This window comes from Anomalospiza imberbis, chromosome 6 (assembly GCF_031753505.1).
Source record: "Anomalospiza imberbis isolate Cuckoo-Finch-1a 21T00152 chromosome 6, ASM3175350v1, whole genome shotgun sequence".
Classification (NCBI taxonomy): domain Eukaryota; kingdom Metazoa; phylum Chordata; class Aves; order Passeriformes; family Viduidae; genus Anomalospiza; species Anomalospiza imberbis.
In genome coordinates this window covers 48,412,536-48,531,963 of record NC_089686.1, presented here as the reverse complement: position 1 = coordinate 48,531,963, position 119,428 = coordinate 48,412,536, and the positions used below count along the sequence as shown (strand labels likewise).

The following is a 119,428-nucleotide window of genomic DNA, read 5'->3' as shown; positions in this document are numbered from 1 at the left end:
TAAGCCTCAGATAACAGCATTTAAAAGCCAGGAGGAAGGGTTCAAGTGGGCTCTGCATGCTGGAGTTTCTGGAGAGCTGGGTAAGCCCCTCTCTAGGACTGCCTCCTAAAGATGTGCAAAGAGCTAAGAGTAACCTAAGAGTCAGGCTATAACTGGCAGCCAAAACCCACAGGCAAGTGCCACCTGAATTTAGGTAAAATATTCTTGTGTGTTACCTGCCTCATTTTGGCTACCAAAAGTGCACTTTACAAAGAAAAAAATCGTTGTACAGTGTGGTATTAAATTATTTAAACCTAAACTGAGAAAGCACTTTTGGAAAGTAAAGTAACAAAGCTTCCTGTTTTCTATAGAAATCCATATATATGAAACAACCTCTTCTGCCTTGCAGATCTCCAACTTCAGTGAGCAGACGCAGAGGCTTCCCTTGCGCCTCCTTACAGTTTCAGCTGCTGCTGAAGGTCGTGAATTGAGCCTGCACTGCTTTGCAGGTTCTCTTGCACCAGTGGGTCTTCCTCCAGTCTGACCATTTCAATCACTCCACTGGTTCCAAGAATACATGGGAGACTTAAGAATACTTCACTGTTTATATTGCAACACCCCTGAAACAACACACAAAGAACACCGTCACACACACAGTTACTTATTTCTGCTGCAACTACACAAAAGCATACAACTACACAAAATGACTTGATTACTTTAACTAAGCAAGGACATTCCAATATATGGCATGTTTGGATAGGTCAACTTCCATTTATTTTAGATACTGTGCAGTGGATTACTGTATAGAAACTGTAAAATATTACTGTGCAGATAAAAATTTGTGAAACATGCCACAATTGGGGAATTTTTCCAAGATAGGTAGATAGCTCTCTATAATGCAGACAAAGTTTATACCACTAAACACCATTTCATGGGTAGAACGAACAGGGACACTTCACTGTACAGTATCATTAGTTCTTTTAGGACTCAACAGAATAAATTAAATAATGCAACCTAAGAACAATTCTCAGAAAATGGAAAATTTCTCAGATATTGATCCCATACAGATTCTGCAAAAGAATTTATCAAACTTACATCCCTATAATTCAAGTTTACACATTAGACTGTGTTTATTTTTGTAATCTGGGAAATTTTACATTCTGTAGATACTTTCAGAGACTTGTGACTCCTCTGTATCTATATTTAGTTCAGGAATGATTAAACACTTCACTTGAAACATAATGATTTAAATAGGTATGTGCTTATAATCAAAAAAGCAGCCAGCTCAACTTCCCTGCACAGGAACATGCAAATTGTCCTTCTGAAGGCTCTGAATTGAAGTGACAATTAAATGTTTCTCCATGGGTTTTTTCATCACATGGAATGACCTAATGCTTTAGTGAAGCCTCTTAGGAGAAACTTCAAACAAAATTCAATCTTCAATTTTAAGTTAAGTATTGCTTCATCATCTTCTCCTCTTAAGGAAAGTACTAAGGAGTAAAAAACCAGCTGTTTCAAACTTAATCAAATAAAATACTGTCAGAAAATGCATTTAATACATTAAAAGATACAAAATTCTTTCGGCCCGTAAAAAAAAAAAAAAATCTACATTTAATACTGAGCACTCTGGAACTATGGAACTACAACTCACATTTCATTCGCCAAGTCCAGCTATTCCAGGGGTGCTGGGCAGCAACCTTAAATGTACTTTTTCTCTGGAATTGTATTTTAGGAGAATAATCCACTTTTAATAATGGTTTCAGGTTAAAACAGTAAGTGGTTTTTGCTCATTTTTGGACTAGAATTGAGAGCTGTTATTGGAAGAAAGTAATTGTAGTAGAAAGTAGTAATCTCAGAACACTGAGATGTCTGTGCTGCTAAAATTAATGGTCATGTCTGGTATAGATAATATAATTACAGTGCCAACCAAGAGGTATTAATAACACATTTACCTTTGCCAGAGTGGATACAGAATGAACCTTTCTTTTATCTTTCAGAATGCTGTCAGCCAAATCAGCAACTGAGAGCCCAACAGACCAAGATCTCTGACCTTTTCCCTTTAGGACTTCCATAGCTCTGCACATAAACCAGGAAAAGGAAAAAAATATGATGTTAAGATTGTAATTTTTTTTTAATGTAAAACCCAAAATACATGTTTAAGTGTACCAGGTAAAGTGTACTATAAAAACATGATTCTATGTTTTGTAAAACAATGGAATATAGAATTGCTGAAAATAATTTCTTTACAATATTTTTTCTTTACACTCATAACAATTCTCTTTTCTGTCAAGAGGTGTAACTGATAATTAAATCAATTAAATTCATCCAAACTGGTGCTTGACTTTGAAGCAAATGCTTCCAACACAAGCTCTGAGGAAAATGGGCCAGAAGGCTTGTCTAGTATTTGTTTTCAATACACAATCAAACAGCTCTGATATTCTGCTGTATATTGTGGTGTCTCCTTACATCACCACAGGCATAATGGTAGTAAGAATTTCAGAAGAACAGGGGCCATATACACATCCATAAAAGTGAATGACAACTTGACCTACAATTTCCTATAAACTCAATGTATGACCATTGTGGAGCAAGCTTCCCCCACTTCATAAAGAGCTGAAGAACATGTAAACACCAAGTGCCTGAACATGAAGGAAAAAAGAAAGGTTATAATGGTGCTACCTGTTAGCCACCTTTTCCCTTGAGTTACGAGCAGCCATTGCTTCTGTTTGATTTGCAGCTACATTACAGCTGGTCCATGATGGTACTAAATAGAAACAAGCAAAAAAACCAAAAAGCATTTGAGGCTGTGGTTTGTTTGGTTTTTTTCTTCCTGTGACAAATGGCAAATACTTTTGCTACTACTTCAGGTCTACAGATTTGGTACCCCACAACTGCATTACTTAAAGCCATTATTATGAGAATTTACCACTCTTCTTATTACTCTTCTCATTATCTTCATTACTTTTCTCAATTATTCTTTCATTATTCAGTTACTTAGGCACTGCCAGGACATTACATGCTCATGCTCATAAAAAAAGCATCACTTTTACCTTTGTCTTCCCCTTGTTCACCAATAACCCAGGCATCTTTTGCCAGCACCTCTGCTTTCAAAAGGTTGGTCATAATGTACCGAAATCTCTCTGAATCGAGGTTGGCACCAACTCCAATTACTCTGCTTTTGGGAAATGAGCTCAGCTTCCACGACACAAATGTCATTACTTCAACTAAATGTCAAAGAAAAAACATGTCGTCAATGAAGGACCACTCAAAATTCAACTCAACTGCAACTTTTGAATCATTATTACAAAAAACTCTGGACTTCTTTACTTTAGAAAAGGCATAAGCATGAAAGAACATATTGGTAGTTTATTGCAACCTAAAACACAAAGTCGGGTGGGGAAGAAGTGAAAAAATAAGAACAATAATGGTAAGAGAGTAGGAAGAGCTGTCTTTGATGCATTACAGTGTAGAGGCTCACACTTCTTTGCCTTTCCTAAGTAGTGATTTTGCTTTGTCTTAGTTCACAGTACCACTGACCTGGAAATTTAAACCTTCCACCAAAATCTAGCTACAATATTTACTATTAATGCTATACTTGGTATCTGAGTAGCCTGTAAGTGTGATGATACGGCACATAACCCACATGGATCTATCCTTCCTGCAAGGAGAAATGTGCACATAAAACTCACAACTGACAAGACAACAGCCAATGGATGCTAATGATGTATACAGAGTCAGGCTGAAACTATGCACAGAAACACAGAGAAATACATACCTGTTACACAAAACAAAGTACACTATTTTCTTTTATCTTGGTAACAGTAAAGAAAAAACCCTCAAAGACAGTGTGCTGCTCAAAGCTGAAAAGGAAAACATTTTTCAGAGCAGCAAGAATTTTTGACTAACGAGGTGTATTCAGCAATAACATGTTTTTAGAACAGGCCAGAGAAAAAGCCAGGTAAGGGACAGAACCTTATGCAAAGTACCAGCATACCTGGATGAGAAGCAACAAGGAGAACAGCATTCTGACTGTAGTGGGATACTGCTGGAATAATTCCTCTGAACAAATCCACATTGCTTTGTATAACATCGAGGTAAGTCTGAGCATTACCCAGAGAATTAACTGTAAGCACCACAACTTTGGAATCAGCTGAAGCAGAAAAATCTGAAAATATAAAGAAAATAAATTTTGAAATTTAGTCATTCCACTGAGTTTTGGATGCAAAACCAGGAGCTTTTCTAAAGGCTGAAGTACAGCATCCAGCTTAATTAGGCATTCTTTACCTCTTGTCCCCCTCATATCCCCCAGTGTGGAATTCAGGGCACTCCCACAACTCCTATAAAACACAGCTCTCCCACAGAACTACTTTCCTGTTTTATAGGTGTCAAACACAAAAGGTAGACTACAATTTGTCCAAGGTTACAGAGCAGAGACCAGAAAACATCTGGACACCTTTGACAGATAAACTTTTCCAAGTTTTCTTGGCAAGAAAGAAAAAAGAAATCCATGAAAAGGCTCCTTAACTTTTATTCCAACTGTTAAAGAAGGGGAAAGACTTTTACTCCTTTATCTGAGGCTTCTATAATTTTTGATCTTATACCTTAATCAAGGGCATGTAGAGAACTGTGAAAAGCACTCCAAATGTCTATTTATTAACTCAAATAAAAGACAAATTGTATTTACCAGCCCAAAGAAACACAAAGCCACACTTGCTGCAGGAATTTATAATCAAAGCTGCCTTGAGCAGGTATCTCTGAATATCTGAGTGCCACACAGGTGATCAGCCTGGACACAGAAATAAGGTGATTTGTCTGTTGCACCACTTTTGGAACCAGCTGAAGCCAAAGCAGGGGGTCTAATGCACTGACAAATTAAAAGCATACTAAGCAGGATATAATTAATATCAGCTTGCCCCAAACCTAGATATAAACATCCTAAAATAACAGGTGACAGTATACAAGCATTTTGTAGCATAATAACACTACCAAGCTTCTTATACCACAGCTAAATGCAAACATACAACAGGCAACCACAGAGGCACAAACAGATTTGTGGTACAGCTGCACAACCTGGGCTCAGGAAAAAAGGTGTGCTAGCAGTAAAACCTGCAAGTTAAGATCAAAGAATGTACAGCAGGCAATGCCAGGTGCAGAATAAGCCACAAAGATACCTGGTGGAACCAGAACAAGTCCCTGCCCCCAAAATAAGACAAATTAAAAGAGAAGCACAAGAAAATCCCTCATTTCATCTTGCAAAGGGTGCAAGGAACATGGAAACATGACACACAGGCAAGGAAGAATGTTACTCAATTCAGTTCCAGTTTTCTCTGTGGAAAAACTTCTCAGCTGCATGGTCTCAACCTCTGCAACCATCAAAGGCTGTAACTTATCACTAATTACAGAGACATGGCATTGACTCTGTTGATTTGTATGCTCACAGCTGACTGAGGATAAGGATATTATGAACTCATTGTTTGAGTATGCAGTGATAGAGATCAAGGACTCTCTATTGGCCATGTGCATGTTTAATGAACATCAAGCTAGAAAAGCAGCACTTTGGAATGCACCTTTATTTGTCAGCCTTTTGAACACTGCTTTCACAATCTTCACTAATTCCTATGCAAATATTTTTTCCCCTTCCCTCTCTCTCTCTGCCCATGACACAAGAGCTCTAGCTTGACTTCTCTGTATTTCTGCATGAATCCAATTTCAGCATTAGCTTCTTACCTGCAAGTACAGATTTGTGAAAAAGGACAGCCTATGTGCCACTGTATCTCCCCAGGTGTCCTGCTCTTGTTAAAATGAGCACAAGAACACACGGTACAGCACCCACTCCTGCTCCAGAAACAACAGCTCATACCTTTGCTGATCTCCACATTTGGCACAGCAAAAATCTCCAAATCCATGGTCCCTCCTTTTGCTGCACCTTCAGAAAGATCCAAAAGAACCACCTTGTCTGCAACATCCTGTATGAATAAAAATAGTACAGATCAGAATACGATAAACCAAAACAAAACTTGTTTGTGTGGGAGTGAGGAATAAAAACCAAAATTCCTCCCGTTTCATTGTTTGCTGTACTGTGTACAAATCAAACAAAATTACCAATCAAAATTACAGTCAAATCACAAGGAAAAGGACTTAGTTTTGTGAGTTTTTTGCTTGTTTTGTAATGTGTTTTTTCCAGTCAGACTCCCTAAACTATCTCTGGGAAGTCAAAAATTACTGTTACTGTTGCTAAAAAAATACTGTTACTGTTGTATCTAATATACAGATGTGATGAAAAACAGCCCATCTACAGATTATCCTTTTCCAGGGAACTAGAAGATCCCAGTTGTAAGAGGCTACTACTGAGACAAGAATCCTTTAGGGATTTTCAAAGTAAGTGAATTCAATACTCAACCCTTTGAATTAAAAAAGCTGACTGAGAAACCAGGGCTGAAATCTAACACCTCTGTGTCTCCCTAAGTTAACTGAAGAGACAAATGACCTATGCAGTGACAATCATTAAAACTGATGAGGTATACCTTAGTGTCAGATATTAAGAACTAGAATGGAATCCCCTCTCTTAATCAGGTCTCTTGTTATTTTTAATAATTATGTACCTTTGCTGCAACTGCTAGTACACATGCAATGCCAAGATCTCCAGCTCCAACAACAGTAATTTTGTTAAAACATCCTTCATTTCTACCTCCAGTTTTACTCCTTGATTTCATATCAGTGTCTCCTGCAATTAAAAGAAAACCACAAACTTGGGTGTTGGTCCACACTGTATCAATATAAGTATTGCTGCTTCATAAAGGATCATGGTTGTGCCAGAGTTAAATCAAATTACATGGACTTTTTCAAAACAGTAGTCAAGACTGACCACAGAAAATCCACCACAACTTGCAAGTTGTAAAACAAATATTCCTCTCTCGACAGGAATGTTTTTTTCACTAAGTAGAAATACACAAGCATGGCAATAGCAAGAAGCTAAACACTAATACAACAAAAACAGCACTCCCTTTGCTGCTGTTACAGGTGTGCATACAGACCATAGCCAGAAAATGTGTAAAATATAAACCATGTAGGTTTCTTTGTGGCATCAAGTAATGACAATAAGTGAATATATTTTGTAAGACCATTAGAAAAAAGTCCATGAAAACATCCCCACCTTCAGTAATCTTTGCAATATAGGAGAGAAGTTCTGATTGCCTGGCTGCATCAGAAGATGACAGTGAGTATAACGGGAGCTCTTCTTCAAACTTTGCAATCATTTCCTTGATCAATCCAATGAGAGTTGATTTTGGCTGAAATACAGCAGACAAACAGAAGAAAAACACCTGAACAGCTATTTCATATAGGTAACAGGTATCAGCTGTGAACTGCCAGAGCCAAACAAAATTTAATCAAATTATAAATACTGACACTCTTAACAGTTACACAAACACCCAAGGGAGAGAAAAGCATCACTTCAAGAAGATACTTTCCAAACAGGAGTGTGAATTAAAAGGAATTTAACAAAAGGAGTTCTAAAATTGAAATTACCAGTGCTAGTAGTTTTTGAAGGAGGGATTTTTCGTGGATATAAATATATGGAAGCCTTTGATATAGCCACAACCAGTATTATAAAAGGGACAAATCCTAGCTAAAGAGTAGTTCAGTCTTCTTAGATGAGCTCAGCTGTCCAGAGCTCTGGCATTTCAGTCCTCCTCCAGGCAAAACACACTCTGAAGTCAGTAGAAGTTCCCTTAGGAATTTCTGTATCAATAATGTCAAATACAGCTCATTCATTTCAAAAAGCTGGCATTCATTAATTCATTTTTACTGGCCTGGCAGTCATACTTAAGTGAGTAATTTAATACAGTGCATAAAATAATTTATCAACAGCAATGACTTCTGAATCTCTGTGCTGTTTCAGAGTTGTGCCAAAAGAGACATACCCAAAAGGCAGAAACGTCCACTGAACTTTCCTGAGGTGTACTCAACTGGGATAGCAACAAAGTATCACGAGGCTTACATTGCTTTGTAAAGAATCAGCCCCTTTTTTTCATTAGAATTACTTCCAAGTGCCTTTACAAGCCTCAGACTGCCTGAAAGCTCCACATCATACCCTGCAGTATTCCCAAGTGCTTCCCTCCCCTGTCAGCCACCCCACCTCTTACATGGCTCCAGTTCTGCAGGTAGGGCAAATAAATCCTGCCCCGTGCATCCACGTGCTTCCCCACTGCAATGCCCATGTTTGCAGTCGGCTTCAGGAAGCAAATGGGGGGAGCAAAGGGATAAGAATCCAGGATCCAGAGATGAATAGGTATGTTATAGGAATTACCTGTTAAAATAAAAGCCATTAGTAACTTCTGCACTGAGAAGAGGCACTAAAGACCAGCTGTGGGTGATGTGATTCACACATCGTAATAACAAAGGAAAAAAGGCTGACAGAGCACTTCCAGATTCACACTGGAAAATATTTCTACTACTTAGGCTAATTAGTAAAACCAGAACAACTTGATTGTGCCTTTCTTAATATAAAGCTCTGTTGCTGTTTTGCTTCCCAGGATCCTCTCTCAGCCAACATGTCCTGTTTTCCCAACAAAGTTTCATATATATATTTCATACTTATTTTTTGACTTAACACCTAGTGCAAAAAAGCATCTGTAAAGAGCCTTGCGTTAGACTTCAAAGGCTTTAAGATGAAAATAAAAAATTGCCTACAAGTTATTTTTGGACACTGACTATACAAGTGTATACAGAGTGTTCACACAAGCTCCATTAGCATCAAAGAGCTTGCCAACACAGTCTCAAACAACACTATTTTTAAAATAGTTAATTTACTTAATCAATAGCACCTTACTTCAGCATCTGTGCACTTGTTTGTGCAGTAGAAGTGAGTTCTGCCAATTCAAACAAAATATTTTCTAGTCCCCTTTGAAGACACTGCACAGTGAACTCTTTAAGAGGCCGCACCCAACACATTCTACATTTAAATTCAGAACTGCCAAGAAGATTACGTTTGATTTATCTTACCATATTTCACTGGAACAGTGCCACTAAAATTCAGGAGGTCCTTCTGGGATCCATCCTTGAAGGCTGAAATTAAAAATGTAATTAAAAAAAAAAAAAAAACAAAAAAACCAAAAAACTTTCAAACCTGGCATAGCAATCCTGCTCACAACTACAAATATCCAACAGTGATTTTTCTTTAGAAATCAAATACACTGCTCCTGAAAGAACTAAGACTAGAATATTACTAAGGTCCCCCCTACCTTTTAAAATATTTTCTTAGTGAAATTTTAATAGAAATTGCATTGGTACAACTAAGCACACCAGCTTAGGTTTTTATATGTATGCATCCTTGGAAGAGCATTCAGGAACAGTCACATGGCATGAGAAATTTTACTGCAAGTCAACAAAAAGACAGGAACACAATAGAAATGTGTTCACATTCTATTATACACAGTCTGCATTTATGGCAAGTAAGATTCCCCACAAATAGTTCAGAGCAAGTGCATCACTTCTTACTGTATGTGTTCATGGAGAACGTGAAGTTGGGGTAGGTCTTGCCAACATCCTTCAGCTCTTCTATGGTCAGGTCTCTGAATTTATACTGGGAAGGGGAAGATGAAAATAAGGAAAAAAGTTTCACTTCAAAGGCTTCTGTATGAGAGTTAGGGAAAAGGACACTATAGAAGGCAGAAACACAAGAAGTGGGAGGTAATAATTACTTTCAGTATTATAAATAGTTTTGATGTGAAATAAATTCTCAAAAAGGATTACAAAAGCTTTGAAGCTATTGCAGGTCTGCTGTTGAAATTCTGAACATCACTCCTTATATACCATTTCTTCCCCTTTACAGCTGTGTGAGCAGAAGGTCAGTAAAATTTAGTCTCCTCTGCACACATTAAAAAGAATATAAAAATATGAACCTCTTCGGAAAAGGAGGTTATTTTCTTAATGACACAGTTAAACTCAAGTCTACCTGCACACATTTTTGAAGAGTTTACTAACACATCACTTTCCACAAATGTGTAAGTAATTAGGATTTTCTTTTTCATTTTTAAGCTGTCCTTGACAGCTGAGAAAATTAATTACTGCTGCTTAAGCCAGTCCAGTCCCTGAACTTCCAAGAGATTTGCATCCTCCCACATCCCAAAGTTACCAAGAGTATTTTTCATTTCCTAGATTAGAGCCTCTGCTTCTCCTTTAGGAAACCTGGTGCTGTTTTTTTGGAACACTTGCCTAAGCAAACAGAACTGCTGCCTGACAGTGGCTTAAAGGGCTGCTCCCTGCCCTGGGATAACTGTCACAAAACCGCAGCTAAAATCGAATTTCTCTTCGGTCTGCTGCCCCAGCAGCAATGTGACAGCCATGGCACAGTTATTTTCTACTGTCTACAGGAAAACAGACAGCTGCTGACAAGAAACACCTTTCAGTCAGCTTCTCTTCATCACTGGATTCTGCAAAGTCATGCAGAAAAAAAAAAACAAAACCAAAAAAAGAACCCAACGTTCCCTAATTATGAATGTCTACACAAGTTGCACTTAGGACATCTTTTGGAGGCGTTGATATATCTGGTTGTGAAACCAAAGTCATCGTTCCCTAGCTGGCCTCCTTCTATTCGTAATACAAAACGAGGCATTCCTATCAAGTCGTTTATCCTCTTCTAAAGACCACAGGACTGACGGCGTGACTCAGATACAGACCTTCCTCACTTCGCACCCAAAATTATTTGGCATGCCCAAAGCTTAAATACGCCCCCCTCAGTTTCTCTCACGGAAATTAAAACGCCCAGAGCGATGCTACAACACCGCGCCTGGGCTCCCGAGGGCGTGCAGGCGCTAACGCGGGGAATACTACCGGGGGAAAAAGCCAAAAAAAACCATCGATTTCCGAGCAGGGAAGAGCAGGCTTCCAGTCACGAGTGAACGGCGTGAAGCACGGGGCTAAACCAACAGCTCGGCCGTATTAGGACAGCGCAGACAGCGGGATGCGAAGGGACGGGACGGGACGGGAGCCCCCCGGCAGTCCCCCGGGACACCCCCGGCAGTCCCCCGGGACACCGCCGCCATCCCGCCGCCGCTCTCGCTCTCGCTCTCCCTCTGGGTCCCTCCGCCCTCCCCTCGCCGCGGGCGCGCGCACCTTGCCCAGCTGCCGGCGCAGCGCCTGCTCCGCCAGCGCCATGGCGGCGCGCGCCGCTTCCCGCCGGGCCCCGCGCGGGCCAGCACCGCCCCTCAGGGAGGCGGGAGCCGGGGGAGCCGCGGGAGCCGCGGGCTTTTCGCTGCCCTTCTAAGCGAAAGAGCTTGGTCGCCATCGCGGCGAGGTGCTGTTTTCACCCGCCATAGTGTTGCAAAATGTGGAATGTGACGACATCGGCTTAAGCCGGGATCTTCTTTGATGTAAGATCCCTGTATACTTTCAAACCTAAGCAGATGAAGAGGCAGCAGCCAGCTGCATCCGTGAACGGACATGCTTTAAGGATGCAGCAAATCAAGTTGTTCATAGAATCACAAACTGTGCTGAGTTGGAAGAGACGCACCAGGATCACGGAGCCCAGCTCCTGGCCCTGCACAGGACAGCCCAAGAGTCACGTCATGTGCTTGAGAGCATTGTCCAAAAGCTTCTGACTCTGCCAGGCTTGGTGCCGTGACCAGTGCCCTGGGAGCTGCTCCAGTGCCCAACCACCCTCGGGGTGAAGAACCTTTTCCTGATGCCCAACCTGAACCGCCCCTGACCACATCATGCCGTTTCCTCCGGTCCTGTCACTGGTCACCATAGAAAGACATCAGTGTCTGCCTCTCTGCTTCCCCTCATGAGGAAGTTGCAGACAGCAATGACATCTCCTCTCAGTCTCCTTCAGGCTGAACAAGCCAAGTGACCTCTTCCACTTCCACAGCTTCCCCTCCAGACCCCTCACCATCCTTGTGACCATACGTAGCTATTATAGGGATGCAGGGATTTCTTCCCTCTGTGTTGACAGTATCAAAACTGATTTGCAACTGTATGGAATTATGTATGTAAATACAAACCTGACATGAATGTATTTCCCTACATTAGTCTCTTGTTTTTTAAGCCTCCCTACAACACAGCAGAGAGACTGGAAAGCTGCCTTTTGGAAAGTGGGCCATGCAAGTCTGATGGCCGATTCAGTGGAAAACACAGTAGGTCCAGCAAGGTAAATGGTGACAAATGCCAGTTCTATCCCCCTAACTGACCAGAAAACTGACAGAACAGGACAGACCAAGCATGACAGTAGCACATTTTTACAAGAAGCAAGATCTTGAGCAAGCTCATACAATTTTTTTTTCTCCCTCACTTCAGGCCACTGATATGAGGCCTGAAGTAGACAGTAACTAAGAGCACAGGTTGTTGGTACAGCCATAGCAGAAAATAATTAGGTTTAGCACAACCCTTCATTAAGCTTCTCCATCATGCATAATGTTTAATGATGCTGATTCTACTTCTGTGCTGAAGTTGTTGTGTGCGATGTAATGAAGGATCTTACAGCCTCAATGTTCATTTTGGAAAGTAGCACAAGATCAGTCCTTCAGGAACCGGCATTGCAGATTCCAGCAAGTGCTACACATCATTTGCCCAGCAAGCATAATACATTTTCAGTTAAACTGTTACAGAATGATTAGCGTGAACATTTATCAAGACCTTTTAAGAGATAATTTGAAAACAATTTTGTTTCATAAAGGTCTTAGAATAGACTAATGCTTGAGAATAAAACATTCCTTTTAAATTTGACATCTCAAGCATCTAAATTTTTATTATTATTTCATGGTAAAAACAACTGGGGAAGTCTGATATTTACAGTTATTAGTAAGTTTGAATCTTTGAAACAATTTTAAAAACTGTGTTCATACATAACCAAAACAATCATAGCAACCAGGACAGTGACCACATCCCCATGGCAGTGACACACTGCTGCTGGTGGTAGTGTTTCTATTTGAGGTTTAGAAGTCACTCTTGACTCATTTTTCACCCAAACTACAGATTCACTTAGTATTCACTGTTCAAACTCATTTCAGTTCCAAGCTGGGTCTGTGCCCTCTGACTCAAAATCTTCTCTAAACATCATTTGCAATGAATAACTCTGTATTATATCAGAGTACTGCAAACTAATCTCTAGGTAACAAAACATCTTGCTAGCAGGCTAACAGACAGCCTTGCTGCTCCGTGTATCTTTTAGTAGTTCCTCTGCCCCCATTACTGGGAACACTCTTCCAAATGAAGCTGTAGAATTTCACATATATTCTTACCAAACAAGCTAGAGAAATTCTCCCAAACTGGGATTTATCAAGCAATCCATCCAGCTCTTATATTATTACAACTCCTCACTGCATAAAAGGTTACCCTACGTGTTAAAAACCAGCATTTTGCCAGCAGTACAGATCATCTTCCTGACTGAGATGTTTTCTTTGAGATTTGGTAGAAAAGTTAAGATGGTTAATGAAACAGAAAATAAACTGCAATTTCTCAAGGGCTAAGGGAGGGGGCAAAGCAAAATGACAGTCTTGGGATGACATGGATCTTGTCTTGCAGCATACAGCTTTGGAATTTTATTCAGCTGTACACAAGAGGAAAATGACATTTCTACAGCCTCCAACTTTCATTCTCTAAATACTAGTCTTATTATTCTGCTTACCTGTGAACATCCTGTATCTATAAAGATGCTAACTTAGAGCAAAGCCAAGGGAAAGGATTCTCAACAACAGAAAACTACTAACCAGGAAGCATTTTAAAGGATTTTCTCCAGTGGGGAAAATCATGCAATGCTGTGAGTTGTCTAAATTAACTTCGGAGTAATGGAATGGAAATTACAAGTTCAACTTGTAAATATTAAATGCTATGGTAAAAATTTGCACTTCTAAAATATACTCAAGCGATCATCCCAAAGACTGGGCAATGCAGACCAACCACAACACAAGTGGCAGGAGCAAGCTTCCTAACAAAACCCAAACCACCTTCAGCTCTGGGAATATCATGACTAAGAGCATTATTTATCTCAATGCTCCTCGTTGTTCTGAACAACCAGAAAGTCACCCATGTGTGTGATCTACACTGGGACCATTTTGTATGTCATAATCACTTGCAAAACACCAACCTAACAAGGCTGGATTTAAGCCAGCAGCTATGAGGTACATCAGCCCTCATTGCCAACTGTAAAGACAGTGAAGAGACTTTCCACAAAATAGTTACATTTTCCTGCCAGCTTCAGCATCTCACACTGCTTGTAAACAGGGCTCCCGTAGCCCTGGGCCATGTCATGCATCATGCACTGCCATTACCACATTCCCTTTGTACACAGCTGGCAAATAGGAACCAGGCTAATAGAGGGGTTGCTGGCTCCCTCCTTTTGGTTCTGGAAGAGGGTGGTAACAGCAGCACATCCCTCTGCCTGAACTCCCAACAGGCACCAGGACCAGGTGGGACTAGATGCCTGTCTACGTATCATTTAGAGTCACATTTGACACCACTGTGGAGGTCTCAGAAACCCTTCCTGCACATTCTGCACAGATCAAGAACCAGATAAAGTGCCCCTCCTGTCCAAAAATAATTGTAATCAGTGTTATTTATCAGCCTCAGAGCAGCAGGTCAATCCACAGATGCTCTGCTCTACCATACACATTTCTTTGTTTGGACAAATCTAGACACACTGAACATACGTAAGGACCACAAGGCATCCATACAACACAAGAGCTGGAAGGAGGTAGCAGGGAGAATTATTGCCTTGCGACAGGGAGCTGAGGACAGATCCACAACAAATATGTACCCTCAGTTGCATCACTCAAGGAGGCTACTTACCTCTCCTGAAGAAATCCACAAGAGAGGTTTCATACATGAAGTGCATGTAAGGCACTCAAACAGCCTTTTGTATTCAAATGTTTTCACAGGTACATGTTGTTATTCCCATGCACTGCAAAACCTGGAACTCTACACTCAAGTGTTTTTCAAATCAGAATCAAGCCAACTCCTTCAACCAGAAAATCTATTGAAGATCTTGATTCCTTAAATTGTTGACTGCCATCAATTTTCAGACACAGAGTATGAGAGATGGCATCAGTTCAGAACACTTACCTGTTCTCAAGCAAGGATCTTGAGAAAGTTACATCCAGGATACAAAAAAGTTCATGAATTTGCCAGTGGAGGCAGAAGGATGCAGGCAAAATGCAAGACTTCCATGAAGAACCAAACAGAGGAACCCTCAGAGCAAATTAAGCACCACATGGTGTGGAAAATCAGAACTATTAGTTGTGGACAGAGAAGTCAGAACTAAACTCCTGACATATATAACTTCAGCAATTACCTCTGTCCTTAATTTCATCCCACAGAATATGTCAAGCATAGTATACCCAGGCTTTTTAGATTACCAGGCTCATGGAAAAAGAAATGTTTTCATATGCAGTTCCAGGGGTAAGAAGAGGCTATCTATAGGAAAAATAAATTGCAGTTCTGTCTTGTGGAACTGAAATTTTATTCCAAATAAACTACAACTAGAAGCTGTCCGCAAACAAGGGAAACCTGTAATTACTTGGCTTTCCCCAATCTGAATAAAATAATTTTGCTCCCAGAAGTAGCTTTACTGGTTGGGTTAAGATAACTCAATGTAGAACCACCCTCCTCCTGAACAGAACACCTCTGCCTTGCAATAATGGCAGAGATTGAGCACAACTATTAAGATACATAAAAAAAATCTCAAGGGAATTCCGCACAAGGTAGTTCCAAAGAAGATGAGATTTCATGCCTTCAAAACAAGGTAGTCGTAGGACACATTAAATGCAGATCTGCAATATTTTAGAAGACTGGCTTTTAAAGTACAAGAGTGTGCAAGCATTGCTGTTCTCATAAAGGCAGGTGGGCTCACTGATGTGTGTCCATTCATCCATTTGGAAGTGGGTCACAGCAGCAGCTGATCAGAACAGTCATTTTCTTCCACCATCAAAGCAGAAAACCCTTCCAGAGGAGACAGCCATCAAGGGAGTTCACACTCCTTACATGGGAATATGGAAACCCAGAAGGATGCTGCTTGTGAACACTTCAAATGCAAAATATTAAAGGCAATGGGCACACTTGGGTATATTATCATTCTAAACACACATCCCTCCAAGTACATACCATGTCACAGCCTAAACTGCAGGAGACACCAGGACATTTCAGACCTTTTCTGAAGGGTTAAGTGACTCCATTACATTTTTCATACCTTCTTGCTGGCTGCAGGAGAACCATTCTCAGAGAACATTCAGACTGACACTGCTGTATGCGAGAGCTCAGAAACAGCAAAGTAATTCTGCTAAATCTTCCATAAAAGCAAACCAATGAGAAATAGCAGTAAAATGTTTAATGCCTGCAATTTATTGTATACATACTCTGCAAAATTTATATGCATTTGGTGTGTGCTAAAGTATACACTTCCTTGACAGCACCAGAAAGCAGATAAGCTATGTACGAGTTTTTAACCTGATTTTGTCACATTGTGTAAAAAGACACTGTGCACACATGATATCCCCAAAGGAAAAAATCATTGGTTAAAATTAGAAGCACCCTTATTTACACACTAACACTTTAATATTGTATCACACCCACTCACCAAAATAAATAGAAGTACATTCATCACAATTTAAACACCAGTCTCTCCATATATTTATTTTCTGACATGTTTTGGTCTCCAGAAATAGGCTCTATCTAGAAATATGTATCAGCTACTAGATTATATTACAAAATGCAAAAAAAAAAAAAAATAGAAAATTAGTTTTCCTGGACAATATTTTGGGCTTTACACAAAAATAAATCCAGATTTCCATAGAGATCTCATATACTTCTTGAAAGATTTTTATTTTAAAGCACAGCACAGAGTTGCACACTAAGGCTTCCTGTGATATGCAAAACCCTGGCCTCCAGAAGACATTGCTGTAAAGTGAAATACAGCTCAAGTGTAAATACAAGACATTTTCAAAAAGTAGTCATCAATAGAAAGTGCCCTTCATCTGATTTAGCATTAGGAGTAAAGAAGTAGCTACCTTAATTGTGCAATCAAAGCCAGACCTGGAAGGGTTTTATGAAAAGTACATCATTTCACACTCTCAAGTTTAAGGATATAGAATCTGAGATAGCAGAAACCGACCTTTTTATCCTCCTACATTCATTATTTTTTGACACAATTTAGTAAAAAGGCACATTGTCAAACGGTGAATTAAAAATCTAAAAACCAAACCAGAATTTCCTTAAATAGAATTAAATCATTAGCTGAACATCCAATCCTGATAAACCAGTGTAAGCATTCTTCCAGTTTTTCTTCACCTCAAATTCAGATGCACTTTGAAAGTACTGAAATACTGTCATTAGATGAATACTATTAACCTGGCAAACAGTAAACAGGGTTTTGGATACAAGGTCAGGAATTAAAAAACTAGTTTAGTTCCTTCCTAGCTGACATACAAATATGCGAGCACATTAAAAGCCAAACATTTGTATAAAATAGGAAACCCATCAGCATCCCATGCCAATTATGAGAAAGTACTTCTTGACTGTAAAATTACAAATGTGTCCTTGAATAATTTTTCATATGAAATAGACAAAACCTAAGCAATGATCACTGTGTCAAGAAAGTTATACAGTGTCTTAGGGAGGCTAGCAGAGTACATTCCAGTCACCATCTAAATGACAAAGTGCTTTACAGATTAAGAAGTTTAACTGCTCTTGCATGGTTAAATAATCAGAAAGTGGTGAAATAATCAGTTTTTACTTAACCTGTATTTGTCTGAAATGCAGATTTCTTTCCCAACTGAACCAATTTCAACTTAACATATTTCTTTTGCTTCATAAGAGACTTTTTTCTCCCCAGCCAGACAGGAAGTTGCTCACAGATGATATAGCTGTCTGGGTTGATGGACCTCGAGTCTTTCTCCAGCTAAAAAGAATAAAAATGTACAAACCCAGAACTTGATCATGGTCCCAAAATCCATTGTCCTGAATGGGCAATTCTAGAAACCAGGAAATCTCCAACAGGAAATCTGAGATGGTCCCAATGCAGCAGAGAATACAACACACTTCTAGACAGTAAGGTTACCCTATCTTGCATGGTCTCAAGTGCATCTACTGAGAAACAGTTTTCATTAGTTAATAGAGAAAGTTAAAACCACAGAGGAGCAACAATGGTATCCTCCCCTGGGCTCTATGTTGGCCAATACTGAGATAGTCTAGAGAATCCATACCAGTAACCTACATCAGTGTTTTGCTGAGGCAGTGAAATGGTACACCATTGATAGAAAACATCGTAAAAAGGCAAAACTGTTTTTTCTTACATTAAGAATCAGATGTTTAAACTTCAGGAGCTTCCAGACCTGTTCCTTACAGGTTGCTATCTGAACTGCTTCCTAGAAGCAGCACTGTTAAGAATAGCCCCGACAGGAAAGGTTTTTTGTTGTTTTTCCACAAGGTAATTTTTCCTTTTTCCCCACCCCCAACCAACACCCAAAGCCCTTTTTCTACTTTTTAAACCTATTTCTAGCATTAAAACATAATGGCCTGAAGCAGCTGAAGGCAGATGCTACCAATGGAGTCCTGGAGCTTGAGGCAAAGCTGAGTAGTGACACTGGTGAGCTCTGAAGGGCAACTTGGGGAAGTCCAAGTAGATGCAACACCAGATTTGAGCTTCAGGTCTCAGTGCAACTCCTGTCAACTTACATAAACCCTGTGCTAATTGTAAACAAATTCAGTTACTGAAACAAACAGTCTTTAAATGCATAGTTAGAAATAATGTGCAAATATGGGCATTAAGGTAAGTAACTGAACTAACTCTCCTGCTATACATATTTTAGGTTTTTAGCTTGCTGAAATCAATCACAAGTATTAACTAGTTAACATGATGTTAATACTGAAAAGCTGCAAATGCATTCTAACAGAACTTAATTCTGATGTTCTTTCTGAACAGTAAAACTAATTAGATAAATGACTGCTTCACATTTTAAATAATTTAACCATCGGATGTTTAATGCAAGAAAAAACACAGTTTGTAAAGCAGCAGAAGCTGTTAAACAAATCTGAAGATTTACAAGGCAGGAGAAGAATTCCCAAGCATATGCTTGAGCCCAAAAGCACAGGTTACATACAAACACTAGAAATTTCTGTTTTCAGGGTGTGTGTTTCTCATACTGAATTAGACTGGCACTGGAATTCCAGACACAGCAAAAGCCAAGATAATCTTTTGGCCATATCCATCACTGCACAGTTTGCAAATGACACACACTTTTCTGTTTAGAAACAAAGAGGTTCAAATTATTTTCATGGGTCCCCAAATCTAAAGATCTGCAGCACTTTTTTGGTTTAAACACCTGTGGGCTGTGGCTGAATTTACACCCAAGCTACTGCTGTACAAAAGATAACATTTTAACACTTTGAGGCTCAGGTTGGGAGACAGGGCGGAATACAGAGCAATCTCTCCAAGTCTCAAGAAATAACAGGGAACAAGAATGCTATTTCTTTCTTTCAAGTGAATGCAAAATTGGTTTACTGGTACGTGGCCAACAATTCCAAGTCAGTGCATAGCTAGTCAATATTTCTGCTGGCATCTTGAACTGGTTTAATCAATGGAAACATCTATTAATTTTATTCCATTTAATATGCATTAGTGCATTAATTTCTTCATAAAAAAACAACCCTGGCAAGTATTAAAAATAAATATCTTATTTAGGTCAAGCTAAAGCCTTGCTTTTCAGTACTTTAATCCCTTTAAATATTCTTTTGCCCTCTAACAAGCAAATGGAAACTGAAGTAGAATAAGAGATGTATGGATGCAGAGGGGAGCAGAAACATGAACAAAGTCAACACCATAAGTCAGTTAACGTGTCCTCAGCTTCTTGGACTGTCTCTTGCGTTTCAGTTCTTCTTCTTCCCGTCTCAGCTCTTCCAAGTCTTCCTGAACACCGAGTCTCAAGCTGCCAAACAAGATTAAATCCTTTACACTGCTACTCAGGACACTCAAGGTTTTACTTCTACATGCCCGAAAAGCCATGCTAAAAGTACTACAGCTGATTTGAAGAATAATTTCATATCAGCTCTTCTCTAATTATAGAGTGAATGCAGCCTTAAGAAATCAAGAGTTTTTAAAATCATAAGATCAGAATCAAGTATTTCAAGGGAAAAAGACATTTATAACTTCTGTCAAAAATAAAGATTGTATAAAAAAATTAATAAATACATAAGGTCTTTTTTCTCCCAAAAAGCAGCTACTGAAACATATCCATTGAAAAAATAAAATTGAATTTAACTCAAATTTCTTATCTCCACTTCCTTTATGCAACATGTGCAGTTAAAAGTGAGTCAGGAATTCAACTCTGTAAAACCTCACTCTAAGATGTCAACAGTTTGGTTAACAGCAATATCACTTTAAAATTCCATTTATTTCTCCTAACTCCACTTAACAGACTATAGCTTTCCATGAGTTGCAGATATTCCTCAGGTGTCAGGAGGAATAAGGACACTGACTACAACTTCAAAGGTGCAAGTTTCTAATGTTCAAGGCACCTTCTGAATAACCATACAGAACCAAAGAATCTGGTGACTCCATGCATTCCAATATTTGCATTTTCTATAGAAAACCCTTATAGCTTTCAGAAAGTTTGTCCCATCACTCATTTAAAAACAAAGAATCAGCTTATCTCATAAGAATTCTGTAGGCCCAAAGGCCAAAACCAACATGAAAACATCATCTTCATAATTTAAATCACTGACTATACAAGCTTGTCAGCATACTTTTTATACTTCTATAGAAATAGACACCCACACATGCATAGACAAAACCAAAGTTTCCAGACCTCAAACTAGCAGAATACTGTAATGCTTGGGACCAATTAAAGAATTTGGAATTTCAAATAAAATGTGTAATTAAAAAAATATTTTTGAAATTAATTAGTTTTGTTTTTTATTAGTTCTTAACAAGCAAGGTTTGTGATAGATAAGGACATACATGACTTACTCAGTGTATCCACCACTGGCTGCATGAATTCCATCTTTTACTTAAGCTTTCTTATAAAAAATTGTAAGGCTTGCTGTTAAAAGCAGAGCGGATATTTGCTAGCTTAGCCCTATGACTTCAGCAAACAAACTTTGCAATTTGCACCCAAGTCCAAATCCATGCATACCTCCTAGCTTCTTCTTTCTGTTGCTCTCTCCAGCTGCTCTCCATATAACGTAAGGCATAATCACTTTCATCTTTGTACCTGAGAATTAAATATCAGTTTTTAGCACATTAAAAAATAGGTAATGAATTAATATCCCTTCTTAGGAAGAATAATTACTTGTTCTACTGCTTGTTCTTAAAGTTGTTACTTCTCTTACCTTTTCCGGTCATAGCCAAATATTTCCCGAATATGTTTTGATATTTCTTCTTGAGGTTCCCCTTCATCTTCAATGAAGTCATCCATTTCAGAGTCATATTCATCATCATCATCATCATCTTCTATTTGTCTCTTGTAACTAATAGGTGGTCTTCCAAGACCTAAATGACAGGAGAGAACAAAATCATTAACTAATAACATGTACATAATTTTAATTTAACAGTACTTCTCCTTGCTATACCTTGGGCATAGCCATTTTCTGGGCTTCAAGGTGGAAAACTTCTGCCTTAAGTTAACCAGCATTTCTCAGAAATTCAGCCAGAGGAAATACTTCCTGAGTTGTGCTAGAGGAGATTGCCTATCAGGATCAGCAATGGCATCCTGAGGAAGGCACTCAGCAGATATCTCTTCTTTGCTCAGGGCTTTCCAGGCACTTATTCACTACTCACTGCTTGCTCCTGATCAGAAATAAGTTTTTAGAATGGCTTGTCACTGATAAGATAAATCTGCCAAAACACTGAAATGTAAAGCCTGTGAGTGATTTTTCATCTAGCCTTTCAGGCATCTGTTATTTAAGACACTACAAAGTTTTATAGACCAACTATTAAGCAGTGCTGGAAGCAAATCCTTGAATTCTTTTCCTTCTAACAGCATTCATCTACCAATATCCATCACAGGCTGCTTAGTATTTTTTCATGTGATACTTCACACCTGTATTTCACACCTTCACTTCTGTATTTCAAAAATTATGAGCATAGGTAAAAATAAATAAAAACAATGAAAAGCTGCTCTATTTAATTTTGTTTCAATTATTAAACTGTTCTTATCTGAGTTTCACTTGGGTTTTTTCCAGTTCTTCTCCCCGCTGGGGCACAGGGCATGCATGCGAGCAGCTGCATGGTACTTAGTTGCCAGATAAACCACAACAGTGAAAAAATGCTTTGTTCTATAAATGCATACCTTGTGGATGAAGCACAGGTCTATGCCCTGGAAAAGGTCTCATTCCATTCATCTGTCCATTGCTAGGTCTTGTGACGAGGTTTTTAGAAGAAATGGTTTCTGACACGACAGTACACTTGGGTTTCACAGCTGTGCCCGGGCCGCTGCCTGGCCGCGCAGATCCTGCACTTGTGCTGATGCCCGGCCTCCCTGGGCCAGTGCCCAAGCTGCTGCCTGGTCGCTTGGCTCCTGTGCTTGGACTGATTCCTGGCCTTCCTGGTCCTGTTCCCAGGCTGCTGCCTGGTCGCCCTGGTCCTATGTTTGTGCTGCTGCCCGGCCTTCCCGGTCCAGTGCCCAAGCTGCCACCCGGTCGCTTAAGTCCCACGCCTGAGCTGCTACCCGGTCGCCCAGGTCCTGTGCTCGAGCTGCCTGTTGGCCTTCCTGGTCCCATGCCTGACCCACCTCCCGTTCGCCCAAGTCCCGTGCTTGAGCTGCTGCTGGGCCTCCCAGGTCCTGCAGCTGAGCTGCTGCCCAGTCGCCCAGGTCCTGAGCTTAAACTGCTTCCTGGCCTTCCCGGTCCCACGCCAGAATTGCTGCTTGATCGCCCTGGTCCTGCACTTGAACCACCGCCAGGATGTCCAGGTCCTCCTTTTCCTAAGCTGCTGCCAGATCGTTTTGCGTTGGAGTTGATTCCATGTTGAAGAGCTGCAGGTTTTCCTGGTTTTGTGTGGGCAGACTTTTTCAGGCTGGATTCTTTCGCAGATGGCATTTTCTGAGCCCCATTGGCTGTGGGTTTTGAGGGTGGCATGTGAGAGTTTGAGCCAGACTTTCTAATACCATTGACAGGTAATTTATTATGACTGCTACTAGTAGAGCTTTTTAAGGAACCATTTTGTGAGTTTTTTTCCATTTGATCAAGTCTGGAAGAAGATGATGACCGTGGGTGTTTTTCAGTCAATGCTGGTGCTTTGGATTTCTTATCAATACCACCCACAGAAAGCGACAGACTGCTTTTAGATGTGGAATGTTTATCTACTGAGCTTTTATTAAGTTTCATGTTTACAGATGCTTTTTGAGAAGACAGTTTTTTTGAAGAACTGGATATCGCTGTAGGCCTAAACTCCTTCTCACTTTTCTTATGCATTTCTACTTTTTTGTTTTTGCGTCCCAAAAACTCCCTCTCTCTCAATTCTTCTGCTGTTCTGGGCCTCTCTTCTATCTTTTTCACTTGTTTTATTTCCACTGGTTCATATTGTTTCTTTTCAGCAAGCCTCAAGAGCTCTGCAAAATTCAGAGGTGCTGGTGCACTTTTGGGAGGTGCCTTTGGTTTCACTGCAGCTTTGGATGGTTTCTCTTCATATTCTTCTTGCTCATGCTCAGATTCTGTCTGACTGTATTCAAGTTGCTCAGTTTCATCTTCTGTTGCATACTCAGCCTCTGGGGCCTGAGCAACATTCTCACAAACCCTCCTCTTTTTAGGCTTCTCTTCAACAGGAACACCATTATAGCCATAAAAATTATCCTTTGTTCGTGAGGCCATAGCTCTTGCCTTTCTGTCATGTTTCAGTTCAATACGCCTTGCCAAGAGCTGCTCTTTCTTCCTTCTTTCTTCCAGTGCTGCAAGAAAATCAGGAGAAAGATATGCAAAAAGCACTACTTTTTATTTCAATATTTTCCAAACTAACAAATCACTTCAGACAGTAACTTAAGGATATCTGTCTAATAGCTATCCAAAACAGACAAGAAAGTGACCCCAGGTCTGCCTGGGGTCAGCTGCTGTGTCAGCTGCTCCAACAAAGTTGGGCAATTGAGTGAAATGCTGTTCTAACAAAACCCATTAAGGCTTTCTGAGGGAAGCAGCTTTCCAGGATGCATGAAAATTGTGGAGAACCTTTGTATAAAAAGGTACAGAAGTTATGGGATCTCTGCGTAGTGGAGGGAGTTCTGAGACTGAGCAAGAGAATCTTGAGGCACTATACAGAACTTACTATCAAATGTTTAAGGAAAGTTGAGGAAGGGGAGGGAGTAAGAGTATTGGGGGGGATAAGAACTGGAAAATAGCCTAAGTGCATGTGTGTAGAGGGATATAGGAGAGACACAGAAGCAGCTGAACACAGATAAACAACCAGCTGGTTGTTACACAAGTCTGATAGAACCCTCTGCCCTATCTCCACAGTCTGTCCTATATCCTTACTGTTCTGGTTTAGCTGTTTTCTGCATAAGTATGCTCTCTATCTTGTGTCTGTGACCTGCTGACAAGAGTCAGGATGAACTAGCTAGTGAATGAGACATCTAAATACCAAATACTGGACAGACCAAAGAGTAGGGGTTAAATACCAAAAAGATTCAGAAAACGTAAAAATTCGTAGAAAATTGATTGGGCCACTCATGCTTTGGGTGCCCATGAAGGTACCATTCCTTGTCTGTGTTATTCTACTGTCAAGGGCTGTGACAGCACAGTGTGTGCCAGCATGCTCCATGTGGAATTCATGCTTAGTCTTGCTTCTGGCTGGGTCTGCCAGAAGGGTTAAGGAAGAGACTCATGACTGGTCCAGGAGAGGAGGAATAACCTGGGCCATCCAGTCCATCAGATTTGGTTACCTTTAACAAAACATTAACATCAGTGATAGTATAGGGATAAAATGTTTCTAAAATCATGGGATATTCAGGGGAGTTGGAAGGAAAGGTTGGGCCTGGTAGGCCCTGGGAAGATGTTAGGGTAGGCCCTGGGAAAATGTTGGGCTTTACTGGATCATGCAAAACTGCACCTGTATAATCATTTAATGACTATGATAAACGATATGATTGTTAAATGTGATGATTGTTTGGTAATTGGATATGATTGTTTAATCGTAACACCAGAAGCAATGCAGTACTAATTTATTCCACAGACTATTTAAAGGAAGCATAAAAGTGGAGAAATCATGTCTCAGACTCTTTAAAACTCACTGTATTGATACACTAGATTAAGACAGAACAATGGCAGCTCTTTCCATTTTTCACACAGATGAACTTTTCAAAGTTAAGCTAGTGAAAGTTGAGATTTTTTTTGCTTTTCACCTTAACTGCTTTAAGCCATAAATCCTGATGTAGCTGAATAATGTTTTAATCCCTTCAGAAAGCAAGATAATGTCCCTAGCCCTTCCTTAGTCCTAGCTTTCACTCAGCATCAGGTCTATGCATAAATTCCAGAAACAGATGTGCAGCTGTGTTTGCAAGAAATTTGAATAAGGTGTCAAATAGCAAAGAATAAATGAAAGTCTCCCATAGTGTACTTTTACCTTTTTTTCTCTTTTCTTCTTCTTGCCGTCTGAGAAACGCTTGCACTGCTGCAGACTCTACACCCTTGACTTTGGGAACTTTTTTGGGAGGACCAACAGCCAAACTGTATCTTTTCTGCAAAGAACAAAGAAATATGTCAGAAGAGTTAAGAAATGTAAAAAAAAAATCAGTCTTTAAAACTGAGGAGTTGCATAACAGTCCTGTACTTGACTTCAGCACAGAGACGGTACAGAGTAAACAATGAATTCCCACTGAAACTGAGGGTTGTGCTGGATACATTTGACTCACGGCTGTACTTTCAGGCTGAGCAACCAGCCCCAAGTCCTTGGAAGAGACTTGCAAGCTAGAAAGTGCCAGGTCCACGGGAGTAGAGGTATCTTGAAAAATGTTTTGAAAGGTGGTTTTATAACCATCAGAAGAATAAGATAACCAAAGCCCAGAACAAGATATCAGCACTAAGACAAAGACATCTGTCTTGTCTATACCATTAGACAACTACTTCACCCTATAAATACTGCCATCAGGATGAGCCCGATTTGAGCTCTGCCTGAACTGCAGCTTAACCGGATGCCAGGTGACCCCTTGAGCAGTGATGCCTCTCAGGGTTAGAAATTCCTCACCTGGAATTAAGAGATCCTTCCTTACCCAAGGTGGAAAGATTCCTTACTCATGACATATCTTCAGTAGGTGACAGAGGATGTTGCATTAGTATTATGAAATATTACCAATCCATCCACCCCATATTATTACAAACACTGTATGGATAATTCCATTAGATATATACCACTGGCCAAGCCTGAGACTAAGAATGGATTCAGCCACTCCAAACTGAGTTTAGAAAGCAAGGAGTCCACTCAGAACCTTGTGTCTCAACAAGACTGTGCTTCTTGCTCTCTGCATTGCCAGTCCCTGAGAATTACTCTAAATGAGCTCATAAATGAATGAATTTGAACTCAGTCGTCTTTTTTGTATGTTTCTTCTATTAATTAATAAGATGAACCTTGCAATAAACTTTATTGAACTTTGTCAAACCACTGTTTGAATAGTCAAATCATCATTTTATCTCAAAACACATTGCTGCCTGTCTTTTGAGTGAGACACATTCACATGGATACATCCACAACATGTGAACACATCCACAAGAGGACTCACTCAGCTTTTGGAAGGAATGAACAGGAAACCAGGAGACAGGTAGGGAAGCAAAGTAAGTGAAATACACTGGACTAATAAGGAATGCAAATGGTAAAAGTATTTCAGTTCAGCCTTAGTCTTTGACCAAGAGGAATCAAAAGCAAGCTACAGCCCAAGCTGCCAGAGTCAATTCAATTCCAGACTGCAGGTTTACAGCTCCATTTTCAACTTGCTTGTAAACACTCATTTCAGTTTCAGGTTACCTAATTCAGCAAAAATAGATAAATCAAGTAAAAAAATTGAATTACTCCAAAAGTTGGAATGAACTTCACCAGCATAATTAATAGGCTGTAAAACCAACAATACTGATTTTAGTTCCTGCTGGCACTGACCTTAAACACAATACTGTTGTACATCAAGGAATTAGTGACCCACACACCAGCTGACCTGAAACTCTACTTATCACCTGAGATCAGTGTGACCTCAGCACTAACTGTGACAGAATACACAGCCCCCACCTGGCAATTACAGCACTTGCACTTGGTGTAATTTGCCAGGAGAAGAGAAGGCTCCAGGGAGATCCTGTTGCAGCCTTTCAGTACTGAAAGGGAGCTTATAAGAAAGATGGGGACAGTTTTTAGCTGAGACAGTAGCAATAGGACAGGGGGTATTGGTTTTAAACGAAAAGAGGGGAGATTCTGACTAGAAGTTGAGTGGGACAGTGAAACACTGGCTCAGATTGCCAGGAGAGGCTGTAGACTCCCCATCCCTGGAAACATTCAAGGTCAGGTTAGACAGGGCTCTGGGTGACCTCATCTGTTTAAAGATGTCCCTGCCCACTGCAGGGGAGCTGGACTAGATCACCTTTAATTGCTCCTAGTCTGTGATTCTACATCTCATTATATCCTGAGGTGAAGCTGCATGTTTTCATATAACATCCTTTTCCTTGGCAGAGGAAATGATAAAATGTGCTATTAACTTCCCAGGACATCCTGCAAAAGCTCTGAAGACTACAACACTGATTACATGCACCACAGACAGGATTTGCACAGCTTGCCATGCTTAAAAGTCCGTCCAGTACTGTTCAGCCTGGGGTTCCAGCAACTGAACAGATGTAACGTTATCTATGCTACCCCCCTTTTTGCTTCTCTTTTAGCCAATAAATGTTACTTAAATCAATGTTAAGTGCCCAAGTGCCTCTTACTGGGTTCTATAACAACCACTTGCACTAATGTTCAGGCACTGCCTTTCACAAATGTACTAGGTTGTGCCTGAAATGGGGAAAAGAATAGAAAATTTTTTTAACTTCTTCCCACAAACAAAATACAGAAGAAAAAACAAACCAATGAGAGAGACAGTTGCAAAGGTAAATACAATAGAAGGCAGTTAAACCCAGAAGCAGAAGGAAAGCAGCATACATTTAGATATAAAAGAAACCCCAACCCAAAACTGAGGTTTGAGAGGGTGGGGGTTTTTGTTTATTTCAGAAGTAAGCCAGTAGATTAAAATCTAAACCAAGATCTCCCACATGAGACATTAAGATTCTCACCAAATGAAAGATGTGAAAAAAGACCCAAATAAAAGCATCACTAAAGAGCCACACAAGTCAGCATTTCTATAAATGTCTTTCTGTCCTCATAAAGCCTTACGAAACTTAACTAAAATAATCAAAATAAAATATCTGGTAAGGAAACTTCGATCCAAATGTTGTAGAAGCAATAATCAGGCAGGCTGTCATAACTCCTCATAAACATCAATATCACGCAATGGAAGCCTTCATTCTCATCTGATTCATTGATCAGCAGCACATGAATAGATCCTTGGATTACTTTGATTACTAACATGCAAACCCATAAGTTAGCTTGAATATGCAGGCACTAAGAAGCACGGTTTGGAGGCTCATTTCTAAGCTGCATCCAAAACTGGCTCCAAGAAGGGCAGCTACAATACCAGCCACCTGTAGTCTCCTCGAGCAGTTTCTGAAATGACCAGAGCACAATTACTAAGGTGCACCATCCACATACATTGCATATTAAAACCTGCCATGTCACCTCATCACATTAAAGATGTGCTACAGCCACGCTCATTTACTGAGCTTCACCTCTCTGCAAGGAAGTTTACCACAACCTGAGAACTGATTTTGTTGTTTGCACCAAAAGTGTTCCAGGACTTGACTGCTCAGGAAACCTGAACTGCCATGCAGCACTGCCTCTCAGCTTTTGCTCAAATGTGGCCCATGGCTCTGTGTCCCAGAGAAATCAGGTTTACTCCATTTGAACTGGAACAGAGAGGCAAAGCAAGCCAGGCATTATCAGTCAAAATCCTGTCAGAAACAGGTTGAAGCAAATTAGTACCTTAGAAATTATTTGCAGTAATTTGTAGTATAACTCAGTATAATGACGTCTCTGTAAATTATCTTACAAAGTTAAGCACATCATGTTTTGCCATTAGTAACCTAATTTGGCAAAGCTTCATTTAGTTATTCCATTTCAACTGTACCCTCAGTTTTGAAAACTCTGTTTTAAAAACTGTGTAGGACTCAAGCATCTTTTCCAGCCTAAATGATTTTGTGCCTAAGGAGCACCTTTGAAAACTGCTAAATAGCAGGGACAAATGTAGATTGATCTATTCTGTTGGGAAACCTTATAAATAATTAAAGTGATGGGGAAGCAGTTTTCAGGCTTTGTTTTGCTGCACTGTGACCAACAGCCCTATCCAGGAGCAGGTTTGTAAAGCAGCTGGACAGACAAGCTCGTTTCTGACTGCTACTAACATGACAAATCATGCAAAATTAAAATTTCCAATCAGTAGCATTTCTTAATATTGACTAACAACTGAAAACACAGCAAAACAATTCATAAATGAATACCCATTTTCTGTACTATTGCTGATACAAGTCTTGTTCACCTCCATTCAGTAACAGCATAAAATAACCTGCTGAACCATAGCCTTTCTAAAAGCACTGAACCATACACTCATTCTGCAAACACTAATAAAGTGTTTTATATGCAGTGCAAATGAATATACATCAGACTGCAGGTAAAGCAGGCAAAATAAGCCAGCACATGCCACTATACCATCCAAACAGCAGCTGCACTATTCTGGCCTTTAATAACTATTGCTAAATTGGTTAAATCAACAGAGGAATAGAAGTGTTTAGCCTTTAGGAAAGAGCAGGTCATGCTGTTCCCAGAACACTGCACTCCAGCCATAAACAGTGACTATTTGCTGTGAAGTCACTGACTTCCTTCAAAGTGTGGCACATGATCCTGATAGAGTTGTAGCTACTTTGTCGTCAGCACTCAAATACCAAATCTTGGACTACAGAACAGAATTTATAGAATATTTGCAGACTTTTTGGCACCCAAATGAAGCCCCAAGGGGCCTACACGAAACACCAGTGCCAGCCAGAAGTAGCAGTAGTAGTAGTATTGCCTTTAACCACGGTCAACATTTACACAGGTGGCAATGCAAGCCATCAATTCTGCCAAACACAATTCTCAAGTAGAGCACCTGTGCAGCTCAGTTACTGCAACAGGCTTGCACATGCAGTGCAAAGACAATTCCACTTGTGTTATCCACTGCAGGCAACTTGCAGGGGCTCTCACAGCCTGGGGAGATTCTTTTATTTGCTTGTTTTTCACTAGCATGTTACAACACTTTGCCTGTTCTTCACAGATCATTTCTTCCTTACCATTTGCCAAGATATGTAATCTTCTCCAATGGGAAGTACCAAATATTCTTCAGGGTTGTCTTAAGTTGCAATGCAAGATGTAACCAGAAGTATATATTCTATCACCATCTGTTGAAACCAGGTGGGGCAGTGTTCTTTATCTCTTCCACGACCCATCCTCTGTCTGTGAGATATCTGCTGTAAATGGGCCGTTGAGTCTCACTGCATGGCTGATAAAATTACATCATCCCACTGTGAGATATTCCACCCAGGGGGAGGAGCCAAGCATTCCCACCTAGATAAAAACCTGAGATTTGGAACACCAGGGGAGCCTTTTCCCACTAAATTCCCAAGGGAAGACCAGGCCCATCTACACCACCGCTGGGCCTTCAGAGAAAACCTACACCCTTCTGTAGGATAATTGCTTCAACAGAACCACATCTGTCCATCTGTCACTGCAGGAGGATTGCAGCCACCATTTAACCAGACTGCTACTAACATCCTGGCCAACAGGGCATCAAGTTGTATTCTAACTCTGTCAGTGTTTTTATGTATTACTGCATTTTTATTTTAATTTTCCTAGTAAATAATTATTATTCCTATTCCCATAGCATTGCTTAAGAGCCCCTTAATTACAAAATTATAATAATTCAGAGAGAGGGGGTTTACATTTTCCATTTCAAGAAAGGCATCTGCCTTCCTTAGAAGACACCTGTCTTGTTAAACTAAGACAAGGGTATAATTTTCTGAGAACATCAAGAATGGTTCATCCGCCCCATACATCCTTGTTTGTGTCACTCCTCTCACAGTGCCAGTCCCTCAAAAGGCAGCTTTCCAGATTGTAAGTGGCCATTTGTGTTCACTGCCCAGGGGCCTCTGCCCTTCATCCTGAACTGGTATTTCCAAAGCTTCTGCTACAGGTTCACCATGGGGCTCCCAGCAGCTGACTCTGCAGTGAGACTGTCTTAGAATACACACAGGGCTTTCGCAACTGCTGCTTTCAATTTCTGGTTGTGACAAAGTAAATAGTAGGTAACAAGCATGTTTAAATCTGCTTCACTTCAGGTTCTAACAACTCCTACCAAGAGAAAGATAAAACGCTCAGCTGATCAGCTCACACTGTTCTCCTCTCCCAAAACCAATTCAACAGGTTCATACCTTTTATTCCTAAAAAAGCAAAAATTATTTTCTTCCAATTTTGCAACTGCCACCACAACACCCAAGTAGAACCCTTAGCTGGGAAAAAAAAAAAAAGCAGATTTCTTCTATTAAAAGTTGCTTCACACAGAAAAACCACACCCCATACCTTATGCATTCCTTTCTATAGTGGCATTGTGGTCCCCATTTTCATCGGCTTTTGGGGAAAAAAAAAAAAAAAAAAAAAAAAAAAAAAAGAGAGAGAGAGGGAGACCGGGAATAGGAAAAAGCTGAAAACTTTACTAGCCGGCATTTAAACCTCGACAGTCTGGAACTTTACTATCAGGTCAGTCAGGTTGAGAGCAAAAGCCCTCCTCACCCCTGCCAACACTTCACATTGTGTATCTTGAATTTCCCTCCTGTGGAGGCTGATGTAATCCAAATAAGTTTAGCCCTGTTTTAAGCACACAATAAATACACACACATCAATCGATGGGAGTCTGGTCCCACAGCAGCAATCTGCACTTCACAGCCATTCCCATTATTTCTCATGCTGGGCCTCTCTTGCCTGCGGGCAAACGCTCGATAATTTGTAAATTAGAATTCGATGGGTAGGCTCTATAACTCAAGGTCCTCTGAACAAACTCTGGGATTCTGTTTGTATTTCACTTTACCAATAGTGAATTCCTCCTGGGCTACTTGTACCTGTCAGCTTCACTGGAGGCTGCTTTGTATCAGTCCAACTTACAGTGAGACCTCACAAGTGCTGACGTGGATGACAAGCTCTTTCAGTTTTGCGTCACCTCTTTGTGGTTAAATTGTACCGTATTTCTGTAAATTCTGTGCACCAAAGTTTTGCCCTCAGTTAAAAAGAATCAGGAGCAATATGAGATGTTTATACTGTCATTAATAGCTTATTAGAAACTAAGGTGAAATAAAAAAATTACTTGGTTCCAACTGCCCTCAGGGTTTTTTTTTTAAGCTGCAATAAAATTTCATATTTTAAAGAATAGCTACAATAAAAATATCTGAAAGTGCTTCGTCATGTCATGTGAAACACGTGGCATAGCACAGTATACCAATTTCACCAAAAAGAGTGCCACAACCTATTTAAACCTCTCTAAAGTCAACATTAAATCTCATAACTGCTATCATGTCTAGTCAAAGCAAGACCACACTGAAAATCTAATGAACTGCTAATATGAACACAGGTAACAAAATACAGCAATGAACCCCCAATGGAATATTAGAGGATTTATATCTACTCAGCAACTGCTGTGAAGATGATTAGCAGCACATCATTAATAGCTTAGACAGGAGTTCATATATGTACTGTTTTATTTAGAAACAAAACCTCATGCACTTAACAGGGCACCAAAAGGCTGATTTCAGCACTGTTCCTTTTGAATCTGGATTTCCATAGGGGGATGAACAAGCAGATTCGTTTTTACAGGGACATGATGTAATATCTGCTTTATCCAGGCCCCTCTTTTACAATACAAGGCCACATTATTTCTTAGAGTTTTTATGTAGTTTCCACTTTGAACTAAACACTACCTGTTATAGTGTGTATATATATTTACATATACTTTGAATATACACTACTTGTTCATGTCACTGTTTTTCATTACAAAAGGCATGGAACATTTAGTTAGGTGCACTGTAAAGCTTAAAACAAACTTCTCAGAGAGAAACTCAGAGGATATGCTCGTTAATGCAGGAACTAACTTTTCTGGAACCTGGTAATTTTATACACCAGTAAATGTATAATTAGTCTATACAGTGTTTTTAATAAAAGTATTTAAAAATAATTATGTTCTTCTTATATAAATGCATTTAACATACTAGCTTTAATACAGTGGAGTTGTTTAGATGTCCAGTGATTGTAAAATCTCCATGGGCTCTCTTTTAAAGCCCAGCAGCTGCAAATCGCTTCAAGCAGTGCCAAGTGCAGCTCTGCTTTTGCTCAGAGACTGGGGCCAACTTCAGAGTTAAAAGCTGCACCACTAATGTGCTAAACCAAACTGTTTCAACTATGGATTCAATTGCACTCTCACTCCATGAGTTAATCAGGAATTGGCAAATCCTAATGCTGCCTTTACTAAAAAGAGTAGCTAAACCCTCATTCATTGCACAAGAAGTAGGATCCCCTCCCTCCACCATCACATCCACAATGGAGATTTTGGCAGGCATTTCATCAATTCATCATCATGGATTAAAATTTGTGGCAAAATAAGTAGTGGCACACACAGTAAAGCTGCATGGGGAAACTGAGAACATAAAGAGAAGCTTTAAACATTTAAAATAATAATTATAATAACCCAGTGACTACTAAGTGAAACAGCTTAAGAAAAATCTAATGGGCATTTAAATATCCTAAAGTATTACTGCATTTGTTATTTTATTATTTATGTTATGAACCAGATTCCTATGTAGGGTCAGAGACAAATTAAATGTGCCTAAATACAAAAAAGTTGATTTTATAAGATTTTTAAACCCACAATGGAATCTGATTAATTCCACATCTACCATATGGTCGGTACATATTATCAAATGGTCACGCTATTAGTGAACATTACCAAAGTTTTACTAATGATACAGAGACACTGAAATATTCACTAGTTCTGACACCACCAAAATGAAGACATTGTACAATTGAGAGTATGGCTTTTTTCTAGTTTTTCCACAGTTTTTGCTAAAAACAACTATCCCTCATTTACACTGGGGTTAAACTAATCATAGAAACAGAACTCTGGCAACTCTGTTGAAGAGCAAACAGTGTGTCCCCGGCTGGTGGCTGCTAAGGAGAAAATATTTTTTATAGTCACGCACGACTTATAACTGGGGTCCTCCCAGAGGAATGAAGCCCAGGATATGAATGTATGAAAAGGCCACGTGCCCTTCCTCCTGCCAGACTTCATCCAGGCAAGTCAGTGGGTTATTGCACACGGAATCCACGTTACGGACAGCTTGAACCAGAACACAAACTGCTGAAGTACAGACCTCAGAACAATACTAGCAATATACCAAAAGCCTTCCGCCAATCCTCCCCACAGCGCTGTTACACGCTATTCCTTCGCGGCGCACACAGAGCCCTCCTCAGACACCCAAAACTTGTCACTTTGTCTCCGACTCGCACTTGAGACGTGGCAGGCTCGCGTTTCCAGAGTGAACAAAAGGACTTAGCCGGCTTTTAGCCACTGCCTTCCCCCGCACCACGGCTCTGCTCCCGGGAGGGATGTCGGCACTGCCAGCCCGGGGCCAAGCCGCGGCTGCCCGCTCCCAGCCCGGGGGTGCCGGCACCTGTTGACAGAAGGGGCCCCGCTCGCCCCCTCCCCGCACACAGACGGCTCTCAGCCCCCAGGCGGGAGCAGCCCCGGCCGGCGAGGCGAAAGGCCCGGCAGAGCCCGGCGGCGGGCGCTGCCCGGGCAGGGGCCGAGGCGGTCGGGGCTCCCGCGGCCGCGGGGCCCTCCCCGGGCCCGACCGCCACCGCGCCCCGGCCCCGCGCCCCCCGGCAGCCCCAGCCGCCCCCGAGCTCACCGGCACCGCGTTCAGCCCCTGCTGCTCCGAGGCCATCACGAGAATGTTGTGGAAATCCATGGCCAGGCCGGAACACGGGGGGCTGCGGCAGCCGCCCCGCTCGCACTGCCCGCCGCCCCCCGCCCGCTCGGCCCCGCTCACTTCCGCCCGCTGCCGCCTACCCTTTATATAAGCTCGCCTGGCGCCGGCGTCACTTCCCCTGTGGCGGAGCCTCGCCACGGGAAACGGGGCTGGACGAGGGGAGGGAACGGCGAGATACGTCTCGGGAGCCCCGCAGGACAGCAGGGCCCGGAGCAGCGGCGGGGGCGGCCTTTTGAGACCCCCGGGGCAGCCCCCGCCCGGCCCGGCCCGGCCCGGCGCTTCTCGCCGCCCCCCGCTCACAGCTGCCGCCGGTGCCGGGGATTGTCCCTCCGCCCACCTCGGCTTCGCCCCTGAAACGCCTTAGAGAGAGGCTGACTGCGAGGGCACGGAGTGACGGGACAAGGGGGGATGGCTTCAAACTGACAGGGAGTAGGTTTAGAGTAGGTGTCAGGAAGAAATTCATTACTGTGAGGGTGGTGAGGCACCGGGACCGCTTGCCCAGAGTAGCTGTGGTTCCCCATCCCAGGAAGTGGTCAAGGAATGGTTGGATGGGGCTTGACACAATCTGGTCGAGTGAAAGGTGTCCCTGCCCACAACAGAACTAGATGATCTTTAAGGTGCTCTCTAATATGATTCTGTGATTACCACCCCCGACCTCGGGATGTGGATGTGTCAATAAAACATCAAAAACTTGTACTTCTTTTCTTCCCAATAGCAACTCTTCATTTTTCAGTGACAGTGAGAATTGGGGTGTTTTGAAAGGAATAACCCTTTGGGGGCAATGGCCAGTAGCTCCAAGCACACCCTGACACCTGCCCCTGTCCCTCCTGCATTCCCAGCTGCCAGCTCGTCCCTGAGTGGACATCAGCTAGGCAGAAACCCTGTAACAAAGGAGGAATATGGATTAAGTTTCCTCAGCAATCTTTCTTGGCTTATCGAGGCTTCAGAGTTGGTGCTTGGCTTGTAGGGGTGTCACAGTTGCTTCAGCAGTGTGTTCCCAGTTGCAGGAATACTGCTGGATAAACAGGGCTCCCAAGAGCAATGCTGACCAGCAGAGTGGCCAAACAAAATGCTCTGTGTGTATGTTCAAATATTTTTCTAAGTCTGACAAACCAGAAGATTGTGCATGAACACCAGCTTACTGAAGATTTCCCTTGCATTGGTTACCAGGTCATTTCCTGGATCTGTTATCTGAGACCCATCTGACAAAAAATCCCCTACTCCACACTGCTTCTTCTAGAAACGTGGACGCTGAAAGGAAGCTTTTTTTCCTTCATGTAATCCTTCTTTAGCATAAATTCTTTCACACTGCTAGTACTTGACAACTCTTCACTCTCCCTTCTTTCCTTCCTTCCTGCCTGCCTTTTCCAGTTTCCCTTTGCCTCTCCAGTGCCCTCACTTTTTTGTCATATCTGATATTCCCTTCTGGGCATATCATATAAGTCACATTGCAGCTTGGTGTAAAGATGCCCAGTGAAGCCTTAGCTGATGGGAGGGACAGGACAATTTATCTGAGCCAGGCACTGCCCCAGTTAATTTGCAGGGCCTTTGTAGTTCTTGAGCTAAAAGAGATCCAAGTTGTTCCTTTAATGCTTGCTCTGGTGTCTCTGCATGGCCTGAGTCTGTGCAGGGTGGACAGTCCTCCTGATCTACCACTGCTTTTTCTTGGGACAGTCCAGATTTAACCCCTTATCCTGTAAGAACTTAATCGTTCTCTCTTTCCCCCTTTTTATTCTCATCTCCATTTACTGACTTTTTACTTCTGACTCAGACTTGATCACCTCTTCTGGTTCCTGCTCTCTTTGTATTATGATTTTCTAAATTTTAAGACTTCCTAGTGTGGCTCTCTTCACAGGCAGTTAGTGGCTCATCAATTGTCATCCCATTTTTGGCATTGTGTTTCCCTCTGTGCTACTGTCTAAAAGGTTGTGATGCTATTTTCTGGCAGTCTTATCTGCTACCTCATCACTGCTGTGCTGCTTTCATCAGAATTTCCCTGCTCCGGCTTGAATTTCTGGTATCTCCACTGTGCCCTTCCTTGAGAGGCTTTTAGTATGACTCAGGTTCCTGTATGACAACAGTACTGACAGAGCAATGATTGCTCTTTGACTTTTGTGCGTGCTCTCTTTGGTCCACGTTAGAGTTGGCAGGAACACTTGGCTAAATGCAGACTTCATACTGCTGACTGCGATCCTCAAGAGGAGTGGAGGAAAAATCTCTCCCTGCATCTACAAGCAGGCCAGGGAATGGCATTGCAGCTGCAGTCTGTTGCATGTCACTCTTGGGAAACCCTTAACCACAGTTGTTGCCTTTTCCTGTAAATGACGATAGTGTGACATCACATCCCTCAGCAGAGGGGATTTACCTCCGTGTTTCTCCAGTGGGAGAAATAATAGCATTGGGTGGATGCATGCTGTGGGCCTTTTATGGGGCAGTAGCAAGAGATGCTGAGCTGTGCTGGGATTCCCAGACTGCCCCCGTGGCATTTAAACCCAGCTCTAGCACAAGTTAGATGTCAGCACAAGTGCCTTGATGTGGCCCAGCCTCTTCTTCTGGCAGACATCCTGCAACAAATGGGAACCTCTGTGCTGTGTGTGCCTGTACCTCTGTCCTCCCTGTGCCTTCACTTGCTTCCCAAATTATCTTCACTCCCACAACCTCTGCACGCGTTTACAATGTGATTAACTGATCCAGACTACGCTTGCCAGGGCTGCCCAGCCCAGCTAGTCTGTCAGCAGCAAGAAAAGAAACAACATTCTGCCTTTAAACCAAGCTGATGTTTTTATAAAATACAAACCATGATAGAAAATGCATCTTCCCCTTTTTGTAACTCTCTGATCTGCCTGATTCTGTGCACGATTGACATCACCCTAGCTTTGAAAGAATTGTAGAAGTCTAAGAATTTAAACCCACATCTTTCAGAAAACCAATGCAATACCTCTCAGATCTTCCATCTCTCCTCTCAAACCTCTGATTTGTGCTGTTGAAGAAGTTTGGACAGATTTGTTCTTTTTCTGTGTACATTTTTAAGCAAGAACTTGGCTAAGTTTTATTTTTCTTGAATACCTTCACTTTTGGATATTACTTATGACTAGAACTGTTTAGAAAAGACTTAGACAATATAAGACAATATTCCACCAGAAAGTTTCTGCAAGTTTTTAATCAGCTGTGCTCAACAATAGCTCAGCCCCAGCCATGCACAGTTCAGGCATGTGACTAATCCTATTAACTTGAAGTGTATTATAGTGTTTAAAGGATTAGAGTCTTAATTACAGGCCATCTGCAGAGGTCAAATATCAAAGGCTGTTCAGAGCCTGAGTTTTAGCATTTTCTGAATGAGTAATATTTGTGTGAGGTCCCCTTTCCCTTTTTCACGCAGCATCCTTTCTGCTGGAGAGTTAAATAGATGCTCTAATATGGCATTTATTAACTAGGCTGAATCATCCTGATGTCCAACAGTCAAGTCTCCAGATTATCAGCTGGTTAGACATTAGCAGGGCTGCCATATATGCTCTAAAGAAGTTTAGGACTTGGAGAACATGGATTTGAACAAATCAAGTTTGCATAGCATAGTGCCAGTCTACTTTATGGCTGCTTCCGATTTGAATTATTAATCAGTAAGACTTTTTTCCTTATGATATGTTAAACAGAAATGGAAAGGAAGAGTCTTGGAATGATAATTAGCTGATCTTGACAGTGTATAACTTAGACATCTAACTCAGATGTATAAATTATGGTCTTTGGCTCCAAACAGGAATATCAGAAAAATAGGGACTGAAATTGCCTTCTTCCTCCCAGCCAAAAAGCATGATCAATTGCATTAGGTAATTTCTGACAGACACTTGTTCAATTTGCATTTGAAACCCAGAAACCAAGGCTGACATTCCCTATATTATTCTCTCACTCTTTTTTCATCCACACCTTGAGAAAGTAGTTTCTTACATCTAACCCAGATCTCTGTTGTCCACTGAGCCTTTTCAGCTGATGAGAAGAAGATTGTCCTCTCCCTTAAACATACAGCACACATATTTAGGGCCCTCCTACTGTGTCTCCCCTTTCTCTGGGATAAACCACTGCAGTTCTTCCAATGCTTCCTCATAAAACCTCTAACTCTCTATCCCAAGCAGAATACAATACCCTGACTGAAGGTTTTCTAGCCTCAAGCATGACAGTAGAATGGCTTCATTTGCCTGGCAAACAATACTCCTTTTTATGTAGCTCCCAGTGCTATTTGCCCTTTTTTTGGTGGCATGGCTGATTCCTGTTGGGTTTGTGATCCATGCTAATCACTACAACACTTTATACGGTGATGCTATCAGACCAGTAAGTCCACAACCTGCATTTGTGATGTTGGCAGTTCTGCAGAGAGTGAAAGAACATCCTTTGAATTATTTCATTTCCCCCTACTGTAATTTGCCAAGTGTGCTAAGATCCTAGCCCTGTCCTCTAACTCTTCCTGCCCCTCCCAGCCAGTGGGGCTGGCAAGAAAGTTGTCTGCTCTGCCATCTAAATTATTTAATGGAAATACAAGATTTGTGGTACTCCTGCAGAATTCTGCTTGCTGTGTCCAGACAAGTTAACAACATGCTCATGTTAAATATTTCAGTCCAGTTTACAGCCAGTTCTGTAGTCATCCATTTATGTTTTTCTGGACTTGATTGTGAGATGGATGGCCATGTGAGACAGTGTTAGAAGCCCTTCTAAAACCAAGAGCTGGAAATGAGCCTGCTTGACATAATTCATTCTAGGCAAAGTAAACCTAGAAATTTCTTTTCTTGGTACTTAAATGTGTCAGTGGAGCAGAGGTTTAACTCCAGCACCCCATTGTTTAATGACTCAGCAGGTCACAAAATAGGTACAGCTTCTTAACACAGGAATTCAAGCAAGAAAGAACTTGAATTCCTCTGTATGTGATCAAAAATTGTTTTAATCTAAAATATATGCATTTCAAATCCAGAACAGTCACAAAATATCACTTTGACATTGCTGTGCACTGGGGAGAGAAATAAACTGTCAAGAAACAAACTTCCCTAGGCATTAAAATTGATTTCAAGTAACTGTCTTGGGTTCTTTTAGGACAATTTTCAGCTTCATGCTTTAAACAAAGGCAGTGAAACTTTTTAGTCTAGGGATAAGTGTGAACAAACAGGTTGCACCCCACCAAGCAGCGTATCACACTGTGACTGCCTGTGAGCACTCAGCATACCCTAAGGATAAACTGTATTATGACAGTGAAGAAATAGGCCCTGTGGACTACCCATCAAATCAGGACTCCACTGATGAAAATACTGACTTCATCATGAAAAAATTCCCAAATGAACAAAAAAAAAATAGATCTGGCAAAAAGTGAGGATAATGATACTAAATAATATCAGCAGTTGAAATAGCTGTATTTGCAAAGTATTCTCCCAATCAGAGAAGAAAGAAGATTAAAAATGGAAAAAAATTACAAAAACAAACAAACAAACAAAACCCCAAAAACCCCACAAACAAAACAAAACAAACAACAACAAAAAAGCCAAAACCCCAAAACAATTAGTTGCTTAGCTTATTCAATATTTAAGTAAACAAAAGTATCTTTAAAATGCCTTTTGTCAAAAATCCCAAAATATAAGTGTATGGGAAATAGACAAAAATAACCCCTCTGTAATGTATTCATATTGTTTTATGAGAATTAACTCCTTTCCAAAGATGCTAAAAAGAAGGCAATAAAAAATAAAAAAACACCATTGCAGAAAATGTGGAAAGCACAGTATTTAAACATTGAACAGCAGGCACGTGGCCAGATATTACAGAGTTAATAAGAAAGCAAACAACACGTGTAAGAGACTGCAGAGCAGTAAGGGCTTTCCTCTGTGACAGGATTAGGCTGATTTTAGATTACTGGAGAAACATGAGACATCGGGAAGAGCATCCCCGATGAACAAGCAGGGGCTGAGCGGCAGCGGCCTCAGCTCCGAAGCCGTTTCCAGCAGGTCCATCCTTCAGCGCGGGCAAGCGCTCTGCCCGGGAAACTACACTGAACCCATCCCCCGGCTGCACTTCATCCGAGCGCCCAGCTCAGGGACCAGCTGGAATGCCATCTCCGAGAAATGGGTATCGCAGGAGCACGGAAAGCCACGGTCAGCGCTGCTGAGCAGCTGAGTGCCCCATTTCCAGACACAGATATGCGTATAGGCTGGCTGTGCAGCTGCTTCGGCAGGGTGTCCCCCTCCGTCCCCATCTCACATGGCAGCCAGCAGTGCCATAAGGACGCCGTGCAGTGTCACTGCCGGCTGCTCAGCCACACGCCAGCTCATAGAACCGCTGAAGGAATAAGTCAGAGATAAGAACTGAAAACAAGGCTGGAAGTGACGCGGTTGCAGCGGGGAAACGAAGGCTCCGTCCCGCGGGAGCCGCTGCTGCAGGGGCGGGTCGGCTCCTGCCCCGCCCTGGCGCTCCCTGGCTGGGCTGGCGACAGCAGGTGGCGGTCGCGCCCTTGGCACGGCGGCAGCTGGAGCCCACGCCGCGGCACAAAGGCGTGCTCAGAGCAGCATCTGTGACCCTCTGCTGGTGCCAGCCGTGGCTGTTCGCGTTGGCTGCTTCTCAGCCGCTTCCGAACGGCGCTGAAAGGCTCCGCAGAGCCCTCCCCCGCAGCCTTCCAGGAGGAGAGCTTCCCACAGAACGCTGCTGAGAGAGAAGTCAACAACAAAAAGAGCATCTCAAAGGTTTATCTATTTTATTTGAAGCTCTTCATAATCATACATGCCAGCAAAGCTGAGAAATGTGTGTTTGCCACATGCAGTTGCAGATGGTTGTGGCATCTGAAGCAGATCAAATGGATGGTACATTTTCTTATATTGCTCAGAAGCCAAAATATCTTCTTTTCAAATGCAGAGAGAATTACTTGGATTTATTTCCCAACGGAGAGCCTGATTTAAGGATCTACTTCATTTCTGGGAAGGGCTATGTCATTTCTGAAAGTTAGGCTCCTACGTATTTTTACAGATCTCTACTATATTACACGTGTAAATAAAAACATGTAAATATTACACGTGTATATTATACAAAGCTGCCAAATGAAAGCAACCTAAAATGAGCTGTTTCTTGAAATTGTGTTCCACTATTTATTGTACCTCTTCATCTCATCCTCTCCCTGCCTTGAAGAAACTCATGCCCTCAGCACCAAATACCCCCACCCTCCAAGACTGACAAATCCAATCTCCTTTGCATATTATAAGGGAATGAGCTCCAGAATCAAGGGCATAAAAACTCCTGCACCTCCCTTGGAAATCAGTGTTATCCCGAGTGTTCTCTTTGCTCATGTTTGGAAAAATCAGATAGAAGGGGAAGTTTATTTTATCTTAATCTGATTTCACACCAAACTTTCTCTCACAGACTATTTTCACTCCTTCTTTCATGTGTATGAGGCTGGAGATGGTTGTGGCCATGCAGCCTCTGTGTTGCGAGTCAAGAGTCAAGGGAGGCCCAGCACAGGCAGTGCCTTCAGTGACTGTGTCCAGCTCCTGAACATGGCACACAGACATGGATCCTGATAACAGGGTCCATCAACTGTCCCAAACCAGGAAAAGTCAATGAATCAGGGCCAGGGGGCGTCCAGGAGTAGGAGGAAAACAAGGGCACCAGTGACAAGACTTGACGCGAAGCTCCATGGTCCACTCAGGACATGGGGCTGAGGGCAAACCTGCGGCTCAAGTCAGGGGCTCGCCCCGGAGCCATGGCTAGACATGGGCTAGCTCCAGTATGGATACAGGAGTCAAGACTGGGGAAAAACTGCCTCCAGCATAGGTCTACAATCCACCCAGGAGGCAGTTCTTGGTTTTTCACCCCCTGGTGCCTTCAGAAGCTCCACATGCCCTTCCTTTGCCCCTTCATGGCATTTCCTGACGATTTCACACTTTTACACCGCCATTCACACCCCATTCATATTGAGTGTAATGTTTGCATGTCCAATCCCCATGGCTCTAGTGCCGCCAGAGGAGGACTCTTGACCTGGCCAGGTTGTAAACAATTCAGTGCAGACTGCTTCAGTCATCAGGAAGGTCACCAAAAGCTGGTGCAGACTGAAAGCAGCAGTGTAAGATGCTACCTGTGGGAAGCAGATTTTAGCAAATAGGCTGCTGCCTCCTACATGAACTCTGTGTTTTGAGCGTAGCCCCCATACCGAGCACTTCACAGCAGCGTAATCTCACACACAATTTTCTCAGCAAGGTTCTCTGCAGGCCTGAGCTGTATTTACCATGCAGTTAGCATAGTCAAACATTGAGAGCGTTATATTTGAACCAATAAAATAGATTCCTGATTATCATCTCCTGGAATGTCTGGCTTTGTGCAGTGTGCTGACTCTCAGTGCAGGGATTGTGAACTTGGAAATAAAGAACATAAGGTCATTTGGAACAAAATAGGTTCAGTTAAGCAAATACAAGGGTATTTTCATTTCCAATACATTATCATCAAATAATTTGGTTTCATATATTTAAGCTTTTATGTATTTTCTTGTTAGCTAAACTTATTTAAGCTCTATTCTACAGATATATCTCACATTTCCTAGAATGAGCTTGTAATTTGTGGAGCATATTGTACTAATTTGGTATAACTTTGAGAGATAAAAACATGTGGCATTGTAATGAATGGTATCATAATTCCTGATTTTCCTTCAAAAAACCTATCTTATTAACAGTGCTACATTGAAATAGACCACCAATTTATCCCTGGCACAAAAATATAAGGGAAAAGCAATCCATTTTGTCAGAGCATACCTTGGTAAATCTAATTCCATTCCACTAAATGAACAGTGCAAAGAGGATTGGAACTTACCAGGAAGCGCTGAAAGAAAGGTCAGATTTGTAGCAAGCATAAATCAACATTCTTGCATGGCTTAAGTGGATTTGTGCCCATATATACTAGTCAAGAATCTGGCTCATTAACGACTGGATGAATTACAAATAGAGCATCAAGCAGGAGCTTGAGTTTTAACACCTATTTCCTTGACTTGTTAGCTTAAATCAGATTCTAAATACTCTGAAGGCTTTTTGTTCACTGTAGCTGAGGAGCAAGCTAGTGTGGAATTTGGTTAAATTCCCTCTCTTGAAAGCCATCTTTTCAAACAAGGTTTGTGCAGTGCTTCTAAACAGCTTGAGCATAATGAAGTATTGTGAAGTATTGTCAGTTTTTCCAATCCATACATTTCAGATTTTGAAATGTAGCCTTTAGGAAAACTTAAATAACACAAAACCTGTTGATTGATTGCCCAAGGTTGTGATGATTTGGTGATGCTCAGCAGATGATTTGGTGTTACAGACTCACTCCCATTTGAAGCACTCTACTCCAGGTAGTGCTCTGTGAATGTTTAAAGAGCAGCAGCACACAGGAATTGAGCAGAGGAGGAGTACAGGGAGGAGCAAGCCCATGCCAGGATTTGTGCAGAATTGCAGGAGACTGAAAAATCATCTCAGAGGGTTTTACATTCGACATGGCTGTGCCAAGCTTTCCTTGGAGCAGGCATCCCACAAGCATTTCTGGATGGCCTAAGCCAACACAGCTGCTGGGAGAAGAAAGCTCTGCTCAGCCTGTATCTCTGACTTATTTTTGCTGGCACCAGGGTTTGTAGAATTGCACAATAAAGCTGACCGGGAACCATCCAGCTGGAAGCAAAGCTAACAACAAGTTCATTCCCCCGAGGCCACGGCTTTCAGCAGTGCAGCCAGACTTGTTCATTGAACTCTGCTCTCCCAGCGGGCTGCAGAAGGAGGTTAAGGTCACTGCTTTGCAGAAGGACACCTAGCTGCCATTTTCACTGTCAGACAGGCCCAAGTGTAGCTGGGACAATGTATTCCAGGCCTGGCAGACTTCCTTGGCCAGCAGTAGGGTGGGAGGGAGGAGGGAGAGGGACACGCAGGAGAGAAACCTGGACCATAGGGAATGCCTCTGCTGATCAAAGATAGAGGAGATCGTTGAGCACTTCACCTTTGGGATCTTTGCCAGGCCCTGGCAAAGTCAGACTTGGTTTGTGAAACCCAAAAACTGCTCACAGAATTTTTTTTCCCCGGGGTATCAACTGATGAATAATGAATGCTTTTTTTCTGTGCCATTCTCTCAATTACTATTGTTGTTACTAAAGTTGTCTGACCTAGACAGGTTTTGTTCAGTCACCTTGGTGTCTGTAGCCAGATCCTCTTGGAAAGTCAAACTCCTAGATATCATTCACTGCCACAGGGAGTGAAAAATCACAGTGTTTACTGCATATTGCTAAAAGTGAAGAAAACCTCCAAAAAGAAACACTATAATTGACCAAAAAGGTAATTTTTAACTCAGAAAAGTGCTTCGAAAGTGCATTTGAAAGAACATGCCTATTTAGGAGCAGACTAGCCTAGTTGCAAGATTGTGCTATTTTATCTCAAATACTTCAAGGCAGGTCTGTGGCTTGAAGGGAAACTGTGTGGAGAAGCAGCAGCCACTGTAACCAGCTGTGTTGATAAGCAAGTAGGAGCTTCCTCATGGCATTCCTTGCCCACCTGATCTTTTAGATGAATCAAAGAGCAGAGGCCACTTCCACTTCCAGATGTAAAATCTCTCTTTCCCACAACCACAGGAGTTTTAGTCTTCACATGTGTCTTAGCTAAATGCTCTTACTAATTCTGTTCCACTCATATAAATTCCCTGGCAGTTTTCAGTTCTGTTAGTTAAATAAACCATAATTTCCTGCCTGAAATGTCAACTATTGTGGCCCAGGGTTCCTTAAGGGTCTTGCTGCCTTTAGATCAGCTGCTTCGCAATCTGAGCACATTCACCTCTTTCTTTACAGCATTTTCTCTGCTTGCTTTTAACATGAGGACTTCCCCCACACGGGAAATCCAAGTTTTGAAAGTAAAGATAATAGAGAAGTCGTTCTCTTCAGCATCAAAGGGATTACAGGAAGCAGTGTAACTATGGCGCTGAATTGTAGATCCAGCAAGATCCAGTTCATGTCACTCAAAGGAGACATCCTTTGGGATGAAGGGGGCATTTCAAATGGCTGAGAGACATTGCAAAGTTATGAGTCAAGATTTGTCCTCCCTCTTGGAAGTTGGAAGCCTCCACCATATTACATCGTCTATTTTGGCCTGTATTCTCAGGCTGCCTCCCTATATGGGTTTCTGGCTGTCTGCTTTTTGGTAAACAACCCCAAAACCTTCTGAAGATCTTTGGACTTTCCTCTACAGGTGGGGAGGTCAGGGCTCCCTTATCAGGCAAACTGCTGACCCAACAACAAGGTGCAAAGAGCTGTGGATTTTGAAGCTGCAGTTACAATTTTAACTTTTTCCTGAGAGTTAGCATGCTAAAGGTGGGGATGCATACCCTCCTTCCTGGTAAGGAACAGGCAAGGTAACTGTCTGTCCTATTCATTGCAAATATTACTCAGCACTCAAATAAATAAATGCAGCTTTCTACCAAAGTGCTCCTGAAGCTGCTGAGCAGTGGGGCAAAGGAACTGATACATTTTGGGTCGGGTGCTAGAGAAACGCAGTGTCCGACATGGACTTTTCACTCTCAAAGCAGCTCCCAATGTGGTTGTTCAGTAGCTTAGAGCTCAGCCAGGCTGCAGGTGCCCTCTCTCCCCTCCTCTGTTTGGATCCACACAACCTGAGCCTGGGAGCAAAAGCCACGGAGCTGCTGGCATGTTTTGAAATATGATACAGGCAGCAGCAGTAATCCAAACACTGGTGGCGGCTCTTACGTAATGCAATAGTAACACTGCACGCCAGAAGCAACAAGATCTCCTTCTTACCCAGGAGAATGAGTGACTCTTGGACGGTTTTCCAAATGCTCATATACATGAAGATGCCAGGCAATGGCTGTCCTAAGGAGGGGCCTGCAAAGTGCTTGGGGCCCTGGCTACAAAGCTGGGCAGCTCCCCATCCACCTGTGTGGTAGGAAGGTCTCAGTCTCAGAGAAGTCACCAGGCCTGGGTGTTGCCAGAATGGCCCCTGCTTGCTCCTCACCCCCAGGTCCTTTCTTGAATGGGTTCACAACATGTTCAGAATTAAAGGTCATATCCCAAGCTCTTTAGTGAGGCAAAGCTCCTGGCCAGGTGTGTGTTTCACAACCTAGACCACACTGGGTAACCAGTTTGTAGTGAGAAACCTCCCCAATTTCTGCAGAGTTACCTGAACAATACCTGACTGAAATCCTGTCAGGTGCACAAAGATGACCTTCCTGATGCCTGCTCAGTATAAAATATACAAAGTTTTCTCAAAGCCCACACAAAAGAGCAAGCCACTGGATCTTCTAATTTATGCATTTTGAATCTAAACCAGTGAGAAGCTCCTGATGTGCAGAGCAGAAGATCCTCACAGGGCTGGGGAGCTCTCTGGGCCTGGCCATGCCTTGTCCTGCACTGCTCAGGGGAAGGGAACTGTTGTTCTTTCTTGGCCGGTTTCTAGAAGAATTCAGTTTTCTCTACCTCACCCTAGTTGTCCATAATTTTATGTCATTTCCTGGCAGTTGTGAGCTACTGTGATATTAAAGAAAACATATTCCAGTAACAGCATCAACTTTCTTTCCAAGCTTGAGTGTTAAAGAAGGTTTCCTGATTCTTGAATCTTCTATGTCAAAAAAACCCCACCAAAATCCACTTAGAAGCTTTATCACTTTTGCTTGTAGAGAAAAAGATTTGAGGTCTTACACTGCTGTATAAATGAGCATTATAGAATAAAAACTTGGTACTAGTTCTACTGGCATTGAAATTCAAGTCTGTATCCTGTGGGAGACATGGCTTGAGAAGTACCTGCAAATACTTAGGGAAAATATTTATTTTTATTTTGGGAAATTTTATCACCTCGCTTTGTGACAGAGAAATTTGTTTCTAGAACTAAAACTGTGGTATGGACTTGCTATTGTCATCTCTTCTCATGTGATGTCTTGAGAGGCTGATCTGGAACAGAGACTAGACAGAGCTAAATGGACAAAATAGGTATTTATTGAAAGGCCTTAAAAGGATACACCTTGGGCAACACAAGAGTCTGGCCAGGGCTATGCCCAGGTTGAATCCAAGATGGATCCTGGTCATGAGTTTTTACACTCTTATAAGTTTTGGTTCACCTACATATGGGGTTCAATTGTCCAATTACAGCTCCAGGTTATGAAGTCTCACCCCCCTGGCTTGCCCCCTTCTTTTCACCATAGTTTGTGCTTTTTGGGTAATGGTTGTCCTTGATTCTCTAGGTGGGAAGGGATTGTTTTGTTTAACTACCCCGTGAAAAGAACTTACTAACATCTAATATGAAAGTTTCAGAGTAACATACCAGGCAGCAGAGAATCTGAAAAATATAAAAGCTAAAACCCAAGGCATCACATTCATCTTTTTACCTGAAGTTTGGGAAAGAAAATCACTTAAATTCAGCTGGGCTATGTTCAAGCATTTGTTGAAAATGCCTGGGGAAAATTCACAACTCTGACATTTAATGAGCACAGCCGATGGCTCTAAGAAGTTTGACTGGCTGCCAAATTGATATGTCTGTGTATCCCAATAGTGGCTGTTATATCTCATTTGGCTTTGTTTTTTTTTTTTTTTTTTCCCTCTGATCTCTGTTAATTGATTTTTAGCCAGTTTGTTTGGCAATCGTGCTGAAGCACTGCAAAGTGGACACAAGATAGGAACAACGCTAAGCAACCAGATGTAAAAAGACTGGAGCAACAAGAAAGCATATTTGTTTTTCACTGTTTAAACAAGATTTACCAGCTGGGAAGCTGTCTTGCAGGATATACTGCAGTTCCATTAAACTAATTCAGAGCACAAACACATCGCCCAATGTGGTCTTGCAAACACACCTCCTGCAAATATGCCTGCATGCAGGAAGTGATACAGCAGGAATGGATTAGGTGGCAGTCACTGGAGACACAGATGGGAATGAAGGACTCTCTAGGAGGACTGGGACATTATGGGACATAGATCAATTCTAGGTAGAGCTACAGTTCCCCACGTGCAAGGGATCTGTATCCACCTGTCAGCAGCTGCTCTGAGATCCTGTGGTATCACTGGAGCACTGTCAGATCCAGGTCAGAGCTGCATGAAGAGCGAGAAGGGAGAAGTGCCAGAAAAGAGGTGCTGAAGTCAGGACTTGTGGCTGATCACCTGGAGTATTGCATAAATGCCAAATTTGTCCCATAAGCACAAAATTGGAAGCCCTAAATACAAAATTAAGTACAGGCAGCTAAAAAACCTAAAGTCCTGATGTGGTGGATCCTGACAGATACTGCAGTATTCACAATGGAGTGGCAGAGCCTGGCTCTTCTCTGCCTTACTGTCAGGCTGTCAGAGGGCATTGCCCAGTTGGCCTCCCTTACAGTAGCCAAAAAATTTCTGCCTCCCCCCAGTGATGAGAAAGATGGGGGCTGTCAGAGAGCAAGGAAACACAGGCTACCCTCTGCACTGCTGTTGGTTTTACTGATGAAGCTACTTGGACAAGTAGCTTCATCCCCTTCCTACTGCATGGCATCCTTCCAGCCTGTAAATGTTGCCTTTCCTTGGCAAATCCAAACCCTTTATGCTTTTTATATGAAACCTTCTCCTTTTCCTCGTCTGAGAAAAAGAATGTGCCAAGCAGAACAGTATAAATTGCGTCACTACATGGGATAATGTCCCCCAGACCTGCCAGTCAGGAAACTGCTCCTAGTTACAGTATTAGAAAGCAACTCCTGAAGCAGCAGCTCATTAACTGACCTTGCTTTGGCCTCTCCTGCGTGTACTTTGACACATGTCCAAGATTAAACACCTCCACTGCCACTATGTTAGCCCTTCCCATACTTCTTCAGCCTTATCCCCACCTCCTGAAGCTGTGCTGTCCCTCTTGGCCCAACATCCTTGCTCAGTGCCTGCTCTCCTGCCTCTTCCAGGCCTCCTCCTCAGCTCAGAGGAATGAAGGAGGGAATCGGGATAACATTGTCCCTGCCCCTGCCAGCCCAACTGGAAAGGTCCCTGGCTGCTCACTGAGCTGCTCCCAGTGCCCTCTGCTGAGGGTGCCCATTGCAGACCCCACCTGGAGCTCCCCTGACCCAGCAAGGTGGGACAAACCGTGCGCAACAGAGCCCTGGGTTCAAGGGCTTAGGTGAGGTTACTTCCACCATCACTGAGTTAATAAATTTTCTCCAGTGCTGTTTTATACTTGATCATCTGAAAATTTTAGGGATAAAAATGGCTATTTCCCCACTCTTGGAAAGGAGAGAATCTTTATTTTGCTTTGCAGGATTTCTTTCTAGGCTTGTGACTTTGCAAGAAAAAAAAACGTTCTGATTCCCGTCACATCCTTTTTGTTCCTTTCCCTCTTGACTTTCCAGGCTGCTATTTTAATAACTGTTTGCAGTTGAAGTCAATGCCATGCCACTCTGAAAAGGCTGAAATCCTAGCTTTCCTGAGGGAAAATATTTCCCCACACATCCCTATGAGAGAGATCAGAGTTCACCCATGTGTCCAGCAGCTCAGGACAATTCTTGGAGATGAGTCATCTTGTCTCCTTCCCCATGTTGCTCTGGACATGGTAATTCACAACCACAGCAAGCTTCCATGCCTCCAAATACAGGAATGTGATGAAGTACAGGGGCTTCAAAGAGCTGAGGTACAGGAAAATGTGGTGGTTAAAGGCTGCTCTGTGTTTTACATTTCTGTGGTCTATTTTTAGCAGCTGTGGTTGCTGTGTATCACAACCCTAAGTCACCTCTGAACTTAGAGTCACAAATACAAAACTGAAAAACAAATTAATTGGATCCACAGACTGGCCAGAAAGGAATCATCTCTCAATATTTATGGACCAAATAAACATAAACAACTGTAAAAATGTAATTTTGTTCTCTGTGGCTAAACACAGGCCTCCTCTGCTGCTGATCTTTTGGCTGTACAGTAAAACGTGCCAGCATCTGTGCTGTGAGTAGTTGTTGCTGGGACTCTCAGGTTTTTTAGGTCAGCCCCACAAAAATGTTATAGCTGTTACAAAGTGCTAGGGCTGACTGCCAGGCTTTGCACCTCTTCTTTTATGCTTGAACCCTTTTTTCACTTAAATCATTGTTATGTCAGTGTACCTGTTCTGAAATTAGTTGTTTGAGCATAGTTGCTCCTGATTTGCATCAGTGGAAGTCAGAAGAGCATCAGTCCACTCATGCTCTGTTTTCTTGGCCAGTTTGAAAGAGAGTCAACCCAAACCAACACACTTCTCTAGCTGGTGAAGCAATTCACTATCTCATTGTATCTGTTCCTTTTCTTTGCTGTCTGTGCATGCAGAGAGGCTTTTTCCCACGTTTGCTATTTGATTCTGTGTTTTTTTGTGCCCCATCCTGTCTGACAGCCTTTACTTTTTAGTTACTCTTTTTAAAAATGCCTCCAACCCCTCTCTTTTGCCATCTCAGAGAAAAGGCACAACTGCATTATTGTAGTGAGTGAATGCATTTTCTCATAAATGTAGCTGAATGGGAGATTATTTAAATATCTTAACTACTCTCTTAATTGGAATAATGATGTGCTAGGAAAGGGAGTGAGAGGAGGATTTATATTCAGGCTCCTGAATTTTAGTGAATGAGTAATCAACACTTCATTACTTCCTACAAGGTTAAACATTTTTTTTAAAGCAAATGGTTACTCTAAAACACCCTTTGACTGCACTAAAACAAACAAATGGAAACCCAAACGTGGGCATTCCTGGTGAACTTTAGATCATATAAGAGCTTTGTGGATCCCTTGGCAAAGGAGAAACAGACTTGAAATGCTCTTGGCTGATGCCTCAGGGCTGCCCACCAGCCTCTGCTCCGTGCTTGCCCCATTGATCCTGTCACTCCTCACCTTGTGTGCTATCCTGGTGCTGGTGTCAACACCTGCGCGCCAAAGCCAATGCTCTGAGCCAGATCTGGGGGCAATTTGGGTTAAAAAGTAACCCAGCAAAGTATGTTTGTTTGCTTGTCTGTGTGTGTGTGTGACTGTTTGAAAGGCTCCATTCCCCCATGTGATTCATGGAAAGGCTGTACCAAGGTCTGTGCTGGCAGGAGGGCAGGCAAGGGGAAAACGGAACAAGCCCAGGAGCTGGGGAGGAAAATATCTCTGGCTGGTATTGCTGCCAAATGTTGTATCTTCTGGAGTCACTGCCTTAGACCAGTGCAGTTGCATTGGTGCCTGTAGCATGTACCTTAGCAAGGCTGGCCTGTCTTTACAGCTTCACTTATTCTAATCAACAGGTTGGTCATTTTCTTGGTTAGTTTATTGCTGTAAAGTCAATTATATGCAGTTACTCAGAAGTCAGTGTGTAGTGGTCCAATGTAATCTATTTTATATACGAAATCTAATTTTCCTGTCATCCTGCATATTCACAATAATTGCAAAACACTCATAATCATTTACCTAGAAGAGCCTTGAAGCAGTTCTAAGTGATTAAGCATTGTTGTCACTACACTCTTTTGCATCCTCCAGTACTACGCTTTTCTTTTCATTGTTTCTTTCCTGCCAATTTTTTCTGTAGTTAATTTTATTTGGCTTGATCTGAAGCCCACTGAGGTGAATGCACATTCTATCATTAACTTGAACAGGCTGCTGATCAGACCTGCAGCAAATGCTTTAATAGGCACAGGTCAAGGACTTGAAATGCAGAACACCTGTTTTACTCTGTGTTCCTATTGCTACTTCAGCTTGCTCCATCAGGTATTTATGCAGAAATGCAAACTCTCCTAGGCACAACACTGGGAAGTAGAGGTCTACACTACATTTATTACAGCAGTTCTTAGAAAGGCCAACCACAGCACAGGTTGCCCAGTGCCTCACTCAAGCACCCTGCAAGAGACAGACGGAGAGAGGCAAACGGGCAGAATTGAGGTTTAGAACCAGGTAACATTAACTGCAAGTTGAGTGTCAGTTCTCCCTGCTCCCAGTTATGCCTCTTGTTTTGCTGAGGCACAATAGCACATGTACCTGTGCAATATTCTCTAATCCTGTCTGCCTGATAAAGACACAGGAGGCAGAATATTAATCTAAAAGGAAGGGCTGACTCTGGGGTGTTTCTATCAACCCTGTGCTGTTTGCTTGCACAGCAGTAATTATGGACTCTGCCACAGACAGCATGAATGAGTCTTTCCAGTGTCTCCCTGATAAGAAATCATGTGCACATGTCTCACAGAGCTCAAAGTTTCCTAATGCTTTTGCCATTCCACTTTTCAGCATCATCAGGTGCACTGCAATACCCAGCCTTGGAGGAGAGGCTTGAGCTGAAGGGATGTTTGCTGCCCAGTTTACCCAATCCTGCTTGAAAGCAGCCATCCGTGACGAAGGGAGTAAAAACATGAAAATTCCAGCTCAACTGGAAGCTAATTCTTGTTCCCACTAATTAATCAAAACAAAGCAGGAGCGTTGGTGCACTGTCTGCTGGAACATATACCATGCTCTCATTTTATGGGAGTCAACTACAAAGTTAGCTTAACTGCTAAAAGAGTTGTATTTTTTTCATGGCAGCATCATGAACACACAGGAGTTATCATGAAGTGAAAAACAGACACTCAGCAGCAGACCCTGAAGTCAGCAGTTCTGGACAGACATCTGAGCTGATCTCAGCAAAACCACATTGTCATCTTCTGACTGTTTCCACCTCCTGAAAACAAATGAAAGTTAACCCTCCAGAAGCTTTAAAAACTAAAAGCCTTTTTAAAAAAATGAAACCCTATTTTTAGAAATTAAGATGTCTTAAATCTCTTCTTTAAGTTTCTCAAACATTTGTAATTCCCCCATTGATATAAATGTAGATTCAATTATTTATGCTGGGTTTATTACCACGCATATTACCATGCATACCAATTATGGTCTGGCCACTTGCTGACTCTCTCTCAGAGGCTGCATAAACTCTGGGGACAGAGAGAGCTTCCTCTGTGCCAAACAGGAAAAATTAAAAACTGTTTATCTGATATGACAATATTGATAATAGTGCAGAGAAGCACTTTGGACTTCTCCTAGAGGGTAGGATGATCTTCATTATCTTCTGTTTGCATTTGGTTTTGCTCCATGGAAGAGAGATTAGGAGACAGCCAGCTCAGCTCTGTGTTTAGCAAGAATATAGGAAATGATAACTGCAAGGACACATTATTTACTTGATCAATAAGAGTGACTTTGGAATGCAGTGTAACTTGCTTTCTGAGTAATTGTATTAGACTTCAGTTCCCAAATGCTGCCTAACTTTCAACTGCCAAAATAGAGATGTTAAATTACTTGCCTCCTACAGCTGGTTAGCAATTGGGACAGAAATTTGTAGGCACCATCCAGATTTTCCTTTGTAAAATGATTTTCCTTCTTTCACTAAAAATCTTCAATAGTCTAAATAAAAATCCCAGTGTAACCACCTCTGTCTTGCAGAAGGTGAGGCACAGGAGGAGCAGAAGGATGAAGAAGATCACACAGATTGTGCAAGGTACAACTGTTGTATATTTTCCCAAAATGAAAAGTGCTTGCTAAAAAGCAATCCTCTAGTAAGGCAGTCAGTCACCCCAAGAAGGGAGCCACCAGGAACCAGATTTTTATATTGCTCAGAGCCTCAAATTGTTTTCCAAAGACATCAGGTAATGTCAGCTTTGCCCACTTCTTATCTTGTTTCGAATGTTCCTCTGTATTTCGCCCACAGACAAATGTTTGAAGCTTGGACATTTTTAAGGGATAGCTCTACTGGAGCTAGAAAAAATCCCAAATGACTTTAAAATATTTCCATACTTGAAAGAGCAAAAAATAATAATTGAATTACCTCACATCCCCAGGTTCCTAGAACAGAGTTTTTATGGGACAAACGTGAGCTTGCTGTCCTTCCTCTGCCTGCTGCTGTGGGAGTGTGAGGTGGGTTGGGATGCAGCCCAACAGCCTGGTGCCAGCCTGGTACTACCACACTGCTGCTCAGCCTAAAACCTCTTCTTGCCTTCTCTCTCTGCTCTTGGCACCTGTGCTAAAGCCCTGGTGCAGGTGGAAAGGACAGGTGCCAGAACCAGCATCTCCCCTTCCCATCAGGGCACTCATGCCCTCTATCTGCAGCACTATTTCCTTCCTGTGCAGATGTGGGAGCCACAAACTAGAAAGTGCTTTGAAGTCTAATGGTTTGGTAGCACAATGAAATGTTAAAAAGAGCACTAAGTCCCTCAGGGGGAAGTCCTTCTCTTTGAGGCTGCTATCACAGGTATTTATGGTAAAGAAATGCTGGCCCGAATTCAAGGCTATGCCTTCCAGATTGGCAGCTTAAAACAGATAAAGCACAGGGGCAGTGTGGCTGACCAAGGAGCTCCTCCCAAGCTTATCTACTGCAGCACCCAGGACATTCACAGACAGAAAAAAATGCTGTTCCAGGTAAGGGGGAAATGCTAATAAATATCCTAAGCAGCTCTCCCGTCTCTCCTTTCCTGGTGTGTTGGCATACTGGTAGTGTCTGAAAGGACTCAAACAGGGATCCTGCCTCACTTCTCTTTTCTGAACGTCCTTCTGTTCAGAATGAGCAAAGAGTATCAGCCCAGGTGGCTGGATGGGTGCATGTCTGTCTGCACTCACCTGCTGAGAACTGCCACCATGCAGGTTTGGCTGGGTGAGATGGAAGTCACCATGCTGGGAGCAGGAATTGCCAGGCTGGGGCATGACATGACCAGCAGTACTGAACTGCACTGTTGGCAAAGTGCACAGGGCCTGACAGCCCAGGAGAGGAAAAACCCCCAGGGGAAAGAAAGCAAACCAGACCAAAAATAACTGCAAGTGGAAGGGGCGTGCAAAGGCTCCCTTACATGGTCTGGTAACTGCTGGCTCATGCCTTCATCCAAGGGCACCTGGGGCTCACCAAGTCCTTTCCACCACTGATTTTGTCTTCTCCTGGCTCCTGCCTGCCATGGAGACAGTGTGTTGGTCTTGGACAAGGGATAGCCTCTGAGGTTTGGGTTGGGGGTTGTCCCTGTGCTCCAGAGCAGGGTCTGCACCATAATTCTGCACATGAGCAGGCACCTCCTCATTGCAATGGCACCTTCCCATGTGGACTCACTCATGGTTCTCCCTGGGCTACTTGTAAGGCTCCTAGCAGAGCTGTGAGATCCATAACAAGATGCTGACACAGGAAGTGGGAAGGGATGGTGGAAAGGCTTGAGAGGTCCAAGGAACCCAGCATGACCACATGATAACAGACTAGCAGTAAATTTGTTGGAAAAATTAAAGTCCAGTTGCTTGCTTCTACTGGTTTTATAGGGTCAGATCTGGATGAGGTTGTAACATTCTGCTCCTCCATTTCCTTGTCTTAAACATGAATATTTTGTTTCAGGACATGAAAAGGGAATGGAGTTTGGGTGCTGAAATTTCAGAAAGAAGGAAACACTGTGCCTTGTCTTTCCAGTTCTTTGGAATTACCTGGCTTTCTGGATCTTCCCTGGGGGACTCTTCACTTCCTTCTGCCAATTGTATACAGAAATTATTTACTCTGATTCATATCCTGGACCCTGGCACCTGCTAATTAGGTGTCCATAAGGGCTGCAAGTGGGTATGTCCTATGTAGGGCTGCCAGGACTTATCCCAGGAACGTAGTTAAGTGAGGATTTCCTTTAGTGCCAAAGTTCACTCAAAACCCTCCCTCCTTCATTTCTCTACCTCAGGCTACTCATTGCCCTGCTCTTGGACTTCTCCATCCCCCAGGTTTTTCTTTTTAGTACAGCAGAGCTCCATAGAGACTTAGACAGCCACAATCATGAAATCAAGGGAAAAAGCAGGAACAGCAAGGAGAGGAGTGTCTGTCCTCACTGACTCTCTGCAAAGGACTTTCAGGTTCCAGTGATGTCTCCTGGGCTCCTGTACCTAAGCTTTGGCAAGACTGTAGAGAACAAAGTGATTTAGAGAATGTTTCTTACATGTTTAATGTTCTCAGAAGAACCTGTCTGAGCCATACACAATTTTATTGCGCACCCTGTGGCTGTCCCCAGTGGGCCATGTAGTGCAGGGGGGAGTCAGACCACTCTGTGTTACTTTGACATTGGTTTTTGTTCCTCTCAAGTTATTTCCTGCTGACTTAACAGCTCTTGTGATTCCTGCCTGTATCTGTGGAAAAACCAGCTGCTGATTCAGCTGTGGCTCTCTCAGGAAGGGGAACCTGAGTTTGGGTTTTGAGGAGGCGGGCCAGCATCCAGGAGCCTTCGCCTGTTCCCAGGGGAACCCCAGAGCCAGGAATGAAGATGAAGCACAAGTTTTGGTTACAATTCACTTTTTAAAACTAGTGCCTTTTCAAAAACCAGTTTCCATAGTGACAGGGAACTGTAGCGCCATTGTGAAGGTCCAAAAAGCCCTGGCTGAGTATTAGCCAGAAATTCAGCAGTGTGACCAGCTCCTGAGCAGCCTTCCCCAGCCCCTGCTGTGCTCACAGCAGGGCTCTGCTTCAAACACCCTCCTGCCCACCAGCCACACTTTTAGCTACCTGTGGGCTGCGCTACTCCTGAGCACTAGGGCTTAATCACAGATAAAATGATGTTTGTCCAAAAAAGGAATATACTTTGGCTGCATTTAGCCCTTTCATATAAATAGAAAAGCTAGATTTGAAGACAGCTTTCACCCATTGTTTCCTTTTGCAGAATGGTGCAGAAGCCATGAAATGTGCTCACGATCATCCATTGAGTCAGCAGAGGAGCCCAGCTGGAAGCCCAGGTGCTATTTAATTCTTATTTATTAGAACATCCTGCCTCTCACCTTCCCTTTTGCTATTTGCTTGTGGGGGTACTTCTATCCATGCTATAATCCAGACCTCCCAAAAGGACCTGGGAACTCTCACACAATCACATTGTTGTCCTGGTCCCCACCACAACACACAAGAAGCGTGCCAGAGAGAACATCCTCCCTGCTGGGCTCAGTGCCAGGTGGTGGAGGTGACAGACACCACCGCTTCCTCACGGAGCTCCTTTGCCCTCATCCTTTGCTATCTGCTGGATTATGTTGCAGTCTGTAGTATGCAAAGAAACACAACCACAGCACTCTTACAAGTGAAGTCTCAGGTAAAGTTACAGGCACCTGTCCAGTGGTTGTGTTACCTGTGGCTTTTGGGTGATGTGCGTTATGCGCATGTAGGAGGCAGAGAAAAGTGTGGTGGTGCTATTTGTACCAACCTCAGGAAACCTTTCAGTAGGTCTGGACTTAACACCTTTCCTCAGGACTGTGGGGGACTGTGGGCTTCAGTGAGGGTGTCGGTGGCCTGTGTGCCACCCAGAGTGCAGAGCCAGCCATCAGGGCAGGGTGAAGATGCCTGCCCAAGGGACACAGGGATGTAACAGCCCCAGCAGGAACCACTGTGCATGTGGCAATTCCAAAACAGAACCCAGGCACTGAAGGCAGGGCACCAGCTTGACTCAAAGCATGCACCAGACACCTCCTCCCTTTATCCCATATTATCCCCTATTATCCCTTTCAGTTTTATGATAAACTGCAATTCTTCTCAAACATTTAACAATCACTATTCCCTTCCTACTCCTCCTATTTTTGCCTGTGTATCCATGCGACACTTTTGGAGCTGAGATCACATGCAGGAAAACAGAGTGAAAATGGCAACTATCGTAGCTTTTGTGAGAGAAGAATGTTTTGCATGTTGCTTGCTGTTGAACCATTGGAAATTACATACCAAACAAGAAATTGTCCTTCTGGTGCAAGACCTTAACTCAAATGAAAAAGGCCAAGTTCTGCAGGAAAGAAAAATAAAGAGAGGCATATTTGGACCAGTTTTTATGCCAGTATTTTCAATGTGAGGGTAGATGGACCAAGCTAAGGGTTCGTCTATGCTAAGGCTGCCAGTGGAGCCCCAGAAGAGGCCAAGAGGCCAGACATATTTGCTTTGTATTTCCCAGCTTCCAGCAGCTCAGGGAATTCATCAGACAGGGGTAAAACCATGTCTATGTTGCCAGGACGAGCTGAATAAAGTAAGAACTATGTATGTTTTGAAAATTGATCATCAGGATTCACCAAAACTTGAGAAGTGCACCGCTCTGCCTGTCTTGTGATTGCAAGTGAAGGCACTGTTTTAGAGAGGTACTTCCTGCAAGATACAAATTTTTCCCTTGCTTCCTCAAGACCTTCAAGTGACCCCACAAAATTGTTAAAATTCCATTAGAAAGTGGCTGCTGGGAACATGTGCAATAAATAGCTGCTAAGATCAATGGCAGTCTTACTGATTTAAAATCAATGTATTGCTTGCTGACAGTGCTGGCAGTGTTTTCCTCTGGGAAATGTAACAGTGGTTGGCTCTAAACAAACACAGTGGTAAAAAACTTTATCTGAACTAATTAGTGACTCAGACTCATTTAAGAGTAACCCAGAAAATGCCTGTTGCCCACAGACAAAACTTGGAAGTGATCAGTGACTTTGGATACTGCCATTTACAGTGGGACACTGGAAAGCATCCTGGAACAGAGCAGAACAACTGAAAATGCCCTCTGAAAATTAGATGCTTAGGGTACCTAGACAATGGTCTGAAAGCCACCAGTCACTTCTGAAAACATGACATGAACAGCATTAGGTTACTATGGCGCTAATGACCACCACCCACCCATTCCAGACCAATTCCTTGTTCCCCTCCCAGCTTCTGGCTGGCCTTCATCCCATGTGACACCATGCATTCATGACAGAAATAAGCCCATCAAAACCTAAAATGCCACCACAAGCTGGTCTCATCCACCAGCAAGCAGCTTTGGGCTGAGTTGGGATCCTCTCTGTCTTTTTCTTTAAAGCCTCTCTCCTGCCATGAGTAGTTTTTTCTCAGAGGCTCAGCCAGATTGCTTTGATGAAAATAGACATGAAAGCATTTGCCCTACCTACATTATGTTTTGTAACCTAACCATTTAATTGCATCATGTTTTTTCCAACAAATCATCTGATGATGAGTCCCAGGACAAGCCTTTACCTCTTTACTTCAGCTATTACCACATCCTGCTTGTAGATATCACTAAATCACGAGGGGATTGGTTACTGGATAAATCAGAGCTCTTTTTGATGGGTTTCTAACTTGGGAAATAAGACACCTGAGTGAGAAACAGAAGCTGTAACCACATCAGAACTCTGCAGTCCATGCCTACAGGCTGTCCAGAAGGAACAGGCAAGGACAGAGGGCAGGGCGTTTGCCCTACATGTGAAGAAACAGATTGAGTGCACAGAACTGTCTTTGAAAACCAGTGATCAAGAGGTTGAGGGCTTATAAGTGAAATCTAGGAGCAAGCCAACAAAGGGAAACTCATGTTTGGTCTTCCTGCAGAGCACCAGAGCAAGGGAAGCTGTTGATGAAGTTTTCTTAATTTGACTACAGGAAACACTGTGCTTCCGTGCTCTGATGCTGCTGGGGCACTCCTTAATATCTCTTGGAAAAGCAGCACAGTAAGCTGTAAGCAATCCAGGAGACTCTTGGAGGGTGTTGAGGATGATTTCTTAATCCAGGTGACAAACAGCATGACCAGAGGAGAAGCATTACCAGTCCTGTTGCTTATCAATAGGGATGAACTATTAGAGATGACAAAACTGGTGATAACTCAGACTGCAGCCATCCTGCCCTGGTGGAATTCAGTCTTGAACACCTCTCCTGTGAAGCAAGGCTGAGACAGTTGGGGTTCTTCAGCCTGGAGAAGAGAAGGCTTCAGGGAGACCTTATTGCTGTCCTTTAGTTTATAAGAAATATGGAGAAAGACTTTTTACTGAGGCCTATAGTGATAAGAGAAAGGGCAGTGGTTTTAAACCAAAAGAGGGTGGACTTAAACTGAATACACAGAGGATTTTTTAAATTATTATTATTAGAATGGTTACGAGAAGTTGTGGATGCCCCACGATGGAAGTGTTTGAAGTCAGGAAAGATGGGGCTTTGAGCAACCTCATGTAGTGGAAAGTTCCCTGCCCATGGCAGGGGCTTTGACTGGATGATCTTTAAAGGTCCCTCCCAACCCAAGTAATTCTATGGTTCTATGATAAACATTTTAGATTTTGTGATTTACTTCCATGATGAATGGATTTTTTTTTAATGGGCACTATTTTTCCTTCCTTATTAATGTTTTTTATAAGATTATAATGTTTGATTATAAGATCATATTAGTTTTGATGGTGATTAGCTATAAAAAAGGAAAATCCCATAATCGACCTGCACTGTGAGTCCTCCTTAGCTATACACATGCTAAGAAATACACATGCCCAGAAATACTAACTTTTCATAAACATGGACACACACACACACACAGAGAATTTATTAAGCCCAAACAGAAAAGTAGTTTTATGCCTGAGAAGAAAACTTTCAAATACTTAGCCTATAAATAGATTATATGCTGCCTTTCTGGTTCAATAAATAGCCTGAAAAAGTGCTCTCAGAAGACATGAATTTGCAGTGTCCCCCCCTTTATTTCACTGAGAGGTTAATTCTGTTCTCTAAATGTAATACTTTATTGTCAGTATGGAAATTGCCATCACAAGGGAAGCAACTGCACTTTCTGCATTTCTTTAGGGATCGGGAAATAAATCTGTACAGAAAGAAAACAGCCCCATTTCTCCTCATGTGCAGAAGGAAGCACCAGGTTACTTGACATGAAAAACATTGGGAACTTGTGCAATGGCCAGTACACAAACCACCAACAAGCCTAGACAAGTTGGATATGACAAAATAGAAAGCCTCACTGGATGTATCCTGCAGACACTGCTGCCCCTGGAACTGGGACACTGTGCTTGGAGCAGCCAGCAAGAAAATGGCTCAGGAGTATCTCACAGAGATGAATTCAAATAAAACTTTTCCAGCCCTCAATGGTACACTTGTTTCTGGTTCTTGAGTAGTTTAATTCCCAGTCACTTTTGTGTTAATAGTAAATCTGAAAGTGCAAAACAAAGCATGTGGCTCCATGACCCACTGGCAGAGCCCATTCCATCAGACCCCTCATTCCAGAGGCACCTCCATGTGAGAAACATTTTGCAGCTTTTCCAGCCATTGCTGGAGGTAAGACAACCTCCTCCCTGTGTAATAAACAGATTTCTCTTGCTGTTTTTCCCCCACCCTGCACACCACAAACAGAAGTATGGCCCAGCAGAAGTATTTTCAAGCACAAACATGCACAGAAGGACTTAATGCTTTGTGTTGCTATACCCAACCCCCATAAATTTATGCTCATGTAATTACTGCTGTCTGTTTACCTACTGATAGTGAGTTAAAAATAACACACACCCCAAATTAGAACTGGTTTCTATTTTTTGTTAAATTCCTGCAGTTGATATAGAAGAAAATGTTGTGATGAGCCACATGAGATCCCTCTTGCCTCCACTAGTCAGGACAGGAGACTGCAACACTACCAACAGAAAAACCCCACCAAAAGCATGGCATGCACAGACCAGGACAAATTTGACTGTGTTATGATGGCATCAGTCCTGTATCCCATGTCCTTTCTTCATCTGATGCTTGGTGTTTCTACAGTGGGAATGGATTTGAGCCGGGATCTTTTCTATCAGAGCCCGCATTTAAATGGAGTGTAAAATCTTTCTGCAATATCCAGATTCCTAGTTTATATTCCAAGGTACTCCTAACTTAGACAAAACATAAAATATTTCTGTTATTTAGAAAAAATGTAAAATGATATGCAAGCCATTTCTGTTCTATCCAAATTCCTACTTTATACTCTGAGGTGTCTCTCGCTTACATAGAACTACTTATAATTGATGAAATTCTTATTTTTGAAGCCTTTGAAAGAACATAAAATTAATCTAATATTAAATAAACAACAAATTTCCAACTTATATTCAGTTTGTAAAATCTTTGTCATATTTATCTTTATTACATACAAGTACCATATTTGCCATTTAAGCTTCTGGGTCTCTATTTCTAAAAGCTTTGTGGAAGGAACTGTCTGGAAATCCCATAAGGTCAACCCCTTCTCAAGCAAAACGAATGAGACTGAGTTTCCCAGTGCCTGTTTGAGGTGGGGAAGTCAGGACATGCACACAGTTTCCCTGTCACTTTTGACAGGCCTCTCTAAGAAAATAACATTGCACAAAACCCACCCTGAGCTGTTAATGTATTTTGAATTTTGCATCAATAACACAGAGAAATAGCTTATATATGAGACTAGGCAAAGCTTCAGCTGGCAGCCACTGGAGACAGAAACTGCACTAAAAAAAAAGAGAACTAATCTAAAGCTGCATTCTTGTCAATATCCTCTTGCACTTTGCAGCAGCAGAGACAATACCAAATGCAAACATGCCCCTGCCCACTGCACAGGCCTGCATCATCACAGAAAGGCTGGGATAAGCAGATGAAGATTTGGCTACAGACCTCAAGGAGCAGATTTTTCTTTTTGTTTTAGATATTGAAAAGCCAAGACACAATCAAGGTCCCAGAAGGATTTCCAAAAGCGATTAGAAGCCCAAGTTCTCTGAGTCCATTGGTCCTTCTGAAAATCCTGTATAGTAGCAAATGAACTGCATCACTGAACATCAAAATACCTCTGTGCTCGTGCTGCTTCTGCTAGGGACCTTGATTTCAGAGGGCAAAGTCATGATCCTGAAAAGGTTAGAAATTTCTTCCCCTTCTTTAGTTCACCTACCTTCCCCCCAAATGGGAAAGCTTTTCCTCTTTTTGCTTAATAAAGTTGTTATTGCCCTATGAACTATTTTAACTGAAATTGTAATATCAGCACTCAATCCCCTGGCTGTGGCTACCCAGATCTTTGCTTTACAGTGAACAATTTGCTTTCATTTGACTGAGGTTTGCCTAGCACAGATTGCATTGCTATGCCTCTGATAGTGCAGAGTTGCAGGGTCGTTTTTTGGGGCAGAAAACCCTCTTGGATTGGGATGTGATGCAAAGGTTGCAGTGTCCATCCTGGTGCCATCAGATGGTGGTGGGCCAAACACTGCCCTCTCTATTTACACGTCTCTACTGACAGGAATTGTGCTGCCCATGTGGGAACTTGGGACTGCTGTTCATACACATTTTGTCCTCAGAAATGTGATACTAATCTATTGCACAAAGACTGCAAAAGAACTGTAATGATTTTTTTTTTTTTTGCTTTATAGAAGAAAGTGTTCCCTCAATGTGACAGATACTGAACATGACTTTTGCTCAGACTGCAAATAGCAAATTACTTAATCATCAACTATTTAAGTACCTGTTTGTTTTGTCATGAAGTGAAACTTGCGAGCAAGATCCTATTACACGTGAAGTGGCTTCTTGCATCCTTAAATATTAATCCTCAAGTAAAAACAAATTAAAGATACTCTCAGGGTCACTTTAGTAAGTCTGAGCTGATGCATCCCACTCTCCCGTATCCCACATTAAATGTTCTTTGCCTTGTCTTTGTGCCAACACCAACATTTTTGCAGCCCCTGAATGGCCTTGGCAGAAGGTTAGGGATGGGGATGGGGATGTAAGCTGGGAGGGACCCGGTCCTGGGGGGGCACAGGAGCCATTACCAGCCACTGGCAGCAGGAACAGGGCTGAAAAGTACAGCGAGCCCTGCAAGGGAGAGGGTTTGCTAAGGACCTGTGGTCTTAAGATGGAGATGATGGGAAGTGTTAGGAGGGCAACTGTGAAATGAGAGAAGCCCCTGAAACGGAAAAAAAAAAAAAAAAAAAGAAAAGGCAACATGGGGTGGTGGAGACTCAAGGTGGAGGAGAAAGAGTGGAAGGCCGCAGGAGACTGTGCAAGAAATAGGGATGTGAAAGGCGGCAGGCGAGAAGCCACAGGAAGGGAAGGGAGGAGAGAGGCCGGGGCTGGGGAGTGCGGGCACAGGCAGGGGAGCAGGTGTGTGGAGCGGGGAGCCGCGACGGGATGGGCCTGGGAGAGCGAGGGCTGAAGGGTGCGCTGCTCCCGCCCAGCGCCTGGTACGGCGGGAGCCCCGGGGGAGCGGGCGCTGGGCCGGCCCTGGCGCCCCTCGGCCGCCGGGGAAGCCGCGCTGCTCAAGGGGCCGCCGCTGCCCTGGGGCAGGGAGCGGAGCGGCCCCGGCGCTCCCAGGGCTCGGCACAGCCTGGCCGCCGCCCGCTGCCAAGGGCGCCCGGCCGGGAGGCGGAGGCGCCGCTGACGCCGCCGCAGCCGGGGCCGACCGAGGCACTCGCCCTCCCGGCCGCGGGCCCGGGGCCGCCCGCTCCGATCGGCGCCGCCCGCCCGGGCGGGCCCGGGGCCGCCCCCTCCTTCTCCCCGCAGCGCATTCGCCGCGGGGGCCCCTCTCCTGTGACGTCAGCGCCGCCTAAAAAAGCGCCCCGGCGGGCAGGCAGGGCAGCGGGCTGGGCAGCGGCCACAGCGGCGGCCACAGCGGCGACAGCAGCAGCGCGCCCCGCCGCCGCCGACATGGTGTCCCCCGTCACCGTGGTGAGTGCGGGCCGCGCGGCGGGCGGGGCGGCGGGGCCCTCGCCCCTTCCCACGAGCTCCCGGCCGCTGTCCCCGCTCCCGGCCGGTGCCCTCCCACCCGCTCCCCGGGCGCTGCCCCCGAGCGCGGCGGGCGCTCCTCTCCTCCCGCTGCCGGGAGCCCGACCACTGGCGGCCACCCCCGATCCCCACGATGCTCACTCACCCCGGCCTCCCCCGGCAGCTGTTGCTCCAGCGGTGCGCCTGCCCGGGCGGCTCTCCGCTGCGTCGTCCTCCCGTCATGCGTGTTTTTAAAAACATCCACGGTACATCTGTTCTACGTGCACTGCATCTGCTCAGAGCGGAGCTGCCCCAGCTGCCCTGGGCTCGCGTCGCGGCAGTGCCCGGCAGCATCCTCCTGTCCCCGCGGCCTCCCTTGCTCTCGCGGGCACCTCTGCCACGCCATCCGGAGGTGCTTTGCTGTGCAGGTCCTGGTTTGGGCTGAGGCGTGTGTTGACTCCCGTGTGGGGCAGACCTTACCATGGGTTGGGTGACCTCTCGCTGAGACCTCGTCTCGTCTGCAAGTCAGTCTGGCACTTCCACCACCTAACGACATGAGACTGGGATTGGTGTCACCTGCCTGTCTCATGGGGTGTCACGATGCTTAATTAATGTAACCAGCAATAAAGTAGCAACTCGCTGCTGTTCCTCTCAGTAGGTGGTGTGCAGTAGAACTCTTGGATTCATGGAACCAAGCTGGGAACTGAAGGAGCTGTGGCTTGTGCCAGCAATACGAGGAGCTGCCCCTGCAGGTGAACAGGGGCTGTTTCAATGCTGAAAGAACTGCCAGAACAGCAGAGAAGCTGCACTGTTAGACATGCTGCTTTGCATGTTCCCCTTTCTAGAAAGTGAGGGATTTGTTGGAATACCCCAGCAGACTTAACACATGCTGTAAGGATAACTGTTGGTGGGAAAGTTTCCCTGTGCTTTGCTGCAGCGCTGAACATCTACTGCTGGTATCCTTGTTCCCTGTGGATCCATTCTCATCTTGTTTTGAAATACTTTGGTTAAGGGCCAGGCTATTGCATACTCTCTGGCAGGTAGAAATCTTGTCCTGATCTTAACTCACAAAGCTGGCATTCAAAACTTCTAAATTGCTTTGCCAGTTCTGCACTGCAGGCTGTATTGTCTGATAGTTTGGATGACTTTTCCCCCAGTTATTAACATGTACCTGGTAAGTTCATCAGCAGCCTGGGGATGACTTTTATCTCTAGAGACAGAGGGAAGTAGCTTGGAAATTATAACTTTGTACTGCCAAACTTTTTTTTTGGGTTGTTTTCCAAAATAGTTAAAAAGGTTTGGTATCTTTATGCTTCTGTGCCATAAACTAAATTTGTCCTTCAGTAATGCTATTGGTTATAGTGAATTGTGTATCTTGGAAGTAAAATCTCATGTTGGGACAGTACTGGAATGGCTCAGAAACTGACAGGATTTGTTTCACAGTTTGCAGAAGGCAGTACTTGGTTGCTGTGATAGTGCATCCAGGGTGGTCTTGCAGAGTGTTATTTCAACTGAGTTTTGAGGCAAATTACTAAAGCACGAGTATGTGCTGGGAAGGGTGTACAGAGTTCAGACCAGAAGACTTTAGGAAGGTAAGCTCGGGGGGAAAATGAAAAAAACCTTATTTTCTCACTTGCCCTTTTGACATGTAACATAGCAGATTTCTGCTCTGCCTGTATCCCTGACATGTGAACAATTTACTTCTCCAAAGGCAACTAATGCAGGTGTGAAACTATGGGGAGCTGGAGGGATGATAAGACCGGGAACTGTGACCAGAGCTGCAGCTATTTGCCATTGCTGTGGAGGTGAGAGGGGAGGGCGACTGATCCTTCACACAGCTCACAAAGAAAAGAGCTGCAAGCCTTCAGTGTTCTGAGGAGCAATTTTTTGCACCTCTCTGTCAGTGGTTGGCACGTCACTGTTGCTCTGAAGGAGGGCATGGTGCTGCTCCATGCTGGCTGTCCCACGGCCCGGAAGGGCGGCTGGAATTGGTGTCACACAGCAGTCTGTGCTGCCCAGAAGCATGGTGTGGCCCTTGCACAGCTGGGGGTGAGGAGCAGGATGGCTCTACAGCTGGTGGGCTTCCTTCAGCAAGTCTCTTGCTGAAGGGAAGGGCCACATCGGTCTGGCCACAGCTGGGTGCTCGTCTTGGGGCCCAGCGCTTATCTCTGTGCTGCACTGCCTTTGCTCCGGGTCTTTGGAGACAGCATGGATATCGCTGCCATGACATGATGGGGAGATTCTCTGGAGGGGCAGCACCTGAGGCATAATCAAATTAGCCAGAGGAATTTATTTGTCTGTAGTGTATGTCCTCTCTCAGCACACTGCAGCATCAGCCTCAGTGGGGAGAACACCAGAAGAATGCATCTGAGAGTTTTCAGGATTTTTCTTGTTGCTCTCAAAGTGATGGCTTTTGTACAGTACTGAAGCACGTAGCCCTGGCTGCTTACACACAACCTGCTTTCCTGCATCTCTCGCTCTTTCCTTCCTTAAGACACTTTTAACAAGAGTTAAAACCCATGAGCTCTAAGTCTGCTGTACAACCGATAGCAGGAAGGACCCACGCAAGGAGGCATAGTCCATGGAGAGGACCAAGCCAGAACTGCTTGTTTGTGCTGGCTGCCAGGTGTGCATCATTGCCTGGAGGGCTTGGAATGTCCACCCACTGCACACAGAGAGACCACAGCATTGTGCAGAGCTCGTCAGGCTCCTGCTGATGTTAGAGTCTAGACGTGCATGGTGCTGGGCTGTGGCAGGGAAGATGCATTTGTCTGCCCTCCTGTTCCATCTGGTGAGCGATGCTCGCTCTGGTTGGAAGTCACCTTGGAGGGAAGCTTTCACTGCTTACTCTGCTAGGCAAGCAGGAGCGTCCTGCTTCAAAATTGTTATTCTTAAAACTGCCGTTTAAGAGCTGTTTTTTCTGCATAAAGCCATGTGGGCTGAGAGCCTGCAGTTGAAGCACAGTATTGATAAATAGCACGTTTGCTTCATGGATATGTGAGATTTAATTCCATTTTTGTTCAGTCATCACTGGTCCCACCTTAATAAAACAGCACTCATTAGTGATTTTTGTCCAGCTCCCCCCACGCCCAACACTGTTGTCTAAGTGGTTTTTAGTGTGAGCTTGTGGGAGATAGCTCTTGCCCTAAGGACCTTTCTGCCCAGCAGGCACCATGATTGCAGGAGCCACAAATGTGCCGGAGATGAGCCCGGAGACATGCAGTCATTCTGACATTTACATAATGCTCCTTACTCCAAGGAACCCTATTTTGTCCCTAAAGTTAGGGCTAAACTTACTGTAGGGCTTCACAGCACTTTGAGGAAAACAGGGCATGGGAAATACAGATATTAATTGGCTGAGGGTAGATCTCTTTGGGGGGAAGTTATAAATGATATCAGCGTGTCTTTTAGAACTAGGGGCTCTCACCCCTACAACATTCCCTCCACACCTGACTTGTACTCAACCCAGCACAGCCCTATGTTTGGGAGACAGGTGAAACACTCTTTGGGACAGATTATTGCCCAGAATCCATATCTTAACAATCCCCATCCCTTCTCTTTTGTCCTCTGGTCTGTTTGCATCTTTAAACAGAGATAGCTGGGTTGGGAAAGGATATGTTGTTTTGACTGCCTGAAGGAAGTGGAGCCCTCAGCCCTGTCCCTTCTGGGTGGAAGTAGCAGCACCCTCCTGAGAGCAGCCCTTGTCAGCCCTCGGGAAAGATGCAGGATGTCACTGGGACAGAGTATAAAAGTGACTTGCAAAAACTGGGCAAAATACCTGAAAGGTACAGTCTTGAAAGATACTCACCGGCAAGAAATATCGAATAGGGCTGGAGGACTGGGTGGGTATCATCTGTGTTTGTGAACAGGGGCCAAACCACACTGATCCAGATGGGTATGGAAACCTGATGTAAATCATGTTTCTTAGATACTCTGCACTGTGGGCAATTGTAGCAGTAGTAGGTCGAAGCACAGTTTTAAAGGTTTATTGTTAGGAAGGGTGTTCTGTAATCCTCAAACTTCTGCTAAAAACAAGAAAGCCAGATCACACTGGAACTATTCAGCCTTTGCTTCTTACAGAGAGGATGTATTGTTTCTGCATTAATGAGTGAAATGTTAGCAACCATCTAAGTCAGAAGTAACTCTTATGGTTAATTTTGCTTCTTCTCTGTTTCTGTGCAACATTGATGCTTTCATTGTAATTTCCCCCATTACTTAAATGCATCATAAATTGGGATTTTATTATACAGGAAGTTTGTAGACATGCACATTTATATACTGCATAGACAATTATGGAAATATGTCACTACTATAAAAACCAAGCCAATGTAAATGAAAGATAGAAAATATTTCTAAGCATATGAGCTCACTGAAGAAAGGGAGGGAATCATCACCTTAGCAAAGCTTAGCTGGATCTTAGTAACATTTATGTCAGTCCCACCTTTTGGAAGAAGCCTAAGAACTTTGGTCCTATTGAGGAAAAAGCTGTGGTGATTTATGCCAGCTAAAGCCCAGGCATAGTGTTACATGCCACGATTTATTTTTTCAGACTGAACTTGTGCATTCTTGCTGTGACATTGACATTCTTTGCTGTAGCTGTTGCTAGGGGAGGGTGGGCTAGCGGAGCCTGCAAAGTGCAGGCTCCTCTCACGCTCTTCCAGTGCCAGGGAGGGAGCATTAAGCAGGCAGTGCTCATCACTGCTGCAGGCAGTGCTGTGGATTAAAAGCTTCATTAACCCAAGTGTATCACTCAAGGCACACGTGTCTGTTGTTCAAAGTGTGCTTTGAGCATTAAGATTGTGGGTGCAGCTCAGAAGTCTGTACTTACATGTAATTCCTCTGAAATTTCTTCCGTTCTCTTCTCCGGTCCAAGTATGTCTATCCAAAATACACTGCGTGCGGCAGAAGAGCCAAAGTTATCTTCTCTGTGGGTAACTTCATAGTGCTGAGGAAATAATAATTCCAGTGAAATTAGACTCTTAGAAAAAGATGGCATCATGAACCCATCTTCTGCTAGCATGTGGAAACTTTTGAACAGCAAAAAGACTATTCATTACATAACTCCCTTCCCTCCTGGAGGCCCCAGTGGTTATTATATCACCACTTAATTTGTCTACTGTCCTTCATGTCACACAATGCCCAGTATACTTGTCATTACAGTAGAGATGTAGATTTTGCTTAGTGCAACATACACAAAATGAGGGTGATGGTTATTCCTTCTTCTAGCCCACTTGTGCCTTTCCTATATCCATTTCTTATACTGTCATGATCTAAATAGCATTTCAGCTAATGACAGGTTTCTGTGTGACAAATGTGTCAGTCTAGAGCATCCCTCCATATAATGCTGGACGCGAACAAGTATCCAGGTGACACAGCGCAGAAAACTGTGTGTAGGTGTTTACACACCACCAGAGCTGAAAAGCAGTAGATGGGCTGGGCAAGAGCTTTCCTGAGGATTTCAGGTGTGCTGGGCTGGGAAGGATTTCAGACACCAGCAGGGCCCAGGGGCTCACACTGCAGCCTCTGACTCAAGAGTTGCACAGATGCAGTTTCTCTCTCTTATTTCTCAATAAATGCAACTTGTGTCTCTTGCGTTGTCAGTGTTGCAAGGCTGACTCTTGTATTGCAAATCTGCCTGTTAGTGAGGATAGTGGCTCTTTTGATTCACCTTCCTGCAATCCTATGGAAATGCCTTGTTTCTACCAGCAGGCTAGTCTTCTCCCAAAGACTAATTCCTGTAGATTACTGAAAGACATGTTCTTGCCAAAACTGAGAAAAATGAGACAACCCTTGTTACTGAATTGGCCTTGAGACTTTTGTCAAGTTTGAATGAATGGTAAAGTTTCATGTTTTGCTTCTCACCAGATACCAGCTTTGGAGGCATCAGGCAGTAAATTTCCTGTTCATATCAAAATGAGTGCCTTTCTGCTGGTCGCAAGTAGCCTCTGATGGAATCATTGAGACTGAGGGAAGTTTGACCTAAAGCCAGCTACTCATTTTTCAGCACATTCTAGGCACATCAGACAGATCCTCAGATTTACATGTCCCCCCCATGGCTTCAGCAGAACTGGGCTGAGGCCATGGCTTAGCTACTGTATCCCTGTTTGCCTGTGTCTTTGATTTTGTTAGAGTATGGATAGCAGTGCTGACTTGCTCTCCATTGCAGGAGGAAGTAAGCAAGTTTTGTGGCTTTTCCCTGCAACCCTGATATAAAAGGAGCGTGATGACAAGGTTATCACTTAAATGATGTTTTAATTGAAGTTTCCACTTTGCTTGGTTGCATCTCTGGATTTGCACCCTCAATATAAAGGGCATAATCCTGGTAAGCAGCTGCACACTCGTTTGTGAGTGTGGTCTGCATTTGTTTATGCAGCTGGATTACAGCGGGGGTTTTGCAAATAAAAGCCTTGGTGTATCAGTGTGAGTCCTGGGAGTGTGTGGGTTAGTGTTTGCACCTGCCCACTCCACATCTGTTGGGACTGGCTGGGATGATCCAATTTTTCTTCAGGTAAGTTTTGTCTGATTCTGACTTATCCAGGTCACAGCACAAGACACAAGACACAAGAATAGATATTGGAAATAAAATCTGTGGCTCTGCTATCATCCTTTGACCGTAACACCCTCCTGTCTCTTAAGCATATTGATCCCATGATAACATTGAGGAGGACTGCTGCTTTTCTTAAGGTATCACAGCAGCATCTCTCTAAATACACATCTTTATTGGGATTCATTGCTATTTTTCCCTTCTGATTTTCTTTAATATCAATATTACAGAAACTTTCAATCTGCAGGACATGATACACAGGTAGAGTAAAGCTTTTCATTCAGCTTCCTAAGAGGCATAAGACAAGCTGAGGAGTCCCTCCTGGGCTTCCCAGCACAGCCCTATTTGGTATTATTGGAGTCCCTTGTGAGGATTTATACAGCAAAAGTCTCTTATGCAGAGCCGCCAGCTTTCCCAGACACTGGCAGCTGCCTTCCCCTCCTGTTTCAGCTCTTCCTTCCTGTTCCTTTTGCAAAAGCCTCACCTCTGCCAAGTGTGCACCAGAGTGTTGTGTGAGCCAGAAGTGCCTTTTGAATGCCTGAGGTGGTTTCACCCTTGGCGTGTCTTTGGCAATGGCTGGTGGGGCTGTACAGCCTGTTGTGTGTCACCTGCCTTCTGGGCTGCACTACTGGCTCTTCAGCTGTTCCTGCAGAGGGCTGTGACAGCACCAGTGCCTGCAATGCCCTTCCTTTAGACCCACATTATTCCCCACAGATTGTAGGTAAAATGACATTGTTCTGCTGAAGAGCTTGCTTCTGGATGGAAGAGCCTCCCTTCCCTCACAAATACCAATCCCTGGTGGCAAAGCAGCATGGGCCAGGGTAGAGCTTTGCCAAGTGCCCATTTTCCCTGGGTGCACACTCTTCTGTGCATCCCCGCTGCCACAGCGAAATGACAGAGTGGCTGGGGCCCCCCAACAAGCACATACATGTTGCAGTGGGTTGTGGGGTGCAGATAATACTGGAGATGGATTTCAGCCCTGGGAACAAAGCACTCTCTCTGCAGATCCCTCTCTGCTATTACCTAGAGATTCAGCCTGCCCTTGGTGCTGACAAGGAAAGAGCTGACGGCTCTCTCTGGGGTACTTTGTTTTGGGTCTGCACTAGAGACTGGAGAGAGGCTCCCGTTTTGCCGCACAGCTCTGGGGGCAGACGTCAGTGGGTGGCACTTGTCTGTAGCAATGGGCCTTGCTAGTGGGGTGCTGCTTTTTGCTGTGGCTCTGTGACTTGCAGCTCGTATGTTGGGCTTGCCTAAAACTGCTTCTTCCTGGGTAACAGAAGTCTGAACTCCCGGTCACAGAGAAGTGTGATATAAATAATGATGAGTCTTCTGAGAACAAGTGCTTGTAGTCTGGAAGCCCTCTCCAGGATAAGCTGGGGAGACTTTTCTGTAAGCAGTAGAAATTTTTATTCTGGATTCTAGTGTGACAGGCCAAATAATTGCCCCTTCCCATCCTGAGAGGAATTGCCTGGGACAGGTACCAACTGTGCATTTCAGGGTGCTGGCTACCTGGCTCCTGAATTCCCTGTGGCTTCAGAGCCTCCTCCTGATGTCCAGAGTAACAGTGGGATATGGCCCCGCCTGACCTCACTCAAGAGGAAGGGTGTGTGCCCTTGCTGTGGCAGCGCTGCATTTCTGATTAGCAAAATGAAAAGACAGACCCATTGTGGTTCAGGTTTTTAAGCATGTGCAAGGGGTTCTTTTGTGAGTGTTACAGCAAAGGAAATGTTTGGAGAGGCTTGCTTTCTGCTACACAAAAAGGAAGATCTGGAATCCCAGGGGGGAAGAGCAATCTTTGCTCTGAGATAAGATGCTTTCAGGCAAATACTATATTTTTGCTTTCATTTCTGAGAGCCATTGAACTATCCTGAAAGCACTAGTCTATGACAGCCCCTGAAGGCCTGAAGAGGCTTTTGAATTCTTGACTAGTTTAGTATTGTTAGTGCTTGGCAGTGGCACATTATTGACCATACTCTCCAAAACTGACAGCTATAGCATTGCTACAGATATGGAGTCAATCATTACTACTGCAGGTTAAGAAGAGGTTTTTAAAATGGCCCTGCTTGTGGTCTTGTGCCAGTCTGGTAGACAGGACATATGATTGGTAATGGAAAAAAAGCAAAATCACCCCCCAAAAACAAACCCTAGCAAAAATATGTACTTCAGGCTGAGTCTTCAGGGTGAAATGTATTTCTTTGTAATTTTTTATGAGTTAACATCTGCTAAAGAAAGACTTCACCACTTTGAAGGCTTCCCTGCAGTCCCAGAAAGCCAAGGGCAGGTACCCAGTGACTTTTTAAGGTATTGGTGGGTGTAGCAGTACCTGGCTTCACCTGGCCTGGTAGAAGTAGGTTCTGGGCAATACAGGAAGATCCCAGAGACACTGTTGTGTACCTCATTAGCCAATCTAACAGAATTTCATATTCTGTTCAGTACAGGAGATAACTTTTATGGATACTGTAATTTCCTTAACTGCTGGGGGGAACACCGTAGTCCATTGTCTCAAGATAGCTTTGGGCAGTGTCATGGTTTAAAAGGCAAGAAGTAGGAGTGGGCTCCTCTTGCAGTATGTGGCACAAGCAGTGCCCAGAATGGTGGGGTGATTTCCTTGGCTCCAGAACCTCCTCCATCTACTTTAGGCTCCTAAGGGACTGTTCCCTCACATTTCTAGGGACTCCTACAAGGAGTCTTGAGGGCAAGACTCCAGTTTCCCATTTTATACATACCGGCTGTCTGCAGATGCATTTTTTTTTATCTCATGGGTGTAGCAGCAGAGAGCTGCCATGTCCAAGAGCTCCCAGGTCTCAGCCAGCCTGGCCTCGTCAGCAGCCCTGTGAGCGTGGTCAGTGCGGCTGCTCAGCACCCAGCGTGTTTTACATTCTTCTTCCTTAAGCACCTGATGACAAGATGGGGCTGCCGTTCTACTTACACTGCGGAAGTGGTGTCTGCAACCTCGTGTCACTGCCACTGCCACTGCCACTGCCACAGCACAAGGAGCCTCTGAATGAGTGCTCCCCAGCTCTCCTGCCACAAACCAGCTCATTTTTGATGCCCAGCTGCTGCTGCTCAGCTGGGTGGCCGTGCCGTGCCCCGCGGTGCCTGGGCATGCTGCCTCGCTGCGGGGGCTCGAGCTGCCATTCCACCTGGGAGAGGCTGGCACAGGCAGACATTGCCCTGCTGCCAGGCATCTGCAGGGAACCTCGTGCTGCAAATTTCCTCCCTTCTCTGTGCATCTGAGGGGCAGTCGCTTATCTGGAAGCACCATCAGTGCTGACAGGTTTTCATCCCCTCTATGTTAATCTGGAGATTCGCTTGAGTGTTAATGTGACTGCAAGTTGGGTAGCACTTTGACTTGGTGGTGAAAATAATTTTGTTGTGGTTCCTTTTCCTGCATGCAGCTGTGTCTGGAGCAGCCCAGCCATACACAGGGGCCCTTATTAGATGCCAGTTTGATTGATCCTCACCCACTGCCTGCTCCTCTGTGCCTCCACCAAAGGGCGACTTTTCTGGTGCCAAGAATTTGTGAAGCAATATAGCTGAGTTCACCACCCAAGAACTATGAGGGCCTGTGCCAATTTTTTAATTGCATTTTTCCAGCAGATAGCCCTAGCTTGGTCTTAAAAAAAGAAGTCAAGTATTTCTAGCTCTCAACCCCTGTGTTGGTCTGTTGTGAAGCAAAGCTTGGGAGTACAGCTGGACCTCACTTTGCTTAACTGAGGTGGGGAAGAGAGTACCCAGACTGCTGGAGTAGAGGGGGGAATGATGGAAGCCAACAAATCAGCCCTATTTTGCAGGAGTTTAAGAGACCCTGGGGATGGAAGAGCTGCCTTGGACATTCATGTGTCTAAGCTGGGAGGATGATCTTTTTGCAGGCTGGAAGTGTTCAGGCAGAATCCTCTTACTTTTGGCTTGTGCTGAACAACAGAGGCTCCTGTCAGACAAATCCATGATTTTTTGACCCCTTGCAAACAGGTCTGACTGAACAGCTGAACATGAGCTGAGTTTCACTGCATTACCCTTCCGGGAGAAACAGAGGCCCTGAGTTAATCTGGGGAGTGCCAGAAGCTGCAATAAAGCCGTGGCAAAACTCTTTGCATGGCATAAGCATGCTGAAGACAGGATTATCAGCATGCAACTTCTCCCACATGCAAAACACGTACCATCTTCTGGGTGATTTATTTGCTATTTCACAAATCTGTTTTAGATGCAGCCTCTAAAGCCTTGTCTTCACTTGAGGGCAGGAGGGTTTATCTATCACCCTGAATTTCCTGCAGCATGTGGAGCCTGTTCAGGAGCCATCTGCCTTGGATGCTTGGCCCTTGGCATCTCCAACACAAACATAAAGCCTCCTATTAATTGCAAAAATATGTTGCACCAACACAGTATTTCAGGCAGGTGACTGGCTGATTCAGTAACACTTCACCACCCTCCATAACAAGCACTTATTTTCAGAATTTTATTCAGGAGCAACCTGGGACATGTACAAGCCAATACCTTCCTTGATAAATGGCAATAGGCAATCGGTTGTCCCCCAGGAGCATGTTTGTTCCTGCAGGAGAGCAGAGCTGGAGAGCCTTGCAGAGAGCCACATATTCTGGGCAGTGAGAAACAAGGGCCATGGGCTTGCAGTGGCAGCAAACATGGCAACAAAGCCAAATAAATATTTATTGGCACACAACTGGGGGTGGGAGCTATTGTCACAGAAGAGGAGAACCAAGGCAGGATCCACAATGCTGAATGCCAAAAGCCAGGAGGAGCAGCTCAGACAAAAAATGGTACAAGGCTGATGGGAGGGCTGGGTGGAGGACAACAGCCCAGCTTTTTTTGGCCAGTGCACACAGTTGTGCTCAAGTGTTGCTCAGTGGAATGGCTGGGGTATTATTGTTACAGCACTTTTCCTGGAAAGCTGCACTTTGCAGCCCAGTGGGTGTGAGCCATATCCCCACAGCAGGCTGGCACTCAGCTGGTGTCTGTATACTCATTTTCATTGCAGGCTGATTTAGGGGGCTTTGCAGAGAGAAGAGCATTAGTTGATATTCCACATTGTTTTCTGGGACCAGTGGAAGGCTTAAGAACAATGAACTCTGTCCAACTGTGCAACAAGCTTCTGATGTTCTTCTGTACCTCAGGACCAAGATATCTCCCTCCCTGTGGCAGCTGGATTTGCTTTCTGACTTGTGAAATAGATACAGACAATTGGCTCCAAAATGTTAAAGAAAATCGAAGCACTGTCTTATGAGTGTAGCTGTTTCTCTGTGGATGGGGCTTATTCTGGAGTAGAGGAGCCAGGTGTAAATTTTTTGCCTTGGTTATGTGCCTGCAGCAGTCAGAACAGGCTAGATACAGCAGTATGTCAAACTGGAGCAGAATGAGTACAGAAAAAACAAGAAGGGATCCTGTAAACCTGTGAACACCTAGAGAGTGGATATCCAAGCCTCTAGAAAGCTGCAAGTGCCAGTACCATGCTCTGTTTGAAGATCACAGAATGGCTGGGATTGTAAGGGACCTCTGGAGATTATCTGGCACAAAGTCTCTTGGTGAGAGCCAAGACAACTTCCTCCTAGTCTGCCCAAGTCTTGGAGGGCTTCACTGGATCTGGTTGGATACAGATAACTTAATAAATAATATTTCTACTGTAATTCTACAAATACAGAGATAGTGGCTTTATAGCAGTTTAAACTAGTTTTTAAAGACTCTGAATAACTTAGTAGCCATAGCAGTTGAGAAAAAGCCCCAAATTATGCTCAGTTTAGAAAATAAAATGTTGGAAATACTGCCTTGTTTTTGTATTCAAGATATTTTCTGTACTGCATTTCAGCACAGAGTAAATTAGCAGTGGTAGGAGAAAAGATTTGGGAAGAAAAATGCAATAGAATTTGTAACAAAATGGCAAAACCCAGCTTAAAGCCATGACAATCACACACATTAACAAAAATGTCTTGTCACCTCCATCAAGTGCTTCCTTTTCCAGCCCCATGGTGCAGCTCCATCTCACATTCTGGCTCTGAGACACAGGGACAAAGGAGATGGGTGGTTTAATCCAATTTATCCACACAGACAAGAAATAATGTTCCCCTTCTCTGTAGTGCAGCAAGTCCCATCATGGATTATATGCTTGGCTTTCCTCAAGCCACAGCTTCCAGTCATGTTGGTACATGGTTTTCCAATACCAGTCTTGGCTTGTCCTTCAGGTGGCAAATTGCCCCATCACCCTTTTTCAAGCCTCATCCACGTGGCCAAACAGAGGATGATCCTCCCTCACCCTCTGGTTGCTTCAGTTTTTCTTGGAGAACTTTTCCAAAGTATTTCCAGTGCCACTTATGGGGCCCTCATCTTGGTCAGAGCCATAAAAGGGGCTCCAGTGAGCTGCAGCATTCCGTGATGGCCAAGGGCATGGTTGGAAATAACTCATCTGAAGTATACTTGGAGAAGAAGTATTAAGAAATAAAGTGTCGATGATGAGAAGCCTGTAGCCCTTCTAGAAGTATGAGGTCATACTTACATGAGAATGCTGTAACTTATGCATGAAAAATTCCTCAATTATTATTAGGATGGAAATAATACAAACCATTATTCTAAAATAAAGCTGTCTGGGCTTGCAAAATTCACATTCAGATAGTGAGAAAAGGTAATTTTAAGCTTACCAAGCAAACATAATTATTTTGCACAAGTTTTTATCTTGGCTTCAGTAAGGCAAGGTTCCTGGGGAAATGACAAGTGTAATTAAAACCTGCCTCATCATGTGTGCACACAGGGGAGGGCAAGCTGTGATGGTAATTGTAACTGCTCCTAGCCAGTGTTTTTCTGTTAATATGAAGTATTAAATAAAACCTACCATGTTTACTAACCCAAATACTCTCCTGTATTCTTCTGTGCACTCTTTCCCCTACAATACTTGATAGTTCCCAGGCAACCCCGGTACTGCAAGGAGACTACATAGGTTTTTATGACATTTAATTCAAGTTCATTTGCTATGTGCTGCCAGAATTTTCCCAGGGAATGCAGACAAGGAGTGGTAAATGGTGATTAATTTAGACAGCCTAAGTAGAGGACTCGTGACGGCTCCCCATGTAATACAAGAAAGTTAACAGCTTGCTGATGTCCTTTTGTTAGGGAATTGTGTAGCCTGGTTGTTTAATGGAGTGTTTAAAAATTGTGTTGGCAATAGCCTATGAATAATGTATGATGAAATACCTTACTGCCAAGAAACTGCTGATATGCTGGGGAAATTTCCATCAGATGTGAGAAAAAATTTGAAGGAACTGTCTTCTTGGGATGCCCTTTATTTATAGCCTCACTGCTTCAGAGATTGCATTCCCTTTTTAGATACTGCATGTGAAGATGCCCTCCACTGCCTCTGCCTCTGTCTTCCAACTCCACCTGACTCCATGTGCTTGTGCCCATAAAAGATCCTGATTTTTATGAGATTAGGCTTTATCACCTGAGCACTGTAAGCATGGAATAATTCCTGTGCAGTCTTCACTTGTTCTAGGTATCTGCACCAAGGCATCCTGCATCAAAGGAAGATGAACACTGGTCATAACAATGTCCCATGATGCAGGAAGCAAAAAAAGGGTCAAGTTATTTGGGGAAAAAAAAAAACAAAAACCAAAGACAAGTTGGACTTCACAGTGTGAAATCAGTTTGGATGCCTCTAAATTTTCCCCCATGTCCTCCTCCAGTGCAGGAGGCCTCTGTGTGCTTTGGCCATGAGTAGTGGGAAGTTGCTATGATATGTAGGAAATAAATCTTGCTTGACCAAAGAAATGAGAAGACTGAGGGTGAACCCCTGCTTGCAGGGGAGCTCAGGGGGTTACACTGCCTTAGGTACAAGAGAAAACAGGCCTCCTGTAAGACTCTAGGACATAGCTCAGGCAGGCATGGAAGCAGTTACAGTCCTGTCCTTTGCTCCTTGTTTTGGCCCTTGACTCTTCTCCAGCAGAAAATAAAATCATAGCTTTGTTTCTCACATGGAGTTTTACCCACCTGCCCTGAAATGCAGAATTGTGGCAGGAGGGCAGGTGAACACAATGTATCACTGTGCAGAGTGGTCTCTGCTAAGTGTTTGTCAAGAGCAGACCCATCTTGTGAAGAGCGCAGCTCTGTGCCCTGCTGTGGTTTTGTTATGAGTAGCCAAGTGCTCCTGCTGCATTTTTGTGTCTGTATTTATACAGTAGAGCCCTGAGTCAAAACATATCCTGCAATATGGTACTGTATTATTAGTATATTGCTAGAACAAAGCCACACGAGGTTGATGTTGGTATGAGTCAGCTGAGGAAATGGCATCCTCACCTGGGAGGTTGATGTGTTGGGTTTTGACGCTCGTGATGCCAACAACAAGCTCCAGGCATGAGGCTACAGGGCAGGGGAAAGAATGGGTTGGGAGAGAGGTTGTATCCTCAGGGTGATCTGCAACTGGCTAAGCAGGAGGATTTGTGAAAATGGGAGAGAAGATTTGTGCCTTTACTGGCTTGTTTGCTGCTGGGATATATCTGGGCATGCAGTATTTTCACAGCTCCTGGAAAGATGTATAAAAGGGTGTCCTGGGGTGACTTTATGATGATTGTATCCCCATTCATTTTTTTAGACCAGAAATAAGTTTTGCACCTTTAAGATTAGCCTAAACACACGATAGGTGACAAGGAGCACCAGAGGAGTTTGACTAATGGCCTGGATATTTTCAGTGGAACAAATAAAGACAAAAGGTTCTAAAACTTCCTGAAAATCCACCACCCAAAGCCCATCCTGCCAACTGAGAAGTGTTTTCAGCAGAGAGGGTCACAAAGGTCTAGGCAGAGGATTGTGGTCAAGTCAACCAGTGTTTCTTGGGGTAGGAACACTGTCAGCTGACAGTATATGGAAGAGCAACTTTCAAAGGGAAGGAGCCAGTTCTGTTATGAAGTTTATTCCACTGATGTTTCTGATGATCCTATTAATTTATTTTTTAATGTTTGTTTTCTTTAGGTGAAGAGTGAAGGCCCCAAACTGGTCCCCTTCTTTAAAGCCACTTGTGTCTATTTTGTCCTCTGGCTGCCAACTTCCAGCCCCTCCTGGTTCAGTGCCCTCATTAAATGTCTACCCATCTTTTGCCTGTGGGTTTTCCTTCTGGCTCATGGGATTAACTTCTTAGTGTCACACCGGAGTGCCAGCCGCATCCTAGCAGGACTCATATTCTCGGCAGTGGGAGACGCCTTTCTCATTTGGCAGGAGCAGGGCTACTTCATTCATGGTGAGTACAGTGTCAGTCCTAAAGGGATGCCACAGTGCCCAGCTGTTACCCTCTTTATTTAGTAATGAGTTGCTGGCCCACATGTTTTGTTTATTTGTGTACAGCTTAAGCCCCGGGTGCTGGGAAGCACTCATCCCTTGACTAAAATCCATCATGGTTTGAAGAAGCACATCATGGATGAGTCTTTCTCTTGAGCTTCTCTTGAGGTTAGAGAGGTAATTGGGTCAGGTTAGGTTTTCTGGCATGTGTCACAGCATCTGGGCTAGCTGGAGTTGAGAAGGTGGCATGCCAGAATCCCTGGGGAAGAGAAGGAAATGCTCATGGCACTCGTCAGTTCCCATGAAGCTAAGGGAAGTATTTACCTCCTATCTCTGCAGGGAGATATGTCAGCCCTTTGCTATGAGGACTGGGGATGGAACATACTGTGCACAGCTCCTTGGTGGAGAACAAGGTGGAGAGGACATTTATGTTTTGATAGACAAGCCCATAGCCTGGGGGAGGCATTAAGTGGATGATAGAAACCAAAGCAGCAGCAATCTTGTCCTACTTGAAGGTTCATAGCGTGAATCATGCAGCCTGTTGTACAGGACATGTCTGTTTTGCAAAACATTTAAATGATGGTCAGTCAAGGACAAACCTTACCTCAGTGGTTGGTCTTCTCTACAGAAAGATCCACATGTCTCAGAGCAAAATGAGCTTGGTTTATTTTGCTAGTTTGCATCTGGAACATAATGATTCAGATTAATCATTTAAAGCCACGTTGAACCTGCCTGCAGTAACTCTCTCCCTGGCCTTGGACTGTCAAAAGAAATGAGCAGCAGTTGAGTTCTTCACTGAACTGACTGGTGGGGTTTCTGAAGTTAATTTAAGCAGCACCGGGATTGCACATAACACCCACCATTAACTGGCTGCTGTAACTGTCCCACTGGAAAATGTGATAAGGGAACTTGACTTGTGCTGTTGTCAGCTCTGAAAGTCAAAGGCTTATTTTTTCCCGTCTCTCATGAGGTTAGTATTTAGTTTTATTCTGGAATTCCCACAAGCTCTTTATGAGAAGGAAGTGTGCCAGATATGAAAGGCCAAATGCTCTGAATCTGGTTTTAATCCTGCTTCCCAAGAGCTTATCCCCATCCCATTAAAAGTTGGGGTATATATTTCAGGTATAAGCAAATAAAATGCACTACTCCATCCTTCACTTTGCCTGCAAAATGTATTTTCTCCTAATTAAAACTCACCAGGTTGCTGTTGCTGACAACTGGCAATATTTTTGACGTCATCAGTTGTGGGAATTTGAAGTTTGAGGAGAGAAGAGGAAAGACTGGATGAAAATGTACATTCTGTTCAATTTCTGCAATTTTTGGACTGAAAACTGGGCTCATTTGAAAAGCTTTTGGGACAATGAGTTTATAAAAGGACATTTGTTCATTACTTTATAGGGAAGTGAGAGCCTGGGAACCTACTCCTGGCACACTTGACTTTTTTTCATTTTTGCTTCTTTCAGTCCACTAATAATACATTATTTCTGACTACTGTCTTACTCCATGTAGAAGATACTTTACAGTGTTAATATCCACCTCCTTTGATAGCAGGCACTTAGAAACAATTTATGCATTTGGTGAAGAAGACAGGGACTAGCAAAAAGGCCTTATTGCCAGCCTGAGGAAACCCAGAGGAAGAAAGTGGGAGAAAAGGGCTGATCTCCTTGATGTGGTTGAGAGGACCAAGCTAAAGGCTGAGAAATACAAGAGATGTGTACCCCCTTCCCTGTGCAGCTATCACAGGTTTCCCCAGTTCCTGGCTTGATTTGTGGGTGTTGAATGAGTAAACCTGGGAGCTGACTCTCTTGTTTGTGACCAGCCTCACCACATATCATGAAACTCCTCCTGCCTTTCCAGGCTCTTTGCCTGCTGCATCCTGTCCTCTCCTCCTCCTCCTCCTCCTCACTGCCAGATGCCTGCATGAAGGACAACACATTCTTCAGTTCCCTGTTGCAGAATGCTCCATATAATGACACTGAAGGAAAAAACATTGCTCACTGCTTGGACGACATATCCTTCTTCTCCTTACCACCTCCCTGGGCTCTAACCTTTCTTCCACTATCATCCTATAAAAAGATCTTGTCCTAAATCCCTTCTCAATTCCTTCAGTGTTCTGTCCATGAGGTGCAATAGCTCTGTGAAACATCAGCTTCTCGTTGTCCTCCTTTGTGCTTCTCTTCTTTCCCCTTCACGCTGTCCATTTTCTTTAGCCTCACCCTGCAAAACAGATCCCACCAGTCCCCTCCCTCTTGTGGATTTCCTTCTCATCCCACCATGGCTGAGCTCTCAGTGGGTGTCTGATCTGGTCTTCCCCAAAGGCAGGGAGGTGCTTCCACTTCTTCCTTGATTGCCTCAACAAGAGTAGTAGGATGAAGCAACGTCTGCCAGCTGCAGGTTTTTGTGACTGCCCTTTACACCAGAGCATCACATGTTAAATGTGAACAAGTGTCCTGCTGGAGGACTCAGCTTCCCAGATCCTTTTCTCCATTTCATGCTTTAGAGTTGCATGAAAACTTCCAGCTCCTCTAATAACCCTGTCAGGATAAAGTAGGAGAGCCTGCAGCTGCACCATGTGTGTGGCTGGGAACCAGAAGACCCAAGGAGCTGGGCTCTGTTTATGCCCCATTATCTACAGTTGTCATGACAGCTTGGAGGCAGCAGCTGTACCAACACATTGGGACATATTTTTGTCAAATGGATTAGTGATAAGTTAATAACATATGGGCAGCACCTTCCAACACCCACATCTGGCATTTCTCAGTGGTGTTGCACTTCAAAGGGAAGATGGCATTTTATTTTCCCTGACTGATTCCTGGTAAGGTTCATCTGAATCTTGCAAATAGCCATAAAATTGTTGGCAGATCACATTGGTGCAGTCCCTGAAATATGCCAGCTGCTTCTTTCCAGCTTAGGTTTCTCCCAGCTATGGGCAGAGATGGAGAAGTAGCCAATTTAGTCCTCAAGTGCCTTTGGGTTTGTGGCTAAATACGGGCAAGCTTTGTGTCAGGGTTCAGAGGGATTAGTGTCTTTTGTCACATTTTGTTCCTACACTGCTGTGGTTCCAGTCTTCTTGTTCCACATATGACCTATGAGCAAAACACTATGGATAGTTAGAGGGGGTGGTCTTTGGTCTGCTTTGCTCCCAACCTTCCACCCAAAGCAGGGGAAGAGGAGCTACCTGAAAAACAAGATCAATTAATTCTCCAGCAGCTTAGTTCCACCCAGCTTCTCAGCAGAAAGGCTTTTGTCACAGCACAGCTGTACTTTTCTGCAGCTGTATTTGTGCTGGGGCTTTTATTTAGGTTGGAGGCTTGGTGCTATCTCTCATGTACAGATTTTTGTAATAAAATGGTCAGTATGGTTATCACTGGCAGCGTTAGTGGTAGGTAACACTGGAAGGAATGTTTTCTTCTGCTACTGAATGCCAGTCACTGATGAAAGGTCACACTTTCTGTGCCAATGCCTCTCTCCAGGTCTGCTGATGTTTGCCATCACACACATCCTGTACTCTTCAGCCTTTGGCATGAAGCCTTTGGACCTCAAAGCCGGCTTGCTGATGGGTGTCGTTTCCAGTTCCTGCTATGCCTTCCTGTACTCCTACCTCTCGGGTCCGTTCACCTACCTGGTGGCCGTCTACATCGCCCTGATCGGTTTCATGGGCTGGCGGGCGGTGGCAGGCGTGCAGCTGTGCAACGACCTGTGGACGTGGACCAAGCTGTCGGCCTGCGTGGGCGCCATGCTCTTCATGGTGTCGGACCTCACCATCGCGCTCAACAAGTTCTGCTTCCCTGTGCCCTACTCGCGCTTCATCATCATGGCCACCTACTACGCAGCCCAAATGCTGATTGCGCTGTCGGCCGTGGAGACCAGAGATGAAGAGGACTTCAGGAAGAGGAGCTAGGTGGAGTGCCAATAGTCTGTGAACACATGGGTTATATCTCAGGTGCTGTAGCTGCATTCACCCCTGAGAGAGATCTCCATTTCTCTAGGCACACTGGTGATGTTGATTTTGCTTCTTTGAAGCATTACCTTTGGGAATTACATTATTTTCATTGGCTTTCTCTGAATACAGCTTACTTCAGTGTGGAGTCTGCATCAGAAAGCTTAGACTGTCCCTGCAGTAGTTACTAATTCAACTTTTCCTCCTTGGAAGTGCTGTACTACTGCATTTTACTTGAGAGTCTTGAAATTGATGCTGAATGTCTGGGAAGAGGAGGGCTGGTGGAAAGGAGGTTTGGCCATGCACTGTGCTAAAAGGCTTGCTCTCGACTGTAGGCAGACAGGCACAAATCTCTGCTAAAGTCATAGGTAAAAATTAATTTAACCAATGTTTGTCTCTTTTTGTGCATTGCAGTATGCAAACTGGAGCTATTCCTCCACTTAAAGGAAGCTTGGAGGGAGAATAAAAACAGCATATCCAGCTAGGAGCTGAGCTCTGGAGTCAATGGCAGCATGTGGGGCAGTACCCAGCAGAACCAGCATGAAAGCAGAACCCAAGCTGAGGGCACAGAGTGGGAGGTGTGCTGGCAGTGCTGTGTGCTTTGATTGCAGCGCTCACTGCTACAGGGCAGTTCTCTAGGTGCAGGTCAGGATTGCTGCCTGTGGCAGAACTGTAAGGAGCAGGAATTTGGTGGGATATCAGGGACATCTTGGTGTTCTCCCTCTCCACGTGCACGCAGTTACATAGTGCCTGCAGCTGCCAGTGGGATGGAATGGGCACACGAGGAACTTTGATTTTTAAAGCAGAACTTACTTATTGTCTTACTTAGTGTATGTCCTAATTATCCTTAGGCATTTAATCTTTATGCCTTTTTTCTCTAAAGTTCTAACAAGTAATGTACCCATGTACCCATTAAGTTTTAGAAGCACTTTCAGTAGTACTTTTAGTACTGCTGCCTGCAGTATCTTAAACCTTTGCGTGAGCATTTCCTGTGATCAAGGCCCTGATTTTGGATGTAGATTGCCGTGTTTTGCCAGCTGGTAGAAAACAATCCTCTTTGCACCACTTCTTTTTTTGTCAGAAAGCCCCTTTTCAGCAGAGCTTCTGTCCTTTGTGTTCAACACGCCTGCCACTTCTTCTCAAACTCGCATGAACTCACATAGAACCCTACTAGCTATTTCCTTTTGTTGAGAGGTGCTGAGTGGGTCTCCTGCTCCTCTCCAGCCTCACCTGGTGTGCCTGGCAGGGAATAGGCATCGCCTCCCCACGACTTCTCCATCAGTGCAAATGCAGCCAGTATTACAGAAATCTGGGTTAGCCATCCTGACCCCGTGGGGGCATCTGCTGCTTTTCAGACAGGGATCAGAAAGGTCAGCTGCATTATGGAGAGGGAAAGCACTGTAGGTAGCACAGCCCCTGTAATCCCTTCCCTTTAATGCTGTTATGTAATACTGTCAGTATTCATTCACTGGCACATCGGGGCCTGCCTGGAGTAAACAGCCAAGGGAATTTAGAGCCATACACCATTTTCATTCATCAGCATTGCTTATCTCCTGGCCACAGATTGAACCCTGCAGTGTAGCTCTCTGCAGATGTCACCTGCTGTTACTCAGTTTGGCTGTTTGCAAATCTCCAGCAACAAAGTGACCCAGCTGAGAGGAAGTCTAAGCATTTGAGGTGAATCCCACCATCTTCCCAGCATGTGAACAAACAGCACACTGCAGTCTTTGAATCCCTGCTCCTTGGCATGGGTCAGCACACTCAGTCCTTAGCTGGCAGTTCTTCAGAGGAGCTCCCCACATCCTGAGCTTCCCTTTGCTTTGAGGGAAATGCTTGTGTGATAAAGTAAGCTTAATTTAAAAGTCTTGAGTTCTGATTCTCTTTTTTCCTTCTTTAGAAACGAGTAGTCTTGGACTGCCTGAAAATAGCTGAGTTGCTTTTCTGTGTGCTTTTTCTTCTTGGCTTGCTTTGCTGTCCTTCTGTACCATCAGCCACTGGATACCTGCAGAAAAGAGTCTTGATGTGTTATTAGGAGGCCTCTCCTCTCCACTGGCCATCAGAGGTACAGTTTCTGGTGGCAGAGGTCTCTGGGTGGGACAGCAAAACTTGTGCAGCCCAAGTGGGCTGTTGTTCCCTTGCTGTCCTAGAACAGGTCACCTGGAGTGACCTGGCTGGGACACATTGGCCAGTCACACTGGCTCCATCCTGGTGCTGCAACAGCTTCAGCCTTCCTGGGAACATGAGGCAGAGCCCTCAGCATACAAAGAAGAGTCCTGATTGGCTTGGAGGTTTGCTGGCAAAGGTTCTTAATCTTCAAAATCTCTCTCTGGCTCTGCATTCCTCTTTCTAATCCATATTACTTGAATGAGACCATTTTCCTGGAGGCTCTTCCTGCTGGGAAGAGACCAGCTGCTGTGGACTGTGATCTGACACAATTTTGAGATGCCTAAATCCTGAGAAGCACTAAGCAGTTGCTGGCAGTGTGTTAAATAACTTTTCCTGGGATTAAAACTGTTCCCTCAACCCCAGCGAGGGCAATCTTCACTTTGAAATAGAGCAAAAAATTGAGTGGTGTTCATATGTGACAAATGGTGTTACTGTCTGTGGGGCTGCCTTTGTGGACCCTCCTGTTGCCTCTTTGCCCTGTAAAATTGAGGTCAAATCCATTCTTCTCCTTTTCAGGAGGACAGTTCTTGAGAAGCACCCAGTCTTTGGCCCAGGAACATTACAGAGGGAATGAAGCCTTCCAAGTGCTGTAGTGTTCCTGGCCCCAGCAGCAGCAGCTCCTTTTGTTGCTAAGTACAGAGGCTTGCTTTTCACACTGCTGTGTCCAAACATCCTTCTGCAAACCCTGTCTATGGTCACTTGAGCTTACACATGTGGTTTGGTTACTTTCTGTTACCACCCTTTTAGAGGTCTTTGGCTCTTTAATTGGGCATATAAAAGATGCAGCATGTTTACTTCAGCCTCTTTCTGTAGGCAGATCCTCCTTGCACAGAACTCCCAGGGTCAGTCAGGGAAACAGTGCTAATTGCAACTTGTTTTTAAGTGCTAGTATTGCTGTGTCACAGGGTGATGCTCGTGGAAATGGCAGCTCAAGAAGAACAAAGCCAGAGGATTTTAACTTTAAGCTTTACTCTTAACGCTGTGCTGGATACCTGGCTTCTTACTCCTCCATATTGAGGCATCTGTAAGACTGATTGGTTTAAGGATTACTCTAACATGGCTTTTGAGTAGATTGCTTGAAGATTTCATGTTGTCATCAGTGGAGGCGATTTATATATTTTTACACAAGTTTATAAAATTCCCAGGAGGAACTTGGCAGTTTTTAGTGGCTTTTCAAAGTTTTCCACTCCTGTAGTTTGATACTAACACTTGCATTTTCATCTTGCTATTGTGGTATTTTTGGGAGCTGTTCTGGAAGAAGCAGACCAAAGCAAACAGCAACTGTAGAGCTTAGTGGCAGATGCCTCTTTCTCTTTGCTTGGTTTCTGAATACAGACAGGGCATCTTTTAAGCAGAGGAATCATAACTGTGTTCTTGGAAGAGGATGGGAAGTTGCTGACTTCTCATGACAGAAATCCTCCTGGTTAGTTCTCCTGCCTTTTATCCATGCTCACTTCTTTTGTGGCCTTGGGTGAGTCACTTAAATTTTCTGGGGTCAGGTCCACATGTGGTGTATGAGGACCAGTGCAATGCCAAGTTATCCCAGCAGGGGACCAGGCCCTCACCCCATTCTAAAATGGAGATATTACCCCTTACCTACCTCACAAGGATATTGTGAGGACTGATGCTCATACAGCACTTTGAAGATGTCAAGTGCTGTGTAAGTCACAAATATTATCCAACTTTAATGTTCAAATTGCTTTTAGGGATCTGCAGGACTTCTCTTAAAACACAGAATGTGTGACTACCTTTTCAATTTGCATCAGATAGAAAAAAAAAAGCAAAATATTTATTTATGCTGGTTAACAGGATGGGCTCAGCTACACTTGAACTCTGTGGGAGGTTTAGCTTAAAAATCTGCACTCTATAATTTCAGTTTTGCAAATGAATTTTAGGTCTTCTAAAACCCTTGACCAAATTCTTAGATGTGAACCTTCCATCCAGCTTTTGCAGTCTGGTCTTTGCTCTCACTGTTAGCTGGAGTAAATATAATCCAGCTAAAACAGAGTGCCTCACAGTCTGCTGTGGCTTTCGAAAAAGCTGGAACAGAAAATGAAATCATTCTGTTCAACCTTCAGTCTGCAGAAGGCCAGCTGGGTTTCATGAGACAACTTTCAAAGGGATGTTTAATTTCTCTGATTGTAAGTTTCACTGGCTTTAAAATCAGCAGAGAGAGAAAGCCTTGATGGAATCAATAAGGTTGGCACATCCTTTTTGAATTCCCTTTTTTCATCCAAATGAAGGAAGCAGTGGGTTTTGTATCAAAGGAAGTGCATGTACCACCAGTCCCATGGCCCAGAACAAAAGCTGATCTAGAAATATAGCTCTCAACTACCACCATGCTTTCAACTAGAATAAAAATGCCACTGTTCATTGATCTAAATCTGGGCCACAGCTAGAAACTACCTAGTTTTTGTAGCACTAGCTGCTGTACAAACACAAATGAAGGCAAGGAATTACACACCAAGGAATGTGAGCTGTGTACATGTGAAATGGACCATTATTTTGAAGCAGCTGCAGTAAAATCTTAATATGAACTCAGAAGCAAACACAATGCAAATTTTTATGGTTTCTTTAAAATATTTGATGGGTTTTCATTGTCTTAGTTTGGAGAAAATTTTCTTAATGTTATTTTATTTTTGCTCTTACTGTAAAGAATAAAAATACACAATTCTAGACAGACTACACATGAAGAAAAAGTGGCCAGTTGGCAGGAATGCCAAAACTTCTGTGGTCTGTATTGTTTCTGTGGTGACACTATGCTGCTGTCCAGTGAGCTACTGGAGTGGTGTGATGGCTCAAAAGTGAGGCTGAAGCACAAGATGCAGGTGTTGAGCCACCAAGACTTCAGTGGGAACATGACTGGGCCAGTTTGGATCAGTCAAAAGACAGAGCATAAGGAAATAAAAGACAACTTTTCCTGACAGAAGAAAAGCAAGGAACCAAAACCAGTCTGTTGGGTGATGGTGCTGAATCACTACAAACATTTTTATCTAGACCCTGCTGGTGCAGGTTCCTGCTGGACCAAGCCTTGCTCCTAATTCAGCTGGGGAGGCTTGCTCCAAGCCTATGGTGCTGGCAGGGTCAGGCCAGCAGAACTGAAGCTTTGTTAAATAAAACTCAAAAACCAGAAAGCAACAACAAAAACAGGAATAAAACCCCAAAACCACAAAAAAAAAAAAAAAAACAACCCAGAAAAACCCAAAAAACAAGCAAACAAACAAAACAACCCAAGGAAGGAGAAAGCAAATGCCACCAGGTAAGTGGCAGTTCTGCCTGACTGAGAATGCAGAGCGGCTGGTCTGTCCTGAACACTAATGTCTATGTCTTGGACCCCTGTGAGTCTCTTGCTCCAGCCCCTCTCCCACACATTCCAGGCAGAGTGCACTGAAAACGTGACTGAAGCAGCTGCTTTCCTCTGGGGAGTCAAGCACTGTGCCATGTCTGAAAGTCTCTAGCACTTACTTTCTTTACTGTGATTGTAAAGGTCACCACATACAGTACAGCCACTTGATCTGGGATCTTTTCTTAACACATTTTTATGCTGATTTTACTATTCTTTGTTTGGAATGTAATTTTTTTTCTCATTTCTTCTGTATGTAACAGCAATTAAAAATATTAATTTACTCAGTATTTTTACTGTGCAGATACAATGTCTCCTTGCTCATTTTCTGTTTCTGTCACTGTTTCAGGATGGAATGTGAGGCCCCTCTGTGGTGGGCAGCTTTGTGCCATTGTTATACCCTCCAGCATAATTTGTGCTGGAGCTGCTCAGCACCCCACTAAAGCTGACTGTCACAGTCAAGCCACAGCATTCCTACCTGGGGAACCCAGAAAAACACCCACATTCACTCTACAGAGCACATCCAACACAAACCAACCAGGCACCTGGCTGGTGTTACACCACATCCTGGGCGCCCTTGGATGCCAGTCTCTGGGGCAAGCTTGTCCCTTGCTGCTCCAGCCAGTCCCACAGACAACTGCCATTTGTCCACACTTCCAGGGAAAAGGGAGCTTGCTGCACAGGGCTGCTCCAGGGAGACTGCTCACTGCCAAGAATTCCCAGACTAATGGCCAAATCTCTATTGCCCCTTGCCCAGGAATAATTTCCAGGGGGAAAGGAGTAGAGTAGTCTGCACATTTTTCTCTGGCTGGGGATCTGATGCCAGCTTCTTCAGCTGTTTGATGCAGTGGCACAGATATTTTGTTTCATTAATCCTGAACCAGGCCATCTGTCACCAGTGGAACAGGTTCCAAGGATTTATAGCATAGAAACACAGTGGGTGTAAGTGCTCCCAGTGAGTTAAATGGATCTTCTCCCAGGCTTAATGGAGACTCCTTCATCCTCCCCTCCTGAAGTGGAATGGTTCCTGATGTGAGAATTAATCAGTACCAGGCAGATATACAACCAAATTATTTTCAGGGCAGCCTAAAGGGGTTAACAGGAGGCAAAAGGGAGTGATTCTCTCCTCCTCCTTTTATTTGCTCTTTTATAATTCCTTTCAAAATCTTAGAAGCCTGCTGGGAGGAGCATCCTGTTTCCTCATACCTCCTTCCTAGCTCCAGATGGAACAAAAGTGATACAATATTCTCAGACTGAGTGTGTCTGGGTGGCTGGCCACTGCTATATTTTTATTCCAGAACTGGCTCCTGGAAGATTCCAGTCTACATTAAAAGAACCAGCACCAATGTGTGTATATTTGTATTAATCTCCCTGCCAGCCTGTTCAGCAGTTCAGATTTTCTGAAATCCCTTATCTAGGCATGGCCACCAGCAGTGAAGTTCTGTGGCCAGCTCTTTTACAAAGTGACTCCCTCATTTGCAAAGCTGTATTTACTTGGTATTGCAAGGATTTAAGTATTTCAGATTTATGGCTTACTCTGTGTTTATATATATACACACACTAAAGAAGCCTAAAATATCATGGAGCTCCTGCTGGGCTATCTGGAGAAAAGGAGGCAGAATCCAGGTCTTTTCTTGAACGTGGAAGCAGGATTCTCTCCAATCTTTGGCTCCTTTTATTACCATTAAGATACATTAGCAGAGGGTATTAGAAATATCACCTTTAACATCCTACTGTACAAAGTCACTTAGAGGGAAGGAAGATGCAAACACTGGAAGTGCCCCTGCTGAGCAGAAGCCCCACTCTACCACCTGGTCTAAATGACCTTCACAGAAGCCAAGGGCAGCTGCATTTTGAGCCACATTAAGACAAACTACACAGCCACAACAATGCTGTTCTGCATGCCAGACCAGGCACAAGTAGTTCCACTAATTATATCTTGTGTTTCAAATTCTGCAAACTTCCTGTCCCTGTGTCCATCTTTTCTTTAAGGAAAAGAAAAGACTAAGTGCCATAATTAGTGCAGTCAACTCTAAGTTTTGAGTGTAAGTCTCACAAAGTTATGGATAAAAAGCTTTATAAAATTTTTAAAGGTTTTAAAGCTCTATAAGGCTTTCCACTGTATAAAGGAAAAAGTTGTCTGGCTGTATTTTTTGTAGGAAGTGACAGTTCAAATTTAGGGAGTTCTCATTTTCACTCCCATTTCCCCTTGTTCACTTCAGCACTGTTCTGAATAATTCACTTTGGGTCTAATAGTCTTTGTGTTCTTTGCAACCTGCCTCCTCCCAGCCTAAAATTATATTCACCCCCTCTGAGCAACAACAGCAGCAGAGCTGCTGCTGTGTTTCACTGAGGTGGTGCAGTGCCCTATTTGTTTTTGCAAATATTATGAAAAGGGCTAAAACTGAAAAACATGGCTAAGCAGAAGAGTGCCATTAAAGAAGAGAAATAGAAAAGTACATAACTATTGGGTTTGTGTGGCAAGGTTTTGGTGGCAGGAGGGGACTGCAGGGGTGGCTTCTGTGGGAGGCTGCTGGAAGCTTCCCCTGGGTCCAGTAGAAGCAATGGGTCCAAGTGTCTCTGTGTCAACACTATTGAAAAGGGGAAGAAAACTGCAACAGCAACTGCAGCTAAAGAGAGGACTGAGAATATGTGAGAGAAGAGGAAAGAGGGGCAAAGATGAGGCATGATGAACTGACCACAGTCCCCATTTCCCATCTACCTGCAGTGGGTAAAGGAGGTAAAGAATTCTGAAATAAAGTTAAGCCCAGGAAGAAGGGAGGACTAGGGGAAAGATGTTATAAAACTTAGGGGTTTACTTTCCCTACCCTACTCTGATTTGATTGGTAATAAATTAAATTCCCCAAGCTGAGTGTGTTTTGCCTGTGATGGTAATTGGTGAGTGATCTTTCTATCCTCACCTTGCTTCATAAGCCTTTTGTTAAATTTTCTATCTCCTATCCAGCTGTGGGAGAGTAGTGATAAAATAGCTTTGGTCTGCACCAGGTGTCCAGCTGAGGTAAATCCAGCACAATATATTAAGAGGAATTGAGGTAGAGGTTTAGTCCCTGTGGAATCAACACAAAAATCAGCTACTCCTTCACAGTTGTTCAAATCAGCAGATTTGCTCAGCCTTTAGGTCAGCCCTTACTCCTTTCCCATAGGACAGCCTGCCAGCAGGTAAAGACCACATAAAGTCTCTGAAAAATGTCCCTAAAGAAAATCTTTAAAGTGCTGGTCTGAAGGGGCTCGTGTCCTAATGAAGAGTGCATGTTTCCATGTGAGGCATGATGCCCTCCAGCCTATAGTGCCCAACTGCAGGCAGTAACCGCCCCTCTTCCAGAACTAAAATTATCAAGAATATAGTTCCTAAAATAATAAAAATAAATCTGCAGTTAAGCTGGATTTGACAGGCATGCCTTATCTGCTAAAGTCAGTTTTACAGTCTCTGACTCGTGATTTCTCACCTCAGCTGCAAATATCTGGCAGCAGAGAGACCCTACCCAGAAGCTGCCCAGGTCAAGACAAGGAGGAGCCCCAGGAGCCCTCAGACATAGGCTCCCATTGAGGAACCTGGCTATAAATCAGCACCTCCCCCCTACAGTGCTTTTACAAGCCTCACTCCCACACCAGCTCTGCTGTAAACAGGCTGCTTTGACTAACTTTGAAGAGGTGTGTTCCTCGTGTACCAGTGCTCACCTCAACCAGCTCAGTGTGGGAGGGCAGAAGGAAAGTGCTGGCCAGCAAGCAGATCTCTGAGGGGACAGGGAGCTGTTCTTGTCCCCTCAGACCTGTCTGCCTTCCCTGAGCGGGGTGAGAGCGCTCAGCTGGCTGGCAACAGAGAAGGCTCCCACTGATTTCAGGGACAAGGACGGTGTGCTCCAGCTGTGGCTTCAGGGAGGAGTGTATCAGGGTGCACGAGAAGTGGGACACATAGTAACAAGAGGAATTATTAGAAAAACGGTAAAAAATTGCTTTCAGTCTTTTGAGTGGGCAGTTGCTGGTTTCAGTGAAGAAGTGTTGCATGTATTGTACACACAAACACAGATCAGTTTGAAAATCAGAGCAGGAAACCCAGTGTGAGCATCCTTTCCCTCTGCTGATCCCCTGTGAGCTTAGCAGAGAGAACCAAACCCCGGGTGGGATGTGTTTGTGTGCTCAGCAGTTGTCAGCAGGCTGTCCAGAAGTAATGATCGCAGACAAAAATAACCCTGAAAGATCTTTCCAAATATAGTCCCTCAGTATTGGTGCTGTATCAGTTTCATTTCAAGCTGTGCCTGGCAGCTTTTCTCTCTTGTCCCCTTTAAGAGGACACTAACAGGCCTGAGGCACCAGGGCCTGTCTCTAAAACATGTTTATAAAACCACACCCTATGCACCTGGAAGAGTCCATGCTCACACCACCAATTTGAACCAAGCTCTGTGTTACAACCCGATTTAAAGCTTCACTGGTTTCAACAAAAGAGGGAAGGGAAAGTAGGATATTAAATGTCTGATTTTCTTCCTCCTTTTGTTTTGGAAACCTTACTAGCTGTCATACAATGTTGGCAAAATCCATCCATTTTACAAAGGAAGAGAACAGATGTACCCAGCACAGTGTCTGTGGGGGAAAAAAAAAAACAAAACAAAACCAACCAAACAAACAAAAACAAAACAAAAAAACCCAAAAAACCAACCACACCAACCAACAAAAATCCACAAGGCTATTGTCAGAGTGCATCCATGGACTACTTGGAAGTGCTAAGTATGCCATGGATGCAGAGCAAGCCTAGTTAGGGACTGAGAATTGGCCATGTTCGCTTCTGAGCCATTTAGGGAATTCACGAGGCCTGCTGGCCAAAATAAGCCATTTTAAGGGATACAGGACTGCCTTAAAACAACTGAAGATAAATCTCAGTGACTTCGAAGGAAGACAGAGTTAGTCTGGTTTTTTTGGATATGAAGGTAAGTTGCTACAATGTGGCCCTTGCAGCTCCAGCATCTACAGACTGAGCAACCCCATCCTCTGTGGACAAGGGAGAGAGCCCAGAGGAGTGTGATCCACAGTGCCAGTCCCAGCAAGTGCACTTGTCCTGGAAAACAGCAGGGTGTGAACTGCATTCAGACACCAAATCTCATGGCTCCTCAACCTGGAGGAATCACCCCCAACAAATCCCAGTGGCTGCACACCTGACCTACCACAGATGATCAGCTTGCAGCTGCAAGTCGTAGGGTTCGTAAGCAGGCAGGTGCTTCTTGTTGAGGTGAGCCACAGCTTAGGCTTGGATGTGTTGCTAACGGTGCCCCTCTACTGGGGTCACTGATGAAAGCCTAGCTCAGGGAACAGCTGTTGTCACATGCTGTGGCTCCTCAGTGGGGCCATGAAGCAGGAAGCACTGTCTTTCCCAGCATACTCCTTCTTGAAGTCAAAATGCTGCTGGGGATAGTCACTGCGGGCTGCTTCCCACTGCACACACAAACATGCAAGCAGAGCCAGCACCACCAGCACAGAGAGTCTTCTTGTGCACGAGTACAAATCTTAACGAGCTTGGGTATGACATTTCATGACCTGGTCCTTACTTCCCATCAGGGAAAACCCAGGGAGTAGGAAGAATGAATAATACACCACATTTCTCTTGGCATCTGACCAGCATACCTGCCTCAACATGCAAACAAATACAAACTGAAAAGCAAGAGGGGAAGGAATTGGAAACCTCATTCTCCCATTAATCTGCTATGCAACTCTAAGCAAGCAATTAATTTCTTTGTTTCTTTGGCTGTAACTGAGGTGTCAGACTTTTGCTCCATGGGGATATATCGATACATTCTCTCACTAATGCCATTAAATAGTAAAGCACTTTCAGATATTTGGCTCCCAAAACACTTTAGAAATGCATGATTAAATTACACCAATTATAAACCAAAGCAGGTGATCTTGTAGAGGAAGGGATATTGCCCTGCTGGTGTTGCTCTGAGGCATTAATAGTCTCCGGAACGCTCAGGGGAAATCAAGGGGAACTGCATGTACAATTTAACTTCCAGTGTCCACTGCAAATCTTCTATTTTAAGCCTGTATTTAAAAACATTTCTTGAAGTACTTAATACTGCTTGTTGTATTGACATAGGATCTCATCAGGCAAATCCCCTGGATTGTAAATGTAGCAATGTATGGCAAAATTATTTCATGAGACCTCATACTCAGGAAAGAGTTTATCTCCTCATTCTCCTTCAGAGGTTTTCTACCATCCCTCAGGTTTATGCAAATAACCCTTGTGACTTGCCATTTGTAATGAAGACCAGGTAATCAGTTCACATCTGTGTCCTGCTGGTACTGCTTGAGGACAGGCAGGCTGTTATCAAAAAGGAATGTAGTGCAAGGCACAGCCAACCTAACTTTCCTCCATTTGCAACTCTCTTACACTTGCCTACATGCACAGAAGTTACTGAAGTAATTTCTGTAGAATCCAGGCCTAGAGCACTTCCACACAAGAACACAACTACAGCCATGTAACAGGAAGTGCTTTTTCTCAGCTGCACATGTAGCCATAGTAACATACCTATGGTCTAATCCATCAGGAAAGGCTGATTGGTAAATACAAATACACACTTTACACCTGATTACTCCTTTAATGTACCTCTCATTCTGTCAATTTCATGTGTTGCCTATTACTCTTAATGGAATTAGAAGACTCATAGCAGCATGTGGATAGGCTTGTGAAAAAATAGATGCCTAATCTAGTAATATGTATTAATTTATAATTTTTATATTACTATATTGTTTATTGCACCAGGCACAGGCCAATTAAAAAAAAAACAAAAAACAAAACAAAAAAAAACCCCAAAAAGGTCTTTGATCTCACCATTTAGAGTCACTGCATTCAGCAATTCCCCAGACTGGGCAGAAGGATCACTTACCATTTTGCCTTGATGAGCTGGGCCATGTTCAGCTATGGTTGGGAGCCCTGCTGATTAGACATCCATGCTATCATTAGGCATGTGTAGGGAGCAACAGAACAAAGAAGGCATTTACCTGACAGGATGACCTCTAAATGTTTAATTTAATGTGCTCTCAGGGACTTCTGGTCCAGAAAGACTTCACACAGTCTCCTACATGTCACAGATTTCTTTGCTTCTCATTTAGGGAACAGATCCTAGTCAGACTGAAAATGTGCTACAAGAAAAATGACTTGTAACACCAGTCTTCTGTTACGTCAAGACATGATAATATCACCCTCTGAGCACACGGATGTCCTGAATTTTAATTTAAGCAGCATCTGTATAAAGTGCTGTGTAATGAGCTACATACACATCTAGTAAAAGGACACCTGGTCCTGAAGAGATTGCCAACAAATGGAAGGGATAGAAGAGGAGGTATTCTTGTATCTAATCCCCAGGTGAGATACAATACCTGAGGTGAAAAGCAGGTTAGTGACATACCCAAGGCCACACAGGGAGCCTGAGCTTAGCCCTGAGTCTTGTGCTTACCTTTGTGTCTGGAGATGTTCCATTGCTCCTGTGAATCCAGAGGGTCAGTGTCCCCACTGTCATTGCAGACAGTGACTCAGAAGAAGTATTTCCTCCCTGGGAGCAGGCCTGTGACAGGGTTTTTATTGCTGTAGACCTTCTCTGTGCCTGTGAACCACATGTCAGTACTGACATCACATTGCAGGACACCATAATTCATCTCCTAGTTGTCTTCTGTATCTGAGCTGTGGTTTAGGGTCAAGGTATCTGGGGCTCCTTCAGCCAGCTGCAGATTACTGGGTGGTCAGGGAAAGCTAAGAATTAATGAGCCATTTAAGCACTAGTTTATTCTGTTTGGCTCCCTCCCTCTGTCCTTTTCTGGGGCAAAAATATTTCACTTCCAAAGTCACTGTGTATCTAGAAAAGTACTTCCTTCCGTGATTTCTTCTACCCTGAGCAACCCAAGAGCCAATCTGTACTGTGTAATTACCTTCTGATGAAAAAAATAAGGCTGTTACTTTTGAAAAGCATTCTCTGAAAGGAAGACAAGTGCATAGGTCTGTAACCCCAGCAGATCATTACAGTAATAGGAGTCTCTCTAAGGACCCAAGCCAGCCTGCCTCCACTTGGCTGACACAGATCCACTGGCAGTGGAAATGATGTCACCAGATTACTGAGGGGACAGACACTGTTGTGTCAGTGCTGTTACAGGGACTTGCCTGTTGAAATAATGACATGAAAAACAAGGTAGCATTGGGAGTATGGAGCAGTAACTGCTTCACCCTTTCCCTCCACATTGAACAGAGTAAACAAAGCTTCAGCAGTACCATCCTTATTCCTTGACTCTGAGCCATGCTGCTTCTAGGCTTGGTTCAGCTAACGTGAAGGAGTGAGTTGGGAAACACAATGAAGGAGTGGGAAAGTCTTTTCTGACCAGGGAGTCTTGCTCCACTTCAGTGAAAACATTTTGGATTGCTCCCATGGCCTTTTTTGGATAAAGGGTTGTATCATTGGAAGCATCTGGTTTTTTTTTTTGGGTTTTTTTTTTTTTTTTTTTAAGAAAGAAACCCCAACCTTCCTAACCCTAGTACTGATGCAGAAATCATGTGTAATTTCCATCAGCAGAAGAGTACCTCTTGTCAGTGCCCCAGCGTGATGGAGTTTTCTCTATACTCTACCTGCAGCCTGCATGTTAATGTTGTAAAGGACATCTCTGCAACTCCTCTTGAGTATAACGTGAAAACAGGTCAGAAACAAATCACGTGGTGCTGTAGATCAGGACTGGGAATGGTTCTTGTCCTCCCTCATTTTGCCGCACCACTGGTGGTGGTGGTGGGGAGCACTGGCCAAGACAACTGCAACTATGAAGTTCTGCTTCCTGGCTTGGGCAGCAGCAGAAACAATCTCCACCTTTGAGCACAACAGGGATGTCTGTGGCTATAGGAGCTACTTGTATGGAATCAGCCTGATAGAAAAACGTTTCAAGGACACCAGTGCTGGAGATTTCTTCAGTCTGCAAAGGCAGGCTTTGTCCCCAGCAAAGTTCACTGAGCTGGTGTGGTCTGGGAGATTCCACATAACCTCATGCTACAGTTCATTAGTTTGATCATCTTGGGAGCTGAGGGAAAACAGCTGGCGCAATACAGATCAACTTGTACAATGTAAACTGAGAGGTACCTTCTTACACTGGGGCTCATTTTGCCAGGTCCTGTGGAGCCTGAGGTCATGTAGTAGTCTAGGATTAAAAATGAAACAAAGGAAAGCATATAAATTGCTGTAAGCATCTATAGAAATGAGCTCAACATCCATGTCAATATAAATTGCACCTCAGACAGGACAGTGTTGGGACCTCAAGCATTGTCTTTACAGCCCTAGGTCACTCAAGGTTTAATCAAGAATGATTTCTCTTCACCTAACATGAACTGTAGTTGCATGCTTGAAAATTCTGCTTCTCATGGTGAATCACAGAGCCCCCCCAATATTTTATGGTTTGTTGAGCACCGATGCTCCACCTGTGAAGGGCTGGGGTGTGCAGCTGATAAACCTGTGTGCACAGAAGTCCCTCTATCACCAGAGGGAAGCCTATAGAAAGGCTTGCCATAAAAACAGTGAGCAGTTATGCAGGACTTTGTGAACCTGAAGCTCTGCATGACTTTTCTCCAAAAGTCAACTTTGAAACCGAGTGACAGCTTGTGATAAAAGCTAAAGGACAGCTCCAGACTCCCAAACCCTGCAGCTGTATTTCACCAGATGCCCAAGAAAACACTTATTGCAGGATTCCTGCTCTGACAGGACACAACACAGAAGATTACAGATAAGTTGTGAAAGTCGTGGTGCTGTCCCAGCACAAACCACCATGTGGCTCTTCAGCCTCACAGTCAGGTCAAACCTGGGCCGGCAGGAATAAAAGAAAACAGAGAGAGAAAAAAAAATTAAAAATAAGAGAGTGAGAGATTGCACAGAAAGGTAAAGCCATTCTTTAGCCTGTTGAGTCACATCAGAGACTGTAAGAACCACCCGTCAGACTGTTATAGCAGAAGGCACTCCATGTAAGGGTTAAAATGTTGTCAACTCTTCTCTCAATAGTTATGAAACACAAGAAAAACATCAATGTAAGCAACTGCTTTCTGATGAGCACCTACTCAGGACAATTTCAAGTGAGGTGGGTGGAACAGGAATATTTTAAAATAATATAAAAAACGTGCCAAAAAGTGTAGTTTACATGTAATACATGAATGAGAACAAAAGAAAGGAAAAGGCAACTTTAATGCCTCATTAGATGATTTTACTGTCCAAATTCTGCCACAAGCAGTTTTGTGTAATGTCTGTTTCTTACAGGACTTCCCACAGTCTTCAGCATGGTACTTCATGTTGCCATGCCACACCAGAGAAGTTTGTTTGGAGCCTACAGTCTCTCTGGGATTTTTTTGGTGTTTATTTGATGATACAGTAACAAAGCCATCCCCCATGGATGGGTTGTGTAGTTCCAAAGTGGAGACTGAGAAAAGAAATGACCATTTTCCATATTGGCCACCTGGATGTTGCCATCTGAGACTTCCTCAGTGAAACCTGAAAGTCCTTCTGCTCTACTCATGAATCACCTATTCCTGCTGGCTTTACTGCTACTGAGGACAGCCAGCACCATGCTTGGTCACCTTGGGAGTATCTTAGACAAAAAGCCTGAATTTTCTAATTAATAATTAAGCAAACAAGTTCTAAACAATAAAGATTTAGATGCTTTGCTACCTCAATTAGTAAGGTAGCTAGGGATTTCATGGCAGGTCATTCTCTTTCATATCTTCATTCTCAAGACATAATTAGTGTACTTGAAGCATGACCTCTGCTAATATTACTTCAGCTTCTGGTGCCAGAAGGCTGAGTGCTCACTGAGAGCCTGAAAGGATTATAATCCTGTCTCAGTAACACCACATCTTTACTGTAAATGGCTGTTTCAAACACGATGGTTTGTTTACTGTAGCATCAACTGTTCTAACCCATACTCAGATTACTGAATCCATGTCAGGAATCAGAGAATCTTCCAATAGTGACCTCTGTAACCACATGTGAGGTGTGATGTGAAGTCGTGGTGGAAAAAAACAACTATTACACCATTATACCTGACACACTCATTCAGGGGACAGCTTAGCAAGAAGGATGGCAGAATTATTTAAATTTGGCTCAAGGATTGCCAATTTTGTGCTGCTCTCCATCTCCTCTCAGAACTTATTAAAACTGAACAAAACCCAGCCAAGCTGTGATGATAAATGATTTTTTTTCTGGTGGAAGATTAATCTGATAAAGCTTTACAAAATGTGGCATATGTTAAAAACAAAAGCAAGTAACAGTGTACAGATAGGAGTTCCAGCTAGATGGATACTGAAGGTCTTACCTGAAGATGACATTGCTAGAACTCCTTCTTCTAACAGTGCTGCTTCTCCCATACCAGCTTCACTCATGGCTTGGGTTCAGAAGTAGTATTTGTCTGTAAGTGGTACTAGAGATGGGGATCTTGGTGCATTTTTTCTGCTTTTTTGGTGTCTTCAACTCATGTCTCTAATGTGTATCCTGCAGAGCATCTCCATGGTCTGGTTCCCTGCCAGGCTAAGCCTAGGCTGGAGTTGAAAAATCCACCACCTTCAGCAGTTCTGAAGGCTCTGTGACAGCAGAAGAGTCCACAGCATTCCGATGTGAATACAGAGCTGGTCCCATTTCAGGATGCCAAACCTGCAGGGCTTTGGGGTATAAAACAACCTTAAGAAACACAGAGCAAATTCTGTCCAGCAATGTGGTTCCTAACATGGCACATAATGGAGACACTGTTTCAAGGTTGGTCATTTAAGGAAAAAACTCAAACATTCTGGCACAGAATCATCTGGATCTGCTGTGAGCACTGCCCACCACTCATTTTCCACAGGTGCTTAGAAGAGGTGTTTAGCATTAAAGGTTTGCTTCTGACTCTTCCTAGCTGGCTGGTGAGCTCTGCAGTACATTTCCTACAGCCTGTTTTCTATGACTCTGAGTCCCTTGTGTCTCTTCTTGTTTAATAAATCCCTCCTACAGTCCTGTGGGAAGTAGTCAGGTGCTAGGTGGACTGGGATTAGGGAATGTGCTTACTGACATGCAAGATCCTATTAATGTTATTCAAGTTTATTTGCCAAAGATTACAGTGCCCGTGATTATTAGTAATTTTAAAAAATACACATCTTGCTTTTTGCTCTTTAGCCCACTTTGCAGCAGCCTCCATTATATACGAGAAGAGCAATAGATGGACTGTTAAAAAAAGCTGTATGTTTTCAGTCAAAAGAATAGGGAGTTGTGTATCCAAATACAAGTCCTGCTCTGAAATTCTCAGCTAAAATGCAACAACCTTCCCCCGGCACCAAAAAAGTCATCCAGTGCAGCATGCCATAACAAACTTGATGCTAATGGCTTTTATACAAGGCTCTCACTTGAGCACAGGGGTCATAAGGAACACAGTGCATATGGACAGAGAGTATCCTCCTCTCCCAAGCCTAAAGTGAGATAATGCAAGTCTTCAAATAGGAAAAGAATCATAGCTCCAGGCTTTAAATTGGCTTTGTGTTGTCTTCTGAAGTAAAGGAGCCTGAAAGCTTTCCCATCTGAGTAACTATTTAACCTCAAGGCTTTAATCTACTGCATAGAATTCTCTTGTTTTTTTAGCTATGCTGACTTCCAGACTTGGTCATTTTTTTTCTGAATTAGGTTCAGCTACTAAGGCCCACTTCAGTATCTGTTACAGGATTCCATCAATAGTTTAGGCTATTTATTGATGGCATCTGACAGACTTTTTTTTTGCAAAATGCTTTAGGCATATAGAGAAAGAAGTCTCCATAACTGGCACAAAATAAAATCTGCCCATTTCAGCATTTCTGAGGCTACTGTAATCCTTTGGAATTTCTCTGTGGTATTGATCATTTCAGAACTAGGCACAGATTCTTTGCTACTAAAAATCCAGTATTAAAATAAAAGAATGCAAGCAACTTTCATGAATCTCACAGGAGTCTTCTCTTTTAAAAGGCTTGATGGGGGGTTGATGAGCATAGTAACATGTATGACAAATTATATTCTTTATCACACATTAGGGCATTTGGCAACATCTGTGTGAACCTTAAGTACCAAAGCTACCTACACCTCAGAACACCTTCACCATGTTGTTCTCTGCTGTTTGCAGATACTTCATTCCCCCCAGCTGGGAATCTCTCACTCCTTTTTAAAATAGTTACATAGGAATCACTAATTTAATTTTTTATTGCTTTTGGACTGAGATAAGCCAAGAAGAGGAAAAAGAGAGAGAGAGAGAGAGAAAGAGAAATAAGACCCAAGAGATGGCTAAAGTTACTCATCACCTTCTGACTGAGGTCCGGCCTGTCCCTGAGCAGTGACTGGCAGCCCCCAGGCAATTCTCCCCAGTTTATATACTGAGCATCATAGTCTAAAATATAAGAATATCCCTCTGGTCAGGTTGGGCCAGCTGTCCTGGCCATGCTCCCTTCCCAGCTTCTTGTGCACCTGCTCACCGTCAGGGCATGGGAACCTGAGTAGTCCTTTAATAAGAGAAAACACTACTTAGCTACAAAATCCAAAACAGTGTTGTACCAGCTACTAAGAATAAATTAACTTTATCCCAGCGGAAACCAGGACAATACCATGAGTGATTGCAATTTAATTAATGTGAAATCCCAACATTTTGAATGAGACAGAGGAAAGAATCCAAGAAAGAACCAAAATATTAACAGAAAAAGAAGATCAACAGTCTCGTTAGTCAGCTGCTGCTGCTGATAGGAACACTCCCATGTGTTGCACAAGCTGTGTTAAGCATGGATCATATGGTTGCTATCTGATGGATACAACAAAATCAGCCACTTGTTCAAGTCAGTTCTGGTCTAATTCAGGAAAAAAACGTCAGAATTAGACACCCAAACCCATAGGTGAGACTTTCAAAAGTGCTGAATGTTCTGGCCTCTCATGGTTGCTTGTGGGTAACAAGCCATTCAAGCAACTTTTGTGAGACACCTCTCTCAGAGGCTCTACACACAGAAAAATCAAACTAGCACAGAACAATCACAATTTATTGACTCCAAATTGTGTGCAAGTGTTATATTTGTGTGTGTAAAGAAATATATGTATGTATAGCAGGAAGTCAAGGAGAGATGACTTGTATGTTTAGATTTACTCATGATTACAATGCTTTTCTAAAGACAATTTCTTTGCCACCTACTTCTCTTGGTCACTTCAAATGTTTAAACATTTGAATTATTGCACTTATTCTGAAAATGAGCTCTTTCTGCAGTGCATTACAGAGTAGTTCAGAAATGTCTTCCCTAACCTATAGGAAGTTTGGAGAAAAATACAAAGCTTTAGGTAAAAAATTATATATATTCTTGAAGTTGGTGATTTTTTTCTTAAATGTTTCAATAGCCCAGACTTGCTGTTTGCCTTGTATTTCCTGTGATGCACTCTGGCCTTGTGAATGGGAACTAGAAAGTTGCTGTCATTGGGGATCAAATATAGGAATAAGAGGTCTCACAGGATAGTTTGAGCTGGGACTTTGAAAGCTTCTCTAGTTCAATCCCCCTGCAATAAGCAGGGACAGCTTCAACTAGATCAGGTACCTGAACTGTAACTCCCAGAAGAAAGTTCAGCAGTGTTTTCTAACTAAATTAGTTTATCACAGAATGGTTTTGGTTGGAAGAAACCTTAAAGATCCTCTGCCATGAGCAGGGACATCTTCCACTAGACCAGGTTGCTCAGAGCCCCATCCAACCCATTCTGGAACACTTCCAGGAATGGAGCATCCACAGCTTCTCTGGACAGCCTGTTCCAGTGCCTCGCCACCCTCATAGTACGGAATTTCTTCCGGATGTTAATCCAAAGGTACCCTTGAAGCCATTGCCCCTTTTCCTATCACTACATTCCTCTGCAGACAGTGATTTTTCAGATGCAGCACAATGGCTCTGCTGTTTTTTTCTCACCAAGGTTTTGGTTGTAATGCACTTACTGGTTTTCTCCAACACCACATTTTCTTCCTCTGTCTCATCCATACTGTCCTTGATGTGACTTTGGGCCTTGGTTTTGCCACGGGGAGCTCGATGCTTGCAGTGTGCTTGGTTCTTCACAGTGACACTGTGTGTAGCAAAAATCCTGAGGACCAGTTCTTCAATAATTGGAGAATCTGGAAGAAACAGAAGGCATTTGAAGGCTGCAGCTGCAAATATAACTCGACACCTATCCTGTACCTGCAAGTTCCCAGAAAAAGTGGTCCAAAACTAGGCCCCTTCAGTCTTCTGGGACACTCAAAATTTTCTCTCATGCTTTGACTGATCATGATTTTGATTCAGCTGATTTAGTTCTGTTTCCTATACAGTGAGTCACCTGTCCTCTTTTAGTTGTTCACCTCAGCAGAAAAAGAGGAAGCTCTGGGAAGTAGCAAATCCCAAAGCCCCTCACTTCCCCAGGACCAGGAGATTTGATTCCAGGCAGTTTCTTGGTTTTGTAAAGCATCTTTCTGCTGTTCTTCCCTAAAGTCCCATGGGGATATGTACCTAAGATCACGATAAAGATAATAGAAGTAACATTAGTAAAGAAAATGCTCCCTTAATTGCAGCAGAGTAATGTGGGGGAATGATAAGGATGTCTTGCACATGATAATAAAACCCAAAACAAAACCAACACATTCCCAGCACCTGAAGGGAGCCCACAAGAGAGATGGGGAGAAATTATTTAGTTTAGCCTGTAGTATCAGGACAAGGGATAAAGGGTTCAAACTGAAAGACCATAGATTTAGATTAGGTATTATAGAGAAATTCTTTACTGGGAAGGTGGTGAGGCACTGGCACAGGTTGTGCACAGAAGCTGTGGATGTCCCATCCCTGACAGTGTTCAAGGCCACAGGAAGGATGGGGCTCTGAGCAACCTGGTCTAGTGAAAGACTGGAACTAGATAATTTTTAAGGTCCCTTCCAACCTGAGTAATTCTATTATGCTAAACATATTTGTTGTTTTTTCTTTCTTTCTTTATTTTTCCCACACAATGTGTAGTTTTAAAAATCGGGATTCTCTGCTGGTACTCAGGAAAACCAACTCTCCTTGTACCAAAGCTTTGCTGTGGATGTATTTTCACTGCAGCACAGGTCTGATAACCATTCAGTGCGGCAGACACAGCACCCGTACTCCTGTTTGCCCTGCCAGTGGTTTTATCCGGCTGCCCTGATCCAGGCGGCAGAAGAGGCTTTTTGCCACGCTGAGCGCACATCTGGCGCCATCTGCCTGCCGAGAGCCGAGCGATACTCACAGTTTCCTTCTATTCGTCATTTCAGAAAAGGTGCTTTGCTTGCTGCTCATAACATCAACGTTTGAAGCAAAGGCTCAGGCCAAAATTCTTGACTTAGCCACTTAAAAGCAGCCAGTATGACTGTTCCCTCGGGGAACAAAGAGGCAGCAGGAAGAGGTTTTGCTTGTGCACACAGATAAGTCTGTAAAATGTTACTGGCCTAGGTGAGGAGACCTGGTGAAGCACTGATTCTGCAGCTGTTTGTGTACACCTGGTAAAGAATACGTCTGCCCCCCTGCTCCTCTCCCACCTGGTCAGTGATGAGTTTGTGGGTGGTTCCCCGCTTCACTATCCAAACCCTTTTCAAGCCCCCCACCCAACAAAAAGACTGAGGCAGGAAACAACACAGACTGCAGTGAACAGAATTTCCAGCCGTGTCCCTGAATCCTATGATCAGACTCTCCTGCCCTAAGATGTCTAAGCTGTCAGGATTTCTGGCTCCTACTCAGGTAAAGTGATGTGTGGACAGAACGAATTCAGTATTACGTGGATGCGTGCATCTGCCTAGATGCGCCACATGGTATGTACTGAAGGGTGCGCATTCACACGAAGAGGATATATTTACTGATTACTCTGAAAAACAGAGACCAGGAGAGGGAGAAAGGTGGGTGGTGAGAAGCCAACCTTGTGGGAAAGAGTGTGAGCCTGCAGGCTGAGAAAATGGGTTAGCAAATGTGAAAGCATCTTCACAGGAGACTGCAAAGGAAAAGTTTGACAAAGCCAAGATCCAAAGCCAAAACTTAGTAAGCCTGATACAGTAGTAGTGTGGGAAGGATACGATCTGTTCTCTTCTGATCTGTCCATCTGTTTGTCCTCAGTTAGAAGCCCTTTATCAACACCATGCTAAGTCCCATTAGGGTTTTGCAGCCTTTCATTATACTGATCATCCCATGGGCATTTTACCTATTTGCCTTCTTGAGCCATATTCCTTCCACCTTTGTGTCATTCAGGACAACACAGCTTGTCAGGATCCCCAATTAAAAGTAGGAACGTCATACGCTTTATGGTTGCAAATGTCAGAATCATAGAATAGCTCAAGTTGAAAGAGACCTATAAGGATCATCAATTTCAGTTATCTGCTCCTTGCAGGACTGCCCAAAACTAAACCATATGACTAAACATCAACCAGACACTCCTTAAACTCTGATAGGTTTGGTACTGTGTCTCTGGAAAAAATCACAGTGGAAGCATATGAATAAAAAACTGTTCAGAATTGTCAGCTGAGCACTTCAAACACCAAGAAGGTGTTGAACAGCAGGGAAAACTCCTAACAAAATCAGCAGATCACAGGATGAAAGTGGTTTAGTAAATTGGAAGAAATCCTGTGAAGAAAGGGGGATGGAAAAAGGTTCTTCCTAAGTAGATTTTCCTCTCCTTTTTGTGTGTTCACTGAAAGGAATGCAGCTATAGGAATCCAAAAGCAGAAGCAGAAGAGTGCCCCTTGGCACTGCTCCATTCTCATAGCTGGTACAGAGGAGCTGACACACCGTCCAAACACTCCCTCTACTGCCTACACAATATTTGTATCTGAACTCTGATGGGCAAAGATGAATCAGTAACTAAGACACCAGACTACAATTCCAGCATGCACAGGAGTCAGAGGCAGCTCAGACACAGCTTCCAGGTTAGCTGTGCCACAGAAGTGGTTTCTGTCACACAGGAATGACCAGGGATGGCCCCCACCCTACACTGTCCCTTCAGACCACCCTGGCCGTGGCCCACAGAAGGCACTCAGACACCAGGCCTGGTACCCATCCTGCAGGAGCCTGACACAGAAAATGCAGGACCAGCCTCACAGAGATACTTCAGGGGTGGCCACTAGAGCAGATCCATCCTCCATGTGGGAAAATCTGCCTGCCCTCACAGCTAAGCTTCTTTTGGCCCCTAAAGTTTCCTTCCTACCATACCACCAAGAGAATGTTCAGCAGTTACTGAACTTGTGAAGGATGCACTGCTATAATTTTATCCTCCTCCTCCTATGTAGGTCATTTCAAAATGGTCTTAAAATGCTTTTAATAGAAAGCACCTGTGCATAGTTCAAAGCTGGTCCACTTCTAGCAGAAGTCATCTCAAAGACTAACAGCCAGTAAAATCCACAGCCTAACTTTGACATTCTCCTCCAGCCTATGCTGAAAGCATGAAGCTAAACTTTCCAACTTTTCTTCCTGGTTTTCTTAACAGCCTTTACAGTATTTCTATAAAGATCATATTCTAAAATTTACAGCATCAATAATGGTACTGCAAAATTAATTCACAAAACAAATGTGATATTAAACATTTGCCAGCCTCTTTTTGCGCTGCTGGTCCTCAACAGACTGCAGTCAAGTCCAAGTCTCATGGGTCACTTTAAAGAATCGGGATAAGAATTCATCAAGGCAATCCTGACTAAAATAAAACATACAATACATTTTACTAGTCTGGTTTAGGTGTAAAGACTTAAATGAAAGGTTTACTGTTTTATGCTTCTACCACTTCATACAGCAAAAATTCCTTCATTATTACCTTCATACTACCAACAGAAGGTACAGACTAACTGCTTATTCCATGTAAAACAATAAAAAGACTGCAGCTCAGTGTTATTTTACAAGTTTCCTAAGTGTTCCAGCAAAGCAGCACTGCTCCATTGGAGAGTTTCACACTGAAAAACAGTGTAAAGACTAAATATTCCTCCTCCTCTTCCTCTCTTGAGTCATCCCCACTTACCTCCCACAGCTGCACTGGCACTGCTGTACTGCTCATTAGGGTCGCTGTCTCGTGTACCCTGTGACCACTGTGATCACAGTCACTCAGCCCAGCTGCATTAAATGGTAAGCTCTACTCTCTTCCCTTCTTGCCTCCTGGTGTACGCAGGAGACCTCTCTATCACTCATCCATTTTTCATCCCCTTCAGGGTGCCACCTTCAGGAGTTAGCACACACTCCAGGCAGGCTTTTCCCTTCCTCTTCACTTGGGTGCTCTTGAGATTGCCGACAAGCTGAATTAGAAGCCCTGGGAAATGGGAAGGGACGGGCAAGAAAAATATCAGCAAGTACATTATAAATCAAATTGTCTTTCCAGGACATAACATGGGCTCCTGTGCAAGAGAGATTCCAGACTTGGGACTTTACTTCCAGTGTGAAAAAGAGGTCTTGATGCTCCTCTGCTTGCCTGTCACACTAGCTTTATGAGACTGTGGATTCCAATTTTGTCAGCCCAAGCTCTGGGGTTTTGTTTTTGCTTTATGACTTTTGCAGCTCAAACCTTGCTGTCTCACATGTGATCCACCCACTGTGCAAAGATATTTACTTTCCATCACTTATGATCAATGAAGAGCAGAGTGTTCTGTACTAGACCTCTAGTCCTAACACCCAAGCCTTTTAAGTAACTGGGCTGAACACCCTTCATTTTCACAGTGTGGGCCAGTCCATCATCAGTTGAATCATCATTCATACTTATCATCCCACTTTGACTCTTTCTCATTGAACTTCTAAGTGAAGCTTTGCACTTTCTTTACCAGGGATATTCCAAGCACTGCTCTCTGTTGTTTCACTTTTAGTGGTTCCAGTTCTGTCAGGAGTTAGGGAGCACATCTGTTAAAATACCAAAAAGACAAACATTCAAAAAGACAGAAGACTGTCTTTTTTTTTTTTGATATTAAAATTCTTACACTAAACAGCAAAATGTCAGTGAAATACTTTTGATTTCTCTATTGGTAGCAGAAAGATAAATTCCCTCCTTCAACTTCAGTAGAAATTAAGCTAACTATAGCTCATAATGGTCACTAAAAGTTGCACATAATCCTATAAAGCTGTTTACTAACAGACACACTGCTTTTCTGTCCAGTTCTTCTGTCCCAGCTCTGCTCTTTTTTCTCTCTTTTTCATTGTAAAGTAAATGGTTTCAGGCAACTGCAGATGACATCTGCAAGCATACCTGGAACCATTTGACAAGTTGAAGGATAACTGCCATATTACTGCTTTGCCTGCCAAGAATGCTGTAGTGCCTGGCACAGGATCACTATTTGTTTAAGTAAGGTGATCTACCACACTATCAAACAGCCTGTGCCCAACCCTGCCTAGGACTTAATCAAAAAGATAAGTACTATACTTAAAAGATGATGCTAATGGCAAAGCTCATCTTGAAGAGATGGTCCTGCTGCAATAAAAGGTAAGGCAGGCAGGCAGCATCACTGTTACTCAGCACTGATTAAAAGCTAGTTTGTTGCATAAAATGTGGTTGGTTTTCTTTCAAAAAGCAGGCACACATTTGTTTGGTGATAGGAAGCACATGCAGATGAAAAAAAATATCATTTTCATTATGCCCAGGCCCATCCACTCACTCCAAAATGCTGCAATAGTGTTTAGGCAAATTTCACTTGCACTAAAAGGACAGTGCCAAGGTGCATTTTATCATTCCCATCTTCTTGGCTAAAACTGGTCCAAATTCAGTAGTGACTCACTCCCCTTCCACACTGACGTCAGTGAAGAATTTGGCTTATTATGTGTAATAACCAGGCTTCAAACTGAAATCTGCTCTCTCTTGAAAGGTGTTTTCATATGGGTGTTGTGGAAATTGCAGGTTGGTTTATGACTTGTACAAGTTAGATTTCTGTTCAAGCCTAAAAAGAATCATGAATGCCTAGTGAATCATGAATGTTGTGGAGACATGCAAGAAAAGATATTTACAGTTTGGCCCAGCAATTCTGACCCTCAAATGTTTGTCTGCAGTTGATGTTGACATTGTACAAAGAACCTCGTGGGTCTGAGAGCAAACATTACCTATAACTCTGCACAAGAGAGTTTTCTGACAGCCACAGAAGACTGTAGGTGCCTGGGTCTGCCCCATTCCCACTGGAGATGCACGGTGTATATTTCAAACCTATACGCTTTGTGTTACTTTTTTTTCAGGGAACACGAAGGCTCTCCTCCATAATAAGCACAATGTTTGCACCTGTGAAAACACATCCTTCTTTTTGTGCAGTGGACTCAGAGGGCAAGAGCCATATTGCTCAAAGCCAGCAGGGGTAGATTCTTCCATCCTGCTTCATCGCCCTCTACTTGCAGCAAATCTGCCCTTTGCCAAACTTCAAAACTCTTACAAGCCTGGCTGTTAGTAACTGGCCTAGCAATGGTGAAGCCAGATCTCTAGAGCTTATCTTTAGTCATGATCAAGGACGTTGTGCAGATGGCATCAGTGTAGGCACAGAACACTGCAGACTTGTAGTTATGTGTGTCATCTCAGGAGCAGCATTCGGATTGGAAAGAGAAAAAAAACATAGAGAAACAGTAAGCAGAACCTCTCAGTAGGCTGGGGTGGCAGGGAGTGTGTATGACAAATGTATTAGTGAACTCCTCTTTTAATTTGTGTTTATATCAGTGTTTTTTTTTAAATCACTAAAGAAACTGACCTGTTGAAAATCCAGAATCTCTGACGACAGAAATTTTGAGGCGAAATCCAATTTTCCCTCATCCCCTCATTCCTCACAGCCTTCTTAACACCCCAGAAACAGACAGAAATCTTTCCACTGCCAGTGATATATTTTGGATCAGGTGCATTCTCTGGCCTATGGCAGAAAAATTGAAGCCAGTTTTCTTCTCAGAGACATACTTTTATTCTGATGCTCTGCACTGGCAGTGAGTATTCCCCCTGCACTGCATGAAGAATACAGAGACCAGAGAAGGGGGAATGGAAGCTATTGAATTTAAGACTCTGAAGTACTGTAGGAAGAGTTTGACTTGGCTTGGCAGATTTGCAAAGGACTGTCTGAGAGAAGAGGTGAATTAGGGTGAACTAAGAATTAAGGAAAGAGGAGAGAGAGGGACAGAACAAGGGGAGGAAAAGAACAGAGGAAGGGAAGTACTTTTGCAACCATGGGACATCACAAATTAAACAGGAATGAACTGGGATATGTGTCCTGAATAATACTCTGTATTACTAAGATTTAACACTGGTTTTGCCTGAATGGCATTTGAAGGAAGGACATTGACCTGTTGAAGCAAGTTCAGAGAAGGCCACCAAGTTAATTAGAGGGATGGACCACCTCTCCTGTGAGGAAAAGCTGAGAGAATTGGGATTGTTCAGCCTGGAGAAGGCTTTGGAGTGACCTAATTGTGGCCTTCCAGTACCTGAAGGAAGCCTACAAGAAAGATGAGGCAAGACTATTTACAAGGGCAGTAATATAGCAACATGACAAGGGGAATTGGCTTCACACTGAAAGAAAGTAGGTTTAGATCAGGTATTGGGGAAAAAATCTCTACTGTAAGGTTGGTGAGGCACTGGCACAAGTTGCCCAGAGAAGCTGGGCATGCCCCATCCCTGGCAGTGTTCAGGGCCAGGCTGGATGGGGCTCTGAGCAGCCTGCTCTAGTGCAAGCTGTCCCTGCTCATGGCAGGGGGTTGGAACTGGATGATCTTTCATGTCCCTTCCAACCCAGGCCATTCTGTGATTCTACAACACACAAGAGGCATTAGGGCCTCACTATTCTAAAAAAATAGGGGTTTTTTTTTGTTACTTAGTTTTGTTACTTACAAAACTAAGTAACAAAAATAACCCACTCTCTCGTGTTTCATTAGGGCTTGGTTTGCTTTTAAGTTTAGCTCAGAAAATTGCTTTGTCTCTTAAACTTCAAGAAGAAACATTGGAATTAAGGAATGAATGAGTGAAATGCAACTGTGGCCTGTTACTTACTTTCTGTGCTTGAGTTTATTTTAAATCACAGGGTTTTTTTCCTGTCTGCTTTATGGAAGAGACTGGATTAACCTTGCCTTATTTTACTTACTGTACTTCTTACAACTTTACATCCATCACAGATACTACTCTGGAATGAAATTCTTTCATTAGCAGCTCTCTGCACACTGACAGGAATGATTTGTGACTTTCTGTGATAATATGCCTCAAAAAGTAAAGACTCATACTATCTCTCTGTCATGTTAGACAGTCACAGATCTGTCATATGGGAGAGATTATACATGATGGAAAGGCTTATTTACTTATGCATTAAAGGTCACATTCCTTCAGCCCTAGCCAAATCACTCAGTCATAGTTCTGCATAGCAAGAACTGCTGCATTTAAATCAATAAGGACAAATTTCCAGCAGCTTTCCCACTGACCTGACTGATCCATGAAAAATCTCCAAAACCAGTGAGGATGGATATAGGTAACTGCAGTTTGCACCTCTATTTGTTTACCTCTCTTCTGGTTATGGAAGATGACAGACTGTATTTACTTGCATGGGGTGAGTGAATATACCTGAGAGCACCTGGAAATACAGTCAGTTATTAGCATGTACTAGCTAAAAGTCTTCCAGGAAAAAAAAAAAAAAAATACTCACCCTTGAGTTTTTTCAGTGGACAAGGTTTTCCCACAAATTCAGGAAGGCTTTCTCCAGCAAGTATCTCAAAGGAGCACATCAGCATGCTACAAGGTTCCAACAAGGCAGAAGACTTCCTGGAAAACACTTCTTTGGTTGAGGAAAAAGTATATGAATTAAGTGAACAGCAAGGTACTGTTTGCAGGATTTACCAGGAACGGCAAAGAATTGGTACAACAAGAAGCCCCAAAACACAAAGCTACACAGAGAACTGCTCATCACCTAAAACTCCTGAGAGACAAAGGTTTGTGCAGCAGGAAGAATTCTAGTTGTCTCTAGGAGGCTGCTGATCATCTCCTCACTTCTTTCCTGATTTTCTGCAGGATTCTGGGCAAGTAATTTGCTCTCTCTGCAGATATCTTATCACCTAGACAATGAGAAAATGTGGCTTCCTTGCTGTGCAGGAGTGCTGTAAGGTGCTCAATGTCAGATGCCATTCAAGAAGGCTTCACAGCTGGATGTATCAAAAAGCCCATTAGAACTTGGTTCAGCACAAGCTACATTAAACTCTTCAATGCTGCTCATGCCCTATGTCTAGGTAAATGCCCATAATTTAGGACAAATCCTTCTGCTTTGAACTGCTTAATTGCAGAGAGCTTCTAAGAGCTACATTTTTCTATCAGAATGAAGCCAATTGGTTTATTTTAGTATTAACTAGTCTTTAAGCCCAAATAAAACTGGTTTGGATTTTTCCCGAAAAACTGACCAGTAAGGAGCTGTCCTTGAAGACTAATTTCTAAAGCTCCCTGAGAACACCACTCTGAAGCAGCAAAATGTCCCCATTTTACACCAGGAATAGCAAAAGAAACTTGACTACTAGCTCGAGTTATTCCATCTTATTCATTTAGACTATTTCACTGCACTTCTTTCTAATCAAGGACCTCCCCAGCTCTCCTAAGTATATCACATACAGAGGGATTTGTAAATTCCACAAGAGCATGTGCACTACCTGCTCCCAGTGGATGTGGCTGGGAGCTGTGTCATTGTCCTCACTGCAGTGACAGGACAGTAAGAAGGCTGCTTTAAGCCAACATAGTCCAAGATTGGTCCATGTGTGAAGGGCAGTTTGGGGAAACTGGGCTATTTGATTGTTGTCCTTGAGGGATGAGTATTAGTCACCTACAAACTGCAGCTCTCTAGTTTTAAAAATTGTTCTGTGACAAGACAGATGCAGTAAGGAATCGTAGCCTCTGACACAGTTGTTTATGCTGCTGAAATATCTTGGGGCAGAAGAAGATCAACCCAAAAGCCTTCCCAAAATTTGGGGGCAGAAATGATAAAGTTAGGATTATGCATGGCAACCTAGAAGATATAGCCCAATGTTAAGACCATATGACCTTGAGAGTTTGCTTTGTTGCCAGCAGGAATTACAGAGTGCTCTGTTTTGGGTATCCCCCCAAAGAGATCCTTTTCCTTAACAGAATATATATCCCCTGATCTCCATGCTGAGCTGGCTTTTGCCTCCAGGCTGCCTGTATGATACACAAGTGCTCTGTTTCCTTATGCCTGAAGGTGTTCCCATCCCCTTGCCTCCCTCTCTCACCCCTTCACTCCTGTGTAGGTACCAATGGCCATGGGTTGTTGGTAACAGCACTGATTTGGTGTGGTTAGGAAGACAAGAGATATTACCCTACCCCCAGATGCCCTTGAAAAGAATGTTGTGGATTTGCCCCTCAGCCACCGTGAGCCAAATCCACAGCAGCAGCACCCAGTGCTAAAATGAGAAGGGATATAGGATGCTGCTTGGCTCACTGGTCCACTGCTCTGCATGTCTTCAGATTTGGATTTTCAAATCCTACAAAAGCTACAGTGACATGGCTTAAAAGTTATCCAATCACCTTTACAGTTCCTCCTTTCACCTCAAAAATGCAATTCCCTTTACTTAAATTTCTATTGCTTGATCAAAATTTTCATCCTTGGCCACAGATTTTTTTGAAGGTGAAAATTGGTTACACTTTGGAGTGATACTATACAAAGTTTCTTTCTTTGTAAGGGAAGGAAAGGAAAAACAAAGCAGATATGAGTCTAAAGGTATTGGACTTACACAGCCAATTTCCACCCTGCCTGACCACAGCCACAGAACACAAAGAATTATGACATTCTTGAGAATATATATAAATATATGTTTATTGTAATGTAAATGTTACCTTTTTATCCCAGCTTATAAGGTCCCCATCATTCCTACCACATGAATTTTCATGATCATTACTGACCTTTCTGTGTCCCTCAGCTCACATGAGGTTGTGTAGCTTGTTGCATTCCTAGTAAGATGCCTGGGTCCTTTTACACTGGAAAAATACAGCTTTGAATAGTTCAAAACTTAAATACATACTGGCCTCTTGTGGGCTGTGTTGTTACATCCTTTACACTGGCTTCAGCACTTTCTCATTCTTGGAATAACAGGGTGATAAAACTTTAAGTATGATGCTAAAAGGAATAAACCTTCTGTAGGTCAAAAAAACCCCTTTTTATTTAAAATAAACATTACCTCCCCAATCCCAGATTTTCTTATGATTGATTTTGACACCATTTCAAAACTTTGATCAAAGGCAGTCTAATTTAAAATAATTTAACAGGGTTTTTTTCATGCTAAAACAAAAATATGTGAGTCCAGTTTTCGAACAGTTAAACATTAAAAAAATCCTTCTTTGATGTTTAAGTTGTTCCCAGTGCTGCTTTCACACCTCCAGGCTTTGGCTTTTTTTATTTTAAAATTATATATGCAGCACTTTCTCTCATTTCCAAGTCCAGCCAGTTCATTCAGTTACTCAAGCAGGGACTCTGTGCTTTAGAAAAGCAGTTCACAACTTCACATTGGAGACCATTCTTTAATCAGCTTTCTTCTATTCCTTAATAAATCTAAAATTCTGCCACACTTCTTCATATGGACGACTGCATTCCCAATGGGAAGGGTACTTTATTTACAGAGCTCATTGTATTCAGCTTTTTTAAACTTCACTTGTGTTGACCACAGCATTGCTGACATAGTGCAGGAGATAGATGAGGTTTTAGGTGGATAAGACAAATCCATTCTGCAGGACACAAACCACCTATCTTGCTTGCAACAAAAGCTTAACAAGGTACAGTGGCAATAAACTGCTTAATTGACCTCACTTGATTTCTGTTTGGAACAGAATTGTCTTCTCCATATTTACGTTAAATTCAGTTTAAAAGGGAGTCTAGTGCAGGAGGCACTTGGGTTATGCTCTGCAAAACACAGGAACTGAGAAAACCAAAGAACATAAAAATCTAGCCAGCTTCCACAGGCTGATGGGAATAAATCTATGGGTAAACTCAGGAAAAAGCAATGGACACCCCAGCCTTCCATCCTCCTCCAGGAATATACCACCTTTTCCTGATGATTTTTACATGATTTCTGCTAGTCTAGGAAAGAAAGAGGAAGGTTAAACAAAAACCAAGAAAAAACAGTGCAGAGGCTGAAACACTGTCAGCTTTTCCAGTGAGCAAAAAATACCACATTCAGACAGCCAAAACAAACATATGCTGTTTCACAGGCTAGAGAAGGAATCCAGCAAGGCAGACACTCTGTGCTTGCTTGTCTGGAAGCTCGTGTTCTGTTAACACAGATCAAATCAGAAGCGTGTGGAAATGGGGCTGACCACGTCATGAAGTAGATAAGGTGTTATTTATTGCTTGTTTAATAAATGAATGAAGAAACCAACCTTCACTTATGTCTTCAGTATTCTACTTCAGGGACAAGAGCCCAACTTAGCTACAGAGAAACCTGCTTTCTGGACTGAAAGTTGTGTTTTCCCCAACAAAAACCAAAATATTGCCAACATAATCCAATTCCTCCCACCTATCCAAACTGACACCCTGGCCTTTGTGCGGCTTGAGTGCTCCCTTTCTGTATTCCTCACAACATCCTAAAAACTGAGAAGACAACAGTGGATGTGGTAAAACCAATCACACATGGCGGCTTTCTTTCTTTCTTTTCAGATAGAAGGAGTCAAAGCTAATTTACAAGAGGAGGTTTCCATTGTGCATTACCTGTTTTGACTTAATTCCCGACATGCGTCCTTGTGTCCACTTCAGAGGCAAACAAGCTAAACATGCAAAGGAGATCTATGCAGGATTTCCCCCATATGATCGATGGAAAATGTTGCCTTTGGCTTTTCAGAGGAAAGTTGCACCTGGAACTGGAAATAGGGGAGTTGAGGTCAGACTAATTAAAAGCTTTAACTCAGGCAGACACAATTGTTTCTCAGTGGAGAAATGCCATTAGTAAGATGCATATAACTGCAGATTTATACCCCCAAAATTCTGGGATGAAGCTCTATGCAGAAGAGGTTGAGCCCTCTGAAGGGTGTCTAGTAAGACAGGCTCCAAGGAAAGAGATGATTTCTGGAAAAGACTAGCTACCAACATAATGGGTTAAAAGTAGTGCAATAAAATGACTTATTTAATTCTATTTAAAGCATAAGCAGCAACAGGCAGATAAGAACCAAGAGGGAACAAAAGTTGAGTAGCATGGTCCAGCAGAGAGAAAGGGCCAGGAATTGCAATACCCAAGTCCTTTGCCAGACTGTTTAAGGTTTATGTTCTCAAATGTTCAGAGCCATATTGCTAGCACTGGTGCCAATATGGCTTTTAATTCTGAGTAATTCAGTCTCCCTCTTCATTCAGCTTTGCTATCATCTGAGTGAACCTGACACTGCTGCCCTGCTGGGTATTACATGGCCCAAAAGCTTGGGCAGGTCTAATCATAACCCCTTCTGTAACTTTCACACCACGCCACAAGAGTGTAGCATCTGTTATATTCAGGTGTTGGAGCCCAATCTCTATCGGTGCTCAAATGAGACTGGATTCTTCTCTTTCCTTGCATGTAATCAAAGAAATTAACTTCTTTGTGAATATGTAAAATTCATGTTGAGGTACTAGAAATCAACGCTTGTGTTGCCTGCAGATATTTGACTGCTTGTACCTTATGTACAAAGCTGCAAATGCTGCTTTCATTCACATATTTCTGTGCTTTTGAATGGAGACTTTTTTTTAACTTGCAGGGGAAAAAGCTTCCCTGAGCTGCCCTACTTTATCCTAAGGTGACAGTCACTCTTCCAGACACCAGGAAATACTCATCTACAGACCTGGCAGAAGAA

The 119,428-nt window shown here is 43.3% G+C and overlaps 3 protein-coding genes and 3 long non-coding RNA genes across 14 annotated transcripts; 1 reads left to right on the top strand and 5 right to left on the bottom strand.

Annotated features, from left to right (window-relative positions):
* Positions 1-271: 271 nt before the first annotated feature.
* Positions 272-11,178, bottom strand: UEVLD (UEV and lactate/malate dehyrogenase domains). Of its 3 annotated transcripts, none has more exons than XM_068194025.1 (12): positions 11,095-11,178; positions 9,478-9,562; positions 8,983-9,045; positions 8,124-8,290; positions 7,133-7,268; positions 6,582-6,703; positions 5,840-5,945; positions 3,974-4,144; positions 3,030-3,203; positions 2,659-2,743; positions 1,932-2,055; positions 272-599 (listed from the first exon to the last, which is right to left on the bottom strand). In XM_068194025.1, exons 1-12 carry the CDS (start codon positions 11,134-11,136, stop codon positions 435-437), a joined length of 1,440 nt encoding a protein of 479 aa, XP_068050126.1. In that variant the 5' UTR covers positions 11,137-11,178; the 3' UTR covers positions 272-434. The 3 variants fall into 3 exon arrangements, with proteins under 3 accessions (XP_068050126.1, XP_068050127.1, XP_068050128.1); XM_068194026.1 differs by having other exon boundaries at positions 8,124-8,287; XM_068194027.1 differs by lacking the exons at positions 8,983-9,045; positions 9,478-9,562; positions 11,095-11,178 and having other exon boundaries at positions 8,117-8,250.
* Positions 11,179-16,291: 5,113 nt separating this feature from the next.
* SPTY2D1 (SPT2 chromatin protein domain containing 1) lies at positions 16,292-35,298 on the bottom strand. 2 transcript variants are annotated; one of them, XM_068194024.1, is made up of 6 exons: positions 35,157-35,298; positions 25,514-25,628; positions 22,254-23,849; positions 21,295-21,454; positions 21,099-21,176; positions 16,292-19,892 (listed from the first exon to the last, which is right to left on the bottom strand). In XM_068194024.1, exons 3-6 carry the CDS (start codon positions 23,770-23,772, stop codon positions 19,796-19,798), a joined length of 1,854 nt encoding a protein of 617 aa, XP_068050125.1. In that variant the 5' UTR covers positions 23,773-23,849; positions 25,514-25,628; positions 35,157-35,298; the 3' UTR covers positions 16,292-19,795. The 2 variants fall into 2 exon arrangements, with proteins under 2 accessions (XP_068050125.1, XP_068050124.1); XM_068194023.1 differs by lacking the exon at positions 35,157-35,298 and adding an exon at positions 34,996-35,147.
* A 475-nt stretch (positions 35,299-35,773) lies between these two features.
* Positions 35,774-37,778, bottom strand: LOC137476037 (uncharacterized). Its single transcript, XR_011000207.1, has 2 exons — positions 37,038-37,778; positions 35,774-35,957 (listed from the first exon to the last, which is right to left on the bottom strand). It is a non-coding gene; the product is annotated as an uncharacterized lncRNA (long non-coding RNA).
* A 3,745-nt stretch (positions 37,779-41,523) lies between these two features.
* On the bottom strand, positions 41,524-75,030 carry LOC137476034 (uncharacterized). Its single transcript, XR_011000205.1, has 5 exons — positions 74,675-75,030; positions 70,466-70,585; positions 67,905-70,353; positions 65,575-65,823; positions 41,524-41,745 (listed from the first exon to the last, which is right to left on the bottom strand). It is a non-coding gene; the product is annotated as an uncharacterized lncRNA (long non-coding RNA).
* Positions 65,029-90,515, top strand: TMEM86A (transmembrane protein 86A). Of its 5 annotated transcripts, XM_068194019.1 has the most exons (4): positions 76,668-76,727; positions 80,917-81,181; positions 84,693-85,162; positions 85,574-90,515. In XM_068194019.1, the coding sequence occupies exons 1-3, from the start codon at positions 76,683-76,685 to the stop codon at positions 85,118-85,120; spliced, it is 738 nt and encodes a 245-aa protein (XP_068050120.1). In that variant the 5' UTR covers positions 76,668-76,682; the 3' UTR covers positions 85,121-85,162; positions 85,574-90,515. The 5 variants fall into 5 exon arrangements, with proteins under 5 accessions (XP_068050123.1, XP_068050122.1, XP_068050120.1 ...); XM_068194022.1 differs by lacking the exon at positions 76,668-76,727 and adding an exon at positions 65,029-65,372 and having other exon boundaries at positions 84,693-90,515; XM_068194021.1 differs by lacking the exon at positions 76,668-76,727 and adding an exon at positions 67,975-68,034 and having other exon boundaries at positions 84,693-90,515.
* Positions 90,516-94,510: 3,995 nt separating this feature from the next.
* On the bottom strand, positions 94,511-105,848 carry LOC137476032 (uncharacterized). 2 transcript variants are annotated; one of them, XR_011000204.1, is made up of 6 exons: positions 105,604-105,848; positions 102,000-102,334; positions 99,788-99,845; positions 98,132-98,278; positions 95,349-96,113; positions 94,511-95,267 (listed from the first exon to the last, which is right to left on the bottom strand). It is a non-coding gene; the product is annotated as an uncharacterized lncRNA (long non-coding RNA). The 2 variants fall into 2 exon arrangements; XR_011000203.1 differs by lacking the exons at positions 94,511-95,267; positions 95,349-96,113 and having other exon boundaries at positions 97,547-98,278.
* Between the last annotated feature and the right edge of the window lie 13,580 nt (positions 105,849-119,428).

Bases quoted from the DNA above. Each gene is read 5' to 3' on its own strand.
- UEVLD (XM_068194025.1), bottom strand. From the start codon at position 11,136: ATGGCGCTGGCGGAGCAGGCGCTGCGCCGGCAGCTGGGCAAG. The intron at 5,946-6,581 runs GTACATAATTAT...TTATTCATACAG, and splicing joins TACTAGCAGTTGCAGCAAAG to GATGTTGCAGACAAGGTGGT. The intron at 600-1,931 runs GTAAATGTGTTA...GTGTTGTTTCAG, and splicing joins CTGTATCCACTCTGGCAAAG to GGGTGTTGCAATATAAACAG.
- SPTY2D1 (XM_068194023.1), bottom strand. From the start codon at position 35,055: ATGGATTTCCACAACATTCTCGTGATGGCCTCGGAGCAGCAGGGGCTG. The intron at 25,629-34,995 runs GTGAGCTCGGGG...TGTTCTTTGCAG, and splicing joins AGGGGCTGAACGCGGTGCCG to AAAAGATACAGTTTGGCTGT. The intron at 21,177-21,294 runs GTAAGAGAAGTA...TTTAATTCTCAG, and splicing joins TTTGGCTATGACCGGAAAAG to GTACAAAGATGAAAGTGATT.
- TMEM86A (XM_068194021.1), top strand. From the start codon at position 67,990: ATGGAGAGGACCAAGCCAGAACTGCTTGTTTGTGCTGGCTGCCAG. The intron at 68,035-80,916 runs GTGTGCATCATT...TGTTTTCTTTAG, and splicing joins TTGTTTGTGCTGGCTGCCAG to GTGAAGAGTGAAGGCCCCAA. The intron at 81,182-84,692 runs GTGAGTACAGTG...GCCTCTCTCCAG, and splicing joins GCAGGGCTACTTCATTCATG to GTCTGCTGATGTTTGCCATC.